This window comes from Stegodyphus dumicola, chromosome 8 (assembly GCF_044657685.1).
Source record: "Stegodyphus dumicola isolate Sdum_Otavi_A_Nest chromosome 8, ASM4465768v1".
NCBI lineage: Eukaryota > Metazoa > Arthropoda > Arachnida > Araneae > Eresidae > Stegodyphus > Stegodyphus dumicola.
Window position 1 is genome coordinate 88,117,416 of NC_140775.1, and position 121,896 is coordinate 88,239,311.

Consider the following 121,896-nt stretch of genomic DNA (forward strand, 5'->3'; position numbering starts at 1 on the left):
GAGTCGAAAATTCTTTATTTTTAATTAGTATTGGTGACATATTAATTATATTGTTTTGGTGAATTAAAGTGAAGAAGTGGTATTAACTTGTTAGTGGTAAGGATGAAACTAATCTAAGATGTCATATTCGGTTCTTGTAATTACTTTGGTCACTTCTTTTTGATATATTGGGCAGTTTGGTGCATAAGCAGGGTGATATGTGTTAAGATGCGTATTGTTAGCATCGTTATGTAATTTGCAGTTTATACATAAGGGACTTTCTGCTTGGCATTCTTTGATATTGTAATTGCCGCCACAGAATGCACAATAGTTTCTATGTTTGCAATTTCTGACTGAGTGTGAAAAGTCTTGACATATGAAACATCGACGTAATCCAAAAAATTCTGCGATTTTGTAACTTCTCCAGCCGTAGTTTATAATATTTTGTTTCATTAGTATTTTGAAAGCTAGAGGAGAGCATTCAATTACCCATTTTATTCCATTATTTCTTTTGTCATCAATTTTAAAAGAGGGTATGAATTCATTTTCATCCAAATTAGTTGCTTGTTTAATTATTTCAGCGACATCTTCTGGACCAGTATTGTTAGGTAGATTGTTTATTGTGCATTTAGGTTTTCTTTTGGAAGGTATTTTGAAAGAAACTAAATTATTGATATTTTTATTGCTTTCCAATATGGAATTAATCTTGAGTATTTCTTCTTTGGTATTGCATGAAACCGCAATACCACCTTTTCGGATAAGTGAAATCTTTTGAATTTTTACACCCATTTTGGAAACTGGATTGTATTTTTCTAAAGTATCTTGCAATTCACGATTCGTCATTTGTGCCTTTGGGATAATAAGAAGTGTTGGAGTCTGTCTTTTAGTTGGATTTTTATTAATTTTGGTTACTTCTGCATAAGATCTGGATCTTTCCTTTTGTATTTGGTCATGAGGTATAGGATATATAAATGCGTTATTGATATTTTGATGATAAATAAAACTTTCTTCATTTGGTGGTAAAATCTGCATGCCATTGTAACCTATGGATGGATTATTGTTTGCATCCTGGATATAATTTTGTTGCAGAGAAGGACTTTGATTTGACGTTGAAATCCTTTGCTTGTGTGAAGATATATTTTGTAAATTGGTTTCGTATTCATAGTTAGAACTGATTGGTGAGAGAGCTGCGTCATTATAGAATTTTCTTGTATGACAGCTAATAGGTGAAGTTGCTGAATCCATATATCTCTTAGAATTGATATGATGACTAATATCATTAGAACTTTTTATTTCATTATCTTCACATGAGAGTGAAGATGAATGCATGTTTTTTGAAGCAAGTTTTGGAACAGCTTTAGTATAGCCCACCTTCAAAGTTTGGCGAATTTGGTTTGGCGCCAAAGCACATGAAATACGTTGTTTTGAAAAATGGTTGCCATCCAGATTTTTGACGAAACTTCGTGTTTAAAAAAATGGTGGCCATCTTGATTTCACCAGAAATCGTGGATAATAGAAATAAGTTTATGACTATTATACACGGTTTTAAGAGAAAGAAATATTAAGAAATGATTAATAAAAATGATTAAGGTTAAAAGGATGTAATTTTAAAAACAATACCGGAAACCTTTAGCTATTTCACCTTTAATAAATAATTTGGTGTGACGTCACAATGTATTCTCCATGCTACGCGTAATTTGTATTTTCTCTTTAAAAAAAATAATGAATTGTTTATTATTGTAAATTAACATCAAATTCTTTAAATTTACATTTCTGAGCTTAGGCGTAACTGAAAATAAGTATAATAAATTGTTTATATTTAAAATTATCATGATACAATAAGCGAATTCTACCAGTTATTACAACGATAAAGAACGTCGCAGTCTCTCATACTTGTATTTCATACAGCTTCCATATTTTCAAAGATTTTTAAGCTTTAGCATTTATACAAATAAAAAAAGTTTTTTTTTAATTAATACTCTGGAACATATCAATTTTATCATATTTACAAATTAACGTTTTGCTACGTAACAACATAATCCCTTATATACCAGTAAGTAGACAATTTTTATTATTTTCTAAAAATTTTAAACTTCACATTAATGAAAAACAGGTTTTTAAATTTCTGAATCACATTATATTCTTTGTAGGCAGGCATACTAGAATTCTACACATAAATAAATTAAAAATTTAATTTCTCGCAATGAAAGAAAATATTATAAGAAAATAAATACTACAAATTAGGAACACTAAGCAGTGCTTCACATACACACACACATACAGTGTCTCACAAAAGTGATGGGACACTTGTGCTTTACAAAAGCCAATGCAGTGCGCAATGCCGAGGTCAATTTAATAAAAATACAATTGTTTAGAAATATCAATTTAATAAAAATACAATTGTTTAGAACAGAGCAAAAAATGGCTCACATAAGTGATGGGACACTTACTTTTCCATCAAATATTTACCCAAAAATTTTACTTTATAAAAGGTTTTAATATTTTGTTGGATTTCCTTTTACTTTTAAAACATGATTTAATCTTCTTGGGATGGATTCGACTAATTTTTTTGCGATTTCTGGAGTGATTTTACCCCATTCTTCTTGAAGCACCGATTTTAATTGTTGTTTTGAAGAAATGGTGTGTTTGCGAAATTCTTTCCTGGGTTTTCTCCACACCAAGATTTTACCGTCAGAATCAAATATATTAAATTTACTCTCATCAGCAAATATAACTTCATTCCAGTAATCAGAATTCTTATTCATGTTGGATTTTGCGAAAGCCAGTCTGAGGTTTCTATTCTTTTCACTCACGAAGAATGTTTTCCTGGCTGCTCTACCGTGATATCCAGCAAATCGAATTACTCTTCCAATAGTCTCAGGATTAACAATTACTCCATATAATGCTTGTAAATCAGCAGCAACTTTGGGAGCACTCATTCTTGGATTTTTTTTAATATTTCGAACGATAATTCGCTTTAGTCCATTGGATAGCTTTGATGGTCGGCCAGGTCTTGTTTATCCTGAATCATTTGATTCTTTTTATATCGTTTAATGATATTGAAAACTGTTGAATGACTCAGGTTAACGGTTTTAGCAGTTTCTCTAATAGAATTTCCACGTTCAATATGAAACTTAATAACTAATTTTCGAATTTCAGGCAAAAATTCTTTTCGTTTAGCATTCATGGCTGCACAGAGATAAAAAACACAAAAATTCCAAAACAAACTGGAGAGAAATACTGCAGACAATTGCGATAAATTATTGCCAATTGCTTTGAGTAAAAATAAAAACCCCCAAAAATATTTTTATTGCTTACTTCAGACGATTTTTGTTGCATAGTACGTAGTAGTATCTAATGGTGTCTTATGTGAACCATTTTTTGCTCCGTTCTAAACAATTGTATTTTTATTAAATTAATATTTTGAGAAAATGTATGTGATGTAATAATTGTTACTAAATTTAAGTATGAAACACACCCACAAAAAATTTTTACATGTTTTTTAAATTTATTTTTTTAGTTTCCTTTTGTAAAGCACAAGTGTCCCACCACTTTTGTGAGACACTGTATTATCAAAGAACTCATATTATCAAGTACGATTACGTTTGCAAACACTACGTATTATAATAATGAGGTAAAAGTTACTTATAGGGTCAAAGTTTACAGTTTTGCTACTGTAGAGTAGATCGTCGGGCTATCGATATATATCGTAAGTCGGAAAGCATTATAAACATATCAAAACCAAAACATTAAAATACAATTTAAATGAAAAATGATGTCTTAAATATAATTCACAATTAGAACAACAATACAAATTTAAAATACACAAACGATATGTTAAACATTGCATATAAAATACATTACATTACAGCTCGTCATCACACATTATCTCGTTTTCCTTTGTACACAACGAAATTCGCCCGAAAAACATCAAAGCTCGGTGTCCATGTACACATCCATCTATTTCCACCTTAAAAATATCAAAGAATTGCACAACCTCGGCATTGCGCACTACATTGGCTTTCCCCATTTACACATCGATCTATTTTCACTTAAAAAAACATCCTAGAATTGCACAAACTAGGCACCGCGCACAACCTCGGCATTGCGCACTACATTTGCTCTGCCCATGTACACATCGATCTATTTTCACTTAAAAAACATCCTAGAACTGCACAAACTAGGCACTGCGCACAACCTCGGCATTGCGCACTACATTGGCTCTGCCCATGTACACATCGATCTATTTCCACTTAAAACAACATCCTAGAATTGCACAAACTAGGTACCGCGCACAACCTCGGCATTGCGCACTGCATTGGCTTTGCCCATGTATATAGCGATCTCTTTTTACTTAAAAATCAGAAATTGAATAGACTCTGCATTGCTCATATACTAAGAAATCTGCTTTCACTTAAAAGAAATCGGAGAATTGCAGAAATTCGCGCATAAGCAACTCCATTGATTCGCGTTGGAAAAAAAAAAGTTTCTAGAAAAATTGAGCTTACTACAGGCGAATCAAGATCCTAGCCTAATTGATTTCTCAGCCGTACATATCTTGCAAATACTACCATTCGATGACTTTTTCTGACTAACTAACCAGCATGGTATCTTACATTTTTCACAGAAAACGTTATCCTTCAATAATCGATAATCCATCAAAAATCCTCTAAAACGTTCATACCCTATTGTTAATTCATACATAAAATATCTGTTTCCAAAATTTTACGCTTGTTTGAAAACTCCCACCTTAAATTTTCCTTTATAATCTTCTGATATTTAATTACAGCATCACTAACAGCAGTTTTAGAGCAAGCAATAACTAAACGCAAAAATATCACCTCAAGTAACCAAAAATATATATACAAAATAGTATTCACGGTATCTGAGCGTTAAACAATCGCCAATAACAGTGTTACGAATTGTGTATTTAGATATTAATTTTAGTAGAATTCTAATTTAAAATGTTATATTTCCTCCTGCAACGCAGCGTGAGACAAATTTTAAGAGAAATCTATACCGGAAAAGAATACAAGGCACGTGCATTAAACTTTGAGTAAACGGATATGTCGGTAATTTGTATTGAAATTGAATAAATGTAACTGACTACTAAATTAGCTGTAACCGTAATTCCATCCTCTTGTTTACATTGCGTTTGGCGAATAGTAGGCGACTGGCGCTGCGATCACGAAAGCTGGAGGCAGTGTCTAAACATAGCTCCGAAATTTTTTAAATAACTGTTTCAGTAAATATTTTCAACTCTCTAAAAAAGTTTAATGCACCTTTCCTATGCAATGTCTCATTCATCAAATTGAAAAAGGAAACTTCGCTTCATCGAAACTTCAGGTGTTTTGTTAGCTGTTTACTATCAACACGAGAAATCCAAAAGAGGCCCTGACACGGAATATTCAGATAAGTAACATTCTGTTCTCTATACAATATATGTTTCTCTATCACTAGAGTGCAATTAAATTTTTTTATTTATTATTTTTCATAAGATTCTAGCATTATACAATAGTTAGTAATAGTAGCAAGTCATGTGGTTCTTTTCTTTGTAACTATTCCGTAGAGACGCCACATTCCTTATCAGTAGTCCGTTCTTATCAGCAATTCACACCCTTCGGAGGCCCCCCCTCTTCGTGCTTAGGAATTTCTTGAGAGGGAAAAAATGGGGATCTCTTGACCAACGATGAGTATAGATTGTGATTTTTGTAACTAAGATCCCCGACTTTTTTTTTTTTTTTTTTTTTTCAGGTCTCAAACTTAGAATTATGAGCAAATAAAAATACAGTGTGACGGAATTTGTTAAAGTTGTACTATAATAAATTACAATGGTTAAATTAATAAATTAATTTTATATTTAACTAATATTTAAGAAAAATAAACTGTGTAATTTATTTTTGCTGAAATGCTCTCACACTGTGTATGGATTTATGATTTTGTCAATTATTGTTTTTATGAAATATACATGAATTTTTTGGGAACGGTAATATTTAATGTTACTTTAGTTAAAATATTATGTACATCTCTGTGATGATATATGTCTTTTCTTGTTAGGTCTCAAGATAACGGCATACACATTACCATGTAGGAATTCATTCATTCATTCATTTTTTTTTTTTTTAACTTAGCTAAAGTTTGCTTCTTAAAGACACGAATTTTTGCAGATGAACTCCTTAACTACGCTCATGGACACAATCGTATTTTAGGGTATTTTCTACTTCTTTTCCTTTTCTTTCTATAGGCCCCTTTTTTCCCCTCTATTATTTTTGGGCCATTTAATTTAAATTTTATTTTGTCCCATCTTTTCTTTCTGGCCTTCTGAACTCGTACAAAATGTACGAAGTTCCTTTTTACTCTCCTCAAATACGAAATTGCCCCTCTTTCTATATACCTTTCCTTCGCACCTATGCTTGATTTTTCGCCCATCGGTGCAGAAAGACTTAGCGGGTGCAAAACAAGACATCTGTCTACTTTGTTTGTCTGTCTGTCTGGCGAATAGTAGTTTTTGGCTGTGTGATCACCGAGGCAAGCGGCAGCACGATCGCTGCGCTCCGTAAAAAAGTGAAAATTTTTCCTTTCCTCTTGGTGATTATCAATTAAATTTCTTTGAAAAATGTTTATTTTTCCCCTACAAAACCTATATCATTCCAATGAATTTCGGCTCCGATGTTGACGAGAATAAAACAGCGGACAATGTAAGGATATACTCCAAAAGCCTGGAATTTTAAGATAAGTACTTTTCTTTCATCTAAACTAAATCAAATTTCTATAAATAAGTGCCTTTAAATCAATAAATCTTAATTTTTCATCAGTTTAAAGCATTAAAAATTACTTGAAATTGCCATTGCTTGTGGCTTCCTTTGTGTATCAACTCGAAACAGACGCCAGCGTTATCAGTTCACGTCTGTCAACACTTACAAAGCCCTTAAGGAATCTCGAGAGAGGGATAATTTAGGCATCGCGCTATTTCCCTCTCGGATCTTCTGGATTCTCTTTTCTTTCTAGATCGCTTGAATATAGTTTCGCCTTCAAATAATATTATACCTCACCGATTTTTTCTCATACTGTTCTTTGCTATCTGTTAAATGTCCATATGTAAGGGATGGTTTATTCTTCACCGCCTTAAATGAATTTTTAGAACTATGAGCTTATATAAATAACAGTGTGCCTCATTGTGTTATATTAACATTATTTAACTAGTAATAAATTATGATAGTAAAATAATTAATCTTGTAATAAATTATGATAGTTAAATTAATAAATACTGTTTAATTTGTGTTTTTAATACATATACTCAGTAATTTACACACATAAATATATATATATTATTTTATTTATTTATTTATTTATTTGGGTGTATGCGGTTGTGGTCTTGTATTGTATATGGTTCTATGTTGTTAGTCTGCTGCTGCTTTTTGAAAAATGTATGAAAATGTTGAGAATGAAAGTAGCATAAGTTACTATGGTTAAATTAATATATACTTTTGTTTGATGACCTTTGTTGATATCTCAGAACGCAAGCGTACATATTACTTTATATTCCATGCTAAATACCTTGATACGAAGCATTTTAACACCGTCAATATTTGTTTTTTCCCCAGTAACACATCTATTCACCATTACCAAACACACTCACTACACAAACACACCTGTGAGACACTATTTATTGTAAATGAATACAGTTTCTTCTCCTTTTAACTACACTCATGGACACAATCGTATTTTAGGATATTTTCTACTTCTTTTCCTTTTCTTTCTATAGCCCTCCCTTTTTTTTTTTCTTTTTCCCTCTATTATTTTTGGGCCATTTATTTTAAATTTTATTTTGTCCCATCTTTTCTTCCTGGCCTTTTGAACTCGTACAAGATGTACGAAGTTCCTTTTTACTCTCCTCAAATACGAAATTGCCCCTCTTTCTATATACCTTTCCTTCGCACCTATGCTTGATTTTTCGCCCATCGGTGCAGAAAGACTTAGCGGGTGCAAAACAAGACATCTGTCTACTTTGTCTGTCTGTCTTGGCGAATAGTATGGGTTACCAGATCATATCATTTATCGCCGCTCTTGGTGATATTCTTTTTGTTTAAAATTCCAGGTGGGCTATACTAAAGCTGTGCCCAAGTGTTGAATCTTTTATAAAATCAATCAAAGATTTGACTTTCAGATATAAATTCTTAGAGAGACCTCTTTTGCCAGATATTCGAGTTTGTAGCAATGAAATGCATTCCTTATAAGAGCTTTGAATTTTTTTGATCCATATTATCAATATCATTAATTGTGCTTTGTGAATTAGCATTAGTATTGCAAATCCTTGAAAGTTTAAAACGCTGAAGAACAGCTGTTGGATCAGTGGAATGATAGGTATCAAGTGATGTTAAACTTGAAGATCTAGAGTTATGCATTATAGGGTTGCAAGCAGTAAATCAGTGTAAATCTTATTTATTTTATTTTAAATACTTCATGAGTTCAGTTGTAAAACAAAATATATATAAGGATTAAAGATGTTAAATTAATATTTATTTTTAATGTTTATGTTACATTAAATTACATGAGAAAAGTTGAGTTGTCTATATCCTTGTTATGTTAAATTATTATAAGAAAGATAACGTGAAACATTTTAATAAACAGTTTTTCAATATATGTAATACAAATCTTATAAAGGAATTATTGAATGACCTACATTAAAACTGATATGTCAACAATGGTTTTCTATAAATTTTAAAAATAAATATTAGTGAAAATTCAATATTTTAGTCAATATATTTAGAAAAAATATCACATAAATTTATATAAAAATTATATATTCTGAAAGAGAAAATTTTGCTCTATCTGGTACTGTAATTCTTGATACAATATGTTGAGTTTCACAGAGATAAAGGCTATTTAAAAGATCTGGCTCCAGTCGTTGTAATATTAGTTTAACATTGAGTATTGTTAAATTTTAATAACTTACGAACTTGATAACTTTGAATGACAATATCTTTTCAGTCCTTGGCGATACATTCCTGAAGATTACATCCTCTTATGTATCTTTTTTAGGGCTTTAAAATGATATAAAAATTTTTCACCTCGGACAATTATTTACGCAATTCAATTTTCTCGCTTTAGAAGCTCCTAAAAATACGTTCAACACAGTTTAAATGTAAACATTGATTCATGTTAAATGTGAACATTGACGTCAGGAACAGAATGCAATCCACCCGTGCTTGAGCAGTACCTCCTATAATAAGCCAGTACCTCCTATAATAGGAGGTACTGGCTTGAGCCACGTGGTTGATGACGTAGCAACCCTCCCGTGCTACTCCGTAAATTCCCTCCCCCTCTGCGCCTCAGGAGGCACGCCCTCTGGGATCCCTCGGATCCCTGATCCCTGTGGCCCCAAACCGGCCTATTCTATCTACTAATAGAATAAAAACACCGCTATAAAAACATTGCGCCAACATTTAATTGGATTAAAATATTACTTAAATTGAATATCGAATTAAAAAATCATACCAACGTTTAAAAGAATTAAAATATTACTTAAGTACTTTAAAAAAAGTTTTATAGGATTTAATTATTTAACATTAAAACATATGCGGCAATAAATATCTCAGGAATTTTTTAAAGCATTGTATTAATTTTTTAATAAAAATTCAAGTATACAATTATGAAGTAAAAGAAAATTATGTACAGTCAAAAGGCGTTAATCCGGACTCGTCGGGACTTCGGCGATTCCGGATTATCGATTTTTCCGGATTATAGATCATAAGTTTAAATCTGGTAAAATGGCATGCAGAAATTATAAAAGTAAAAATATGAAACCGTAATTTACGAAATAAAGAACAATTATGATCTAAAGGGTATCAAAATTTACAAAAAAAAGCTTAATATTTATTTGTTTACTTTATTAAACATTTCTTTCAATGTAAGTTGTTTCAGTTGCTTCGTTTTTTATGTGATAATACATTCTCTTTAATTCTATAAACAGACATAATTTCTTGTTCAGTTACAAAGTTTCGCTGTTTAAGTCCTATAATTGCTGTGTCGAGAGAATACCGACTAATTTGTCAATCGAAATTTTTTCGTTTTCAATAACCTATGTCACTTACTTCGCTATCGGAAGCGAATTACAATGACGAGGCATTTGATTTAAATCATATCAAAGACGGAGTACATCGAGATGAAATACTACATTGAGTAAGCAATTATAAGCCAAATAAAATAAAAACATCTGCCCTTAAGATAAGGATAGTGCTGACAAATCAACTTCCAATTACTTGCACGCCGCTGCGGCGTTAAAGATAAACAAAGTTTAGATAAACAAACGTTAAAGTTTAGATAAACAAAGAATATGCCTTTATCCATTTTTTGCAGCAATTCCATTTTTTGTTTAATGGACTCTGAAAGATACTTTCGCTTTGTATATCCTTTACATATTAGCAAATATATATCGGAAATTCTATTTGACATAATCGAAAGTTCAAGCTTACTTTTATAAAATTCCTCTAACAGTCTGCAAAAAATAATAATCCGGATCCAATTCGAAGATTAAGCAACAGTGCAATCTGCAACATTAACTGAAATAGATAATTAGATAATTTTAGCTTAGCTTATCCCGTGCGTTATACATTAAACGCGCATTCGTAAACGTATTTTGCGCACGCACACACGTAAATTCGCAGCGGTAAAGGTCATACGCGCTTGCGTCAACGCGACGCATGCGCAGAAAGTTTGTAGCTTTGAGGTCCGGATTATAGATCATTCCGGATTATGGGTGTCCAAATTAACGACTTTTGACTGTACTTACATTTTTTAACCTGTGGTATATTGATAAGTAGGATAAGGTTCGAAGAACAGCCTTGGTTGGGCCAACTTGGCTCCTTTAAGGATATGGGCGACATTTTGTTATGCCAAAGGAAGTAAATATCATGTGGGGAATAGGTGCTAAGGAGAAAAGCAAAATACATGGGGAAAAACGGGATTAAGATGTGTTTATATTTGTTTGGCCTCTGATTCCTAATTTTGTTATGTTGCTAAATTAGCATCAAAAGTCAAGTAATGTGCATCTATTGCGAAAACGCAGGGCAATTACTTTTTGATCCGATTTTATACATGTATTAATATATCACATTCCTGCTCATATGATCTACTCTGAGGTGACAAAAGTCATGGGATAGCAATATGCAGATATAACACATGGCAGTAGTATCGCATACAAAATTTATTGACAATGCATTGGCAGGGCTTTCATTTGTATTCAAGTTATTCATGTAAAAAAGGTTTGTGACGTGATTACGGCCGCACGACGAGAATTAACATACTTTGAATGCGTAATAGTAGTTAGAGATAGACGCATTACATTTCGGAAATCGTTAGGGAAATCAACATTCCGAGATCCACAGTGTCAAGAGTGTGTCAAGAATACCGAATTTCACGCATAACCTTCCATCATGGACAAAGCACTGGCCAACCGCCTGTACTAAATGGCCGAGAACGACGATGTGTGTGTAGAATTACCAGTGTTAACAGAGAAGCCACACTGCGTGAAATAACCGCATAAAACAGCATGGGACGTACGACGGACGTGTCTCATAAGGGCGATCACCGAGGCAAGCGGCTGCACGTTCGCAGCGCTCCGTAAAAAAGTGAAAAAAGTTCCTTTCCCCTTGGTGATTATCAATTAAATTACTTTGAAATAGTGTTTTTTCTACAAAACCTATATCTTTCCAAAGAATTTCCGCTCCGATGTTGACGAGAATAAAACAGCGGACAATGTGAGGACTACGAAAGCCTGGAATTTTAAGATAAGTACTTTTCTTTCATCTAAACTAAATCAAATTTCTATAAATAAGTGCCTTTAAATCAATAAATTTTAATTTTTCATCAGTTTTTAGCATTAAAAAATACTTGAAATTGCTCATTGCTTGTGACTTCCTATGTGAATCAATTCCAAAGAGACGCCAACGTCCAGCGCGCTGAAATTATTTACTCTTCTCGAAGCTCATTATCTCTTTTATTCTGTGTATCCGTAATACTTCGCAAGTCAGAATCTCGTACTTCGCATTTTTTGGACTTAGAAATATTTTGAACTTAGAATCTCGCACTTCGAAATCTCGTACTTTGATATTTCTGGACTCGTGAGAGGGAAAATTTGGGGACTCGGGGCATCGGATATTCTGGTTTCTTTCTCTCTCTCTCTCTCTTTTTTTTTTTTTTTTTTTTTTAAAGATTGCTTAAATATACTTTCGCCTTTAAAAAATATTACACCTCACCGATTTTTTTCTCGCACTGTTCCTTGCTATCTGTTAAATGTCCATTTGTAAGGGATGGATTATTCTTCACTGCCTTAAATAAATTCTTAGAACTATGAGCTTATATAAATTACAATGTGCCTCATTGTGTTATACTAGCATTAATTAACTAGTAATAAATTATGATAGTAAAATAATTAATCTTGTAATAAATTATGTTTAATTTGTGTTTTATAATACATATACTCTGTAATTTACACACACACACATATATATATTATTATTATTTTTATTTATTTATTTATTTATTTATTTATTTATTTGTGTGTGTGTGTGTGTGCGGTTGTGGTCTTGTTCTATGTTGCTTGTCTGCTGCTGTTTTTTGAAAAATGTATGAAAATGTTGGGAACGAAAATAGCACAAGTTACTTTAGTTAAATTAATATATACTTTTGTTTGATGACTTTTGATGATATCTCAGGATGCAAGCATACATATTACTTTATATTCCATGCTAAATACCTTGATACGAAGCATTTTAACACCGTCAATATTTTTTTTCCCAGTAACACATCTATTCACCATTACCAAACACACTCACACCTGTGAGACACTATTTATTGTAAATGAAGACAGATTCTTCTCCCTTTAACTACACTCATGACACAATCGTATTTTAGGATATTTTCTACTTTTCTTTTTACAGGCCTTTTTTTCCCCCTCTTTAATTTTTGAGCCATTTATTTTAAATTTTATTTTGTCCGATCTTTTCTTCCTGGCCTTTTGAACTCGTACAAAATGTACGAAGTTTCTTTTTACTCTCCTCAAATACGAAACTGGCTCCCTTTCTATATACCTTTCCTTCGCACCTATACTTGATTTTTCGCCTATCGGTGCAGAAAGACTTAGCGGGTGCAAAACAAGACATCTGTCTACTTTGATGTCTGTCTGTCTATGTGTTTGATAAGACAGTGCGGCGAAATTTGTCTATAATGTCCCCGTTTTCTCATCTGAGATTTTCTCCCACGTCCGGATTTTTTTATATCAAGTGCCCTTGGGCTTTAATTCTGGAACCGGTAACGTTGCTCGGTAATTACGTATTAACGCAACCAGGCCAAAATTCGCATAAATAGCCAAATTTGGCGACCCTACTTACGGCAACCCTACGTGTTATACGTAGTTTTTCGTAAAGAAATTATTTTTCTTACTGGTTAGATTGAATGCCCTGAAATACTTTAATTACTTTTTTGCAGAATTACTTTTTTGGTTACTGTACCTAACAGAAGGGCCGTTACCCTCATAGAAAAAATTTTCGAAAATAATCAAGGAAGGAAGCATCATTTATTCGGATTGCTGAAAAGGATACAATACAAGTGAGTTCGAAAATGGTGGATTTCTGCATGGAACTGTTAATCACAAATATAACTTTGTGGATCCCAACACGGGCGTTCACACACAACATGTAGGGCGCATGTGGGGCTCAGCCAAATGGCGCAACAAAAAACAGAGAGGAACAGCCTTGACTCATACCTTATCGAATTTATATGGCGCCAAGCTCAAGCTGTTAATGGCGAAGACGGTTTTCAATCAGTGCTAAAAGCAATAGTCAAAAGATTTCCGCCGAAAAAATAATTCTGCAACTTATTCAAATTCGAAACCGGAAGGGTTTAATTGGTATTTTATATTTTAAAACAAAATAATATAAAAAACTGTATTAAAAATTATCTGTAATTAATAAATGTACATTTTCTTTCTATTCATACTTTTTTACTCAAACTTACAAATCGCGCCAACCTGGTTGCGATAATACGTAAGTACCCGTTGCTCTTAGCAATAGCTCGGTCAATTATAGAGTCTATGTCTTTAATGGGCTAAACCGTCGCTTGGTTAGATGAGTTAAAGAATATGTACATTACGTCTATGGAGCCTTTCCTTCTTTAAATAGACTTTCTTTGGATGAGTCACAGTTTCAGTTGCTAAGCGCGTAAGGTTCGAGTGTGGTGCCAACTTTTTAAAGCCATGAATCCAAGTTGTCAGCAAAACACCGTGAAAGCTGGTGGTGGACCCATTATGGTGGGGGCTGTTTTTTTCATGGCATGGCCTGGGTCCTCTGGTCCAAGATAAACGATCATTTACTGGAAACGATTATGTTCAGCTACTTGGAAACCACTTGCAGCCATTCATGGACTTCATGTACCCAAGCAACGACAGCATTTTTAGGGATGACAACGACGGCATTCGATTGGTTTGAAGAACATTCTAGACAATTCCAGCGAATGATTTTCCCACCTAGATGGCTCCACATGAATCCCATCGAACATTTATGGGGCATAATTGAGAGGTCAGTTCGTGCACAAAATCCTACACAGGCCAACATTTTCGCAATTGTGAACGTCTATATAGGCAATACGGCTCAATAGTTCTGCAGGAGACATCCACCGACGTGTTGAGTCCATGCTACGCCGAGTTGCTGCACTTCGCCGGGTAAAAGGTAGTCCGACACTATATTAGGAGATATCCCATCACTTTTGTCGCCTCAGTGTACATATGTATTAGATAACTAGCTACTTTTGACACTTATTTCTGGATGTGTATTATTTTATAACTTTTTCTGCTTTGAAAACCCAAGTATTGAAACATTATGTGTATGCTTGTGAAAATATTATTTCAGATATTCTCGTATAACTAACTATACTATGATCTCATATTATTCAGTTGTCATATAACTACAATAGAAATATGCTTCTATTATTTACTTTAAAAATGCAGTATTTGATAGCCTTCCACATAGTAGCCATTCTAGAATTAGTTCTGTAATGTTATATAATGTTAATTGTCTTATGCATTATTTTGTCTAAATATTCATTTTCATAAAGAATATATAATCAATGTAGAGAATGTGAGTTCAGTAAATTTTAAAGACAGAGATAATAAACAAAAAATAAAAGGGAGACTACATATGCAACCAGATAAAAGTGACCATATTCTAAAGGAAGTTGATAAACTCAAAATGATGTAAAAGTATAGCCCATGCCACAAAATTCGCTTAAGTATTATTTCTGAGTGGTAAAGCAGAACATATACATTTGGGTGCATTTTTTATATCTAAAATGAAATCTGTTATTAGTTGCTGATGAAAAAGTAAGAAAACAATTTTTATGGATAGAAATTTATGTAGCTGAGTATTAAAAGCCTGATACTTCATCGACACTGAAATAGCAATTTATATATTGTATGAAAGTGTAGAAAAAAGTGTTGTTTTTTGAAGACTTCAAAAATCTGAATAATGTTCAGAACAAATTAAAACAAATTTATTTCTTAGAAGTTATTTTTTTAAAATTATATGCAATATACTTTATGTACAGATCAAGCATGGCCAAACTGAGACTCGGAATTCATAATTTACTCACGTAATAAGCAACTCACGTTGTTTTGCTTTTGAAACAGAATGTGTCTTTTTAATAATTATTAATTTAATTTTTTGAAATCACATTGTGTGTATAATAATTTCAAACTATGCCATATTTGCTAATCTCTGATAAGTAAAAAAAGTCGGTACAGCTTGAGTATAGGACCCCATTGGCGATTTTTGCTTGGCGCACTTTTTGGATGGTTGTTTTTCTGGTAACCCAGTAAATTCTAGAGTACTCCACTTCAGCAACCCTGTCGCATTCCCGTGTGTTTTAAACTGGAAAATGTCATTTTCTTCGAAGGAGCAAAATATTGATGTATTCAACAAATTTCTAGAAATTGTAAGGGACATAAATTGGGCAGAGTATAGAATTTGTTTGTAAATTTACCATGATTTTGTAAACTTTACTACATTTCCAGCATTTCTTTTAATTTTAATTTAAACATGTATTCTAAACTCCAGTTTTCAGTTTTATAACTTAAAACTTGCATTTTCAATACTGCTTCTTAAAACATGCCTCCATGTACTTGTGTATTTTCAAACTTTTCTTTACTTTTAATTTAAACATGCATTCTTAACTCCTATTTTCATATTTTTAATTTAAACATTTATTCTGAGCTCGTATTTTTAATTTTACAGCTTGTAATTTGTATTTTCAGTATGACTGCTAAAAATATGCCTCCATTTATTTATTTATTTTCAGTTTCACTGTTTAAATATATATTCTAAATTTGTATTTAAAATTTTTCGGTACTTTTCCGTTTCGCCGGCGCAAATCTCGCCAAGCAGACTTTATTGGCGACAACATACAGTATACACATAAAAAATTTTAGTTCTAAGAATTTTTTTTTTTTTTTTTTTGAAGGCATAAACATTTTAATATCGCTTAAAACTTTATAAAAAGCCAATAAATAAAGACAATAAATTTGTAAAAAGACATTAATTTGAGAATTTACTATGCTTTCATCGTTCATCATCCTAATTCGCCGGTTCATATCACGTGACTCCAAGCGATCTCATCTCACGTAAACTACTCTACAAAAATCTAATGCTCTCCGTAATTATCTACATTAATTTCAAGTTAAATCTTAATTTGGAACACAAGTTTAAATGCAAGAAATATTTCAATGCGTACGAATAGCTTACTCAGAAATTATGTAAAACTGCAGTGCTTTACTTCACTAATGCATTCTCATTAGAATTGATGAATTTAACCCTTGACTTTTCTTTTCTATATTTTCGGCTTCGGGTAAGCGCTGTGATTGCATCCTAATTGACCTAATTACCGAAAATGGCTTTAGACATAAAACTGAACTATCTGATAAAAATTCTATGTAATTATATGCCAGTATTGAAAGAAACAATCAATCTGATAAGAAAAAGCTGCGACTTGTTTTGAAAATGAGGCGTAAAAGGTTACCAGCGAGAATATTCCGTTTGGCATCGGTTGTACCATTATTGGCGACTTTATCGCTTGCGCCGGCAAAACGGAAAAGTACCAATTTTTCTTGTTAAAATGTGCATTCTAACATCTATTTTCAATTTTAACTGCTTTTACAATATGCAATAAAATATAATAAATTTACAATTTAACTTGCCAATATATTTTAAAATATGCCCCTACTTACTTATGTACTTTCAAATTTACTGTTTAAACATATATTCTAAAATTTTTTCTGGTTAAAACGTGCTTTCTAACTTGTGTTTTCAATTTTAACGGCTTTTCCATGGCTTGGCGACATTTCTGGTCGCCAAGCCAAAAATTCGCCAATGGGGGTACTATACTCAAGCTGTTCCCAAAAGTCAAACAGTGCCATATCTGTAACTACCATGTTGATATTACTCTTGAAATGTGTAGTGGTCATCAGCGTAGCAGAAAAGATAAATGTTTTTTTTATCCTGGTAGCACCTGCATTCATAATGTACCTCAAATCCTACTGAATGCCCTATAAATATCTGTACTGTGATTTGCATTAGGAAATACAAAACATATCTAATGATCCAAATTTCCAACGAATTACTTGTTATGTGATGCAGTAGTGAGGTTTATGATCCTGAAGTGGGTTGAAGGCCCACGCAATAGCAAAAAAACTAACTATACTTTTCTATAACCCCAATAGTTTGACAGCTTACAGTCTCATTCCCCTGTTTTTTTTCCATGCTTTTTACCATTACCATGAGAAGATTGTATAGATTAAGAGTCAAGTAAAAATCCATAGTTCTGTATTTTCAAATTACTGCTTTATTTTTACATTATTGTAAACAGCAGTACGTCGTTTCTTTTATTTTCAGTTTACTCTTATTAAAATCTGTTTTTTAATATAACCGAAAAATAAAAATTGAAAATCTGAAGGAAAAGCTTTATTTATTAGCTATAAAAAGTAAAGTATAGAAAAGTTTACAATTCGTACATCCAAGGAATAATGCTTCCTCGGATACTGAGCAAAAGCAGTAACAGTTATTTTGGTACTGTTCTATTATGAAGGGACTGGATTCAGAAATGTATGAACTTGTGTTGGTATGTATAAACAATGCAAATATTCTTAAATCTTTGTGAAACTTGTCCAGTCTTTATGAATCAACATGTGCAAAAGATCATTAAACACCAACAAGTGGTTTCTGGAGTTGGTTGCATAATATGATTTTTACTGTTTTCAACTCTTCTTAATTTTTAGTATCTACTCACCATATTGTGAACTTATGTGTTTATGAATGAAGATTAAAAGGATATTACTTTGATTCAACAATTATAAAAGTATCTGAAATTCATGGCTTTAATTATAATAAATACTATAGATCTATTAAAAATAATAAAACAACCTATTCTGCCCCATGCATCTCTTTCGCCATTGCTAGAAAATCCTTCCCCCCACTCCAACTCTTGAAAAATGCATATACATTTATTTAGATTCAGACTACAGGGTTCGTAGCGGTCCTTACAACTGCTTATAAGTCCTTATATTTGAAAATAAAATATCAAGGCCCTTAAAGGTGCTTACTTTTTCTTTAAAGCCTTTATTTTTTTGTTTTTAGTGCTTGTTTTTTGCTTTTAGTGCTTTTTTAAATCCCCCTTTTTTTTTAATGAACGCGCATTTTTCCCCATACCAAAGCCAAAACTAAATAAACAACTTTTCTTCCTTATATACAACGTCAGATGGTGAATCATACTCCAGGAAAATGCTTTTCCCCCCCTTTCTCTGCATTAACGTAACCTATGGTACGCGTGAGAGTACAGACAGGTGCACGTCGTTCTATTGGTCAAAGAATAGCGAAAACGGTAGAAAATTGCGGTACATTCAGTATTCTTTTTCTCCCACCCAAATACTACACACGTTTGAATTTCTATCAAGATTTTAATAATTTGCATTCTCGTTCCGCGTGGTCAATTCATATTTGTGTTTATTATGATCGTTATGCTTATATTATGAGCATATACATGAATATTTATAATAATATAGTTGCAGTAACTGCTGAAGTATAGATAAACTTCAAAAATGGGTGTGTTTTTACACAGATTAGCTTTCTAAAATATAATATTCGGAATGGCTTAAATAAAAGCAAAGTAATCCAATAGTCAAAATAATTTTTTGGCCAATACATTATACAGTACGGAGGTTGGGAGTTTCTCCCCTTTCTTCGCAAAATCTCTAATATTGAAGCAGCAGACTTTTTTTTTTGTCACTGTGCAATCTGGATTGATAGGACTAAAAGTTTTTGCGGTCTACCGAACCCAAGCAAAGATTGATTCTATTCCGGAAATTTAACGCAGTCTGTTGAAAATTAGAATCAGAAACACCCCAGATTAGTAAGTCTCTTTCTTTTCCTTTATTTAGTTCTTTATTCTCCGAAAACCGGCAGCTGTTGATTCCGATTGCGTAATATCACATGTGGAAGAATTACGCCGCACGTTTTGCGCAATAAACGTTTGCGGTATTTTGCAGAGATAATTAATTTTGATGTTCAGTCTGAGATTTGTTTATGAACACTTAAAAGAGTTTTACTGTGCTTTCTAAGCAGAATATTTCTCAGTTACGTTGGTCTATTTTTATATGATGCACATATCGAAATGCCAAAATAATTTATTTAGCCGAGAAATCTAAAGAACGGCTACAATCTCCCCCACTCCTCTTTTTCCAGTTACTATCCGGAATATTCGGCAATTTCCGAGTATGCGGGTTAGTTAAGATTTGACTGTTAAAGGATGACTGCATGAAGCAATTTCCCATCTTCTGATTTCAGAAATGTGCCTCTTTTTTACATAAATTACTTTGCTTGAAATATATGTTAAGGAAAAACTGTTATGGAATAAAAATTTAGAAAATGTTCAGAATTTTGATTTAAGTTAAATTATTTAAATATTAATAAGAGTGGAAAAATAAATTGTATTTATTATTAGGTGCCAAACGAATATAATTAATATGGCTTATTATTATTTATTTTCTATATTTTGAATTGAAATTTCATCATTAAATCTTGTAGTTTAATAGTTTAGTTCTGCATAGTTTGTTTTCTCTCACTGTAAACTAATTCTGTAAATTGAACTGTCATTTAAAATTTAAAAAAAAAAAAGTTAATTGTTTTCCATGGTTGAGGTAATGCTCATTCTCTTAATAAATATTGCATTGATTATATTTTAAATTACAAGTCTAATTTTCTTTTAAAGTTATGCAGTTGTGTATAATGTAATTAGACAGGTGCTTATTTTTTCCTTAAAATGTGCTTGAAAAGTGCTTATAGGTGCTTATTTTTTTAACTAAAATCTGGCTACGAATATTGGACTATGTTTCAACTTGTTTTATAAATTAAACAACAAAAGTGTACAAAATGTTGATAAGGGCCAAAACTTGAACAAAAGTAGATTTTGATATTCATGAACTAAAACTAAATACTTAACATATAAATAAAAGGCTGACCCTGTTCTTCCCACTGAAGTCCCCTTGGTTGAAAATCCCTGTTGTAGAAGATATATCAAGATAGGAGAGGAAAGAAATTTTTTTTAAAAGTAACATATTTTTCAAATCAAGTTGAATGTTTACCTCACAAAAGCATTCAAAGGATGGCTGCTATGAAATATATACCTGGCTAAAGGTTTTTTCCTAAAGATTATTAATATGATGTATGTTAATTTTTTCGCCACTGGGAAGTGAATGTTTTATCAAGTGAAGTATATTTTGAAAAATATTTTAGCTAATGGAGATCAATTTCATAAAATATTTAGAAAGTTTCAATTAGGCATTAGCAGTTGTTACCTGTTATATACAGTGATGAAATTATATTACTGGATATTCAATAATGATTATTAACTTGTTTAATTATGAGTACACATTCAGTGTATGTGACACCATACCATAAATACTGGATCAAAGTATTACTAATAACAATCATGGTAATACAGTAAATTTTAACTTTTCTTGAAATCAGTAATCTATATTTGTGACATGTAATACATTGTAGCATTTAATGGTGTTAAAATTAACCACCTGTATTTTCTAAGTATAATGATGTTGGTACCGTTATAAAGGATTCGATTTAAAATATTGGAGGCCATCTGATGTTTTGAATGTGGCAGATGTCACTAGTGATGGGCAACTTCGGTACTTTCTTGTACCCGGTACGAGAGTAACGGGTAGAGAAAAGTACCCGGTACAAAATACCCGTTACTCAAGTAACCGTTACTTTGAAAAGTACCGAAAACCGATTTCAAGTACCGAGTACCCAAGTAACGATTTGGAGTACCGAAGTAACGAAATACCGGAGTAACGGTTTGCTGTACCGGAGTACCCTAGTAACGGTTTGCTGTACCGGAGTACCCTAGTAACGATTTGGAATACCGAAGTACCCTAGTAACGATTTGGAGTACTGAAGTACCCTAGTAACGATTTGGAGTACCGAAGTGCTCTAGTAACGATTTAGAGCACTGAAATACGCAGCTAACGATTTTGTGCACTGAAGGAACTAAGTGCAATATCGCCTAATGATTCTATTAATCAGGCATGAAAGAGCAAAAAATGCAAAGGGAAAAAAGGGAGGGACATGTATGTTTACATAAACATGTCCGGATAATTTCTTCTGGTGTTCCATTCGATAGTTCCCCCCCCCTCAAATAAGCTCCAGAGGGAGTAAAAAAAACTGCTAAGTCAAAGTTCACCTCTCTTCCTATCGGAGGAGCGTGGTCACGTCCTGGGGGGTAAAGCAGGCGTTGACAATCCTGCGTTAGGCACGTGACCTGAGTTTAGTTTTTGGCGAGATGAAAATCTGTTTTTAGAAGGGGGAAGAATTATCATAAGTGGGTCAGTTATCTTTGCTCTTTCATTAGAAAAGTTTAAAATTGCGTCTGTATTTTATGTTGATTGGCTTAGTAATCCACTAGATGCTGTGACATTTTCTGAAGTAGGTACAGCGGAATAAAAAAGGATCATATTTATTTAAGAAGGATCATATGATTTACGTTGCCCTATTAAGCAAGCAAACGAAAAATATTTTTCATGATTTATGCTAAAAATAGGTTGAGGGAAAGGAAGTAATCTAGTTTGTAGTTGATTCCATTCACCAATCCAACAACAGTAACTTACCAAATCAATCATTTCAGATCCACGCAGTTTTTCTCCTACAAACGATGAAAAATCAAAACATGCACAATTCGGATTACAAATCATCTAGCGCTCCCCTCCCTTTCCCTCCTGACTATACCGACTCCAATCACAAGCGAGCAATGCCGGCGACAGTGACTCCAACTGCTACTATTCCCCCCCCCAACACACACACACAAAACGAACGGCCTTTCGAAAAATTTCCACTATTTCACATTCGTCCTCTCGTGCACACAAAGACAATTAATTATACTACCTCAAACTCTAGTCTCCGTGACGAACGGAACGGAAGTTCCCCCTTTTCACGTTTGCCATTCTATGCCCTATTTCAAGGTCATTCATGGACACAAGGAGCGCATACCACCATTTCGCAAATACAACCAGATACTACTGTCCTCGTACCACAACCGAAGTGAGCTGAACCGTCATCGATCCTCCAGTAACGAATACCGAAATACCGAGAAGAGATGCATATTTTCGTTACAAAGTAGGGAATACCGAAAAGTACCCGTTTCGTTGAAAACAAGGAGTTCCATTGGTTGTTAAGAATGTAGTACCATCAATCAACTTGCTATTTTTAGAATCTATGAAAATGTTAAAATTTGCAAGAAAATCCATGCCTATTATCGGTTTGTTTACCTCCGCAATTACAAAAGGCCATGTGAATGATCGTCTGAGTCCAAGATCAAGCTTGAGTAATTTTTGGCCCTATGTTTTAATTTTCGTACCATTTGCAGCAAAGAGTTCTAATTTTGAGATGTTCTTTTTATCTGCAGGCAAGGGAGGAATGACAGAAATTTCTGCCCCAGTATCTATTAAAAATTGGGTAGCCGATTCTTTGTCGCTGATGAAAAGACGACTCAGCTGCACCCCTTGTCACGCCGCCGTCAATGAGAGAACGGGAGCTGGTTTTCCGGACTATTTGTCTGTGATGTTGATGAGTAGTTGCAGGGTTGTTTACACTTAAATGACTTATCACCGAATTTTTTATGATAGTAACAAATATCACTAGATCTGTTACCACTGTAACTCCTATCTCTTGATTTGGATCGGTTACGGCAATAGGGACAACTGTGGCGTTGCTTGTTTAAAGCAGAAACTTGTAAGCTAAGTTCACTAACCTGTTTCTGTAAACTTTCAATCACTTCCGTTTTTACCGTTATGGATGATGCAGCAGCTATTTGGGGAGTAACAGGGTTTAATTCCCAAATCTTATCGGCCATTGTAGCCACTTTTGACAAATCTTCACTACTAACAGATATAATGCTACGCATATTAACGGGTAAACGTTGTAACCACAACCCACATAGCACAAAAACATCCTTGGGATATCCCAAGGATGTTGCTCGCGGGATATGCGCACATCCTCAGGACATCCCGCGAACCTCCTTAGGACATCCTTTCTAAGTCCCACCGACAGCGTATGGGATGTTATCAGGATTTGAAACACTAGTTACAATATCCCTTTAACCTCTTATATAAATACTCTCAACTGCTTAGTGTCACATCCCAGTATATATACAGAGGAAAATTCCAGTGAAAGTATGTGAAGGTGTGATGATCTAAAACCTACTTTTTTTACACAGATAGTCTCAAATCGTTCTCCTATGGTTACTATGGAAAAATAAGAAATGTTGAAAATATTTATACAACTTATTTTGTTTTTAAATCTGAATTTGTGAATATATTAAAACTGAGCAAGGAAATTAAAATGAATTATTAATACAAAATATTAAAACTGAAAATTTTGCTTTTATTTTTAAGATATTAAAAATCTTTTGATCATTTTTAAACATCCAATAGCCCCCAAATTGAATTATTCATAATTAAATTATTTTACAAAATCAGTTTCTAATTTCAGTTAATTTGTATTAAAAATTGAATAATAAAATTACCCATTTAATAATCTTTACATAAATGAATCATCTTTCTTTAAAACATGTAAGGAATTTATAGTGATGACACTGTTGGGAAATTGTTACAAGGAATAAATTTTATTTTTAAAACTAAATCAATTCCTAGCCTCAGAATAAATAAATATGTTTTCGTAACATGAGAATGCTGCAGGCTTTTTTATATATTTAATATTTAGTTGTAAAAATTTGACATTATGTTAACAATTCTTTATATCATTCAAAAGGTAATTCAAGAAGCTCTTCTAAAATTCTATCTTTCTGCTCACACAATTAAAAAAAAAATCTGAAAGGCCTCAGATTTTAGCAGTCACTCAAAGAGGCTAAAAGTTTATGAATGCATAGATTATCAATACAGATGGGGCAGTGGAAATAGCAAAACATTTTATAAGATACTGACACCAGAAAGTTATATATCTTCTATATATTTGAAAAATGAAGAAATATATCATGTAATTATGTAGAACTATTAAAACGTTTTCAATTAGATATATCATGAATTAAATGCATTTTAAATCAATCAGATTAAAAATTAAAAAAAGCATTGTTAAGAACTGTGTGTAATGCTTTTAAATAGCTTGGCTTGTTAGTCAATAATTATATTAGATTTTAAAGGTAAATATGTTAAATTTTGCCAAATGGCAAGACTTGAATGAAAAGCGAAACAAGTTTACGACTGACGATATGAAGTCCCATTTCAAAACTAATAGCCCTTTTAGATTAAAAAAAAAAGTTCTGAAAATAATTTGCAATGGTTCATTGGTATTATTTTACGCAAAATTCAGTAAAATGAAATTTACCCGTTGAAATCAGCACCAAATTAAACTTTGTAAATTCTAGCGCATGTTAAAGGTTGTCTCATTCAGAATTTTATTACTAACCATTCATTTCAGAGCAAAATAAAACAGTAATTGCCATTTATATGACGATCAATATCAAAAATTTAAATCTGCATTTTACGCAACATAGAAAAACTTCAAAAGATCTACTGTCTACCATGCAATTAAGGTATTTTATTCTGCTATCAACTCTACCAATTATTAATTCCATTAAGTATATTCAGTTTACTCTTTCTGCTCAATATATGCAATGTAAAATTTTCCATAAATTTATTAATTCATTTTATTTTGAGGTGAGCTTTTATTCAACTCTCAATGTTAACGAGAATGTTTAGTTCATTTTTTATTCGGTCTCAAAAGAGAAATCAAAATATGTGGATTTATGTACGTGTATTTATGAATCAAAATACATGAGAAATCACAGTGAGAAAAGCACTTCTACCTTAAACTGTGATTATATATAACAAATGCAGTGAATTATAGTTAAAAAATAGTGAAAATATTTATATTTCTGAACTATTTCATATATAACATTTTCAGTTTCGCATATGTGGCAATTTAAGAACTTTTTTACAAATACCAATTTTTTGAAATATATGCAAATTTTTGTATCTTCAAGGAAAGCTTATTCTTTCACCTTTAGTATATAAGTAATGGTAATTTACCAGATTAAATTACTTAATGGGGAATACAGAAAAATATCTAACCACTTACCTTTGTGACTTCATCTGCAAAGAGACTAAAAAAGTAGTTCAGCTAAATCTGCTATAATAAATATTTATAATAATGCTAAATTATGCAGTATCTATTAATATGACAGATTTCTGTAAAGCTATTTATTTGGATGAAAAATAAACACATTCAGAAATTTATGGCACTATATTATGATTAACAGAGGAAAAACACTTTTCAAAATTCAAAATAGTTTTTATTAATCCAATTTATCACATTTTATTTGAATTCATGAAAAACAATCTTATATCCATGTATTCTTATGTATATAAGAACTCTTGATAAATTGGATATCTGTCATTGCCTTTCACAGCACCTAAAATAAAAAAAACACTCACAATTACTATATGTGAATATAATTCATAATTAAATTTAAACAAATGACTATTAGAATGCAAATTAAAGGAAGCATTTAAAATATTTTAACATTTAGTACCTATAAACAGAGTAGCAATTATTTGATTTTTCGATTATAGTAAAATAAACATGGGGGATGCCTTTTAAAATTTTTTATGTCAGAAAATAAACTCAAACCAGCAGCTGAACATATGAGCAGTTTTATCAATCAGCCACTGGTAAGTAACCTGGATACTGAATCAACATATAAAGTTGCCAAGATAAAGAGAGAAACAAAATTATGATAATCACATCTTACCTATTCATAAAACTATTTTATAAATTTAATGTGTAGACAAGTCCAAAAAGAGTGAGAATGAATTTATTTTGCAACACAAAGTAAAGTCTTGCAGAAGCAAAAAAAAAAAAAACTTGTCTCATGAGATTGGCAAGTAAAAAATAATTAACTGCATCTGGTAACATTTATCTGACAACACGTAAGTAATTGTTAGCTACGTGCAGAAAATAAAATCTGATCAGGGGCGTAGCTAGAGGGGGGCATCTGTCCCCGGGTGCAGAATCCAAGAGGAGGAAAACTGATGTTAGAACATTTTAGAATTAAATGTTTTCCATCTTGGCAAGCAGTAAGGGGCGCGAAATCTTCAGTTGTCCCTGAGCGCTGAAAACCCTAGCTATGACTCTGAATCTGATCATGTTAGTGCAATTTTAAACTTTATGAATTTAACCGCAGAAATTTACCAAAGTACTTGTAACAGTAGTAAATGAAGATGTGGCTAATCTTTACTGTATGGTACACCTTGGTTTCTGTCTGAAAAAAAATCGCAAAGTGGTATTGGTTGTTTGTGAAATGTGGTAGCCCATTGCGTCAAATAAGTTTCTCGGTAACCCTAATGTTGATAATGTTGGCAAAAGTAGCCTTTGGGAAAAAAAAAAAACTTTTTTTTTATCAATAAAAAGGAGTTATTTCTGCAAATATTGCCAACGTGCTGTGATAAATTTAGTTTTGGGCTACTTTTTTTAATAGCAATTACTTTTGTACGGTACCAGGTTTTTGGTTCTTACCATTCTTTTCAATTGCTGTGTTTGGTTGCACAGAAGTGGTATGGTCTTGTATTTTGAACATGCTATTTATTATTTTGGTGTGGGTACCATCGTTTGAGTATGTCTGAGGTGACTAAGAGACGAAAAATTTAATTGAATTGCTTACCTGGAGGATGGTGGTGGGAAGGCTAAACATATGCATGTGAAAAAAAAGGTATGTTAAAAAAAATGACGTTTCATTTATTTTTTTGTCTCTGTGTGATAATTTTTGTTAGAAGATTTGTTGTTTAATGTTCTTATGTTAGGAATTATGTATTTTTGGTAACTTATTCCTCTCTGTTTGTGTATTTTTGGTTGTCTGTGTGTTAAGACAGTGGCGAATTTTTTCTGGTAACTATGATATTTTTAACTTTTTGATTTTCTTAAAGTGAAAATAGATCAATGTGTACATGGACAAAGTTAAGGCAGTGCACAATGCCCAGTTTGTGCAGTTCTCTGTTTTAAAAGGTCGATGTGTACATGGACACAGAGTTTGTGTATGTCTTTGACTTCTTATTTTGGTTTTGTGTAGCGGCCACCTTGAAATTGGTGCCGATCCTCTCAGGTGACGATCTTGATATAAAAAAAAGAAACGGTTCACCAAGGGTTACAGTAGAGTATATTTTTACCAAAGATGTTCTACCATAATCACCATTTCAGTGGTTTAAACACTAGTGGAGCAGTATGCAGAGATGAAGATTTGAGTTTTGTTTACACAGCATGATGGTTTAGGCACTCCAGCCATTACAGTGAACAAAATTATAATAAACATAGCCACAATAATTGTCTATAAATATTGATGTATAACACTGCATTAACTAATATATTTCTTACGCTAGTATATACAGAATCCTTAATCGAAGGGTGACGATCTTGATATAAAAAAAAGAAACAATTCGCCAAGGGTTACAGTAGAGTAAATTTTTACCAAAGATGTTCTACCATAATCACCATTTCAGTGGTTTAAACACTAGTGGAGCAGTATGCAGAGATGAAGATTTGAGTTTTGTTTACACAGCATGATGGTTTAGGCACTCCAGCCATTTCAGTGAACAAAATTATAATAAACATAGCCACAATAATAGTCTATAAATATTGATGTATAACACTGCATTAACTAATATATTTCTTACGCTAGTATATACAGAATCCTTAATCGAAGGGAAAATCAGAAGACTGTGCATGCACTTTCCTTTAACTGAAACATGGATTTGACCATACAAATCTCAGTCTTACGGGACATGCCACACTATGCAGATAGACAGTAAAAAGTGCTTGTGTTGTTTTTATTTGTTAGAGGTATGAAATAAATATACTTCTAGATTTTAATTTTTTTTTTCTTGTTTTACATTTGGATTACCTATCAAAAAGTAAGGAATTTTGATATTATTACAATATCGGAGTTAAAATAACAATTACTGGACATGTTAAAGTAATGAAAATTTTAAATTAGGTTAAAAAGTAACCCTTAATGTGGCATATTTTTGAATTAAACTCTATCGACATTAAAAACAACAAAACGTCCCTCTTTATTAAGGACTTTAATTAACTAATTTTAAATACGGAGCTATGAATGAATTTTTTCCCTTGCATGTTATAATAACTGAAACAAAATTACTCTGATACAGTCAAAATTCCTAAATGCAAGTACATAAAATTTACTTTAGCAGTTTAAAGAGATGAGACACACTGAACACATGAATAAATTTCTATCAAAGAATAATTTATTAAATTTGGCCCGTTCCATAGTAAACTTTAACCATTAGATTACATTATTACACCATGTTATCAGTTTGAAAAGCAAGTCATATGCCAGATCTTGGATGTAAAAGAAATGCACAAAATAATATACAGATTATTGAAAAATGATGTATACCAATGTTTATAGATATGATTAAATGTAACAGAAAATTTACTGTCACAACCACATTTTTAAGTGAAATGTATTATTTTAACATTTTACAATATTTAAGGTATGGCATTAAATGCAACATTATGTGCCTGGATATAAGTTAGTAAATTAAAAAAATAATAATAATAATCAAAGAATGAATGTCATGAAAAATTTCAAAAACAAGCAGAATTTAATTTAGAAGACCTTTAGACACTTATGATAAATAAATTTGAGAATTCTTCACCCAAAATTAAATTATAATTAACTAAAACCAGTTTGACTGACCTTCTACAAAATCCTTCAGCTGCAATTTTTTCTAGCTTGAAAACCAAATTCTTCTCCACATGGTAATAACATCATAACCAGTTGAAATTCCTGCAGAAAGTTTGATAACACAGTAATAGAATTAATAGAATAGAAAAATTAACACAAAAGTATAGAACATCATTTAAACTTAACATTATTACAAATTTTGGTGCTTTCTGACTATCTGCAATGCTATGAAAATTGGCAAAATGGTTAGTTTATGGTTCATATCTACTGCTTTGTTCACAAATAGTAATTCAAATAAGCACTTTATAAGAAACAAGACATTTTAGGATGCACACACACAAAAATATATACATTGGGTCAATATTCACATATTTTTCATCCAATGGAATACTATTCAGAAATAAAGATTAAATATAAAGCATGTAAATACATGTGTGTGGTATGCATATTCATAGTTTGCTATTATCGTGTGCATACTCTTGCTGTTTTAGCATAAGTTGAAGCTGTGAGGGCAGATGATAAGAAAGTATCAGAATTTTTCATGTATAAGAAAAGATTGCCCTGACAATAGTATCTCAATTGTTTAGCACTGACATTTACATAGCGCATTAGAAATATATAGTAATATATGTATAATAAAAAGATAATTGCATATTATTAATTCATTTTTTAAATGCCAAACTTTAACAATTCTTTCACATATAATTAAACAGAATTCTTTCACATGAACATCTAAAATCCATTCTTAACTAAAGAATAAATAATAAAACCATGTAAATTTCTTATCAAGCCCATCATTTCCGAAATGTCTACTTCTGAAAGTTCCCAGCATTTCTCAATATATTATTAAATTACTAAACTAAGCATCAATGATCGTCATGTTCGCTAATGTGGCAATATCTTTCACACTTCTTTGTTACCACAAGTAACAAGTAGGCTTCAATAAATCTTTAACTGTTACATGCTACTTTTGTCTAAAATTTGTACAAATAATAAAATTAAATAAAATTAAATTTCAGCTTGTGTCAAAGTAAAATCTATAACACAAAGATAAGCAAATTTCCTTATGAACAATGCATTTTAACGTTATTCAATCACTGGCAATCACACAGTACTGATTGCTTCAATAAACATTAAGGGGCTATCACACGTCGGTTTGTTTCGGAAGAACAACTGTTTATAAAGAGCTCATTTAATTTTATTATTTGTACAAATTTTAGACAAAAGTAGCATGTAACAGTTAAAGATTTATTGAAGCCTACTTGTTACTTGAGGTAACAAAGAAGTGTGAAAGATATTGCCACATTAGCGAACATGACGATCATTGATGCTTAGTTTAGTAATTTAATAACATATTGAGAAATGATGGGAACTTTCAGAAGTAGACATTTCGGAAATGATGGGCTTGATAAGAAATTTACATGGTTTTATTATTTATTCTTTAGTTAAGAATGGATTTTAGATGTTCATGTGAAAGAATTCTGTTTAATTATATGTGAAAGAATTGTTAAAGTTTGGCATTTAAAAAAATGAATTAATAATATGCAATTATCTTTTTATTATACATATATTACTATATATTTCTAATGCACTATGTAAATATCAGTGCTAAACAATTGAGATACTATTGTCAGGGCAATCTTTTCTTATACATGAAAAATTCTGATACTTTCTTATCATCTGCCCTCACAGCTTCAACTTATGCTAAAACAGCAAGAGTATGCACACGATAATAGCAAACTATGAATATGCATACCACACACATGTATTTACATGCTTTATATTTAATCTTTATTTCTGAATAGTATTCCATTGGATGAAAAATATGTGAATATTGACCCAATGTATATATTTTTGTGTGTGTGCATCCTAAAATGTCTTGTTTCTTATAAAGTGCTTATTTGAATTACTATTTGTGAACAAAGCAGTAGATATGAACCATAAACTAACCATTTTGCCAATTTTCATAGCATTGCAGATAGTCAGAAAGCACCAAAATTTGTAATAATGTTAAGTTTAAATGATGTTCTATACTTTTGTGTTAATTTTTCTATTCTATTAATTCTATTACTGTGTTATCAAACTTTCTGCAGGAATTTCAACTGGTTATGATGTTATTACCATGTGGAGAAGAATTTGGTTTTCAAGCTAGAAAAAATTGCAGCTGAAGGATTTTGTAGAAGGTCAGTCAAACTGGTTTTAGTTAATTATAATTTAATTTTGGGTGAAGAATTCTCAAATTTATTTATCATAAGTGTCTAAAGGTCTTCTAAATTAAATTCTGCTTGTTTTTGAAATTTTTCATGACATTCATTCTTTGATTATTATTATTATTTTTTTAATTTACTAACATATATCCAGGCACATAATGTTGCATTTAATGCCATACCTTAAATATTGTAAAATGTTAAAATAATACATTTCACTTAAAAATGTGGTTGTGACAGTAAATTTTCTGTTACATTTAATCATATCTATAAACATTGGTATACATCATTTTTCAATAATCTGTATATTATTTTGTGCATTTCTTTTACATCCAAGATCTGGCATATGACTTGCTTTTCAAACTGATAACATGGTGTAATAATGTAATCTAATGGTTAAAGTTTACTATGGAACGGGCCAAATTTAATAAATTATTCTTTGATAGAAATTTATTCATGTGTTCAGTGTGTCTCATCTCTTTAAACTGCTAAAGTAAATTTTATGTACTTGCATTTAGGAATTTTGACTGTATCAGAGTAATTTTGTTTCAGTTATTATAACATGCAAGGGAAAAAATTCATTCATAGCTCCGTATTTAAAATTAGTTAATTAAAGTCCTTAATAAAGAGGGACGTTTTGTTGTTTTTAATGTCGATAGAGTTTAATTCAAAAATATGCCACATTAAGGGTTACTTTTTAACCTAATTTAAAATTTTCATTACTTTAACATGTCCAGTAATTGTTATTTTAACTCCGATATTGTAATAATATCAAAATTCCTTACTTTTTGATAGGTAATCCAAATGTAAAACAAGAAAAGAAAAAATTAAAATCTAGAAGTATATTTATTTCATACCTCTAACAAATAAAAACAACACAAGCACTTTTTACTGTCTATCTGCATAGAGTTGCATGTCCCGTAGGACTGAGATTTGTATGGTCAAATCCATGTTTCAGTTAAAAGAAAGTGCATGCACAGTCTTCTGATTTTCCCTTCGATTAAGGATTCTGTATATACTAGCGTAAGAAATATATTAGTTAATGCAGTGTTATACATCAATATTTATAGACAATTATTGTGGCTATGTTTATTATAATTTTGTTCACTGTAATGGCTGGAGTGCCTAAACCATCATGCTGTGTAAACAAAACTCAAATCTTCATCTCTGCATACTGCTCCACTAGTGTTTAAACCACTGAAATGGTGATTATGGTAGAACATCTTTGGTAAAAATTTACTTTACTGTAACCCTTGGCAAATCGTTTCTTTTTTTTATATCAAGATCGTCACCTGAGAGGATCGGCACCAATTTCAAGGTGGCCGCTACACAAAACCAAAATAAGAAGTCAAAGACATACACAAACTCTGTGTCCATGTACACATCGACCTATTAAAACAGAGAACTGCACAAACTGGGCATTGTGCACTGCCTTAACTTTGTCCATGTACACATTGATCTATTTTCACTTTAAGAAAATCAAAAAGTTAAAAATATCATAGTTACCAGAAAAAATTCGCCACTGTCTTAACACACAGACAACCAAAAATACACAAACAGAGAGGAATAAGTTACCAAAAATACATATTTCCTAACATAAAAACATTAAACAACAAATCTTCTAACAAAAATTATCACACAGAGACAAAAAAATAAATGAAACGTCATTTTTTTTAACATACCTTTTTTTTCACATGCATATGTTTAGCCTTCCCACCACCATCCTCCAGGTAAGCAATTCAATTAAATTTTTCGTCTCTTAGTCACCTCAGACATACTCAAACGATGGTACCCACACCAAAATAATAAATAGCATGTTCAAAATACAAGACCATACCACTTCTGTGCAACCAAACACAGCAATTGAAAAGAATGGTTAGAACCAAAAACCTGGGACCGTACAAAAGTAATTACTATTAAAAAAAGTAGCCCAAAACTAAATTTATCACAGCACGTTGGCAATATTTGCAGAAATAACTCCTTTTTATTGATAAAAAAAAAGTTTTTTTTTTTTTTTTTTTTTTTTAGTCCAAAGGGATTTGAATCCGGAAGGACTATTAGTTTCGTTTTGGCATTTTGCGTCGGACTCATAAATGTCGGTTCACTTTTCAAACTGTTGCCACAAAATGTTAGAGTCCTGCATTATATTTGAAGAAATTAAATAATGAAAAATCTGCATAAATGTATGTATATTTCTCGTATTGTGATAAAACAACGGTACATAGAGTCATCGAATTTTGAATAACGTAATCCTCCAACGAATATGAGCATGTGGAAGACCAAATTTGAAATTTGAAATTTGTTTTATGATCGATTTCCTATTTTTTAAAACTTTGACGAATTTTTGATTAACAAACTCAAGGATTTCAAAGCGAGCAATGGCAACGTTGTGCAGAAAAAACATTTTTATCTCCAGCGCGTGAGTCTCTGTATCGGAAATTCTAAAGATATGCTCGTTTTAAAACTATTTTGCGATATTGCTGTTGCACTGGATCTTATGGTTTAAGTGCGAGGAACATGATATTTAATAAAGAAAGGTAACACACAAAATGTTAAAAAACGCCCCTTTGGACGTAATTTAAAATCTGAAACATTTCAGATTTTTTTTTTTTTTTTTTTCCCAAAGGCTACTTTCGCCAACATTATCAACATTAGGGTTACCGAGAAACTTATTTGACGCAATGGGCTTCCACATTTCACAAACAACCAATACCAGTTTGCGATTTTTTTTCAGACAGAAACCAAGGTGTACCATACAGTAAAGATTAGCCACATCTTCATTTACTACTGTTACAAGTACTTTGGTAAATTTCTGCGGTTAAATTCATAAAGTTTAAAATTGCATTAACATGATCAGATTCAGAGTCATAGCTAGGGTTTTTAGCGCTCAGGGACAGCTGAAGATTTCGCGCCCCCAACTGCTTGCCAAGGGTGGAAAACATTTAATTCTAAAATTTTCTAACATCAGTTTGGCGCCCCTTGGATTCTGCACCCGGGGACAGATGCCCCCCCCTTGCCTTTTAACTTCTAAGTAAGGACTTTCTAAGGGAAATGGCTGGTATACACATTACACATGGGGAAAACCACGAAAACACCCATGCAGCCAGCCCGTCCGCGGGAATCGAACTTCAGACCGAACTACCAGTGTTCAATGACGTTACCGCTCGACCGCTGGTGGGCTAAAGAAATTGGGAGACGGCATTAGAGATTAGATTTCGTTATTTGTCCGTTATTCATTATTTCGTTTGCTGCTTCTCCCCATTCCTTTCATCAGAACCGCTAATGACGAAAGGGTGAATTTCTAGTAAAGCATGTATATTAATGTTCATTATACATTTGTCACATTTTTGCTTTCTTTCAAAACAGCGATAATGTGGTTCTAAACAGCGATAATATTGTTTTATAAATTAATAAAATGGGCTCTATGTTATAAAAACCTAATTACATTCAGATACACACCTTTTGTACATGTTTGAAATCCATTATTCTAATCAGAATGTCTACAGAAAATATTGAATCAATATTAGAAATCAAAAGCTAAGTGAGAATGAAGTAGCAAGAGTCATATCGTCTAACCTGTTTTTAATTGAAGAAAACAGGTGCTTGCTTTATCGTAAAGTGAACACCTATTTTGACAACAGCGAAGAGCCCACTAGCGCTCGAGCGGTAAAGTCGCTGAAGACTAATAGTTCGTTTCGGGGTTCAATTCCCGGCTAACGGCTGGCTGCACGGGCGTTTTCGTGGCTTTCCTCATGTGTAACTTGCATATGAGCCAGTTTCCTTTAAAAAGTCCTCCACGAAGGCATCCCTTCCCTTAGGCAATAGCCCTAGTGTGCATTGCCGTAACCAAATAATCCGAAACCGAAAAAAAAAGGGAATTGGTGGGGGGAAGGTAGCGACGAAACGTAGTTTTAGAAGAATAGGCTACATAACCAAATTTCTATCTATACTCTGGTAAAATAATAAAAGCCAAGTAACTTACTTAGTGATAAATAAATAAAATAAAAACCAAGGCTTTTATTTTTGCCTTACTTTTGGCTTTTATTTTATATTTATAAATATATGTGTGTACTTTACATTTAATTATAAGGATATATATATATATATGTACTTTACATTTAATTATAATTTATTTAAAATATACATATTTACGTTTTGTAGTATTACCGATTGCAATAAAAAGGGAGGTCCACATCTAGATGCTATAACGGGCCCATATACAAAATTTCAACGTTCTAGAACTAATCGTTTTTGAGTTATGCGAAATGCATATATACGTACTTACACATCACGAAAAAATCGCTTTCAAGTATCAACTTAGAGTCATAATCATTAGTCATAAGTATCAGCTTAGAGTAAATGGGATTACATTTAACAATCCGTTTCTGGAAAGAAAAAAAAAAAAAAATTGTGTTTGTATGTACAGACGTTATCCAAAAAAATAATTCACATGGATTCTGTAATCTTCAAAAATGGATATTTCCGTTGAAATATGATATCCAAAAATTTTTCTCGATTACAATACTTACTTCCTTTTTTATTTCGTACAAGGAAGTAAAGAACTTATATTAACCTACATATTCTTATTTAAACAATACCTAAGTGCAGTATATAAATATTTCAAATCAATAAAATCTCCGTATGGCACGCTCAAGAAAAAAATCAATAATCATCTAAATTTTCAAATTACAAACATAATATGCACTATATATCTAAATGTGAAAAGCAAATACAAAATAACGCTTCACGCTATCAAAATTGATCATTTTCTTAAATATCAACAACTAAACAATATTTCAACTAAAACACATAACGTAAACAAGAGTTTGCCCGATGAGTTAACCAAAAAAATTCGAAATTATCAATGAAAAATGTGGCACACGGGTATTGTTAGCAAATGTATCATTCGTATTCGAACAGCAACCGCATCATTCGTATTCGCATAGAAACCGCATCATTCGTATTCGCATAGCAACCGCATCATACGTATTCGAATAGCAACCGCATCGTTCGTACTCGAATAAACCGCATCATACGACAGATGCGAGTAACGAACAGATGCGAGTAACGAAATGAATTTGTGAGTACCGAATCGGTACTTCACTCACGTGGCTGTCAGTGTGCTCATATCTAGCCCGTTTGAATGGAAGAGCTGAATATTCCCGGTTAAGAACCGCTCTGGGTCTTTCCCGGGAAGAAGCAACAGCAGGATCGTATACGGGTAGCATATGAAGCACAGGATTTGCAACACGTTGAATATTTTTGAAAAAATTTTCCGAAAGTCGCTGTATATAGCGATTAATGGGCAGAATTTTGAGGTCGTTATGAATCTCTTCGTTCCGTACGAACTACGGAGCTTTTAAAATTTGCCGAAGCATTTTAGATTGAAAAATTTGGACATGTTTTCTGTTAGTCAGTGCAGATGGGCCCCAGACGAGACACGCATATGTAAGAACAGGCCTAATCATTGATTTGTAGAGCAAGATTTTGTTATCAGTTGACAGGTCGCTATTACTAGCTAAAAGAGGGCGTAGGGCGGTTTTGACAGCTGTCGCACCCGCTATGATTTTGCGGATGTGAGGCTGCCAAGTTAATTTTGAGTCTAGTAAAACACCTAGATATTTGTAAGAAGAGACCCAGGGAATGGGTTCACCGAAGAGCATTAAATTAGGTAAACTTAAGATATTTCTTCGGATGAACATAGTGGCAGCACATTTTGCGACATTAATTTTGATTTTATACAGACCGAGCCAGAGTTCTAAGGTCGAAAGGTAACTCTGCAATTGGGAGATTACCTGGAGGGTGTTGGAGTGTTGTGAAATGATGGCTGTATCGTCTGCGTATAACGCAAGATCGATATTTGGGGCCTTAGGAATATCATTTACATAAAGGTTAAAGATTGAAGGGCCAAGGAGGCTACCTTGAGCTACCCCAGCATAGATTGGGCGGGGAGAGGAGAATTCGTGGTTAACTCGCACGCGGAAACTGCGTCCAGTCAAGTACGAGTTAATAATTTTAATGAGATGAACCGAAAAACCAAGCCGCATGAACTTGTAAATAATCCCGTCATGCCAAGTCCTGTCAAAGGCTTTGGCAACGTTCAAATAGACAATACCAGTTTTCTCTCGCTTACGAAAGCCTTCGTGAATGAATTCCACTACACGGAGTAGCTGGTGTACCGTGGAGTGTTTAGGTCGGAAGCCGAATTGTTTCGGGATTAGTAAATTTTGATCCCGACAGAATTCATTCAGGCGATTAAGTAAGACAAATTCATAGATCTTAGAGAGAGAAGATAACAGACTTATGGGTCTGTAATTGACGGGTAAGTTTAAATTTTGTCCCGGTTTTGGAATGGGGACGACTGCTGCAATTTTCCAACAGTCGAGGAAATAGCTTCTCCTGAGCATTAAATTTATGAGTACCGTGATCCATACGGTAAACATAGGGGGGAAGTTTTTGATCATGCGATTCGAAATAGAATCTATGCCAGGTGCCTTGTTAGGTTTCAATTTATCTATGAAAACCATAACTTCAGTAGGGTCCGTTGGTCTGAGTTCAGTTGTGATAGGTTGTGTTAAAAAATCTTTAACCCGTGCTTATATGCGCCCCTGTGTAACCGGGCGGTTACAGTAGGAGTGATTTGGTCTGAACTGAGTTGCAAGGCTGTCAGCTATGACATCAGCCTTTTCTGAGTCAGTGTAGGCCATCTGTGCGCCATCGGCCGTTTGAAAGGGCGGAATGAGTGCTTTATGTTTGCGTAATCGGGCGGCTGCGCGCCAAATCGATTTGTCTTCAGTCGTTAGGGACTCAATGTATGTTTTCCACTCCGCTTGTTTTGATAAGCGGGTTTCGGTCCTTATCTCGTTCTGTATCTTGCGAAACTGGGCACGGATATTGGGATCTCGTGTCCTTTGCCAAATTCTTCGCAAGTAGTTCCGCTGCTTAATTTTGAATTTAGTCTCAGGTGGGAGGCTAGCACCTGGGTGTTTGCGTGGTTTTGAAGCCGCAGCTCTCACTTCTTTCAGTAAAGACTCCAAACTTTTAATATGCCTGTCAAAGTCCGAATTGCTGGAAATTTTGATGGGAGGGAGTGAAGTTTTTTCCAAAATAAATCTAAAGTCGTCCCAATTTGTTGAGACTTGCTCCTCTAATTTTGAGTATCGATTTTGAATATCTAGGGTTATCAAAACGGGGTAGTGATCAGAGTCCAATTCCTGAATCACTTTTATCTCATGCCGAAAAAATATATTATAAAAGGCAGCCAGATCAAGAACTGCAGGGGACCCTCTAGCAGGGTAAAAAGTCGGGAGGGTAGGAGCTATGATCTGTACATGGTCACTCTGGCACCATGAATTTAGACTAATACCATACCTGTTCCTATTAGAACAAAACCATGCGGTATGGCGTGAATTTAGATCACCAGCAATAATTAGGTGATTTGAAATACTCAAAAGTTTATCAAAATCACTGACAGGAAAAGCTGGCCTTCCACGTGCTGTAGACAGTGAAGGTAGATAAGCTGAGACTATTGTTAGCGGGGAGGAATTTTGAAGGAAAATTTTGATAATTGTCGCTTCCAAAAAATTTTAATCAGGGGACGGTATCATGTGGTGCTTTAACGAACGCTTCACATAGATACAAGTGCCACCACTGGGATATCTGCCCTGTGACACCCTGCCAGTACAGTAAATGTCATAATTCCCAATTCTGGGAGAATTCCCTGGGGTAATCCCTGGGGTAAGGTGAGTCTCTTGGACTAAAAACACGTCAATACCGTGCTCTACTACAAAATCACGAACTTCGTGGATTTTAGGTGCCAATCCATTAGCATTCCGCGTGCAAATGGTCAGTTCTCTGGTGGTATTTGAACTGTCATTCATAAAATTGAATTTTAGGCCGTTATTAGAGGTTCATCACTGAAAAACAGAAGACATGGGTCTAAAAATGCCGAATTAGGTTGAAAGCTCAACATAGCTTTCATAATATAAAATGCCCTCATTAAAGCATCTGCTTGCCTGAGTTTAGGCATTGCTTTTTTGAAGGCAAGGAGCAGAATATGCTTGTCTACCGCTGGGTCGCGGGAGATTTCAATTAAGCATTTTAGTGTAGATGAAAAGACATCGTCGGAATCATTGCTACACTCTGCTGTGGCTGACACTGCTGGGGCTGCAGGGGCTTCTACAACCGGCAGTCTTGGAGTCGTGGGTTTGAATCCGTGCTCGGTGGTGTTCTTCACCATCTGTGCATTAGATGGTGAACTGACGTAGCTTGGGGGAGCAGGCATGAGATGTCTTGTCTCAGCAGTTGCTGGGGGCTTAGGGGAACCCTGCGGGGGGCTGTCTGTGCAGCTGCCCTAGTCTTAGGCGCGGAATTTTTACCACGAGCCCGTTTGTTACCTGGGTAGCGGGGACAAGATTTATAAGAAGCAGGATGATCTCCACCGCAGTTGCAGCAAGTGGCAGGTACATCTAAGCCTTTGGTACACTCACGTGCATAATCCAGAGCATCTAACACAACGGATTGGAAGGTTGCAGAGTTCCGAAGAATGGAAAAGCCCTGGCACCGAAAGCACTGAGTAGGGCCCTTGCGGCCGCGGTAACGCTCAATGCTGATCTCTGTGCCCCACATGTCAGTGACGGCAAACAGATGATCGAGGAAGGGGTGTGGGATGACTTGTAAATAAACAAGTGGCATTGGATGTCTGGAGCCAGGCTGAGTAAGCCGAACGATGCGATGCACTTTAAATCCCATCGCCTCAACTTCTTCTTTGATGTTCCCGACGTCTGTTTCAACAGGGAGGCCTCTGATAACAATTTTGACTGGCCGGTCCTGCTTGAGATCGAAAGTTTTGAACTGGATGCCGGCTTGCTTCATCCAGCGGGTGACCTCCCTGAACTCCAGCTCTGTTTGAACAAAAATTTTGAGATAGGGTCCAGTCAGGATGCTCCGTAAATTTGGGGCAATTTCTCTCATGAAAGACACTTGTGTCTTCCAGTTCTTGCTGTTTTTGAGGTGAATTGCCGGAATCTCAGGCTGCGGTGGGGGGATACGTTCCGTGCCTGCTCGGAATTAACTCCCTCAGTATTACTCTCAGTAGCCATTTCTGTGTCATTGGTTTCATCATTAATTATGGAGTTTTTGATTCTTTCATATTTGTTAACAATCCTCTCCTTTTTAGGAGTAGCATTTTTTGAACTATTTACCAATTTAGAATTTTGAATAGTGGTATTTGCTTCTTTAGCGTTTTGAGCCAAATCACCTATTGTGAGATCCACAATAGGCGCCTTCCCTTGCTTTCGAGCCGCAGGGGTGATAAACCCGTCGGAGTCGATTGTCTGCGTCTTTCGCTTCCGCGATGACGTCGACTGGACCGGTTTCCCCCGCACCTCGTGCGCGGGAATAGATGCCTCTTGCTTACGAGGATCTTCTGCTGTTTGAGCGGCAGCCATCTTGGCTAAGCGCTCGCTCTCAAGAATATTAAGAAATTCCTCTCTGGTCGAGGGAAGGTGGAAAATCGGGACATCTAAGATGTTAGCGATGTCGTTAATTTTATGGAAAAGAGTCTTACCCGCTTGGTCGAGTTGCTCGTATCCACTTGAATCCAGGGGACGAAGGCGTCCTTTTCACGAAGTTCTTTTGGCGCTGAATGGTCTCGAACTGCTGCTTGAGGTCATAGAATTGAATAATCAGCTGCATTCGCTCATCATCTGGTGACGCAGATTGCACAGGGGGAGCCTGATCCCTAGTTTCACACATATTAGCATCAATAACATCATTATTGATATTAAAATTTCCTGAATTAAGCTGAGTTGGCGGGAGCTCGTCACACGAGCGACCGTCACTCTTGCCGTCCATCCTCGGAATCCAATCCCATTTACTTCAGTGTTAAATATAGATTTGCTCCAATAGCTTTAGTTTTTCAACAGAGCATGGCGACTTTTGGAGATTGTTTGCCACATTTGGCGGCGACAAAATTTAGTTGCCGAAACCGCCGCCACCTTGGCGATATCTCGTCAATTTACAGAGATGGCCATTTACTTCAGTGTTAAATATAGACTTGCTCCAATAGCTTTAGTTTTTCAACAGAGCTTCTACTCTTCCAAAGATTTCATGTTGCATTATACAAAATGTACTACAATTGCACCGAAGTTATTTATATATATATATAAATTCATAATATGTAGAGAAAAAAACAATGTATTAAATTATTACCCCCCCCTCCCGTAATCGAATGCAAGATGTAACTAGGAATTATCAGAAGAGTTGATTAATTGCTAAGCCATCTAATGGTGGTCTATATAAATGAATCAAATAATAAATGCGTATTAATTTCACTCTTCTGTACATTTAATTTTATTCAGCCTTACCACTGTTAAGCACCGATTTTCATATGGCTAAAAAAAGGAATATCCAGGACTTAAAAAAAAAAAAAAAAAAACAGAAAACACAAATTTTTAATAAATGAGGATTTTTTAAAATTTCATTTCTGATGAATTTTTGGTATTAATTTTAACCACATTACTCAACTATAATATTACTTTAATTATAAAATTAATTAAAGAACATGAAAAAAAGAGAAGAAACCAATAGAAATTAAAAGGAGGAGAAAACTTTTAGCATGTAATAATCTTCTACAAAAGTTGGTTCTTTACAGAAATTTGCTTATGAAGTTTCCAATATGAATGTATATTTTTAAGGTTATGGTTTAAGGCTTCCATATAAAGGAAGTTTTAAAAATTTAAATACATATTATAAGAAGGCTTTACAATTATTTTTTGCAAATTTCTGAATAATTCATAATTTCAGTACATCATGGTACATTATATCGTAATATCGTTTTTTAATATTCACCAACTGTCTGACTGCTTACACACAGTATTCAGTAACAAAACAGTTTTATATACACTGAAAGCCGAGAACAAAGAAGCAGTTGTGCTAGATAAACGAAATTTGGAAAGTGTGTTATGAAGAATTTCCTATCAGCCATTAAGGTCTCAAAGTATGATCCAGTGTTGTACGAACTGCTTTAGTGCCCACATGTTGTTATAAAATACTGTACGAGTTGAAGTCCAAAATTCCAATATGAGTTTATCAGCTTTTCACATCTAAAGTTAAAGATGACTTCGATTTCAAGACCCATATGTAACTGAAAGAATTAGGCTGCCCATGGTATATTTGACAGATAAAGATGGGGAACAAGTAATGGCAAATGTGAACCGAATTAAACCTTACTACGATAAAATTTCAAAGATATTTTACAGGAAGCTCAACTGAATAATGGGAATGCCACAAGGAGCAGCGACAGCGGGCAAACACCTATGGAAGTGCAAATGCCATAGAGAAAAAAAAAGGGGGGCAACTGCAAATATACAGGAACGTGTAAAGAAATTTAGGAAAGCAAACAGAAGGAAGAAAGGCCAAGATCCAATGAATCCAAGGAGACGATATTACCTGCCAAAGGAGAGCGATGTTACGCAGTGGACTTAAAGTACAGTAAGGATCTGATGCCAAGATAGCTAAGCAACAAGCTTTGGAGACTAAGAAAATTCAAATATTCTTGAGTGACTGAAGTGCAGAAAGGAGAATCACCATGGAATTCTACACAAGTGAAGTAGACCACCTGACCCATTTGAAAGCCCTCAGCTATGCGGAAAAATGCCGAGGTTCTGAGAAAGCACTAAGAGAAAGGCTGCTGAAAGAATCAACACCCCCAAAAGGTTCGAGTTGGACAAATTAAAGGCTTATCCAACCTGGAGTGACTTCATCAGGAGAATGGAAGGGTACGAAAGATTAAAAAAATAAGTACAATTTTTTTATTTTTACTTGAAACTGAACTAAACTGAACTTTACAAAAATTCAGTTTTATTTTATACTCAGAAGGACTAGTTGCTAAATTCTTTAAAGTTTTACCTCAAGCAAGGTTATTTTAGTTCATTTAAAGAGAGAAGAAACACTCGGAAGTTAAAATTGTAATTATCTATGTTTATTTTAATGCTAATAGAGAAACAACAATTTGGTTTTAGTCTGACAAACTTACCAGGAAATGCAAATTCTAAGAATTTTAAAGCAATTTGTGTATCTCAATGTAAAGTGAAAGCTTAATTCTATTGTAAATATGTTATTCAATATATCATATCTTATGTTTGTTTTGTGAAAAGTATTCGCAACAATATATGCTTAGCTAAAGCAAGACTTGCACTGTTATAAGAATTCAATTGTATTGTATAAATGAGATGTTTAAGTGCAAACTAGCAAAATTGAGAAAAATTACGTTAAAATAAAAGCTAGTTGGCTATATAAGTTAGGCTCTCCAGCCAACACTCAAGTTTAAATCACGCTCTTGTTTGCGCATTAGGTACAGTTTTGAAAACAATGTCTTTGAGGCTTAGTAAGTAAAGTACTGCTAACACATAGGTTGCTGGTTTAGCTGGTAGTGTTTTGAAATACTCTTACAAAAGACAGTGTTTCAATATTACACTCCAGTTCTTGGAGATTCAGTCTTCATCACAAGGATGTACCTTGTGATGAAGGATTATTTGCAATACAAACTTTTATTTATACAGTACAAAGTCTTTAATCCGGACTCGTCGGGACTTCGGCGATTCCAGATTAGGGATTTTTCCGGATTATAGATCATCAATTTAAATCTGGTAAGATGGCATGCAGAAATTATAAAATTAAAAATATGAAACCGTAATTTATGAAATAAAGAGCAATTATGATCTAAAAGTTATCAAAATTTACAAAAAGAAAAAGCTTAATATTTATTTGTTTACTTTATTAAACATTTCTTTCAATGTAAGTTGTTTAAGTTGCTTCGTTTCATGTGATAATACTTTCTCTTTAATTCTATAAACAGATATAATTTCTTGTTCAGTTAAAAAGTTCCGTTGTTCAAGTCCTGTAATTGGTGTGCCGAGTATACCGACTAACCTGTCAATCGAAATTTTTTCGTTTTCACTAACCTCTCTGTCACTTTCTTCAAGCCTTTATCCATTTTTTGCAGCAATTCTACTTTTTGTTTGATGGACATCGAAACATGCTTTCGCTTTGTAGATCCTTTGGCAGCTCCAGAATCGGAAACTCTTTTTGACATAATCGAAAGTTCAAGCTTACTTTTTATAAAATTGCTCTAACAGTCTACAAAAAATAATAAGCCGGATCCAATCAGAAGATTAACGAACAACACAATCTTTAACATTAACTAAAATAGATAATTAGATAATTTAGCCTAGCTTATACCGTTCGTTATACATTAAAAGCGCATGCGCAGTTTACGCATTCGCAGAAAGTTTGTAGCTTTGAAGTCCGGATTAAAGATTTTGTACTGTACTTAAAATCTTATGTTAATGTAAGCGGTCGGCTCTAAGAACTTTAGGTAGGTAGGCAGTTAGAATTTAAATTCTTTAACAAGTATAATTAAAGACCTCTTTTTCGTGTACTTAAATTCTGGCAGGGAAAATGTGGAGATTCATTTAATTTGACAAATACAAATAGTTAATTTCGAGTTAAAGCTAATTTCCTTTCAGTATTATTTTCATGCACTCTTTCCTGCCAGAATACTAATTAGAGCGTTCATGTATTAAAATTAAGTTAGAAAGAAATGCAACTTTTCGAAGGTGATTTTAGAGCATGTTATGTATGCCTGCTTGAAGGCCACGCTGTTACTTTGAATTACTTGCGATTTGATTCTGTGACAGTGAAGTGCTTCTAGCCATTAGGCTTGCTTCTGCCCACTTCTGCAAGTCAGAGCCTTCCTGCACCTTAAATTATACTGTGAGGCATTAGGCTAATTTATTACATTTTAAGTTCAACATTAACTGTTCGAATTAAGCCAGAAATGTTGGCTTTATGGAAGTCCAAGTAGAGCCATCTGTACAATTATATTGATTGAATAAACGGCTCTTTTACAACTCTCTTCTGACTTTTCTGTTGTACTAAGAGCTGGGGATAATTCCTCATAGTTTTCTAGAGCTTGTTAGTTTATGTTACCTAAGAGAAAGAGACTCTATGAAACATTCAAATTAAACTATATTTGTTAGATAAGTAATCTTATTATTGACATGCATACTTGCCAACCTACAATACTTAAAAAAAAAAGTAAGAAATCGGGACATTTGTTAGATAAGTAATCTCAACATCTTTCTCAAAAATATAGAGAAAGAAAATACTTTTTTTAAATAAGGAATTACCTTGTAAATAGTAACTCATTAATACCTGAAAAAATAGTTTAAAAATTTTTTGATAAAAATATTAATTAATATCTGAAAAATCTGTTGCTAATTGTTAAATACATATAGTGCAAAAATACTTAAATATATATATATATATAATATTAATATTTCTACCTTTTAACATAAAAATAATATTCTAATCAGTTTTCATAAAAATGTTTAGAACAGTGGCTGATTTTGCTTTTACAGTCAAAAGTCGTTAATAAGGACTCGTCGGGACTTCGCCGATTCCAGATTATCGATTTTTTCCGGATTATAGATCATCAGTTTAAATCTGGTAAGATGGCATACAGCAGTTACAAAATTAAAAATATGAAACCGTAATTTATGAAATAAAGAACAATTATGATCTAAAAGGTATCAAAATTTACAAAAAGAAAAAGCTTAATATTTATTTGTTTACTTTATTAAACATTTCTTTCAATGTAAGTTGTTTAAGTTGCTTCGTTTCATGTGATAATACTTTCTCTTTAATTCTATTAAACTGGCATAATTTCTTGTTTAGTTACAAAGTTCCGTTGTTCAAGTCCTATAATTGCTGTGTCGAGAATACTGACTAATTTGTAAATCGAAATTTTTTCGTTTTCAATAACCTCTGCGTCTCTTTCTTTACTATCGGAAGCAAATTATAATGACGAGGAACTTGTTTTAAATCATATCAAAGACGGAGTACATCAAGATGAAATACTACATTTAGTAAGGAATTATAAGCCGAATAAAATAAAAACATCTGCCCTGAAGATAAGGATAGTGCTGACAGATAGATCAACTTCCAATTCATTGCGCGCCGCGGCGTTCCCCCCCTCGCCAAGCAGCATGAAATTGATAAACAGATTTCGGATTTCGAAACATACTTTCGCTTTAGATCCTTTACATATTAGCAAATATGTATCGGAAATTCTATTTGATATAATCGAAAGTTCCAGCTTACTTTTATAAAATTGCTCTAACAGTCTGCAAAAAATAATAAGCCGGATCCAATTCGAAGATTAAGGAACAACGTAATCTGCAACATTAACTGAATTAGATAATTTTAGCTTAGCTTATACTGTCCGTTCTACATTAAACGCACATGCATAAACGTTTTATGCGCATGCGCACACGCACATTCGCAGCCGGAAAGGTCTTATGCGCACACGTCAACGCGACGCATGCGCAGAAGTTTGTAGCTTTGAAGTCCGGATTATAGATCATTCCGGATTATGGGTGTCCGAATTAACGACTTTTGACTGTATTTAAAAAAATTGTAATTTTACTTTTAACAACTGCTATGTAGGCCTGCTTTTACTAATAAAAGTTATCTCTAACCCGTCATTGCTAATATTGGATCTAAATTTAAAGCTTATTATATTAACATCACTGAAAATTCTCACACTCTGCAATACTATTAGGAATTGTCAGAATAACCAAAACTATTCTACACAGTTCACAGTACTGTAAACTTCCTTTCCAATTAAACTCCATTAAGCATCAATCCTAAATAGTTTTAACTTTATCAAAGTTTTCTAATTGTAAACTGCGACAAGTTTATCTTTCACATCAATATCATGAGCCTTTGAAAACTAAATAAAGTAAAACTGGAAATACATTAAAAAAATATGTTATGAGAAAATATTTGGAGAGTAGAAATATTTGCTACTTTGGCATGTAAAATCACTTCATCGTTGACTGGAATTTTATGTAGTATGTAATCACAGACTTGACAAAAGTACTAAAGTGGGAATAAAATTTTATCTTTGTCTTCCTCTGAAAATTCTTCCACTACTTTCTTAGTTGCAGCCTAAATCACAAAATCTTCATCTTTCTTTTGATTTTCTATTTTATCATACAATCACATGAGATACAAAATTAGAAGACAAAAAACAAAAGCTGGTTTTACAAACTTTGATAAAATGTCTGTAAAGACATAACTAATCACTGACCGCAAAACATGAAATAATGGAATACTGCACCGTAGAATTGTATTAATATTGAATGATGGAAAAATGGAGCGTACAAAAAAGCTTTGTTAAGATTTGAAGACAAAAACAAATATTCTTTCTTCACAAGAAAAACTTAATAATTGGAAAATATTTCTTTTGTCGAGCAATTTTTTTAGAACTTTGTTTCAGCTTTACACTTATATTTTGTACATTGCTCATATTTTGTAATATCATTGCTGAGAACTACCAATTAAATTGCTCACAGATGCAGAATTTTTCTCAAAGCTATTTTTAACTGTGTATGTCGTAACTACATCTCCATTTACTTTAGGTATTTTATAATTTTTGAAAGCGCCTATTATTTTAACTATAGAAGCATTTAATTCTTTTTTAAATAACATAAGATGTGGGTTCCATTGGTCGAGGATTCTAGATAAACATTTTTCTAAAGACAACCAGGATGTACATAGATATTTCAAAAATTTTCTTATTTCAATATTATACAACTACTGTAATTGCTTTCATTTTAGAACTCTTTTCAAGACTTTTGTCTTCTTCTGAAAGTTCTTCCACTACTTCGTTAGTTGCAACCCCTATTACCAAAGCTTCGCCTTTCCTCTGATTTTCTATTTCATCATAAGTCGTATACGTAGAATTAGAAGACAAAACAAAAATTGGTTTTACAAACTTTGATAAAATATCTTTAAACACATCATAAATCATTGATTGCAAAACATGAATTACTGCAATTCTGCTCTGAAGAACTGAGTTAAGAACATCAAATGATGGCAAAATTAATTGTACAAAAAAGCAAAAATCTTTGCTTAAGGTCTGAAGACAAAAACAAACATTCATCCCTCAAAAGAAAAACTTCCAGTAAATCAGAAAATGTTTCTTTTGTTGAGCTAATTTTTTCATTTTGATAGATATTTGTATCAGCTTTACGCTTTTTTCGTACTATTATTTTGAGAACTGTCAATTAAATTGCTCACTTGTGGAGAAATTATTTTTCTCAAACTTATTTTTAACAGTAGAAAGTAGTATATCCATCTCCATTTACTTTTAAGTATTTTTACAACTTTTAACAGATTCTAACTCTAGAAGTATTTACATTTACTTCTTTCAAAAAAGCATGAAATGAGATCCATCAGTTAAGGATCCTAGATAAACATTTGTTTAAAGATAGCGAGTGTGTACATATATGTTTCAAAAATTTTTTTATTTCAGTACTGTGTAGCTGTTGGAATTGTTTCAATTTCCCCTTCCTTTTAGAACTCCTTTCAGATAATAATAAGACATCAACAATATGTTCATTCACATATACTGGTAAAGAAGCTGCACATGTTCCAACGAGGGCTGCCATGATGGTTTGGCCCACTGGAGCTCATAGTGCACCACTTGGCCACCAGATACAGAGCACGATCTTGTGTGGGTAGAGAGAAGGTCTCGCAGTGTGAGGCAGATTCTCGTGGTGACAAAAATGTCTAGAACATCTGGGTGTGTTATTCTTGACTCACTTTTCATCACTTGAGAGTACTCGATCAAATATGGATGCATTGCGGTGCTGAGTAAGCAATGACAAATGGGCAGTGACACCCTGTTGCTTATTTGCATCGTACAGTGAAGGGAGTACCCACTTGCTCAATTTGTATGCCTTTCCTATGCAGTGCAAATGAAATCTGATCCTTTCATCAGATACCTGGACAGGGTTCGTAGCAGTCCTTACAAGTGCTTATAAGTCTATATTTGAAGATAAAAAATAAAAGCCCTTATAGGTGCTTACTTTTTCTCTGAAGCACTTATTTTTTGTTTTTAGTGCTTTTTTTTTTTTTTTTTTTTTTTTAACGAACACACATTTTTCCCCTGTACCAAAGCTGAAACTAAATAAACAACTTTTCTTCCTTATATGGATCGTCAGATGGTGAATCATACTCCCAGAAATCGCTTTTCGCCCCTTTCTCTGCATAACAAAACCTTTGTGCACAAGTACAGACAGGTGCACGTTGTTCTATTGGTTAAAAAATTGGGAAAGCAGTAGAAATTCCGGTAAATTCTGTATTCTTTTGCTCCCACCCAATACTACACATGTTTGAATTTCTATCAAGATTTTAATAATTTACATTCTCGTTCCACGTGGTCAGATAATATTTGCATTTATTATGATCGGTATGTATATGTATGAATATTTATAATATATTTACAGTAATGCTGAAGTATAGATAAACTTCAAAAATGGGTGTGTTTTAACACAGATTAGTTTTCTAAGGATTAATATTCAGAATGGCATAAATAAAGTAAAAGTAATCAAATAGTCAAAATAGTTTTTTTTTTTTTTTTTTTTCCCAATGCATTAAACAGTACGCAAGTTGGGTGTTCTCCCATTTCTCCACAAAATCTTGAATATTGAAACCGTTACAGTTCGCAGCAAAGCAAGCAACAGACTTTTTTTTTTTTTTTTTGGTCACTTTCCAACCTGGATTTAATAGGACTAAAATTTCTGCGGTCTACCAGTCCAAGCAAAGAATGATTCTATTCCGAAAATTTAATGCAGCCTGTTCAAAATTAGAATGAAAAACACCTCATATTAGTAAATCTCTTTATTAATCAATATGAGTGTAGTATGGATATTGCGCGGAACGGCGACGTGTCATGCTCAATGATAAATATGCCACATGGGCGCATGACGGTCCGAATAACGGCAGCTGTTGATTCTGATTGTGTAATAACATGTGCGGAAGAATTAAGGCTCACGCATTGCGCAATAATGTTTGCCATATTTCGCAGATATAAAACAGTTTTACTGTGCTTGCTAAGCGGATTATTTTTCAGTTCCATTGGACTACTTTTTATACAATTCACATAGCGAAATGTCAAAAGCATTATTTAGCTGAAAAATCTAAAAAACGGCTTTAATCTACTCCCCTTTCCTCTTTTACCAGTTTCGCTCGACTATTCAGAATTTTCAGATATTCGGCAATTTCCGAGTATGCCGGTTAGTTAAGCTTTCTTTTAAAGAATGACTGCATGAAGCAATTTTACGCCTACTGATTTCAGAAAAGTTTCTTTTTTTTACTTAAATTATTTTGCATGCAATATCTGTTAAGGGAAAACTGTTATACAATGAAAATTTAGAAAATGTTCAAAATTTTGATTTAAATTATTTAAATATTAATAGGATTGCAAAAATAAATTGTATTTATTTTTAGGTGCCAAGCTAATATAATAAATAAGGCTTATTATTATTCATTTTCTCTATTTTGAACTTAAATTCCATCATTAAATCTTGTAATATAATTTAGTTCTGGATAGTTTTTTCCCCCTCTCATTGTAAACTAGTTCTGTAAATTGAACTGTTATTCAAAATTTAAAATAATAATAATGTAATCATTTTCCATAGTTGAGTAATTCTCATTTTCTCATAATAAATATTGAATTTCTCATATTTTAAATTACAAGTCTAATTTTTCTTTCAAGGTTATGCAGTTGTGTATATGCAATTAGACAGGTGCTTATTTTTTTTTTTCTTAAAATGTGCTTGAAAAGTGCTTATTTTTTTAACTAAAATGTGGCTACGAACCCTGCTGGAAGTGTCCAGCTAGCTCACCACGTTTGGCTACTGTCACTCTCTGTGGCTCCTCTCAGGCCTCATTGTCCGTGGCCGACCCGTGTGGTGCATCACTAAGAGACATATGCCCTGACCTGAACTTCTGGAATCGTCGCTTAGCAGCTTGTTCTTTGACAACATCATTCCAAAGGCCTGACAAATTCAGCGACTTGATTCTGCTGTTGACAGGCCCAATTTAAAATCATACAGCAAACTCCGAACGAATGACTTTGTCACATCCATTTTAATCAGTCGCTGTGTGAGTTATGTTTGAAGTACCGATGCAATGCGCTTTTATACTCTTGGTCAATGTCCGGACTCCCATCCTAATCACTTATCGACAGGTTTTGCGTTTATGTTGGAGTTCGTTCTTCCAATGTCATATCAGAAAAACCAAGAATTTTTTTGGGTTAAATTGTATATTCATGCAAATACACACACTGGCTAATGAATTAGAAACTTCTGAGATTTGCATTGGAATGCGTGCTAGGTATGAAATATGCAAATTTTTTTTATGATGTGAGTTACACATAATTAGAATGCTAGTATAAGTAAGCTGTAAAAGTGTTTTTCATGATTAATAAAGTAAAATGAGAAAACACAGGATCTTTCAACATTTGAAAAAGAGATTGCTGTTGGTGACTGTTTAGCAGGGACCCCGATTTCGAAGACAGGAAATCTCGCTGCGTAAGCAAAAGCAGCCATATCGAAGGTTTTCAAAAGTTAGAATGAGAACTCTCAGTTCTTCTCTCGAAGACGTAACTGTGATTCAAGCATAGTTCTTCCAAGAGAGCGACACGGCATCTCTAAAAAATTCTACAGCAGAACAAGGATTCTACCGTGCTTTAACTGACACAGATTGTCAGTCAAGTCTCTTTCCAACGGATTTCAGCTCAAACCATACACAGAGAATTGCAGAGGATAAGAATGCATACCACATAGTCAGGTGTTTGTGAGAAAAACCACTCATTTCTGCCTCAAATGCAAGAATTTGTTAGCAGTGGTGTCAGAAAAAAAGACATTGGACATCTGAGGATTGGAAACAGTAATGTGGTCGGATGAATTACACTATACCTTATTTTGGACTGATGGAAGATGACGAATTTAGCGAGAGCCCCATGAAGCCATGAATCCATCTGGCCTCACTCGCTCTGTGCAAGGGTCTGGTAGAAGTATTATGATATGGGGCATGTTCGCTCGCATGGAAATTTTGCCCTTGTGTTCCTCAAAGGTAAACAGTAGCCATGCGAGTAAACACATGAGTAGCCATGTGATACCTAGATCTACTGGTAGATCAAGTGCACCCTGCAATGTTACATTTTTACATGATGGCAATGGATACATCATGGATCATAATGCAGCTATGCATTGCGCCAGAAGTGTTAAAAATTGGTTCACAGAACATCAGCCTGACTTCCAACATCTTCCCTGGCCACCACATAGCCCAGATCTTAACCCCATAGAAAATGTGTGGGGTATGGTGATGCATCCGACAGTACTCTACTCTTCCATCAAATTTACAAGATCTAAAAAGCTGCGTAGGTAATGCATGATATTCTCTGGATGTTCCAGAAGCATGTAGATTCAATGCCCAAATGAATAAGAGCAGTTATCCTCGCAAAAAGTGGTCAAATAAAATATTGATCTCGGGTTTCTGATTCATTGGCATGGTGGTTGGTTTCCGATTCATTGGTGTGTATAATATGTATAAAAATTTCAATTACCATATCAGGCATTTTATATAATGTATCTGTGCAAGAAATTAAACAGTCTATATTTTTAACAGGAACTAAGCTCAAGTAAGACAGAAAAGCACAGAGAAAATCTCAAATTCAGAGAATAACTGAACTATTTTATTGGTACCAAGAGCTTACAAAGTTCAACATTAAGTAAACTCAGAATAATAAAATATGTAGATTTTGACAGCAAAAGATAAATAAAAACATTTACAGATCAACAAAATATAAGTGATAAGTTCTGGTCAAATTGCTTTTTCAATGAGTATAAAATGCTATGAACAGTGAAATTAAAAGCAACAAATTACTCTTATCGCAGAGAGAAAATAAATTTAATTTTTAAAGAACAGTAATCTTAAAGTTTTAAATAGATCAAAATAATAATCTGTAGTTTCAAATTAAATTTTCAACTGTGTGTAATAAATAATTTGATTTTTTTAAAACAAATCAAATAAACCACAAAATATAGATTAGATCTACATACATAGAGAATGCTACATTTTTGCAACTATTACTTTTTTTAAACAATACGGGAATAAACTAGATTTTTTATATACACTTTAAGAATTTCTTGGGGGAATGGGAGACTGTTTAAGCTGCAAAATAATTGAACGCATCCGTGACGTATCTTTGGTGCTACGGGATGATTTGGGGTTAAAGTCACATAGACGTGCAATACGCTCCCATTCTTGGCCAGGAGATTCAGCATCTCTGTCAGCTACCCATTCCTTTTCAGCATTTCTACAAAATGAAAACAAAAATTATGACACTTTTAAAAATACAAGAAAGTTTATTATTCATAATGTTACTGGTCTCCATTGTTACTGAAAATATTTATTTATGGTGTTAATTTGATATTTTTTCATATATAGAGAGCACATGAGTAGATGGGTTTCATCAAACACAAAACAGTTTTTTTTATAACATCCCTATACAGTAATAAGTCCTGTAAATGAAATGTCTGGTTTTGTAAATTGTAAATAAAAAGTAATGTAGCTTTATTTGCAAAAATTGCAGATACACAAAATAATTTGTGTTTTGGATAACATTATAATATATATGTTTATAAAGAAGCAGCTCATTTTGGTGATCAGCATTTGTTCATTTTTACAGCTGGCCGTGATACACTATTAACTACAAACATCCCCAAAAATTTTGCACATAACTGTATGAAATTTTATGAAAACAAATCTAACACTTTATTTAGTGGATTTTTCATTCTACAAGGACAATTAAAAAAAAACTGAAAGAGTTTAGATTTTAATCATCACCCAAAAAGAAATTGTTAAGATTTTTTATGCCCTCACTGAGTTTGCAGTCCTACTAGTCCACTATGGCACTCACTCCTGCTAGCTTTACTATTAGGCCATATTCTATTCAACAGCAAAATTAAAAAAATTTTAAAAGCAGCATAGAAGCACGTATTTAGCATTCCCAATGTAGTGTTAAGTGTTGGTATATGTTTTTCTACCGTTTTCAGTCTTTTCTTTTTTTCATCATATCAATGTTCAGTTTTTTTAGTAACAGCACTTACAAAACATTTTTTGTTAGTTATCACATTCTTCAAACTTGCGTCACATGAACTTCAATTCAACAGCAAAATATTTAAAAACAGCCTATCTTTCGAATTTTCGACAGACAGTCACGCATGATGGAGATAAAAATATTTTAATCTATACAATGTTGCCACTGGTCGCTTTCGAATCGCTCATTTTGTTAATAAAAAGTCCACTAAATTTTACAAATTATAAAATAAAATTTGAAATTTAAAACTCAGGCTTCCAGATAGATGCCCATGTTTGAGTTTACAACATTATTCAAATTTTAATAGCTCTAGGTATCGAGGAACAATCATACACACATGCAAATTCTTTATTATTTAATTTCTTTAAAGATAATATAGGGTGATAGTATATGGTGGCAACAATGCGAAAAGTGATTCAGTGAATTATAGTGGATGTCAAATGAGCCTAACAGACATTTGAGCCTAACAGCTCATTCGGACTGATGCCCTTTCAGGCTAAAAATTCATTATTTATACAGCCCTCCTATCCCAGATCTGAAACTGCTTTCTTTTTCTGCCATTGTTTGAGGAACTTATAATATTACAGGATATAAGTCCTTTAGTTATATATATATATATATATATATTAAAAAAATTACAAACACAGTGGTTCTAAAAACATTTTCCCTGAGTGAAACAAATGACAACAAAATGTACCTAAGTTCCTCTCAAGTATTGCAATTTACAGTAGTCCAGGACCCTCTCCTCCCAAAAAAATTCCCTTCATGTTTTCCTCATTCGCTTTTACTTCTATCATGGAAACATTTCAGTTCTAGCTGCCACTCTGTAATCAATGTCATAATGAATTTTTACAGTTCATTACTGTTATTAATAACTATACTACTAGTGGTGACAGATTATTAAGAAATTTAAAATTACTCAATATTATTTTCTCTACAACATGCATGACTAATGTTATCCAAAAATCACACAAAATTGGAAAAATGACACCATGAGAAACACAACTGCATAATTTTATGACAAAATATTTTTTAAACTCCAAAATATAATTTCAACATCTTATGACAAAACAGCATTCTTGCAGAACACTTTGCTGTATGAAGAATTACTGACAGTAGTATTGCATGATATTTACAGAATGCCATTTAAAAATATATAATGTATAATACAGAAACAAATGTTGATGCTTTCTGTGCTCTAGCTTTCTGTGAAATGTTTAATCTGCATCAAATACCTTAAGTAACAACTTAATTACCAACTGTCGGTAATTTTTTTTTTAGAAAATTAAAATATTAAGCCCACATTTTAAAACTATACAAACATCTTATCAATTTTTGATTTTATCAATAAAAAAGAAATCTGCATAGCATATATTGGAACTTTCTAACATTTGAATGCATTATAACAATTTTGCAAAATAAATTTTTGCGGTAAACTGAAATACCTCAAACTGTATATTCAAATTTTTATTTCAAGTAACCCAAAGACTAAGTACAGAAATAAAATATAAGGTTGGTTCAAATTTTACTACCACTTAAATTCTGTATAGATGACATTGGTCTAGAAAATACTCTTATTACCATTTCCTTCAATGTTACATCAAAAGTGTCATGAAAAATTAAGTTAGAAAAAACTCTCTTAAAGTTACATGACTTCAAATCAGAACAGGAAATGCTGTATGTACCATTTAAACACTAATGTGATGATTACCTGGCTTAATTCTCAAATGAATCAAAGTACTCCAACCTGTTCTCTGATACAAAAACCTAGACTATTTTTTTTATAAAATTATTTGGGGGGAGACATACATTATGCAAAAATTTTACTTTAAGCATTTTAAAAAATGAAATTTTCCTACTGTTGCATATTCATAGAACTATTTCTTATTTTTTCATTTTGGATAACACATTCATTCTTAATCTGCATGGAATTTAATTATACATAGCTTTAAATTTTGTCCACAAAGAAGTGAAACTTCTTATTTTTAACTTGTCACAGTACAAGGATAAAGTAAATACAATGTACTCTGATGGAAGTACAAGTCTAGAATTCAATATTTAATAATATAAAGTCTGCAGTTTCTTTTTTATGACATGCATATTAATTTCCCCCATAAAAAAATCAAGATGTTCACTTTCAGTTTTTTATTTCTATTAAATGCAATTATTTTCAGAATCCCCCCAATCAACATAACATACAAACCCTCCCTGTATACATTTCTACTTTTTAATTATAAGAATCAAAATATAAAAATCTTATCTTACAAAGCTACAAAATATAAAATACTTTAAAATATATAATACCTCAATTATAACTCTCAGTATATAGTTTAATATCTTATTTGCTAACACAAAACGGGAAAAAACTCAAGTTTACTTACTTATGTTACACACATATACACTGCTCGACATTGAAAATGCAACACCAAGGAGTGATCAGAAAGTGATGAAATTTGGAAAAAAGACAGACCACCGCGGACAGCGATGCACGAAGAAACACGACTAGGCATAGAGTCAATAAGAGTGCAGATGGTGTCTTGAGGGATCGCTCTCCATTCCCTTTCAACCATTTGCCACAGTTTGTCTTCTGAACGAGGCAGGGGCAGAGTCTGCAAACGGCATCCAATCGCATCATACACATGTTCGATTGATGACAGGTCAGGAGAGTACGGTGGCCAGGGAAGCATCTGTATACCTTGCAGAGCATGTTGGCAGATGCGAGCACTGTGTGGTCGGGCGTTATTGTGCTGAAAAATTGCATTAGGCAGCACCTGAAGGTAGAGGATTGCCACCGGCCGCAGTACATTCTCCAAGCATCTCTGGGGCGTCATAGTGCCCTGAATATGAACTAGAGGTAACCTGGAATCATAGGCAATAACGTGCTGACGTCACTGGCTGCACCTGCACCCCTCCTTCTTCCCACATTTCCTTGTTCCAAACATGTTCGCCATAGCCGATGCACCGTGCTCGCATCCATGTGGGTATCAGCTGCGATTTGACGTAAGGACCAACCCGACCTTCTCAGTCCGATCACCATACCCCTGGTAAAATTGTCTATCTGCTGGAAGTGCCTTCGTTGACAGCAGCCTGGCATTCTCTCCTATTACACGCACCCTCCGGGACAAAAACCAACTTTCTTCAATAATTCCTCTGGCAGAAATTAACGACACGATTATTGCCCATTCTGCACGTTCCTTCCCCTTATATCTATATTGCCCATTGTGCACGTTCCTTCCCCTTATATCTTACTTCACGTGCGTCTGACCACTCCTTCTTGGTGTTGCATTTTCAATGTCGAGCAGTGTATATAGAAAAAGGTCTGTATATAAGACTAATCTAGCAAATGAGTAATTACTTCTAAAACACTGATTACAAGCACAGGCAAAAAAATTAGCTTATGAATTTGAATTGACATAAATTATGCATTAAATGCTTTCTGAAAATCATGACAACCTTACAAGCAAAAAAATGACAAAGTGCAGCAAGTTTTGCATGAGAAAATATCACTTACTTGGATTCCTCCCTGAAAGTTAGCATAGTGAGAAAAGCGTAAGGAATGCAAGTTTTAAACAAAAGCTATAACAGCAATAGTAGAACAGCAACAAGTTTACAAACACTAAGAACACAAAAAATTACAAAATAAGGAACATCAGCCCAAAATACCCACTATAAAAATGAAATTATATTGCCCAATTTAGTTTAAATATTAAAAAAGCATAATAAAACAGGCAGTAACAAAAAATAAAAACAAATGTATAAAGCACGAAAACAAGGGGGGGAAGCAATAAAATTTACATCAAAGTATATAATTTTCATTTAATATGGCATAGGTAAGTGCAATAAAAAGTTTAGAAAAATACCATTTGAATTTAATTTATAATTATTATACACATATATCACACAACAAATTTCCCCCATCTTACTTTCTCTGCACGCATATAAATGATTTGAATTTTACATTTACATTACACAGAACAAAGATATCATGCTATAAAAGATATATGTGTAACTATATTTCGTATGTCAAATTTCTTCTCCCCACCCCAATAATTATATTGATTTATAAAAAATGTGGAAGGTAAATACTTGCAAATTTAAAGATGCATAGAAATATAAACACACGTTGCTGTAAAACATTTCAGAAGAAAGAGATCACATTTGTGCCCAATATTAGAACTTCAAATAAATTTATACATGAAGTTCACAAAAATCAGATGAAAATTATCTGCTAATTGTACATATAAAATAATTAGCAAGTTTTTGACAGCTCTGAATCAGCTTTATTTGAGAAGATATTACTTAAAAATGAGCAATTTATCTGCTAAAATAGATAAATTCTGTATCTTTTTAGTAAATGGAAGTTATTACTTATGGAATTTTCCTTTGCAAGGGACTGCTCTTCAATAAAAATGAAACTTAAGAACTAAGAAAGAAGGTAACTCAAGAGCAAATTTTAAAAAATCAGTCAACAGAACAATGAACAGAAAAGAAATAAAAAAATTCAAACATCTAGTGATTTCTAACACAAAACCATCAGTTAGATAAAATGCTGATACATTAATCATCTCTGGGAAATTTTAAGAATTCTAAATGAAATAAGATACATGCAATAACAGATGATGAAAATGAGAAAAAGATTACTCTTAAGACATTCTAAGAATCTATTCCTGACTTTAAAATAATTTTGAAAGTTTGTCACTATGGGTCTTAACCTGATAATCATTAATTCAATTGCATAACAAGAATCAACTATGTAAGTGCAAATTTTACTGCAAGCTTACTATAAAATTCTAATACAAATTTATACACATAATTTTAAACTGGCCAATTAAGCTTTTATACAATTTTCAGAGCAATATAAAAATACATTTAAACAATTAATTCAATAATAGTGCAGAGCAATAAGAAAAATAAGTCATTAATTTGATATTTTAATGGTCATGCTTCCTAACTTAGTTATTTAATATAAAAAATAAACCCTTTTTTGAACAAATGTTGCAACATATATAGAATTTTTGAAATAATTCAATACTTATAACTGATTATATTTACCTTCAAGATATTCATGCATAAAACAGAACACATTAGTTGATAAATATGTACTTATTTCTCAATACAATCTATTATACCAACCTATAAATTATTACATGTATGGAATTTAATGGTGCACTGTTTAATTCTTGAATATTTCTACCTGAAATTGATTTTAAAAGAATACTTTCCCTATATTGCTCACAAAATTAATCAAAACTAAAGTAAAAGATCTTTCAACTTCTTTATATTACTAAAAATTAATCACGACTATAACAAAGTGCAAAAAAACTAATTGTAGCTTTAGTATCCTAAAAGAATTTATTGCATAAAACTTACTATTGTATTTATTGCACATTACAATTGTATTTATTATCTACACAACTTGTTTTTTTTTAAATGATAATCAAAGTACAATTAAAAAATAACATGTAATTTTATTCTTTTGAATGAGAAATAAATTCTGGAATACTTAAAAATAAAACAAAGAATAAGTTCAATACATGGGAAAATATATTTTTAACATACTAAATGCATCCAGTACAGATAAATAAAAATATTAAACAATAAAATGACAAATTTAAAATGAACTGATAACTTCTTCTTGTGTTAAGAATTGTTTTTACCTATTATTCAATTTAGCTTTCTCAATTTGTTCTCTGTAACGTGCATACCAATCATCCAATTCCTTTTTTGCTGTTTGTTGCAATTCTAGCTTTTTCTTTTCTTCTTCTGCATCTACAACACATTATAAAATTTAAGATATGGCATTATATAGTTGTTTTTATTAAGGTAAGATATTTGTATAGTTTTAAAAGTCATTTCTTTTTCTAATATGAAAATAAAATATTCTAAATAGTGGAATATTTCCTCTGCTTTTAAAATTTAAATACCAACACACACCTTTAAATGAAACATTAATCCAATTGTAAGAGGATGTTTAAGTTTACTTGCAATGAAAGATTCCAATTCAAACCTGAAAATTAAAGTAAACTTGTATGCATGTAGTGTAAGCATGTAAGCCAAACAAAAAAAAAACTGACTTACCAAATTAACATTTGCTAGGTTTTCTCAGGGTGTAAAGAAGAGACAAAGCTAAGGTAAATTTTAAAACCCAGTTACATTACAGTAGTGCCATCTTAATATGACAGCAGTCAATATTATCTTTCTGATATACTGATCAAACTGCCAAAGTCCTCTCTTTTTGCATATGAAAACATAGAAAATAATCAATTGTTGTGATCAACATGTCAGTTAATATGATCAAAATATTAAAAAATAATTTTTTTAAACTGAAGTAAAATCTTCATATAGGGTCAAAATAAAACATAGAAATTGTCAAGTGACCAAGAAATGTTGCCAAGCAGCTTAGTTTTGATTTAATTGAAATCTATATAAAAGAATCCATTTTCGAAGTTTTATGAAGATTGACTGGACTAACCAGTTTTAGAAAACTGGAATTCTAGATCACCTTGTTTTTGTGTGCTACAAAAGTGTCTTTGCTGAATTCGAGCTTTACATTTCATGAAATTTTTGTTAGTGCTAAATTTTTATTATTGTCCAGCAACTCTGTTATTTTCATCAATGGTAATCTTTTCTGAAGATTTTAAAATTCTGCAAACTAGTCACAGGGGTAATGATCTAAGTTTAAAGCTTACAAGTATTCATTAAGACCACCATAACCAATTCTAAAAAATGAATAAGTGGAACTGCTCAGAAAAAAATTCTCAACCTCTTTTCATGGAAGATTTTAAAGAATCGTGCAGATATTGTTTACAGATCAAAGCCAATGTAAGATGTATCACTATGTTGAAAATGCACTTACAAATAATCATATAGCTGTGAAACTTGCAAATATCGTGAAACAGATGGCAGTAAATGGTCCATTGATGCTGAATAACAGTGAAGAATTAGCTGTAAAAAATGGGGAAAAGATTACTTTGTAATATGAGATGGCTGATTTAGATGAAGGGAAACTTTTCCTTAAAAACACATTAGTGGTGAAGAAAAAGATGTTGATTTACCTGCTGCAAGAATGTGCTCATCAAATGAATGGCTTAAAACTATCCAAAAAAACATTTGTAATGTAGATAAGATATATCTATACTACTGTGCATTGACCCAATATTTGTTTAATCTTCCAGCACGCGCGTTTGCGCTAAATTTAAGACAAATTCAGTTTTTAATGCACATTTTTTGCATATCGAAGCTGAGATGTCCGAATGTCTTTTCTATTCCTCCTTCCTACCCTTTCCCACATGATGGAATATGCCAAAAGGAAGTCATTTGACTCTTTTTTTAACTCGGCTTTTATACTACGTGGCAGCTTTTTCATAAAATTTACGACACGCGCATGGTCGTGTTTTAAAATTCAGAAAATATTTTATTCCTCAAATATTTTGTAATTTTGTGTTATTAACTGCCATGTATTATTTTAATTTGAATACATTTGGCTCTGTAAATTTTATATCGGTTTTCATGGCAAAAAAAAATATGTGCAACTAGCTGATTTTCCTCGGATTCTTCAAGAATTATTTGATGAAGATAAGGAAGACAAGGAAACCTTTGGATGAGAGAACAATAGTGATTTCCATTCCTTATTTTCTTTTATTTCTATTTTTTAGAAATAAATAAAAACATTAAAGTTAGTTTAAAGTGTGCTTTTGTAACGAGTAAGAAGTAAATTTCCTTCCAGAAATAAGTAACGCTAAACTTACTTTTTTCCTACCAAGGTGTTTTCCTTTTTTATTGTCTATACTTGTCTTTGATGAATATTAAAATTAGCTTCAATTTTAAAATATAATTATTAAGTGACAAATTTAATATTTTCTATAATGAAATACATCACTGCATTTCCATCTCACCAACATAAGAACTTAAAAATAATTTACTTATATTTGAATGTGATATCATTTGTATTTTGCAATAATAAGATTAGTATTTTATTGCTTAACAAATTTATTATCAATATTCACTCATTTCTGTTGTTTTTCATGCCAAAAATGGTAAAATGTCGCAAAAAATACGATGCGCGCTGATGTAAAATTTCCAAGCGCATGTGCTGGAAGGTTAAAACTGAAAGCTCTCAAAAGGTTTAACCCTTTGACTACTAATGGGACACATATGTCCCACTAAAAGTTTAAAAATTACTGCTGGGTTAAAAGTACTTCAAAATTCACTGTAACACATCCCAGTCATAGAATCAAACCATTTGCACATGTTTCATCTTTTGTTACCAGTTGGCATCAAATATGTTCCCGTCAAATGCCATTAACACTTTTTTAAAAATTTGTAGTCAAAGGGTTAAAATATCAAAACTGTTTTAAGCTGTGTCAATATGTGTGATTAAAAAAATTATGAACTAATTGGAAAAAGAAAAACATCCAATGCTTTAAAGGAGTAAAATAAAAATAGTACCAGTTGACTATAAGTAAATTTAAAAAACATGGGGATGTCAGGGATTTTTAATAAATGGTTTTTGAAATGAGATAAAAAACTGAATGATATCCTTCTTACTGACAACTGCACAGTGCATAATGTAAATATCTTAAGCATACTGCATTTTTACATTTACCAGCAAATACCACAGCCCTAACAAGGGATTATTAGATCGATAAGAAAGCATATTAACTTATATTTGAATGTGATATCATTTGTATTTTGCAATAATAAGATTAGTATTTTATTGCTTAACAAATTTATTATCAATATTCACTCATTTCTGTTGTTTTTCATGCCAAAAATGGTAAAATGTCGCAAAAAATACGATGCGCGCTGATGTAAAATTTCCAAGCGCATGTGCTGGAAGGTTAAAACTGAAAGCTCTCAAAAGGTTTAACCCTTTGACTACTAATGGGACACATATGTCCCACTAAAAGTTTAAAAATTACTGCTGGGTTAAAAGTACTTCAAAATTCACTGTAACACATCCCAGTCATAGAATCAAACCATTTGCACATGTTTCATCTTTTGTTACCAGTTGGCATCAAATATGTTCCCGTCAAATGCCATTAACACTTTTTTAAAAATTTGTAGTCAAAGGGTTAAAATATCAAAACTGTTTTAAGCTGTGTCAATATGTGTGATTAAAAAAATTATGAACTAATTGGAAAAAGAAAAACATCCAATGCTTTAAAGGAGTAAAATAAAAATAGTACCAGTTGACTATAAGTAAATTTAAAAAACATGGGGATGTCAGGGATTTTTAATAAATGGTTTTTGAAATGAGATAAAAAACTGAATGATATCCTTCTTACTGACAACTGCACAGTGCATAATGTAAATATCTTAAGCATACTGCATTTTTACATTTACCAGCAAATACCACAGCCCTAACAAGGGATTATTAGATCGATAAGAAAGCATATTACTGATGTCAGACCTTTGTAACATGAATGATATGGATATAAGGGAAAATAAATTAAAAAGGAAAATAACCCTTCTATATTTGGTGAATTTGCTAAATACATCTTAGAAACCATGGACTCAGGAAAAACAATAGAAAGCTCTTTTAAGCATGTCAACATTTTAATAAATGATAAAATAGACAAACTAAAACAACACCTCCAACTAACATAAACTGAGGAACTTAACGCTCTGGTGGATATTAATGAAAAAATTCCAAGTTGTAACATTGAAGGCAGAAGGTATTTTGCCGGTCGCTTTCTGAAACAAATCTAAGCACATCATGGACAAACTTTTTGAGGATGATGAAATCAGTAAATTAGCTACAAATGCTAATACAAAGAATGACTTTTAAACATTAATATTAGAGTTTATAGCATCAGTCTAATAGTTTCAAGAAACAATATGAATATAAATAGTTCATAAATAAACTTTTCCACAACAACTGCAAACAATCCACTATTGATAACTTTTTCTAATTAAAATGTTGTGAAAGGTATGCATTTATATGCATCTAGTTACTTTTATATAGTAAACTGATTAAATTATATTATTTTAAAGACTATTTTTTCATTGTTTAATGTAATTAAAATAACCATAAATAAATATGATCATATTAAGCGGTGCCTACTGTACTAGTTTCCAAGATAATACCAGACCTAACAATAAATTCTGAACAGAAGCTGTTGCTTACTTGAAATAGATTCTCCAGCAGTCTTATCCAATACATAAAATCAATATTGCACAATCTATCCATATGGAAAAATATAAAATATCCATCTCCCTTCCTACAATAATATAGTAGCTTTTCCATCATTCAGTAGAAAAATAATATTCTGAAAATATTATACTTTTATTTCCCTTACTGCCTATAAACATGTTTTATATACAGCTGTAAAGTAGTTTATATTGCAGTTTTGCCAAGTTAACATATGTTTTAAAACTTATTATTTGTTTTCAGTAGTTATTAGCAATTGTCTGTTTAGTTGTTTTTTAGCAACTATTAAATAAATATAACACTTTTTAACATCAAATTTTAAAATGTTTTAGTTCATTGTATTTAACTCTAATTTATTTTGGGTAAAAAATAATAACATTCCTGTGTTTTTAAATACTAATATCTAATTGTGTAATGCCTAGACAACTTTTGTACAATGGTATTAAATGTATTGTGTGAAACTAAACAAATGAACAATTAAAACTTTTTTTAATGATTTTGCTGTAAAAGTTTATTTTTCAGAAACAAGATGATCGGAATGTTATCCTTTTTCCAATCCCCCATTGATATATTCAGTGTAAAGTCCAAGATTATCTAATATCCAGACTAGAACCTATTCCTTTTTTTTTTTTTTTTTTTCTTTTCTCTTTCAAAAGTTCTGGCAAAAAAGAAGAAAAATTAGATTTCAAAACTAACGTCTATGTTTAATGCTTCATTCACAAATAGCACTTTTTTTTTTCCATAGTATAGCATGCAAAAGGTCCTGATACTTCATTTCAGTTTTACATTGAATAAAACACTTCTATATTGAAAAAAAGCAAGCATTAATTAGCTTAAATCTACGCACCTACTAAATAACATATCCCTGAAGCCAACCTGGCAATCTATTATTATTATTTTTGGCTTTCATCACCATGTGACTATCAGGCATGAAAAATGACTCATAGAAATATCTAAAATATTTATGCTTTTTAATATTAGTAACTGAATACCAAACACCATGGTACCTTTTATGTTGACATAAAGCTTGGTGATGATTACAAACTTCAGCCAACTGTACTGCAAAGCACTCAGTGTGCTAAGAAAAATTTAATTGAAAATTTTTTCTATATACAAAAATAAGATTTTGTAAAAATTATATTTACAGCAGTTAGAATTAAGAATAACTGATTTGTTATATAGATAAGACAAATCTGTCATTTAGGTGAGCCTTAAGTATATGCAGGAATTTATTAAAGACTTGGATATGGCTTGTGTTTTTAATAGCTAATCTTGTAACACATAAATAGTGCACAGCGGATGTTATTTAAGTATTAAAATCGACTAAACACTTTTTGCCATCACTAATATGGTTCTAAGTGGAGAAAATATCCCTACTTAATGACGAAGAAAGTGACAATTCTCAACTTGCCAATTAAACTTGAAAAATTGAACTTTGTAACTGATAAAGAAACTAAGTGAACTAACCTGAACATCTTACATTGAAAAAAATGTTTAGCAGAACAAAAAATACTGAATTTTTTAATACAATTTTGATTTCCTTGTGATCATAAATGCTTCATAGTTTTAACCAACAATTCCACATTGTAATTTTATAATTTTTACATGCTACCTTATTAGATTTCAACTAATGATTTTAACTCCATAAAATTCCAAAAATCTAGAATCACCAAAGTTCCGATATGTTTGGATCTCGGACTTTGCACTGTACATGTAATAATCTCGAATAGTTGGATGTAATTATTTAGAAATGTTTTAATGGCATACGGAAGAAGCAGCATATGGGGCCAGCTTTTAATATTACTTTTTATCCTAGCTGACACACATTTCATTGAGTATACTCCAACTGCGCGAATGAAAATCCCCCCCCTCGTCTTGATATAGTGCAACTGCACTAATCAAAATTTCTCCCCCCCCCCGGTTGCCTACAGGGTTGCAATTTTACTTTTCGAAGCCAAGAGGAAAATAAAAATAAAGAAAGAGAATGACATATCACAATAACACTAAAGAATATTTAACAAGCAGGCTAATTACTTGAGCAATGGTAATAAATGCGAGAGCTAACAAAGAAAATAAAAGGTATTGCTAAACATAACATATTAGCATTACAAACATCTTTCATTAATTACAATAAAATCATGAATCAAATAATTGTAAAGCATACCAATTATATTTTTTATAAATTACATCAATAATAGTCAAGATGTCTGAACTAAAATGGAAAATTTAATATAGTTCACTGGCGTGCAAAAGATTATTCTGTATCAAAGTGTCTTAAAGTGTGCTAGAAATATTTTTTATTAATTAAAGTAATCATGTAAGTATTTACAGAAATTAATAGTTAAATTAAAAAAAAAAAGCTTAGCATGAAATCTATTATAACAACATTACTATGCATTTGGAACCCTGACGTATAAATTGTAAATAAATTTAAATTATTATGCTAAGAAGTTTTTTCTAAAATTTATCTAGAAGAAAAGAATTAGATAAACAGTTCTGCAAATTTATATAATCAATCAGGTCTCTCAATAAAAACTTTTTTTTAAAACCAAAATTGGGATGCAAAAGTTATACTTGGAAATATCTGAACATATAATTAATCAAAAAACAAATTAATAACAAGCTAATTAACAGCAACATTAAGTTTAATTTCATTCAATCTAAAACAAGCAATCGATCAGGAGCTCCGCATAACTGAAGTTAAATTGCTATTTTACATAGATTTCCGTATAAAATAAATATCTGCACTTGTGAAACAAGTGAATAATATACTGATAGTGCACAGGAATTAAAATACAGTGGTTAAAAATATAACTACTTGTCAGAAGGTATGCAAAGTTACCATAGCTACAGAAATTGAATGATTACAGAAAACTCATTAAGTTAAGCACTGTGAAAAGAAACTTCTGGAATAAACATGTTAAAAAAATAGATGCAGAAATAATCCTTAATTTATTGATATATTTATAACTCTATGCTTTTGGAAAAGGTTACATATAATTTGGACCAAGATATCAATCATCGAATCGGAGTTAATTTCTTTCCTTATTTTTTCTTATTGGAGGGATTTGTAAAAAGATATGCTAAGGCAAAGGTGAAAATTTTTGCAATATTTTTAAAGAATAAATTAAAATATTTTTGCTTCATGAACTGAAAGTTTTACAATATATTTTTAAACAGTAAATAGTACAAAAAAAGAAAGAGCTGAGGGATCTCTGGGATTAGAAACTTGGGTCAAACTGCCAATGTTTAGTGACTTTTCCAATTGATCATAAGACCTTTTGAAATTAGGCTGAACACTATATTAAAGATAATAGAAGATACAGCACACATAAGAACAAAAGTGGGCTGAATTAGAGATTTACATGTTTGGTGAATGAGTTCAACTTATCTGTATGCCATTATGAAATATTAGGAACGTAGCATAAAAGCATCAGTGAAGAAGGTAATGGCAATCTAAATCCTTGTAATCTAAGGCTGCGTTCAGACGGCGGCGTAAAGGACATACAGGTGTAGTCATAAGGGCATAAAATACGGGAATTCTATTAACACTTGCGAGAATGGGGTGTAAGCCGTAGCCAATGAGAGAAGCTAAATTTGCACATAAGGGGATGTGTCTACAACTTTCCCGCACTGTTCTCCTGCTCGATCGATTTCCCGCGTTTGGTCTGCTTGTTTTGTAAGAGCGAAATCTTCTGTAAAAAGCCGCTTCATTTTAGCTTTGCTCCGATTGGCCGACGCTTATCCCAAACTCTGCGTAAAGTTGAAAACTTTGAACCCTATACCACAAGCTCTAAATCAGATTTTGTGACGTAGCACAGACTGGTTGCCTTGGCAATGGAGCTCGGCTTTAACCACTTATGCCCTTTACACCCCCGTCTGAACAAAGCTTTAATGTATAAAATTATCAATATCTGCTATTAATTTCAATATTGCTGAAAATATTAGAAATGAATTCTATTATAAATCACATGAATGTGTTGCATTATAAATTACAACAATTAGAAATATTATTAGCATGATTTAGTGACCATCTTTGTAAACAAATAATTTCAAATAATTAATTTTACAAAAATTAGTCTGATATTAAGTTGGAAAATAAGCTGCATACTGAAGATTAAGCTTTACCAAGGTGTTGGAAATATCTTCTGTTAACTAGAGTTATGATGCAATAATTTGTAAAATTATCATTTAAATATAGATTGGCATAAATACAATACAAATTATATACATTCTAGATACATGAATACTTGAATACAGTGCAACAATATGTGAAAAAGGAATGGATAAAAAGGGAACTGAAAATCCCCAGACATGAATATAAGCGAGTTCGATTTTTTTTGTTAATTAAGAAAATTTTGCAGACTCTCATAATTATCAATTTATTAATTAAATGTGTATTAGAAGTTAAATGTATGCCAAAGTACATCAGGTACAGTAACTGGAAAACAGAATAAATATTTACGTTTCTAGTATTAAAATATGGACTTTAAGAAAATAACCTTAAAATAACTTCAATGACTAAAAATGGCAAAAGCTTAATACGGCAATATATTGCAATAATATTAGTGTCAATTTAGAACCACTTAAGAAATCGAATTTTTAGATTTAATAAAGAGAATTGTTTAAATTAAATTAGAACTGTTTACCTAAAATGGTGAATTTGAAAGTTAAAACCATTCTGCTATCTAAGAAGATTTGTTAATATTTATCTAGATGAGAAATTTGTTCGAGGTGCGCTACAAATCTGATATTTGATAGCTTGATTATGTATCAGTTTTGTGTAGGTCATCAACGTATCAATTTAAATATTCAAAACTGGTGTATATACCAGCAACTAAAATCTACAACTTGGAAAGTTTTTAATTCTTACAGAGAATAAAAAGGATCTGGCTTATCATTCCTTTTAAGCATCACAGAACTTTAAAATGAGTGTAAAAGAAACTCTTTTTTACTTTAGCAGACACCAGACTTTAAACGAATATTCGTTTTGTATGCACAATTTTTTACAATATTGATAAAAGAAAATAGAGGCTTGCAGTATCACTAACTGAACCATTAATGGCAATAAATGACTTTTTGTAGCACCCAATCTTCTTGGGAATTCAAGTTCTTAGAAAGAGGGAACAGGAAAAAGTCATGCAGTTCATCTATTAGATAAGGGGGGGGATCTTTGATCAAATTTCACACAGTTTGTACACTACCATTTCATTAAGCCAACACAAATAACTCTGTGAAATAAGCAAGACAATTCTAGAAATTTTACATTTTTGATACTGCTGTGGATGGAAAAGAGAAGTGGCAGCAGCCTAGCTCTAGGCTTATTTAGTGGTTGTTTTAATAATGAAGTATTCAAAAAAAAATTTTATTACCTTTTATTTCTAGCATTTTTTGTTGCTCTTCTCGCCACATTTTAATTTTCTGTGGTTCTTCACGATTTGCAGAACGTGATGGCGTAGTAGCAGGAAAAGGTTCACTAGGTCCATTCATATGCTAAAAATTTTAATATATAATAAAAAGGAAACAAAATCTGAGATAAATTTTGAATGACTAGAAAAATTACAGATGACTGAATTCATGCTTAGTTTATTTTCTAATTAAAAATCCAAAAAATTAACAGTTGGTAAATATTACTTCAATAACAGGAAAATATACAAAGCAACTCAAATTATATAAATACTCCTTAGCCTCCTAAATGTGAAGACAACACTGGTCCTCCTAAACTATGCACATAATGACATTTATGGTCTGAGATAAAAATAACCGGTCAGAATTATTCGAAATTTTATGCAAATACCTGCAATTGCATAGGTATTGTGCTTGGAGATAGAGAGTTAGAAAAGTGTATTAAAAGGCAGATATCACAAAAGATATAGAGCACAAATGTTTACGAGTGGCAAAAGAAATGTTCAGTGTGCTGTCTGTCCTTCACATTTTAATACAGGATGAACTCTTAAAATACATCCTCAGCAACAATGCAAAATGTTATTACAGTCAAAAGTCGTTAATTCGAACACCCATAATCCGGACCTCAAAGCTACAAACTTTCTGCGCATGCGTCGAAGAAAGTTTGTAGCTTAGGTGTTTACGCATGCGTGTAAGACCTTTACAGCTGCGAATATGCGTGTGCACATAATACGTTTACGCATGCACGTTTAATGTATAACGGACAATATAAGCCAAGCTAAAATTATCTAATTCAGTTAATGTTGCAGATTGCGTTGTTCCTTAATCTTCGAACTGGATCCGGCTTATTATTTTTTGCAGACTTTTAGAGCAAGTTTATAAAAGTAAGCTGGAACTTTCGATTATGTCAAATAGAATTTCCGATATATATTTACTAATATGTAAAGGATCTACAAAGTGAAAGTATGTTTTGAAGTACATTAAACAGAAAGTGGAATTGCTACAAAAAATGGATAAAGGCATATCCTTTGTTTATCTAAACTTTCACGTTTGTTTATCTAAACTTTGTTTATCTTTAACGCAGAGCAATGAATTGGAAGTTGATCTGTCAACACTATCCTTATCTTCAGGGCAGATGTTTTTATTTTATTTGGCTTATACTTCCTTACCAAGTGTAGTATTTCATCTCGATGTAATCTGTCTTTGATATGATTTAAATCAAGTTCCTCGTCATTATAATTTGCTTCTGATAGTGAAGAAAGTGACAGAGGTTATTGAAAACGAAAAAATTTCAATTGACAAATTAGTCTGTATTCTCGACACAGCAATTATAGGACTTGAACAGCGGAACTTTGTAACTAAACAAGAAATTATGTCTGTTTAATAGAATTAAAGAGAAAGTATTATCACATGAAAGGAAGCCCGACGAGTCCGGATTAACGACTTTTGACTGTATAGTGATATTCAGGATACAATGCACAATGCTAATTTTAATTCAGGTTATTTAAAAATTATCAATTAAAAAACATTCTTTGCACGTCTTGAATGGCAAAAATCACATAGGGTCAGATACAGTTAAAATACTGTTGTCACAGGAAAATGGAAAATGATAGCTGATTATTTTATTATTTCTAAAATTACTTGAAAGTAACCGCTTCACTGACACTGGAATGTGGGATATAGTCTAACACTGGATGAATATAGAAGGATGATGATACTGTTAAATTTTTTTAGATTTTTATCGATGGCCACCGACAGAACAGAAGAGAAAAGCTTTCAAAATGCCCAATTTTTTTTTTTTAAAAAAGAGAAAAATATGTACGGTTAAAATTAATATTACATTATGACCTGCACTTGTTTCCCTCAGTACATATACCAAAATTACACAACCTTTATGGAATAAAGAGGCATCTGCCATAGTGCCCATGAAGTTTCAATCACCAAGATCAGTATTCATGTTAATATGCAATTTTATACAGGATACATAGGAAAACCAATTTAACCTGAAAATTCTTGCGAATGGAGAAAGCTACAGCTAACAGGGTTCGTACACATTTCTGCATACAGAAATTAAGAACCTTTTAAGGACCATTAATGAAAAAAATTAAAGACCTATGAGCAAATGGGAACCGAATAAATTTAATTAAAAATATTATTCTATGCCTGAATTTCACTTTTGTAATATCATCTTAAAAATAAAATAGATCCCCAAGTAGTATGCATTATTTCTAAACATGAATTAATGAACATAATTATGGTCAAAAGTCGTTAATTTGGACACCCATAATCCGGAATGATCTATAATCCGGACCTCAAAGCTACAAACTTTCTGCGCATGCGTTCCCATGATGCATGCGCATAGGCGTTTACAAGTGCGCGTAAGACCTTTACGGCTGCGAATATGGAAATGCGCACAATACGTTTACGCATGCGCATTTAATGTATAACGCACAGTATAAGCTAAGCTAAATTTATCTAATTCAGTTAATGTTGCAGATTGCGTTGTTCCTTAATCTTCGAACTGGATCCGGCTTATTATTTTTTGCAGACTGTTGGAGCAATTTTATAAAGGTACGCTGGAACTTTCGATTATATCAAATAGAATTCCCGATATATATTTACTAATATATAAAGGATCTACAAAGCGAAAGTATGTTTCGAAGTCCATTAAACAGAAAATGGAACTGCTGCAAAAAATGGATATAGGCATATCCTTTGATTATCTAATCATTCCGAAATATGTTTATCAATTTCACGCTGCTCTGCGGGGGGAGAGAAACGACGCGGCACGCAATGAATTGGAAGTTGATCTGTCAGCACTATCCTTATCTTCAGGGCAGATGTTTTTATTTTATTTGGCTTATAATTCCTCACTAAATGTAGTATTTCATCTCAATGTACTCTGTCTTTGATATGATTTAAATCAAGTTCGTCATTATAATTTGCTTCTGATAGTGAAGAAAGTGACAGAGAGGTTATTGAAAATGAAAAAATTTCAATTGACAAATTAGTCTGTATTCTCGACACAGCAATTATAGGACTTGAACAGCGGAACTTTGTAACTAAACAAGAAATTATGTCTGTTTAATAGAATTAAAGAGAAAGTATTATCACATGAAAGGAAGCAATTTAAACAACTTACATTGAAAGAAATATTTAATAAAGTAAACAAATAATTTTAATTTTATAATTTCTGCATGCCATCTTACCAGATTTAAACTGATGATCTATAATCCGGAAAAATCGATAATCCGGAATCGCCGAAGTCCCGACAAGTCCGGATTAACTTTTGACTGTATTAACAAGTTTGAAAATAAAATAAACTCCATGCAGTTTACCAAATAGAATTAAATATTTTACATTTATAATGGGTTGGACATATTTGAAAGAAGATACGTGACATTTAGGTTTTACTAATAGTTAGCTTTATGTTGATTTTTTTATGTCTCATTTTGTCACATACTTGGTCAGTCTAGAGGAAAGGTTCTCAACCGGTGGTACGCAAGAATAAAATAGGTGGTACACAAACAAGCAAAGTATTTTGAGCTATTTATTTCAAAAATTAAAATTCCAACATCCTGATTGAGTTTTTCCTCTAACACTCTTAAATTTATGCGACCTGAGCTTTGTTCAAGATTGGTGGTGGTAGCAGTACTTTGTAGTAGTGGTACTAAAGGTTTTCAATTTTTTTTTTTATATGGTACATGTTAGTCAAAAGGTTCAGAACAGCTGGTCTAGAGGTTTAGTAAATAGCAGGTAGATTTTATGTCAAATGGCATAGGTTAAAATGAAAAGCAAGATCATAATCAGCATTATTCATAACAAAAGATTGAATTTTATCACTGCTGTTGCTTGTCTAGAGAGAGACCTGCTGATTAGATCAAACCTGAAAGGACTGATGTAGGCACAGTTAGCATGTGTTGAAAGTTAGTCAGGCTCTGTTTGATGCAGTTAGTGTCATAGCTTTGCGTAGAGTTCCAGGGGTTGTAACCCAGTTCATATACTTTCAGGTTTCAATAAGCCATTAAAGCAACAGGGGTGATAAGTTGTTTTGTATTATTTTAAGTCTTACTAGATGCAAAGAATAAGTTATACTTAAATTTCTACATTTTTGCGTTTTATCTTGTGATCACAGTGAGTATTAATGAAAAGCAATAACTCGCTTTAATATGTAGAGATGTAAGCAGTTAGTTATAAATAATTAAATTAGGTAAATAGTTAACCTTAGTCATTATGTATTTACATGGCCACTATTAATTTTTTTAACAGCATTTGTTAAAAAAGACCTATTAAAATCAAAATCTAATAAAAATTCAGTTTAAAATGAATGTAATTTACAACACTGATTCTTAAAGGATATTAGTATAATTACACATTGAAAGCTACAAAACATTTATGTTTTGTAACAACAACACTCAACAAAATATTATCCGTCGTTTTAATTTGAAGCCTTCCCAAACATTTTGGCTAGTTTATACAGATTCCCTTCTCTTTAAGCATCTTTTCTAACAATAATTAGAGATTTGTCTCAATATGCAAACCAATGCTCTTGCTAGTTTCTACATGCTTTATCTCCTAACTTGTCAACATCTCCACAATGTACCTATGAGGGTTTACTTGATCTGGTAAAAGTTAAATAGTCCAACCCCCCCCAATAGACGTGAAGCAAATTATCACTATGTTGAAAGTACCTACAATATCAGACAAAGGTTTAAAAAAGCCTCTTATTTAAAAAGAACTTGGAACAAACATAAAGGCATGTTCTGATGCTTCAATTACATCTCATGATGAAATAATTAAACAAGAATAGTCAAATTCAAACTAAAAATGTAGACTAGTGGTCAAAGATTACACAACTTAATTTTAATTTAATCTGGCTCAGTAATTCTATCGTATGAGGAAACAGAAATGGAAAATTATAGTAAAGGTTGAAATCATAAACAATTGGGTTATTTCTATAATAATAACTGCACATATCTTTGAAGAATCCTTTTCTTTATGTATTCAGTTTCTTTCTTCAATATGTTTAATTTCCATTTTAGAATTTTTGGACTTAAGGATTTCTGTTATTCTAAAAAACACTAAATGCATTTAGAATGTATAGAAAAAGTGATTAATTTAATTTCTTTAGTAATATGGATTTCAGAAGAAATATGGAATATATATTATAAAGACCAGTTATAGAGCTGGTGTGGCAGAATTTTTAGAATTTAGTGACACATCAAACAACAAAATCTAGAAATGGCAAAACATTTAGAATTTACACAGGCATTGGAAGCAGAATTTAGAAAGGCACTATGCAGTCGAATTTAGGATCCACAGAGATTGCATCAGATGGGAAAATGCTTAGTGCCAGCTCTGTATATGATGCATTAAAGACATATTAGATGGATCTTTTAAATTGTAAGTTTTCAATTTCTTTATTAATAAAAAAATCCCTTTCTATAATGCCTGCCCAAGTGATAAGATTAGAAGCATTTTTGATATTTTCCATCCTTGTGTCTAGTGAAAAGTAGAGAAAATAAAGGGAAGATAAACATGTTAAGAAAAAGATTCTAGTATCTTGAGTAAAACATTCAAATATTATGTCTTCATTGTTCTTCCAGATGTTCTCCAAAAAGTAAGAAATTCATTGCAAACTTTCTGTAAAATACATCCATTACGTGTTGATACCATGGAGACATTTTTCATTTTGTCACATATTTATCGAATCTTCTAGAATCGTGGGTATATAAATCTTTCTAAATTTTCCAAGCTGCAATGTCAAAAATACTGCAGAAAAATTATCCCAACCAATTCTGTAACAGCAAAAAGCCAAAAATATTTTGAGGGGAAAAAAAAAAAAAAAAAAGGAAAAAGTGCAAAATTAATTTTATAGGGAAAACTGATGCATATTCTGAGAATTTTGAATATTCTGAGACAATTACATGGGAAATACGCTTACTATGAAAAAATTAAAAGCAAGATATTTTTAATTAATTACATAGTTAGTTTTGTTTTTGCTAAGAGATGTTTCGTAAATTATGCTTTATAGCTTTATACATTGCCAGAATAAAACTTTATAATATGACAGCGAAAAATAAAAATGTTTTATTTTACTGCTATTTTTTAAATATAATTCCAATATGTTACCATAAAATTTATTCCAATATGTTCCCATAAAAGTTATGATGTTTTAAAAAAAATCGTCGAAAAATTCTCAGATTTCGGAATTAAAAATTTTCTATAGAAACTGATCTTAAAATCACCAAAATGTTGATAAGTCACCAAATTTAGAACCGTTTAATAAAAGAATTCACATCCCCAAAAGCAAAAATTGTTTAAGAGCTCTTTATTACAATGAATTTCGAATGCTTATGTTTCACTTCTTGCTTAGAAACTCGAGTATCCCATCATTTATATTAGAAATAGAAACAAATTAATACCCATGATCCTACTCAAAAGATAACCATATACGACAGTGAATCGCCATAAATATTCCTTTAAAATGCTAATTTACATTCAAAATGGCAGTCGTCAAAACAGACAGAAATTTCAGATGATTAAATTTAAGAACCTTCTACTGATTTTGGGCAAAATTATGGACTTTAAAGGATCAAAAATCGATTAAAAAAAATTAAGGACTTTTAAGGACTCTTAAGGACCGTACAAACCCTGAGCTAAGTAAGTGAGGTAACAGTAAAGTGTCTACGCCCGACCTAATGCAAACAACAGCAGCACCCCTAGTGGCGAAATTTAAAAGACAGGCAAAACAATTTGAAAATGAAAGAGATAGAGGAAAATTTCCAGTTAGAAAGTTTTAGAGCATCAATTAATAATTATGAAATGACATTTGGTTCATACGGATAAAGGCCCATTTCCACTGCTGCGTATGAGCTGCGGTGTCTATGTGTTTCTCCAATCAGCAAGCGAATTCACTTTGATTGATATCTGCAATTCGGTCGATGTGCGGTGATGGATGACGTACGGAGGAGTTCAACAATGTTCAACTTCTATCCGTATGCCTGCGGATGCGTTGGGGGTCACGTGGTAAAAAGGGAGCAATCAGGTGTTGTCACCAAAAATTATCCACTTGCGCTACGTCTAAACTTCACGGTTGCAGTGCCATGCGCTACAATACAGTCAAAAGTCATTCATTCGGACACCCAAAATCCGGAATGATCTATAATCCAGACCTCAAAGCTACAAATTTTCTGCGCATGCGTTGCGTTTACGAGTGTGCGTAAGACCTTTACGGCTGCAAATATGTTTGTGCGCATGCGCATGTAATATGTAACGGAGGTAAGCTAAAATTATCTAATTCAGTTAATGTTACAGATTGCATTGTTCCTTAATCTTCGAACTGGATCCGGCTTATTATTTTAAAGCAATTTCATAAAAGTAAGCTTGAACTTTTGATTATGTCAAATAGAATTTCCGATATATATTTACTAATATGTAATTTGTATCTACAAAGCGAAAGTAGGTTTTGAAATCCAAAATCTGTTTATCAATTTCACGCCGCAGATTGGAAGTTGATCTGTCAGCACTATCCTTATCTTCAGGGCAGATGTTTTTATTTTATTTGGCTTATACTTCCTTACCAAGTGTAGTATTTCATCTCGATGTACTCCGTCTTTGATATGATTTAAAGCAAGTTCCTCGCCATTATAATTCGCTTCCGATAGTGAAGAAAGTGACCCAGAGATTATTGAAAACAAAAACATTTTGATTGATAAATTAGTCGGTATTCTCAACACAGCAATTATAGGACTTGAACAGCGGAACTTTGTAACTTAACAAGAAATTACGTCTGTTTAATAGAATTAAAGAGAAAGTATTATCACATGAAACGAAGCAACTAACATTGAAAGAAATGTTTAATAAAGTAAACAAATATTAAGCTTTTTCTTTTTGTAAGTTTTGATACGCTTTAGATCATAATTGTTCTTTATTTCATAAATTACCGTTTCATATTTTTAATTTTGTAATTTCTGTATGCCATCTTACCAGATTTAAACTGATGATCTATAATCCGGAAAAATCGATAATCCTGAATCACCGAAGTCCCAACGAGTCCAGATTAACCCTTTAAGCATGCTTGACGAACTCACCTCGTCATCGGAGTGTTGCGCCGTACCCGTGTTTGACGAGTCCTACTCGTCATCCAATTTTAAAGTCCGCATTTCAACGTGTTTGACGAAAATATCTCGTCATATCCTTATGTTTTCAAAAATTGTCACTAGATGGCAATAGTAGTTCCGTAAAGTGAAATATAATTTCTTGGGGAGACTTTGGTGTGTTTGATTTTTGCATTCTGGTGAAAATGGCGAGCTGTAGCGGTGTTTCTAGCCGCTTTTCTGTGAAAAGACCGTTGCTAGCGAATGATTCTGATTCAGAAGATAACATTTTAGATTATTCTGATTTCGAAAGTGGATCGGATTCCGATGCAAGTATTGACAGTTATGAATCAGATGAGGATATGGATAAGAATTTGGATTCGGTGCGCCAATGGTGTAAAGTTTCAAGTGCAACTCCAGCTCCACCACGTTTTCAATTTGATGGAATGTCTTTACTTAGTTATTACTTTCTTTTTTTAGATTTTATTTATTGTAACATGCGAGAGAATATATCTCCAATGCAGCGCGCCCGCTTACTCCTTCCTACTATCGCGAGAAACACTCCCCACTGCAGTGCACGCGCAGGAGCAAACGCTACACGCTTAAAGGGTTAACGACTTTTGACTGTATAGAAAGCGGTAAAGAGTCTCATTTACGCCGCTTTGCATCTGCGAGTGCAATCCAGAGCTGTAACTCGAGAAATAAACAATCTCGTTGTTAGGCGACATGTGCACCACGTTATTTTTATTTTTGATCTCGTTGTTAGGCAACCTGTGCACCAGGTTTTTTTCATTTTTTATCTCATTGTTAGGCGATGTGTGCACCACGTTATTTTCATTTTTGCGATAAATGCCTATCGACATGGTGTTCACGTTGCTCACGGTTTGAGACAAAAGCATCTCGACGTGCGCGGCACGTCTTTTTAGGGCAAGTGGTTAATGGCAGCAGAAAGTAGCGATGAACGCTGGCTTACGGAAAGAACGTTTTGCTAAAAAATACTTATTTCTGAATTAACATTATAACGAGAAATCTGAGTACTGAAAAAGACAGCAACCAGCTGAATTTAGTTGAAAAAAAGATAAGAAAAATAAGGTAACTACAACTACAGTACTAATTCGCATAGAAAATCAGGCAGTCAAGGAATTTAGTTCTAGAAAATCAGGCGTAAAAAACATAATTTCAGGTCCATGAAATAGCACATTTTTGTGCTGACAATTATTTCCTAGTTCTGCATATCTTTAATGAAACTGAACGTCTGACTATATCAAACTGCTGTAGCAAATCAGATATGGCATTAAAAGAGTTATTTTTTCTTTTGAAACAGGTAAAAACTAAAAACGTTAATTATAAATTATATTCGATAGCCTTTTAAATATTCCACTGCATTAAAGAGTATGTTAAATTTGTATTTCTCTATTTATAAATATTTCTTTTTGTCTAACATATATTTGTAAGCACATGGAATATCTTTTTAGCACCCCGTTTAACTTCAATCGGAATGCCACTTTAAAAGATAATATGTTTTGTAAGAAATGTTCTAGAAGCTGAAGAACAAACTCTGGTGAATTTCTTAGACAATAGACTGAAATAGGACCAAAAAATTTAGTTTTAAGAATTCATTTACTTGATGATGTATATAAGCCAAAATTGCATACCACATTCGTGTGATGATAGCTTAGTGGTAAAGCAGACGGTAACGTGGTTTAACTTTTGGGGTCGCAAGTTCGAATCCCATATGCTTTTTCCATCCTGTCTGCAACTTTCTTAGCTTCTTGTTCCGATCTACATTTGTGTTTTATAATTTATTTCTATTATTATATGCATTAAATTTAATGTTTTATTTATGCTCTTGTTTATTTAAATTTTCCCCACAAAAAAATTTGAAAATTATATAATACGAATTTAAAGCATGCTCCCTGTACATAGATATTGTTACAGATTTGGTATTTAAATAGCTAATGTTAGTAGACTCATAAATTAAATTGCTTATTCCCCGTGCAGCGCAGCGCGTGACAAATATTAAAGGAAAACTAAGCCGGAAAATTAAGAATACAAGGGCATGTGCATTTAACATTTAATAAATAAAGATCTCTTTTTGATTTCGAGAAAGTTCCAGAAAATTCTCACGCGCGATTTAAAATCTTATAAAAGGACGAAAATCTCTCAGTTCATGGTGATTTTAGTTTGTTGTTGTTATAAGAGTTTGTTTAGAAAACTGCTCTTGTTGACTGTAGCGAATTCGAGGATTAGCTTTCTTTAGCGGTTTTGAATCAAGTTCTCTTGAACGTTTGAGTAGTTAAAAGACAACTACTGTGCGATATTGTAATACTGCGCGAATATCTGAGGAGATTTCAGCATTTTTGTCATGATAATAATAAATTTTGTTCATTTTTCTTTGGACCTTTTGCATTCATTTCGTAATGAACCCGTACGCATGCAACAATATGTATTTTTTCGTTTCACTTTTATGTGAATCTACACACATTTGCTCAAACTTTGTTTCCAGCTGTAAACTTCCCGGTGTATGTCATAACCCTCACCAGTGTATGTCGACAATCACAGATATGCTCTGGTGTAGGTCGAAAAGAGAAGAGTATATGTACACGCTGCTATTCCAAAAGGAAGTGTTCCACAAATAAATGCAGTTGTAAAAGCAAGGGCCTCTTTGCAATTCAAAGTGTCATAATAGTTTAAGTTGTTGCAGTAAATAAGATTTGAATCACATAATTTGGTAAGTTTATAACTTCTATTATTTTCCTTTCTCATTTTGAATGTACTATGTGTTTTAAGTTCTTATTCTGAGTCTTAAGTGCATTTTTTCGCGAATGAATTACGAAGAAGGAAATATTTTTATATGTTCAACATTCAGCATTAGTACATGGTGAATGTCGACATTCACCGGTGTAAGTCAGAAATTAGAGCATTTGGAAAATATTTCAGACGTACACCAAGCGACTATGTGAATGTTGACATTCTCCAGATTTCGGTGTTTCACAGTAACATATATACAGATAACCATAGGTTTATATATATCTAAGTCTGGCATTTAAATTTCTAAATCTCGTTAAGTATGCATTAATTGAAAAACGTTCCTAGAAACTGTGTTGACAATTTAGAATGGCTTATGAAAAACCAGATATTGAAAGAATCTTTTTACATTAAAAAATTAGGAATTAAATCTAATACTGTATTTGATGGCACATAAGACGCACTTTTTTTCCTAAATTTGGTCTCAAAAAAGTTACCTGCATCTTATACGTGTTGGCTGTGGTGATAAAGGCAAAGCATATTTTGCTTCCCCTCAATAAAGCTAAGACTAATCTAAACAAAATTCATGCTTTATTCTGTAAATTAAAATAAGTTAACAATGTAGCCTTTACATTTAAAACCATTTGACAGAAAGAAAACTAGTATAATGCTAACTCATAATAACACAACATTCGGCGATACTGGTGTACATATATACTCGGCCAACCCGCCGATCTTGACGTCATCGACCAATCAGCGGCAACCACGTTAGCTTACGGCCGATTGACCTCCGATCAAAATTTGCACGAGGGAAAACTAAAGCACGCAGTGATGTGACTAAAGACACCAGTGAAGGGTACAGGTTAACTTTCAATACTCGTCCATGATAAATCATGCACCATACTGATTATACTTTCAATACTGAATGCTATTTTTAACCCGGATAAAGGTCTAGACACAAATAACTTTTTCTACATCTGCTATAATTATTTTGCGCATGCGTGAAATATCTGTCGCCAAAAAGCGCCAAAGCTTGAAGCTGATGTCAAAGTTCGAACAGGTCGCATTACGTCTATGGAGCCTTTCCTTCTTTATATAGACTTTCTTTGACTCAGCAACACACGTGTCGGTATCGGTGCTACTCTGTATAAACATGTCGGTATCGGTGCTTAAAACTATTTGTTAAAAAAAAAAAAAAAAAATACCCTGAAAAATATGACTACACGAAACAAGTGATTAAGCTATACAATTCAATATAAACTAGGAGTGTTAAACTACGCCAATGTTTCATGGAAACAGAGCAGCAACAAGGCATTTCGGTCCACCACCTACCGAAAAAATTATACATACTTGGCCACTGCAGGAAGATCAACTGAAGACTGCTAATAAACAAAAACATAACCTTCGATGCCCAGCTCCATCTTGACCTTAACTTGAAAATGCCATAAAAATGTGGGTGATAGATAAGAGGAAATCTGGGATAAGTGTTTCAACTAAAATGATAATCAATGAGGCCAAAGGATTTGCAGAAAAACATGAGAATCAGAATTTTCAGGGTCTGGGGCTGGTACTACAGATTCATGAAAAGGCAAGGCTTATCAATGCGCACAAAAACAACTATTGCACAGAAAATGCCAGCAGATTATGAAGAAAAATTACTAGCGTTTCATAGGTTTGTTTGTTATAAATGCACGCAAGAAAACTTCTTTTGAGCTCAATCAAATAGGAAATATGGATCAAATTCCACTCACATTTGATGTACCATCCAACAAGACTGTGAGTATTAAAGGGTCCAAATCAATAACCATAAAAACCACAGGTCATGAAAAAACTCGATATACAGTAGTTCTTACATGTTGTGCTGATGGCACAAAACTACCGCCGTTTTTCATATTCAAAAGAAAAACTCATCCGAAAGAAAAACTTCCAACAGGTGTAATTGTTCATGTTCATCCAAAAGGCTGGATGGACGAAGATGGAATGAAACTGTGATTACAGAACGTATGGGCGAGGCGACCTGGTGGACTCTTAAGAAAACCCTCTCTTTTGGTTTTGGATCAGTTTAGTGCCCATAGAACTGAAACCATACAGAATAAAGCGAGAGAATTAAAAACCCAGATAGCTGTCATTCCTGGTTGACTAACTAGCCAATTGCAGCCTTTAGATGTATCAGTGAATAAGCTATTTAAGGAAAAAGTATAAGAACAATGGAACAAGTGGATAGGAAAGCCACATCCCGCCCTCACACCCTCAGGTAGAATGAAGTGGCCCTCTATTTCACAAGTGTGCGAGTGGGTAAAAAGATCTTGGAAAGGACGTAAAGGCTGAAGTAATTGTTAAGTCCTTTAAGAAGTGAGGAATTGGTAATGCTCTTGACGGAACAGAAGACGACGCATTATTCGAAGAAGGTGATACTAGCGATGACGATATTCTCGTTTTCGATGATGATGATAGTGAAAAAGATTTTTAAGGTTTTGAAAGTGGTCTTGTGAAAGTCTAATTTCATGATAGGCAACGTTTTCCTTGAATCTGTGTTTTTTGTTGTTTCTGCTTTATTTTGTATTATGTTTGATTGCTTGCCGTTCATTCAATTATTCATTATTGAAATTTACATATCATGTTCAAAATAGCTTGCTGTTTGTTAATTTTCTTTAATAAAAATATGTTTGGTAATTGCATTCAATGATTCTTTATTTGGCTTTTACGAAACGCGAGAACTAAAAGAAACATTTGAAGTTATCGTGGTCCCGCGCGAGAGCGCGGACTATTCAAACTTTTTTCCCTTGTGTGCGGCCTTCTAAATAAGGGTGTGTCTTATATGCCGTCAAATACAGTAATTCTTAAATTACATAATTAGGAAATTAAAGTACAACTTTAGACATACTTTCTACTGCTCAACTTTTATTTGAACAATTAATTCTAATTATATAGCTTACACATGAAATGTTTAAATACACGTACACGTATTAATGCATTTAGAGACAAGTTCTTTCAAATGTTTAGAAAGTAGAACTCCCATTACCCAAGCTAAAGTGGACCAGTGTGGTTAAGCAAAAAATCAAATAATAAGGATTGATACAAAGAAAATTTTAAAACAGGTAGCTCTCCCAACAACACAGTTTCACTGTAATACAATTGATAAATTGTGAGAATCCTCCTATAACAAACAACAACCCTCTTACAACAATGCATCCTATAACAGTTTCGCTCTTAGCATGATAAGAAAATTGCCCAAGAGCTTTAATGAACTCGGCACAAAATAATGCCATATTGAGCAAAGCATCCACTTAGTCAGTTAACATATAAGGATTCTTACTAATATGCCCAGTCAGCTGTCTTCCAAGATCCCGTTTCCATAAGAACAAATGCCCTCAGGAAGAGGAGCCTCATGGTGTAGTGTAACTGTTGAATTCTACAGTGGTAACAAAGGAAATCGTTTCCCTCCATGACCTTCAAAGTATAGTACAATAGAAACATTATACAATCTCAAGAGAGAACAATCACCAGATAACAATGAAGAAACCTCACTATTGTAGAAGGTGAACAACATGAGGTCACAATAGTAGCTCCAAAATGCACAACCTACACCTTCGGCTTCCAACATTCAAATCCTCATCTCCTTAGCCTCAAAACGAAAGTGTCTCACACTGCTGGTTGGCAGCCTTCGACGTCCAGGAAACATGTAGCTTTCCCCTGGGCACCAATAGTTAAGAAGATGAAAAAGGAACTCAGTGATTAGACTGATGACAGCTATCAAAAAAGAATTCCATTGAATAGTAATATCATTAAACTAAAAGCACTCAAAATTTACAAACACCTTAACAAACATGGAGAATCCTATTAACCCAGATTTTGTGGCAAGAAAGGTTGGTTTAAAAATTTCAAAAAATTCATAGCTTATTCAAAGAGAATCTGCATCAGCAAATCATGAAGCTACTAGGACGTATCCAAAAAAAATTTTAAACATTATAGAAGAACAGAGATGCACAGAAGATGAAGTTTTCAATGCAGGGGGAAAATGCCCAGTAGAAACTTATATTGAAAAAAGAAAAAACTGCACCTGGACTGGTGTCTAAAGATCATCTAATGCTGCTTTTGCGCAGTAATGGATAGGAGGACTTTATGACAAAAACCCTTGCTAGTTTACAGATCTTTAAATCATCGTGCACTAAAAAGCATAAACAAAAACACCTTACCAGTATATTGGAAAGCAGATTCAAGAGCTTGGGTTACTGGAAATTTTTTTAAAGACTGGTTTTTAAATTGTTTTATGCCAAATGTTCAACATTATTTAAGGCAGAAAAAATTGAGATTAAAGGCATTTGAATCTCAATTTTTTCTGCCTTAAATAATGTTCAACATTTGGCGTAAAACAATTTAAAAAACAATTTCTAAATAACTTATTATTAGATAATGCTTCACGTCATGCACAAAATTTGAATCATCCCAATGTCAAACTATTGTTTCTAACACCTAACACTACTTCATTACTCCAACCATTGGATAATATATTATTTATTCCCTTAAAACATACTACATAAGAACACTACAGTGGATTTTAGAGGTAACCAATTCAAAATCAATTAATGTAATGGGAGCTTGGAAGAAATTTTCAATCAAGCACTGTATCGATACCATACCTTTATCGTGGAAGAAGAAATGGCTCTCTTCAATTGAAATAGAAAATGTGCATGAATCATCAGAAAATGAAAATGGTGGAAAAGCATTATCTAATGGTAAAAAGGCAGAGAACAGGTATTTGGCATTAATAACTTTTTTGTCCTTTGTTTCCACAATAAAATTTTATTTATTTATTTATTTATTTTTAATAGAACTCATGTTGTCCTTGTGTTTTTGTGTATGCAAATGTTTGACAACAACAGCCGTTTCGAAAAATTGCAATGACAAACAATACACTTCGCAAATGTATCAAATTTCCTTGAGGAAATAATAAAAAGAAAGTCGGCTAATCTTTGGAATATGGTAACAGCTAGTTTGGCGACATTTTGGTAAGGCGATAAAGGTTACTAGCTAGGACTTTAGCAGTGTACATGGATAAAGTCAAGAGTGTGCGCAATGCCATTTTTGTGCAATTCTGAGATGTTTTATTAAGTGAAAATAGGTCGACGTGTACATGCAATTCTTAAAAACGTGGCAAGCAGTGGGCGATTCTGCACTTTCTCCCAATTTCGCACCTAATCTTCATCACGATTAAGCACTTTTGTTCCATAAAAGTTCCAGCATAAGCGTAATTTGGCTAGCAGATTGTTGGAAAAAAATGTTAAGTAAAAAAAAAACTTTACTTTGTAAAAACAAAATGGCGTGCAAAAAAAAAACAAAAACAAAAACAAAAAACTAGCAGGTTGCTGTAGCAGGGTTGGTCGCCAAAAAATTGCCAAGTTACCATAATCCAAAGATTAACCGGAAAGTCATCTGTGTATGATTTTTGAAAAAGAAATGAGTATTTTACCTTTTTCACAGACATAACTAATGTGGTGTAACGGCCGAAACCGCTATGCAAACCCTGGGTTGTGACATCAGGTTGAAAACAAAACACAGCATAATAAAATTTATTGAATGCTAAAAAAAAAAAAATGGCTACATACAATTCTGCAGAGAAAAACCTATCTCTATCAAAAATCAAATTCTATACATTTTACACGCGAGAGCAATTCGTGGCTCTCGAGCTTGCGTTTTTAACATTGCCAACGATTTAATTATTTTAATAAAGACTATTTTAACAACTACTGAAAACGCGTTTGTAAGTTAAAAAAAAAATAATTTTCAGCTTATTCTCACGAGACATCCTTGTCCATATTAATCTTCAGTCTCTTCTACTTTTATGTGACCTTATCACAACTCCTCTCCTCATAAAGAAATTTTTCTTGACTATGGAAGGAAAAATTCTAAATACATTTTGCTGCTTTCAAAACACAAGTGGTAACCATTTAAGTGATAATAGAGAAGCCAGTTACATTACCCTGCACTTATTTTTAGATAACATAACCGCACAAATACAACAAAAATAATTTAATTTAAACTACTCCTAAAGTGTGCCTTATACAAAGCATATTCCTCAAATTTTACACAATGCTAATACTTAAAATAAAACATCTAATTCTAACAATTTTTTTGAAAATGAAACACACAATGCAAACAATTTTGAATCTACACAAATATAATTCCAAAACTCTACAAAAATCATTTTCACCCATTTTCATTACTTTTTACCTTACTTTGTATCCACTAGTGATATTCAGTCACTGGACTAGGCCACGACTCAAGCCATCTGCATTACCGTGTAATTTGCCTGGCCTATGAACAATTTCAAAGTTGTACAATGCCCAGCGAGTCAAACGAGAATTTGATCCCATCATTTTGTTTAAAAAAGTCAATGGATTATGATCCGTCTGGATCTTGAATTTCTGTCCATCTAAGTAATGACTTAATTTCTTCAGTCCATAAATAATGGCCGCTAGTTCTCTTTCAATGGTGCTATAATTTCACTCCGCTTTAGTAAGCTTTTTGCCAAGATACAGTATAAGGTGTTCCTCCCCATCCTGAATTTGAGACAACACAATACCCACACCATATAAGCTGGCATCTGTCTGCACAATAAATTCTTTAGAATAATCTGGTACAAATAAAACCGGACTTTTTACTAGTTTGGTCTTCAGTTTATTGAAAGCCTCGTTGCACTCTTTTGTCCAAATCACTTTTTCTTTTTTGTTTTTCCCCTTCAAAGCGTCTGTCAAAGGTGCCGCAATACTGCCGTAGTCTTTTCTGTACCTTGCATAGTAGCCCACAGTACCAAGGTAGCTACGTATCTGTGTTTTAGTAGTGGGGATCGGAAAATCTCTGATTGCTTGAATCTTGGCCTCACTAGGCGACCTTTTCCCAGACCCTACTTCATGACCCAAAAATTTCACATGATCTTGTGCAAATTTGCATTTCGAGGGCTTAACAGTCAATTTAGCCTCTTGAAAGCGACCTAAAACCACATCCAAATCCTTCATATGCCTGTCCCAAGTCGGCGAAAAGACTGCGATGTCGTCAATATACGGTAGAACAAAATTGTCCAGCCCTCCTAAAACTTGAGCGATCAATTTACAAAAATAGAAAGGCGCATTTAAAAGCCCAAACATCATTTTCTTCAGGATGAAAGATCCAAAAGGTGTCACAAATGCGGCATACCTCCGTGCACGCTCTGTGAGTGGTATCTGGAAGTATCCTTTGGTTAGATCCATGATTGTGATAAATGGAGCTGCGCTGACTTTTTCTACCACTTCTTCAATATTGGGAAGAGGGAAAAATCCGGTCATAGTTTTTGAATTTAATTTTCTGTAGTCTATACAAGGACGAGGATCTTTACCTGGGACCTCTACTGAGATCATAGGCAAAGCATAATCAGATTGCCCGACTTCTATGACTCCTAACTCAAGCAACCGCCCAATTTCCTCTTTTAGGATGTCGGTTTGTCTCGCCAACATTCGGCAAGGCCCGACTCTAACCGAAGTCTCATCCAACAATTTAATATCCATTTCAACCAAAAATGTACAGCCGGGGTCGGACGAAAACACAGCTCCATACTTCCTTATAACTTTTTGGAATTTTCCTATTTCCTCTGTCGAAGCTCTTTCTTCTAGCTTACTATCTCCAACTATTTTCCAAAAATCTACCTGAGTTGGATCAGCCAAGGGATAAGGAATATCCACTTCTCCCTCAATATCTTCCATGACCTCCTCCATCACAAGATTCACAAACTCGAAGTGCTGATAATAAGGTTTCATCAAATTTACGTGATAAATGGTGTCACTGCTACGCTTACCTGGGATCTCTACCGTATAATTGGTTTCGTAAATCACACTAGTTACTTTACCTGGCTCTATCCAGTTCAGAGCCATTTTGTGTGGTTTAGACGTGGCTAAAACAATCACGAGATCTCCGACCTTAAACCTCCTCGTAACAGCATTGCAATCATACCAGTTTCCTTTTACTCTGACACTCTTTCATCCTCTTTACAGCCAGCTCCTGACACTTCTTTAATCTGTTTATTAAGTCTAGAACATACTTGACCACAGTGGGGTCTGAACTTTCTTCCTCTAGCCAGTTTTCATACACAATCGTTTGAGGCATTCTCAAATTTTTTCCATGTACTAACTCGCAGGGACTAAAACCTGTGCTCTCATGGCTAACAGTTCTGAGGGCGAACAAAGGACATGGCAAACATTCTTCCCAGTCCTTCCCACTTTCCAAGCACAAAGCCTTCAATACCCTTTTCAAGGTGGAATGCAACCTTTCAACAGAATTGCTTTGAGGGTGACACATAGAAGAATGATACACCTTAATTCCGAACTTGCTAAAAAACTCAGATGCAAGTTCACTGGTAAACGATCTACACTGAGAATGAATTAGGGGTTGCATCAAATGAAAGAGCATATGTTATGCATGTGCTGTTACATAACACCAATAACTGGCACTAAAACGCGCTGTTTGGCAACGTCACTTTATGGATAATACACAAGTACCAAAGAATATTACCAATGATAATGCTAAGATTTGAGACAACAGCAATTTTTTTCCCTTCGGTATAATGTCGTTCAAAATCAGTTTTATTCAAAATCTGCATCAAATCAAAGCTTTTTTTTATCGAACTTTAAATAATGGCAATAATTATTTTTAACACAGAAGCTTCATAAATCTTAAAAACCGGAACACTTTATAAAGGAGAAATGTTATAAAAAGCCAAACTCTGCACATAATCAAATATAAGCAGAGAGGTGTAGGATAGAAAAATACCGATTTGAAGTATTAATAGATGACATTAAATTTCATACATAAAATTTCAGAAATAACAGTAAAATAAGATATACAAGCAAATTTTTTCTCTTTAAAAACACGGCATTCAATTTGGGGATAAAATTATAAATTTGACCTTATAAGTGAATTTCATACTGCTGAAAAACCTAAAAAATTGATTTGAAATTAGTAAATATAATGAATTGAGAGAGTTTAACTTGGTCACTTGATTTTTGCTGCCACGTAAAAAATACCCATGCAGTCTTTTAACTCATTTCAAAGCAAAAGAATGATGGGAACAGCTTTAGTATTGGTCCTTTTGGCGATTTTTTTATTTGGCGACAAACTTCGGTCGCCAAGGTAGACCCGGTTTTGAAGATCGGAAAAAAATGGCGGATTGTCAACAAAACCCGATCTAGACTAAATAACAATCCTAAAAAATAAGCTCTTAATCAAAATAAACAGTCTTTCTCTAATTTTCAATATTTCTAGTACTGCAATGATAAATTCTTGAAACACTACTGTAAATGAATTTATGACAATTATTATGTTATGAGTAATGAAATTTACAAAATGTTAATATTTCTAATTACAAAATATAATGTATTAAACATTAATATTTTAAGTAGTTAGTTCATATTTATATTTTATTATATTAGTACTTAGCTAATATTTTAAATTTACAAAAGGTTAATTTTTATGTTTATGAATAATGAAATTTACAAAAGGTTCATAAATGCATTTCAAACTACAGTCAAAAGTCGTTAATTCGGACACCCATAATTCGGAATGATCTATAATCCGGACCTCAAAACTAAAAACTTTCTGCGCATGCGCCGCGTTGACACATGCGCAGAGGCGTTCACGCGTGCGCGTAAGACCTTTTACGACTGCGCATATGCGTGTGCGCAAGTGCAGAATACGTTTTCGCGCGCGCATTTTATGTATAATGGACGTATAAGCTAAATAATTATCTATTTCAGTTAATGTTGATGATTGCGTTGTTCCTTAATTTTCGAATTGCATCCGGCTTATTATTTTTTGCAGACTGTAAGAGCAATTTTATGAAAGTAAGCTTAAACTTTCGATTATATCAAATAGAATTTCCGATATATATTTGTTAATATGTAAAAAATCTAAAGCGAAAGTATGTTTTGAAATCCGAAATCTGTTTATCAATTTCACGCTGCTCGGCGGCGGGCGCGTAATGAATTGGAAGTTGATTTGTCAGCACTATCCTTATCTTCAGCACAGATGTTTTTATTTTATTTGGCTTATAATTCCTTACCAAATGTAGTATTTCATCTCGATATGCTTCGTCTTTGATATGATTTAAAACAAGTTCCTCGTCATTATAATTCGCTTCCAATAGCGAAGAAAAGTGACAGAGGTTAATTATTGAAAACAAAAAAATTTCGATCGACAAATTAGTCGGTGTTCTTGACACAGCAATTATAGGACTTGAACGGCGGAACTTTGTAACTGAACAAGAAATTATGTCTGTTTAATAGAATTAAAGAGAAAGTATCATCACATGAAACGAAGCAAAACTTAAACAACTTACATTGAAAGAAATGTTTAATAAAGTAAACAAATAAATATTAAGCTTTTTCTTTTTGCAAATTTTGATACCCTTTAGATCATAATTGTTCTTTATTTCATAAATTACGGTTTCATATTTTTAATTTTAGAATTTCTGCATGCCATCTTACGAGATTTAAACTGATGATCTATAATCCGGAAAGATCTATAATCCGGAATCGCCGAAGTCCCGACGAGTCCGGATTAACGACTTTTGACTGTAGTATATGTTACTTTAGTTTCTTAGATTCTGTTATTAAAAAAAAAATAAAATAAAAAAATATTTCAAAGTGAAGGAAATCAAATTCAATTATAATGGGCAAGTTTTGTACCAGTGTTAGAAATATTTTTTTATGATTAAATATTGTAAATGGTAAAAATATTAAGAAGTGTGTATTTTTTAATCCCTCAATTTATTACAAGTAATTTATGATTATAATTTAAAAGCTAAAATTAAATTATCATAATGAGTAAATTTTGTACCAATGGTAATAATACAACAATCATCGTAAATGATGATTTCTGTGAAAATTCGAACAGTCATTGGAATCCACTAGTGGTGCAGTGACAGCCACTGAACAGTGGTAGTTCAGGCTGGCTATATGGGAGTTTTAGTAGTTTTCCGTAGATGTAATGTGAATCTGAGCCATTTTCTCTTAAAAAGTACTTTATGAAGGCATCCTTCTTCTGCTAGCCAGCATATGTATTTATTTTCTATTCATAATTCTCTCTTATTTTCTTATTTCTTAATTTTAAATCTTACTTCTGAAGAGAAGAAGTGTTGCATCTATAGGTCGAAAAATATGGTCAATATGTTTGCAAAATTCTGTCAGTTTTGGAAAGCATTTAAATAAACTAAATAATTTGTATGTGATGCAAACAAAAATGCATTACACTATTTCATGTACTGAATAATTAATCAGGGAACAAAGTATATCGTAACGTTCCTTTATTTTGTAACCAGTTATTTTATGCTTGGGATCTTTACTGTCAATTTCCTCCATCCGTTTTCTCATTAGAATCCAAATGAAGATTTTATTTTGTAAAACAAACCGCGTTTTGCCTTTTGAGGCCACATTAATAGGTTGCTAGATAAGAAAAGATTTGTAGTCTTCAGCCTTGCATTATAATTGCTGATAGTTGAATTCCATGCCAGTTAAGTTTTTAACCAACTTTGCATTAAACTGATTTGTGCAGCCTTTGGGCTACAAATTTATTTGAATTTAAATTTTACATTTGAACTTAATTGTTATCATAAGTTATCTTGCCACAAGTGGTTAACTGAGTCGTAAGCACAAAGTGTGCCTTCTGTTCTGTACATCTAAACTTTACTAAGTGCTTGCCATGTAGTCAAATTTTTATATATAAATTGTACTCTTACTTTTATTATAGAGTTTTTATTACAAAAAATTCAGATTTCTATTAGATAAAATGTTTAAATAATGTAGAAAATTTGCATAAAATTTAAAATAAAAAGTCGACTGTTGTGTCAACATACTATTAATAAAAGTAATAATGCTCAGTGAAGGTTATTCATATACAGCTGTTAGGTTGTAAGATTTACAAAATTTGAGAATTCTAAATTATAAGCAATACATTCCATAATCTAAGCAACATTATATTTTTTATAATCAGGCAAATTATGAAAATGTTATAAAAGCAATAATGAAACCTGATTTTGGTCCTGATTTGAACCTATGAATTCATGCAATTACACATCCCTATACAGTCAAAAGTCGTTAATCCGGACTCGTCGGGACTTCGGCGATTCCGGATTATCGATTTTTCCGGATTATAGATCATCAGTTTAAATCTCGTAAGATGGCATGCAGAAATTCTAAAATTAAAAATATGAAACCGTAATTTATGAAATAAAGAACAATTATGATCTAAAGGGTATCAAAATTTGCAAAAAGAAAAAGCTTAATATTTATTTGTTTACTTTATTAAACATTTCTTTCAATGTAAGTTGTTTAAGTTTTGCTTCGTTTCATGTGATAATACTTTCTCTTTAATTCTATTAAACAGACATAATTTCTTGTTCAGTTACAAAGTTCCGCTGTTCAAGTCCTATAATTGCTGTGTCTAGAACACCGATTAATTTGTCAGCCCGCCGCGGCGATCCCCCCGCCGAGCAGCGTGAAATTGATAAACAGATTTCGGATTTCAAAACATACTTTCGCTTTAGATCCTTTACATATTAACAAATATGTATCGGAAATTCTATTTGATATAATCGAAAGTTTAAGCTTACTTTCATAAAATTGCTCTTACAGTCTGCAAAAAATAATAAGCCGGATGCAATTCGAAAATTAAGGAACCACGCAATCATCAACATTAACTGAAATAGATAATTAGATAATTTTACCTTATACGTCCATTATACATAAAACGCGCACGCGAAAACGTATTCTGCACTTGCGCACACTCATATGCGCAGTCGTAAAAGGTCTTACGCGCTCGCGTAAACGCCTATGCGCATGTGTCAACGCGGCGCATGCGCAGAAAGTTTTTAGTTTTGAGGTCCGGATTAGAGATCATTCCGAATTATGGGTGTCCGAATTAACGACTTTTGACTGTAGTTCTAATATGAGGTAAATAAGTATTTTTAGACCATGGTAATTTTGATCTCCTTAGCAAAGGAAACACCAAGAGTTTACCTCATGCTACTGAAAATGTGTTTTTTTTTCCCTTGGGGGGGGGGGAAGTTTATAATAATATGCAGAGTTGACATATGAAAAAATGTCAAGACTCATGTGATGTAATATTAAAAGCACCAGTTTTAACTATCAAAAATTCTGCTTTTTAAAAAATATTTTAAATGTTGTGCTTTCCTAACACAAAAGTAACTTTAAGAAAAACACACAATTTATCCCTCCTGCCATCAAAGCTCTGATACCTATCAAATTCGTTAAAATTACATGGACAGAAATGGCGGCATGTTTGAAGCTCAGTATTTAGGGTTACCAAGGTTATCATAATTTTTCATTTATCGCTCCAATATGTCGCCAAACAAATTTCTCGCCAAAAAGGACTAATACTAAAGCTGTGCCCAATGATGTTGAGAAATATTTGTGGAAGCACTTCCGCAGAGAACCAGGTAAATGTAAACATTGCCAACTTTGGCGATAATAGTTCAAACCTGGTAACCCAGCAAATTCATACTATTCGCTTGTTCGAAGGTTGCAACCATTCCTCTTGCATTCATTTTGTTGAATTATCATTGTCGTTGTTCATATCTGCAGATTTACATTATTCTTCTCTTATTTATTATTGTTTTATCCGATTTTCCATGTTATTTTTTCTGAATTTTTTAAAAAATGAATAGATAGTTTTAATAGATAGATACAAATAGATTTCAAGCTACTATTCAGTTTCGAGGGCCTTAAAAAATCGCCAAACTATTGTTGATGCCAATGCTGCCAAAAATACTTGTGGCAAGAAAGTAAGTATAATAGTAAATAACTATCCAAGATTGATGTTTTAATTTAGATGAAAGGTTAATTTCATATAATACTTTTTTATTATTATAATTTATATGAAAAAAGCTAAACATGACTGAATGGAAGCATAAGAGTAAATAACTTTCAAATCATTATAATAATTTATATAAAAATTGCTAAACATAACGGAATGGATGTCTGCATCGCTAAAGCATAATTTCATCTCGTTGGTTGTTCAAACATAATTTTCTATAATGAATGATGCCTTTTCATTGAAAAAATTCTCAATAAAGTGCAGAATCACTCACTTATTTGTTTGCCGCTTTTTACAAGAGTAAAAACAATTGGATTTTTGTCAATTTTCTTTTACTTTTTAAGTGAAAATAGGTCGATGTTACATAGATAAAGTCAAGGGTGTGCGCAGCGCTATTGTGCAATTCTGGGCATTTTTTTTTTTTTTTTCAAGTGAAAATTGGTCGATGTGCACATGGATACCGAGTATGTGCAATTCTTAAAAATGCGTCAAGCAGTGGGTGATTCTGCACTTTACCCAAAATTCTATTGCCGACTTTTCGTCATGGGCAATTCCTAAATTGTTAAATACATAGGATATCAAAATTAAACTAGTATTTCAATGGAGTCGTAAGAAATATAGAATTATATAAACTCACGCAGTCTGAAATCAGCACGTACGTTAGATTTGGCACACTGTTAAATGGGCGTGTTTGCTAGATTTGGCACTTTTGCACATATATTTTTGCTGCAATTTTTTTATGGCCCTCAAAACAGAATAGTACAGATTTCGAATAGATAGAAATATTTTCGTAAAGAAGTTTTTGTAGATAGATCTCGGTTCGGGATTAAAGGAAGAAAATATGGCAGGAAGGGTGAATGCTAATTTGAAACATGGCTGTTCACATTATGTTCTTAATCATTAACAGCTGTAAGCACACAGAACCATGAGGTTTCCAACCCCTAAAATAATTTATTTTCGTAGGCCACAAAAATGTGCCAGTGCATTTTAAATAATTAAGTAATGCTTTTATTTTTATTATTGGTTATTGTCATCTAAAACTATGAGACTAAATAAATTTTTATGGTGTAAAATTCTAACATAACCTTTCAGAGGATGGCAGGTATGACATAAATAGATGATTAAATTGCAATAAGAATCTTATTCATTATCTAAGATGACAGAATAGTTTGATGATTCCCTATGGCCATCAAAATTAGCAAACACTGCTGGTGTAATGAATATGTTGTTTTCTGTGATAACTGGAATTTAAGACAAATTTATTTTTGTATATCAAGTTTAACCGGTTAGTTTTACATCTACATGCTTATTATCTGTGAATTTTTACTACCATATGCATTTTTTTGTCTGCTAACTTGAATTTACATGCACTAAAAATCACGTTTACAGCTCAGCTCGAGCTTGGCGAGTAAAAATGCAATGGCGCCAACGGGTTCTTTCCCGAAGCGCCAACAGGTTCTCTGCGGATGAAAACCCATATTTGTTGATTGATAAACAGTCCCACTGTAACTTGTACACAATTAAAACTTTCAGCAGCAAAACGTATTACAAGACATTACAAGTCCAAGACGTGCCCCATTTAAAGATAATGTAGTACGCAAGCTACCTTTCCTTAATAAATATCTCGAATTTTTACTAAATTACAAACTAAACTACAGGATGTCTGATCTTAATTACAACTAACCCTCATTAATCCTTATAGGCTGCTATCACACGTCAGTTTGTTTCAGAAGAACAACTGTTTGGAACAATTTTTCTGCTTTGTCACAACAGCCAATTACCACAGATCGCTTTGGGGTTAACGCAAGGAAAACTGGTTCCCCATTACAAACAAGCTGATAGCTGATTGGTTGAAAACGAACAACTTGCAATTTTTTTGGAAAGGAAGGAAAAAGTCGCACGTCTTTCTTTCAATAGTAAAGCAGGCAGAAAAATTGTCCGAAGTAGTTGTTCGTGTGAAACAAACGCCGTGTGATATGGGCCATAGGGAGATGACGTCAATATGTGAAAAACAATCTCAAATGGCCAAAGTTTCTCTCTTTGTACCTACTTTAATATACTGAACAAAATATACACTGCATCAAGACGTTAAATAGTGTAACTACAAAATAAAAAAATGTATATATACATATTTAAAAGCTGATTAAATGAAATGTCTGAAGCATTCAGTTTACATATTACATACTAGAGAGCCCGGCGGTCATATGAAATAACTGCTGTTTTAGATATTATAAATTGTAATTAAAATTATTTGTACAAAGATGTCTGCTAATTCAAACTGAATCGCCAAGGGCAGGCAGCGAGGAAGCCCCTTTTGCTTATTGCCCCACAGTTTTCCCCTTTTACTTGCTTAATTGCTTAAAGTAAAGTGCAATGAAGAAAACCACTGGCGGCACATTTCTTAAGAGCAACTGCTAGCTCAATAAATAAACGTGATTTAAATAATAAAATGTTAATTCACATGTCAAAGATCTCTTTGTACACAAAATTTCTTGTGTAGATCTTTTCGTCATTTTTAAGCTCGCCTTGCAGAGGAACATCACTTATTTTTAATTTTACATTCATTCTTTCACGAACTCTTGAACAGGCAACATAAAGTTGACCGTGTCCAAATGCAGACTCAGGTAAAAAAAATGCCAACATGCTTAAGCATTTGGCCCCAAGACTTATTGATGTTAATAGCAAAGGCAAGTTTTACAGGAAATTGTCTACGTCTCAACTGAAACAACAACCTTGGGCCATTGTAACTTCACCCCATTGGCTAGTACAGCTACGCAAGCAACCAATAAACTATTGGCTACAAACAGACACTTAAGCTGCATATATATATATGGTGTGAAGTAACATCATCTCCTCCAAAACGTCTGGCTCCTGAACTTAGCTAAACACACCGTTAGATTCCGCAGGTTCATGGCACACAATTATGACCATTTGCGTCTTCGTGGGACTTTAATTAGCCGAGATATTAATTAAAAACTAATTTTCGCCTTTCTTGAGTTTTCCATATTACAGATCTGGCTCCGTGCCAAATTCTTTTTTTCGAATATTTACAGAACGGCGTCGAGTTGAAATTCGAGACGCGTATCCTTGGGTTTCAAAAAATTCTCCGAATCCATCGATACCATTCTCATCTTTGTACGACTTTAATCGGCTGATATATTAATTCAAAACTGTGAAAACATCAACTACCGCGCTCTTTATTCCGAGTGGCAACAATAAACTATCGGCGACAAACACTTAAGCCGCTTATATATATACAGAAATACAGTATGAATATTTTTCTTTATATAAATTATTACATACCTCAGAATTCACAGCATTGTGAGTCTCAAATGCATCTGAAACATTAAAAAAGAATAAATAAGTAGAACTACTACAACATATTTAAAGTACATCATGTTTTGAAAAAGGATATACAGCTTTACTACAGAATAAAATTATTTAAAAGTGTAACATTGCACAATAAAATAAGTTCCAAGTTTTCTGGCATTAGCGATTCCCAGATTTCCACAATAGTTTTTATTAAACTTCACGCCACTGGAAAATAAAGACTTCAGGTAATATAAATATGTAGTGTCTAATAAAATAGCCACTTGTTGCAAGAAACTAATGAAAACTTGAAAAACGACAGTTAAGTTTGAGAACACTTTATTTTTATAAATTATTTATAAATTTACACCAAACAGAAAAAATTACATATGCACATAGTTTCACACATTTCAAATTTTAGATATTTAAAAATTACACCATATAACCAAAAGTCAGCAGCACACTTTGGATTTTGGGTACTTTTTTATTTATTTATTTTTGAGTTCAAGAAAAATGCATGATAAAGTATTCTGTAACTGTAGCCATGAAAATAGCGACTTTATGATGAACAGTAAAAACAGGACATATACGATGAGCAGTAAACGGGTCATTCAAAGAATATATATAATTATATATAGTATATATTATGTATATACACACATAGTATATAGTGTATAGTTTATATACGTTTTTTGGATCATTTTTGGTGTTGGCGATAATTTTCAAAATCGCGCCAAGGCTGCACCGTATACTAGGATTTTACCAATCCAATCAAATGATAATTGACTTTCACAAGATGTTTGACATGTGCAGTGTTTAGTCTTCAGAATGTAGTTCCAAATTTTGTTACACTTTTGTGAATTTTCTACAGATTTGTCGATTTTCATTTAAAATTTGCAAAGTATGATCGAAAATTAACAATACTTTTAGAAAACAATGTACTGCTTATACACCAGGAAGTGCAGACCATCTCCACTGTTCACTGTTGCATTTGTAACCCCACAAAGCAACAGCAGAAAAGGTAAAGGCATAAATTATATGCTACTTCAAGGCTTGCTCATGAATCAAAAATATGAATCTTAACAAAGGTTTTCATTGTTTAAGCAGCGTTTTGTTTTAACGCAATTTTTCTGCAAACAGCAGATATGCAATCTCACAGTATCTTTACTATAGACATTTATTATAATTACAACTGCTTTTTTAAATAACATACCAAACGACCACAACTGTGAAGGCAATTCATCAATTTGCTATTATGTAACACCTACGGAATATAAAGATTTTATGGTCGAGAAGATATAAAAAAAGATTAAGATATATTTCCAAAAACAATATTACACTGAATCTTACTACAGACAAGACACTCGATGAACTACTTGTAATAGTTGTTTCTTGTTCTTAAACATTATTATGCGAGCGAATATTTTTTATTACGCAAAATTCTTACTTTCATTAAAATCAGAAACTGCCGCATTCGTGCCAGAACTTAAGCCTAGGGTATCATCTTCTAGACCAGCTAATTCATCTTGTTCTCGCGCAAGAAAATCTGCAGCAGGATCCTCTTCTGCAGAAACATGATTTATATCTCCGTCAAATATTTCAAAATCTGACATGATTTAAAACTCAGTCTGTTCACGTCAGTACACTGTCAAGGAGGCGTACTCAGAAATATAAATCGAGAGGTGCTTACTTCATTTCACTTCGAATGATCTGCATTGCGTTTGAATATGTCCCGTTCGACACGTTGAGTTTTATGTAATTTTGCACACTTCATGATTGCGCACTTCACCTACTTATAAGTATCTAGGAGTGATACTTGATTCAAAATTAACTTGGAAACCTCACATTCGAAAAGCAGTTTCCTATGTGAAGGTTATCAAATCCCAATTACTGCCTTTTTTCGCTAGAAAAAGTGACCTGTCCATGAAAAAAAAGATCTTGCTCTATAAATCAATGATAAGGCCTATTCTGACTTACGCAAGTCCTGTATGGGAAGCAGCAACAATTACTAACAGGAAACATATCCAAATTTTACAAAATATTATGCTTCGGCAAATCTAGAAAGCGCCTTGGTTTTATGAACGAGGTCATTCACAATGCAGCCAAAATTCTTCCCTTAACCCTTAAAATGTCGCGAAAATAACCGTAAACCTCTAAAAATTGTAAGGCAGTTCTTTTGTTATTTCCCATCCCTCCCAGAATTTTACTTCAATGATTCCGCTAAGTGAGATTGATTACTAGATATTGTCCCGTAGGTGTCAGCTGTCAAGAAAATTGCAAAAGACTAGAATCTCCGTGATGACCGTCTCAATGCCGCAGGGTACAGCTGCGAAACTTAAAATTTTACTTCCCTAAAACAATCTTATTTTCAAATAAATTGGTTTTAAAATTTACCCGGTTAAATTTTTAATTATTACGCATTTTTAACCTAAGCAACCTAAAGCTGTATGTCACTGTTATCACCTGAATTTCAATGCAGACTGATTAAACTACTATCACTAAATTCTATTCTGACAAATAAATCTTTCATTCCTTTTGAGATATTGCTGAAATATTTCGTATTATTTCCAATTTTATGCTGTATTAATGTCGTTAATTAAAAATACTTAAAACTTTCAACATTTTCCTATTTTGTTCAACTGCATGCAAATAATAATTATTTTAAATAATTTCTTTTTGCCCTAATTATTACGTAGTTTTAAGAGTAATAAACGCTGGGTGTTATTTAAGGCTGATAATATTAATATTAGATGTACTATTTGCAAAACCTTTGAAAACCTACACAACCGGAGAAGCGATTTTCGATATGATTAAAGGTTATTTTGAAAAGAATGGAATAAGCTGGTCTTATTGTGTGGGTGTGTGTAAAGATGGTGCAAAGTCAATGACAGGAAAATTTTCTGGTTTTGTGGCACGGGTGAAAAAGATCAACGAGAAAATTCAATGGACTTATTGTTGTATTCATAGACAAGCTTTACAGCATCACTTACTTTAAGTGATGCAGTGAAAACTGTGAACTTTATAAAATCGCGTGCTACAAATTGCCGTCTATTCCGTTCGCTTTGTGAGCATTTTTGAAGTTTCCACTTTTCTTTACTACTTCACACAGAAGTTAGATGGCTTTCCCGTGGTAAAGTTTTGACGCGTTTGTTTGAATTGAAGTCTGAAGTTCAAGCATTTTTTATTGATCATCCGTTCATTTGTCTTTTTGTATGTCCTATGTTCTTTGGCTGCAAAATCTTGCGTATTTATCTGACAGTTTTTGTAAGCTGAATGAATTAAATATGTCTTTACAAGGCGAGGGTGTCACCATTTTCAGTGTACATGATAGAATTGAGGCTATGTTGAAAAAGATCAATTTTTGGATTCAATGCCTGCAGATGAATGAGTATGGATGTTTCGATTCTGTCAGCACTTTTTTTATCAGAAAACTCAATTAAACTTTACGAAAACATTAAAAGAAGTATATGTGAACATCTGAACTATCTTCGATTAACTTTCGGTGACTATTTTCCCAACAGATGCAATATATCCATCTCAAACAACTGGATACGTAATCCATTTAAAGGAAATGTAAGTTCAGAGACCTCTCTGAATATACTGGAAAAAGAAAAACTCATAGAGTTATCTTGTGACAGTTCTCTAGAAGCAATTTTTAAAGATCAATCTTTAATTGATTTCTGTCTCAGTATACAAAATGAATATCCTGTTCTGTCAAAAAAAGCCATTGAAGTTCTATTACCATTTTGCACAACATATCTATGCGAGAAAGGATTTTCAACATATACTTATCTGAAAGATAAATACAGAAACAGGTTAAATGCAGAACCTGATCTAAGACTGAAATTGTCAGATATTGAGCCTAACTTTGAATTACTTTGCTCTATCAAACAGCCACAAATATCCCAGAGTTTTTCCAAATGTAAAACATAAGAACCAGTTTGTTAAATTTATCTTGTTTTCAACTTTTATAGCCATCATTTTAGTCTTATTAATGTTTTATTTAAATGTTTCACGATTAATATAATCAATTATTCTGCAATATGAAAAATATATATTCTATCAAATTTTATTGCTTTTTTTACCTGTCATTAACAACTACATAGGCGGTTCGTCAAATTTTTCCGGACCTTTCTTTTGGTTCGCGAGAAAAAAAAAAGGTTGGGAAACACTGCCTTAGACAAATAGGTCCTGTGTACTTTATCATAATCCAAAATCTTAAGCGTAAAAACCTTTTATCATAGCCGATGATGACGATAAAATATTTTCTATCTGATTTGTTAAGTTAGCATAATTGTATATTTCTAAAGAAAACTGTTTGGCTCATGTTACCCTATAATGAAAAAAAGAATCAAATTGGTTTTTAGCTTAAAAAGTATTTTCATTATTAATTATATCATGAATTTTATCAATATTATTCTTAGTATTAATTGCAGGCATGTATTCATAAATATAATATACACAAAGCAAAATCAAAAAATTTACCACGAAGAAATATAAAAATGTAATGCAACACAGAAGAGTACAGTACTATTTCAAGTTGTTTTGTGGATATACGGAAGACAGAAACATATTTTCAGCTGTATTCGTTCATCAGAGAAAAACTTTTCATATGAAGCTAATTTTTTCATATCTTTCACTATACAAGTAATACAAAAGCAGTATAAGAATTTCTTTTCTTAATATTCAACCGAAGAGTTGAAGGGACGTACAATGATTAACATACAATGGGTGCCTGGAATTATTTTGCTTTACATGCAGTTTCCTTATATATGTAAAACAAAATAAACTTTCACCCATTCCAGGACTTCAAGAACACAGAGAGAGAGAAATATCTATAACAAATTTTATTGCTGTCTGACTGATTGCTTCGGGAACAATAAGTCTTCCAACTCAAGCTTCTAGCTATTCAAATACGAACGCTTCTCAGCAAAGCCATTTGGACCGCATCTGCTTTGTTAAAGAAAACCTTTTGGGGGTAAAATCATCCACTTCATCGGGTTTTTCAAACAAAGCAGTCAGTGATCCTGTTACTACCTGCTGACCTAGAGAAATTTCCCAGAAACATTTTTTTCGAAAAAAACGAGTTTTATATTTTTAAGAATTTTCAGTCTGACAGCAAGATTTTGGTATTTTTCCTATGTAGATGAAAAAGAAACTAATTTGATTTTAATAAAGAAGAAAAATTAATAAGTTTATTTAAATTGTTTTACATAGCACCAAGTAAGGAGACGAAATTTGATTTTCTTTATTTTTCTCAGACAGTACTTTACGTGTAGTGTTTTTCAAATTACGAGAATAGCGCGTTAGTGCAAGCATTTTGAAATCAGATTAATTTAATTAATATATATGGATATGCTGAACATGCACACTTTCGCACATATAAACTGTACATTAGTACATACATAGAAATGAAATAAAATTTGAAAACAATTTAAAAACTACTGTATTAAAAATGATCAAAAATTTTGTTTTTAACTCATTTTTTTTCCTTATATACATTTACTTCAGTTTTGTTATATGCATTTACTTAATTTTATTGTGTTCTATGCATCTGTTACTCTTTTTGAAAAATTTTTAGATTATTTGAGTATGGCGTAGGAAATGAGATCTATCAGCTGAAAGGAAATGGATGTCTCCATGGACGACTTTCTAAGTAAAACGTACTCATGTTCATGTTACACATAGGGAAAATCACAAAACCCAACCATGCAACCAGTTCGTTTGTTTGGGTTCAAATATGAATCGAACTAGCGGTAATCAGAAATCTTAGCCAGGAGGCCATTGATTGGGTTTGACAGATTTAGAAACCTAATAAATAGTATTTAATAAATATAATATTATTAAAAGAATCGAATTTAGATAAACAAAAGAAAATTCTTATATCGAACACAACTAAATCTCGATATAACTTACACTGATAAACTGATGTGTAATAACACTGATAAATCCAAATACTAAACGGAATATACATTAATTTTTGCAATATATTTCGCTAGGAATGTCTGGCCGCAAAATCCTGATTATATATAACCTTATTTTAAGGTTATCACATATCTGATGGTTTGACTTTTACCTCAAAACACAAAGAATCCACAAACTTCAATAAAATTAATAACTTTATTTCCCTGTTGAAAATTCTCTGGATCTTTTCAATTATAAAAGCACACGAGCCAAGCAGTTTTCTTCAAATAAATATATGCAGCAACGAGAAGATGCGCTTTTGACAGCAGCTCGGTTCGACAATCGAAAATTTTTCTAAAGAAATTTGTCGCTTAAATTAATCTTTCATTAAACAAAAAACAAAATAGAATTGCATATTATTAAAAATATTTTACTGATAATTCAGATTCTGAAAACAAGAACATTGTTATAAAAAAACAAAGAAAAAAATAAACAACATATTTCATTCAACGAGGGCCAACTTTGGCGCATGCACTTTTCGTTGGAAGACTGCCTAACGGAAATTGGCTTGAATACAGGTAATACATATGGAAAACTAAGAAAACATCCTCGCAGCCAGCCCGTTTGCCGGGATTCGAACCCCGAACAGATCCATCAGTTACTCCGTTAGACTCCGCTCAGCCGCTGGTGGGCTATCCGATAATGGAAAAGCTTAAAATTTCATATTAGAGGAAAAGTGGTAGCATAGTATAATTCGAAGTTATTGCCATTTCAGTAATGTGAAGAGATTTCAAGAATGTTTAATTATTTTATTTAGCTTATGACAAACTAAATAAAATAATTCAACATTCTTGAAATCGCTTCTCTTAACGTACTGGTAGTTTGACCTGCATTCAAACCCCCCGTGAACAAGCTGATTGCATGGGCCTTTTTATGGTTTTAACTTTTTGTAGTGCGAGATTGTTTCCCTTAGAAAATCTGTCACGAAAGCATACCTCCCCTTAGACAGATCGCCTTCACGTGCTTAATAATCTAACAAGCCAAACCAAACACAACCCGAGCGAGGACTCGTAATCAAGGCACGTCATCATGAAAAGCTAACTAAAATTGGCTCATATTCACATTAAACATGGGCAGGAAAAATTCGCTAAAACTGCTATGCAGGCAATCCATTCGTCAGGATTTGAACCCGCTTCAAACTATTTAGTATTCAACGATTTTACCGCTACTTCGTTGGCAGCCTTTTGTAGTATCTATATGAAAAGTAATCGCAAAGATATAATCATTGCGTACCGACGGATGAATTAAGTTCGGAACTTAAAGAATAACTTTCATTCGTGCTACTGCTGTTATTGACATTTGGAGAGATACTAATACAGAAGTCAAACAACAAAAATCAGCGTTAATTTACAAAATTTTCACAGGACTAGTTTCGATGGTTTTACCGAACCATCATCTTCAGCTGCAAAACCGCAAATGAACAAGATAGGAAATAATGTTTAGATAAGATAAGAAAGCGTGGACAAGAATAAGCAAGTGGCGCCATCTGTTGGCGAAACCAGAACTAAAACATAATTCCTCTAAAAGCCGAAGGCAAATTTGGATTGGAATTAGGATCGTTAACTAGAACAGAAAGATTTTTATGAATGTGAAATGCCTCTAGAAAATCCAGTTCTCCAATGGAAGATGTTTTTTGAATAATTTTGGCAGCAGAAAAATTGAAAGTGTGATTTTCGGACCAACAATGTTGAGCAACAGAAGACTTCTGTGTTTTCTTTTTTCTAACATATGCCTCATGTTCTTTGACGTGAAATTTTAAGGCTCTCTTAGTTTGGCCAATGTAAATTAAACCGCACTGGCAAGGAATCCTATAAATACCCCAGGAATTCATATCCGGAATGGGGTCCTTGAGTATAGAAGTTGGAATTTTATTGATGGGAGAGTAAACAACCCGAAAGTTAAATTTCTGCAAAATATGTGCAACTTTATAGCTAATTCATGGAAAGAAGGGAATGACAACAGAATTTTTATAATCTCCTAAAATAAGAGTGTGGATTTTAGTGTGTTGAGATGAGAATTTTTTAACTGCTTGATTAATAATGTTGGGTGAAAAGCCCCTGTCAATAGCTATTGCTTTTAAATAATTTAGTTCTTCATCAAGGGCTAGTTTGGAGGAGCAAACTTGAAGAGCACGGAAAACATAGGAATAAAATGAAGCTAACTTTTGTTTAGTCGGATGACATGATTTAAAGTGTGGTGGAAGGCAAACCGATGAAGGTTTACGGTAAACTGTAGTACTGAAGTTGGATATGTTACGTGTGACCAGAATGTCGAGAAACGGAAGAGAATTGCAAGTCTCAAGTTCAAAAGTGAACTGAATAGCTGATCAATAGAATTCATTGTTGAAAGAACTCTATTTAAATCATCTTTATTACCTTCAAACAGGGTAAAAGTATCTAAAACAAAATGTGTTTGTTTCAAACAGAGTTGAGTGAGAGAAATTAGCTCATCAATTTCGCGAATTTCATTTCTCTTGCATCGAAATTGATGAGCTAATTTCTCTCACTCAACTCTGTTTGAAACAAACACATTTTGTTTTCCAAAATAAATATTACAAGCAAACTGAGGGATTAGCCATGGGAAGCCCCCTCAGTCCCATCCTGGCTGATATCTACATGCATTATTATGAATCAAAATTGTTTGAAACTTTAAACTTCCCGGCATGGTTCCGCTACGTAGACGATACTTTTTCCCTGTTTGAAGGTAATAAAGATGATTTAAATAGAGTTCTTTCAACAATGAATTCTATTGATCAGCTATTCAGTTCACTTTTGAACTTGAGACTTGCAATTCTCTTCCGTTTCTCGACATTCTGGTCACACGTAACATATCCAACTTCAGTACTACAGTTTACCGTAAACCTTCATCGGTTTGCCTTCCACCACACTTTAAATCATGTCATCCGACTAAACAAAAGTTAGCTTCATTTTATTCCTATGTTTTCCGTGCTCTTCAAGTTTGCTCCTCGAAACTAGCCCTTGATGAAGAACTAAATTATTTAAAAGCAATAGCTATTGACAGGGGCTTTTCACCCAACATTATTAATCAAGCAGTTAAAAAATTCTCATCTCAACACACTAAAACCCACACTCTTATTTTAGGAGATTATAAAAATTCTGTTGTCATTCCCTTCTTTCCATGAATTAGCTATAAAGTTGCACATATTTTGCAGAAATTTAACTTTCGGGTTGTTTACTCTCCCATCAATAAAATTCCAACTTCTATACTCAAGGACCCCATTCCGGATATGAATTCCTGGGGTATTTATAGGATTCCTTGCCAGTGCGGTTTAATTTACATTGGCCAAACTAAGAGAGCCTTAAAATTTCACGTCAAAGAACATGAGGCATATGTTAGAAAAAAGAAAACACAGAAGTCTTCTGTTGCTCAACATTGTTGGTCCGAAAATCACACTTTCAATTTTTCTGCTGCCAAAATTATTCAAAAAACATCTTCCATTGGAGAACTGGATTTTCTAGAGGCATTTCACATTCATAAAAATCTTTCTGTTCTAGTTAACGATCCTAATTCCAATCCAAATTTGCCTTCGGCTTTTAGAGAAATTATGTTTTAGTTCTGGTTTCGCCAACAGATAGCGCCACTTGCTTATTCTTGTCCAGGCTTTCTTATCTTATCTAAACATTATTTCCTATCTTGTTCATTTGCGGTTTTGCAGCTGAAGATGATGGTTCGGTAAAACCATCGAAACTAGTCCTGTGAAAATTTTGTAAATTAACGCTGATTTTTGTTGTTTGACTTCTGAATTAGTATTTATTCGGCGTGTTATTGTGTCTTAATTATTTGGAGAGATGTTAATTTATTTTAAATTCTTTCAATGTAATTAATTTAATTCTTTAAGTAATTGTTCTTCTGACTGTAATTTTTTTGTGCGGAATATATTTAACTGTTTTACTTAATTTACATTCCATTAATTTTAAGCGATTTTATACCGATAGATTTCTTTATAAAAAAGTTTCAAGGAAAACGTATTTCTTCCCTTGGATTTTAAAACATTGTGGATTTAAAATCTTAATAATAAAATTTTTATAACAAATATTTCTAGAAATTCCTTCGGCGTATTGATTTATTCCATTTAATTGAAGTTTTCGAGTAGAATATCTTCCTTTCAACATTCATAAAATTTTTATATGTCAGTTCGCCATTTCTACGAAACACTGAGCCACACATACGAGTACAAAACTCAGGCATGCTGAAAGCATAGTTTTAACATTTCAGAATGTAAAAAGAAGAATATACCATTATAATAACGCGCATTTGAAATACGAGTGCAAACAAGAAAGCTGGTTGCTACATTATATATTTTTTCTTGACGTGTCAGAAGTTGTAATCAACTTTTAATACAAAAATAAAATATTTGATTGTATAACATATGATTTATTAAAAAGGGCGTCTTCCGTTACAATTCTTATTTTTTCCTGTTTCTACTAAAATTCGACAATGTACTATAACAACATCTGATCCTGTTTGACTTTCATTTGTATAAAGTACCACAAGGCAAACAGTTGTAAAACGATTTATCTTTATTCGCAAACTTTTAGTCGCCACACAGATAATACATACCTGTTGTCTGACAATGATACTTCACTCTCAGGACTCTTTCGTAAAGTGCTCTTTTCAAAGAGACTTCACACCCCATTAAGGGCTTTGTGTCACCTGACAACCGCCTGCAGAAAGGTAGGGGAAAGAACACCGGAGCACATCGTCTAAACACGTCTTAAGCAATTTTGGCAAAATTTGGGCTTCGTGTATACACGTCTTAAACATTTTTCGAGCGATTTTAAATTTGTGTAAAGACGTCTAAAGCATTTTTAAAGGAAACTCTGAAAACGTTTTACCACGTCTTAAGCAGTTAAAGGGTTAAATCGCTTTATACAGCGGCTTTCGGCTAACTTTTTCAAAAATATTCCTTCGATTGGTAACTCCGTTCTCCATTCATTGCCTATTTAACCATCCAGGAATTGCGTCATCTAGAAAAAGACCAAGAGCCACTCTGGAAAGCGCATATAATGCATTACCATTTCGTAAGAGGCTCTGCTATGAAGACAAGGCGCTTTGAAATAATCGCCCGACACGTTCACTGCCCCCCCTTGCTGAATGAATTTGCCCCATTGGGAATTTGAAACTAAATCTTTTTAAGGGAATTCCTTTAATTTATTACTATTATATCATAACACTTAAAGCTACTAATTTATTTATCTCCTGTTTCTCCTCAGAGGCAGTTCTGACCGTCTCTTTAAACCTAACTCGCCTAACGAGTTCCTTTCCCCCTTCCCTCCCCAGACCAGAATCACTCGCAACGTGAATGACTTTCCGCGAGTGGTTCCTTTCTCGTATTGTTAACACCACATCTTTGATCAAGGAAATATCGAATCTTTTCAAAATTCATGATGCAAATCTTCAAAATTGATTCCGGCCCTTTACTTGATCTCAAAATTACTTTTTTTCTACTGTGGAAGGCAGGTTGGCTTTTGTTATTTTAACAATTCGACACTAAATTTTACTTCTTTGCCGAACCCTCTTTTTGATGATAATTATTTAATCTTTGATGATGTGGTGACAAAGGCACTGAGCCTATGAGCCTCGTAATTGAACCCTTCCTTGTGACAGAAATCACTTAAATGGCAGATATATTTTGAAATATAGTAGAAAGAAATAAGCAAACCACAAATGTACGTTACATGTTTATTTACTTGACTAACTAACTGTTGCCATTCAGCAAAAAACAAAAAGAGCTACACATGAATATTAAGGAACACAGAGTGTATATTTATAGCATTATTTATAGCATTAAGGGCTTTGTGTCACCTGACAACCGCCTGGCAGATACAACATCATAAAAATAAAATAAAGATTATTTCTAACACTCCTCCTTGCCAAAGTATGCCTAAAGAAACTTTCACTTAAATTGATTAAATACAACCTTCAAAAAATGAGGAATTTAAAAAAAGAACTTGCAGTAACTCTTTATAACTGAACAATAAAAAATTGGTAAAAGAAATTTACAAGTATTATGAGCATACATAGGCACTTTTTATATCACACATGGGAGGGCTATTTGTGAAAACCTAAATATTTTCTCAAGTTGGTTAACACTGCCTTTGAAATCTTTTTAGTCAGAAGTTCAGCTATGTTTTCCTTGGAATTTACATATTTCAATTCCATCACGCTTTGTTCAGTACAGTCACGAATGAAGTGATGCTTGATGTCCATGTGCTTACTGCGTTCAGATGTAGTTTGGTTTTGTGCGATGAACATAGCTGCCTGGTTGTCTACTTTTACAACTGAGTGCGATGGGATAAACTTCAACATCCTCAGTTCCTTCAACAGTCCCCTTATCCATAAAACTTCCTTTGTAGCAAGGCCAGCAGCCACATATTCGGCTTCAGCCGACGATAGGGCAACACTAGAGTGCTTCTTACTGCACCAAGATATTGCAGCACCCCTAAGATCAGAACATATCCACTGAAGGACTTTCTGTCAACCTTGTCAGCACCCCAGTCGGCATCAGAGAATGTTTCAAGGGCTCTTCCTGTCTTTCTGAATGTAAGGGATAGATTTTTGGTCTCTTTAAGACAGCGGAAAAGATGTTTAACACTTCTCCAGTGAAATTCAGATTGCCTCTCATTAAACTGGCTCACATAGGTTGCACTAAATGCAATATCAGGACGTGTTCCGCAAGCAAGGTATAATAGGCTACCTATGGCTTGCCTGTATGGAATTTGGTTACTTTCTGCTTTTATATATCTCCACTCTTAATCAAATAGCTTTTGGTGTTTTACAGTGGGATCCATGGGTGTTGATGCTTCCCTAATTCTAATTGAAACTCTTCCAGAATTTCTTCTATATAAGCTGTTTGATCTAATGATAAGGTGCCATCAGCATACGTCTGGATCCTCACAGATAGAATTTCATTTGCTTAACCCAGGTCTTTTGCTTTGAATTTTTGCACAACTGTATGCTTAAATGTGGTTATTTCCTCTAGGGTCCCAATAATTAACATGTCATCTACATAGATACCAAGATATTGTTACGATTTTTTCTTTTCTGACACCAGTCGTTGCGTTATTATCTTTCTTCACGTTCTTGCGGGGTTCGTGTGGATTTGGAGTGAATAACGACGACACTTGATGAAGTATCGAAACTCAATTTATTTAGCCAGTACTAATCAGGACAGCTTTAAAACACGTTTACAGTCGTCGATGAACTACTATAAACACGCTGACACGATCAGCGACACAGCCTCCAGGTTATCAGGCTATCACGGTGGAGACAGCTTTACGGCAAAGCACTAGAGTACAGCTCCCGACTCGGCTTAGTCGTTCTTGGAACTTCACGTACTCTCGAGACTCTCCACGCTACAACTCACGATGCACTCGACGACACTCAGAGCACAGCTCCCGACTCTTCGGTTCAATCTTTCCCGGAGCTCAACACGCTCTCTCGACGATACACTACGAGACTCTTTCGATGCACTCGACGACCCACTCGGCACTCGCTGGGCGGCTATCAACTCTATTGACTCGCTAGATGAGACACCAACTCCATACTAACTTGCACTCTATGCGAGGCACTCTCACTCGCCCTCTTGATGATGCACGCACTAACTGACTGCGGACCAGCAGGGTTTGTATAGCTTTCGGCTTGTGTTCGAGAACATTCTGCGCTAAACCGGTAAGAATACGTTCCAGAAGGTTCTCCATCCATCCATGGCATATCACCAATTTTGTCCACAAATGTCGCCAAATGGGCGATTTCTCGCCAAATGTGGCAACTTTGCCTTCCTTTGCCATTTTATGGCAACCTAAAAACTGCTTTGCGGGGAAGCCATCTTACCGCTCCTGTACATTTCGTAACACTATAATGCTTTGTTTGGATGGTAATAAATGCAGTTATCACATTTTGAGCGTGACAGTCCACAATCCTTCAAGAAAGTATCAAAGCACTCATTCCATTGTCTTTCTGATTGCTTTAAGATATACAAGCTTTTCTTTAAATGGCACACTAGATGCTCTTTACCTTGCTCTTGAGATCCTTCAGGTTCTGCCATATATAGGTCTTCCCAGGGATTAATTTCTAAGATTAGAAGTGCCCAAGCCCTATAGAAAACAGTCAGCAAACAGCAAAGAGGAACAAGAGTAAATAAATAAATAAAATGACTATTAAACTCATTTAATAATTTTAAAATTAAATAGTTAATTATTATCAAATTAATTATTAGCTATTTAATTAATGTTTATAAATTTTTATTAAACCAATAATTATTATATAATTAATTATAATTATTAAATAATTAATTATTATTTTTGAAATAATTAAAGATTGAAGTAAATAAAGATTGAAGTAACTAAATAATTAAAATTTAATAAAATGCAAAGAGATAAATCGAAATTTAATAAGCGATTTTTAATATAATTTTATAGTTAAAATAAAATTTTCGAGATAAAATTTCTACTGAAATTGTTATTCAGTTACATAAAAGAAGTGCCGCAGCCTTCTTATTCAGGGCTCCGGTGCGTTCTAGCTAGAATTATGTAAAGATCGTGACTTGTAAAGATCATGACTTGTGAAGATCGTGACTTAAAGAGAACGTGAAATATAAATAATAGGACAATAACTTGCATTTTATGGTGTGGCAACAAGAAGAGGATTCGAAAGATTTTTATATATATTTTTGTTTTAGAGTTTAGGATGTTTAATATTTTAATAGTTGTAAGAGTTTTAACTGCAGTAGTTAAGAGTTTAAAATTTTGATAGTTTAGAGCTGCAGTATTTATTTTTTTTTTTTGGTTCTGTTTTAAAATTTAAATAAAAGTATTTTGTTTATTCTGAAAAATTAGCTTTATTCTTCCTACAAGATTCAATATTCATTATATTGAAATAAGGAAAGGATTTTTACTGGCGCAGTCGACAGGATCGGACAGTCGCAGTCAACAGGATCGAGCAACATCCTTGGGATACCCCAAGGATGTTGCTCGCGGGATAGGCGCACATCCTCAGGACATCCCGCGAACCTCCTAAACAGCTCCACCCGAGTGCTTAATGTCACATCCCGGGATATCCTCAGGACATCCTAACCAAGTCCCATCGACAGCGTGCGGGATGTTATTAGGATATGAACTCCTACGTACTACATCCTCAGGACATCCCACAAACCTCCTAAGCACATCCCATTATATCCTAAAAACATCCTATCTATGTCCCATCTACAGCATATGGGATGTTATTAGGATTTAAAGTCCTACTTACTACATCCTCAGGACATCCCGTAATATCGCAATTTCTTCCTAAACTCATCCTCCTGAGCGCTTAATGTCACATCCCAGTATATCCTTAGGACATCCTATCTACGTCCCACCGACAGCGTATGGGATGTTATCAGGATTTGAAACACTAGTTACAATATCCCTTTAAGCTCTTAAATACATACTCTCAACTGCTTAGTGTCACATCCCAGTATATATACAAAGGAAAATTCCAGTGAAAGTATGTGAAGGTGTGATGATCTAAAACCTACTTTTTTTTACACAGATAGTCTCAAATCGTTCTCCTATCGTTACTATGGAAAAATCAGAAATGTTGAAAATATTTATACAACTTATTTTGTTTTTAAATCTGAATTTGTGAATATATTAAAACTGAGCAAGGAAATTAAAATGAATTATTAATACAAAATATTAAAACTGAAAATTTTGCTTTTATTTTTAAGATATTAAAAATCTTTTGATCATTTTTAAACATCCAATAGCCCCCAAATTGAATTATTCATAATTAAATTATTTTACAAAATCAGTTTCTAATTTCAGTTATTTGTATTAAAATTGAATAATAAAATTACACATTTAATAATCTTTACATAAATGAATCATCTTTCTTTAAAACATGTAAGGAATTTATAGTGATGACACTGTTGGGAAATTGTTACAAGGAATAAATTTTATTTTTAAAACTAAATCAATTCCTAGCCTCAGAATAAATAAATATGTTTTCGTAACATGAGAATGCTGCAGGCTTTTTTATATATTTAATATTTAGTTGTAAAAATTTGACATTATGTTAACAATTCTTTATATCATTCAAAAGGTAACTCAAGAAGCTCTTCTAAAATTCTATCTTTCTGCTCACACAATTAAAAAAAAAATCTGAAAGGCCTCAGATTTTAGCAGTCACTCAAAGAGGCTAAAAGTTTATGAATGCATAGATCATCAATTACAGATGGGGCAGTGGAAATAGCAAAACATTTTATAAGATACTGACACCAGAAAGTTATATATCTTCTATATATTTGAAAAATGAAGAAATATATCATGTAATTATGTAGAAATATTAAAATGTTTTCAATTGGATATATCATGAATTAAATGCATTCTAAATCAATCAGATTAAAAATTAAAAAAAGCATTGTTAAGAACTGTGTGTAATGCTTTTAAATAGCTTGGCTTGTTAGTCAGTAATATATTAGATTTTAAAGGTAAATATGTTAAATTTTGCAAAATGGTAAGACTTGAATGAAAAGCGAAACAAGTTTACGACTGACGATATGAAGTCCCATTTCAAAACTAATAGCCCTTTTAGATTAAAAAAAAAAGTTCTGAAAATAATTTGCAATGGTTCATTGGTATTATTTTACGCAAAATTCAGTAAAATGAAATTTACCCGTTGAAATCAACATCAAATTAAACTTTGTAAATTCTAGCGCATGTTAAAGGTTGTCTCATCCAGAATTTTATTACTAACCATTCATTTCAGAGCAAAATAAAACAGTAATTGCCATTTATATGACAATCAATATCAAAAATTTAAATCTGCATTTTACGCAACATAGAAAAACTTCAAAAGATCTACTGTTTACCATGCAATTAAGGCGTTTTATTCTGCTATCAACTCTACCAATTATTAATTCCATTAAGTATATTCAGTTTACTCTTTCTGCTCAATATAAGCAATGTAAAATTTTCCATAAATTTATTAATTCATTTTATTTTGAGGTGAGCTTTTATTCAACTCTCAATGTCAACGAGAATGTTAGTTCATTTTTTATTCGGTCTCAAAAGAGAAATCAAAATATGTGGATTTATGTACGTGTATTTATGAATCAAAATATATGAGAAATCACAGTGAGAAAAGCACTTCTACCTTAAACTGTGATTATATATAACAAATGCAGTGAATTATAGTTAAAAAATAGTGAAAATATTTATATTTCTGAACTATTTCATATATAACATTTTCAGTTTCGCATATGTGGCAATTTAAGAACTTTTTTACGTATACCAAGTTTTTGAAATATCTGCAAATTTTTGTATCTTCAAGGAAGCTTATTCTTTCACCTTTAGTATATAAGTAATGGTAATTTACCAGATTAAATTACTTAATGGGGAATACAGAAAAATATCTAACCACTTACCTTTGTGACTTCATCTGCAAAGAGACTAAAAACGTAGTTCAGCTAAATCTGCTATAATAAATATTTATAATAATGCTAAATTATGCAATATCTATTAATATGACAAATTTTTGTAAAGCTATTTATTTGGATGAAAAATAAACACATTCAGAAGTTTATGGCACTATATTATGATTAACAGAGGAAAAACACTTTTCAAAATTCAAAATAGTTTTTATTAATCCAATTTATCACATTTTATTTGAATTCATGAAAAACAATCTTATATCCATGTATTCTTATGTATATAAGAACTCTTGATAAATTGGATCTCTGTCATTGCCTTTCACAGCACCTAAAATAAAAAAAACACTCACAATTACTATATGTGAATATAATTCATAATTAAATTTAAACAAATGACTATTAGAATGCAAATTAAAGGAAGCATTTAAAATATTTTAACATTTAGTACCTATAAACAGAGTAGCAATTATTTGATTTTTCGATTATAGTAAAATAAACATGGGGGATGCCTTTTAAAATTTTTTATGTCAGAAAATAAACTCAAACCAGCAGCTGAACATATGAGCAGTTTTATCAATCAGCCACTGGTAGGTAACCTGGATACTGAATCAACATATAAAGTTGCCAAGATAAAGAGAGAAACAAAATTATGATAATCACATCTTACCTATTCATAAAACTATTTTATAAATTTAATGTGTAGACAAGTCCAAAAAGAGTGAGAATGAATTTATTTTGCAACACAAAGTAAAGTCTTGCAGAAGCAAAAAAAAAAAAAACTTGTCTCATGAGATTGGCAAGTAAAAAATAATTAACTGCATCTGGTAACATTTATCTGACAACACGTAAGTAATTGTTAGCTACGTGCAGAAAATAAAATCTGATCAGGGGCGTAGCTAGAGGGGGGCATCTGTCCCCGGGTGCAGAATCCAAGGGGAGGCAAACTGATGTTAGAACATTTTAGAATTAAATGTTTTCCATCTTGGCAAGCAGTAAGGGGCGCGAAATCTTCAGTTGTCCCTGAGCGCTGAAAACCCTAGCTATGACTCTGAATCTGATCATGTTAGTGCAATTTTAAACTTTTGAATTTAACCGCAAAAATTTACCAAAGAAGTACTTGTAACAGTAGTAAATGAAGATATGGCTAATCTTTACTGTATGGTACACCTTGGTTTCTGTCTGAAAAAAAATCGCAAAGTGGTATTGGTTGTTTGTGAAATGTGGAAGCCCATTGCGTCAAATAAGTTTTTCGATAACCCTAATGTTGATAATGTTGGCGAAAGTAGCCTTCGGGAAAAAAAAAAAAAAAAACTTTTTTTTGTCAATATAAAGGAGTTATTTCTGCAAATATTGCCAACGTGCTGTGATAAATTTAGTTTTGGGCTACTTTTTTTAATAGTAAACCTTTTGTACGGTCCCAGGTTTTTGGTTCTTACCAGTCTTTTCAATTGCTGTGTTTGGTTGCACAGAAGTGGTATGGTCTTGTATTTTGAACATGCTATTTATTATTTTGGGGTGGGTACCATCGTTTGAGTATGTCTGAGGTGACTAAGAGATGAAAAATTTAATTGAATTGCTTACCTGGAGGATGGTGGTGGGAAGGCTAAACATATGCATGTGAAAAAAAAGGTATGTTAAAAAAATGACGTTTCATTTATTTTTTTGTCTCTGTGTGTTAATTTTTGTTAGAAGATTTGTTGTTTAATGTTTTTATGTTAGGAAATATGTATTTTTGGTAACTTATTCCTCTCTGTTTTTGTATTTTTGGTTGTCTGTGTGTTAAGACAGAGGCGAATTTTTTCTGGTAACTATGATATTTTTAACTTTCTGATTTTCTTAAAGTGAAAATAGATCAATGTGTACATGGACAAAGTTAAGGCAGTGCCCAGTTTGTGCAGTTCTCTGTTTTAATAGGTCAATGTGTACATGGACACAGAGTTTGTGTACGTCTTTGACTTCTTATTTTGGTTTTGCGTAGCGGCCACCTTGAAATTGGTGCCGATCCTCTCAGGTGACGATCTTGATATAAAAAAAAGAAACGATTTGCCAAGGGTTACAGTACAGTAAATTTTTACCAAAGATGTTCTACCATAATCACCATTTCAGTGGTTTAAACACTAGTGGAGCAGTATGCAGAGATGAAGATTTGAGTTTTGTTTACACAACATGATGGTTTAGGCACTCCAGCCATTACAGTGAACAAAATTATAATAAACATAGCCACAATAAATGTCTATAAATATTGATGTATAACACTGCATTAACTAATATATTTCTTACGCTAGTATATACAGAATCCTTAATCGAAGGGAAAATCAGAAGACTGTGCATGCACTTTCCTTTAACAGAAATATGGATTTGACCATACAAATCTCAGTCTTACGGGACATGCCACTCTATGCAGATAGACAGTAAAAAGTGCTTGTGTTGTTTTTATTTGTTAGAGGTATGAAATAAATATACTTCTAGATTTTAAGTTTTTCTTTTCTTGTTTTACATTTGGATTACCTATCAAAAAGTAAGGAATTTTGATATTATTACAATATCGGAGTTAAAATAACAATTATTGGACATGTTAAAGTAATGAAAATTTTAAATAAGGTTAAAAAGTAACCCTTAATGTGGCATATTTTTGAATTAAACTCTATCGACATTAAAAACAACAAAACGTCCCTCTTTATTAAGGACTTTATTAAGGACATACCAATGTTTATAAATATGATTAAATGTAACAGAAAATTTACTGTCAGAACCACATTTTTAAGTGAAATGTATTATTTTAACATTTTACAGTATTTAAGGTATGGCATTAAATGCAACATTATGTGCCTGGATATAAGTTAGTAAATTAAAAAAAAATAATAATAATAAAAGAATGAATGTCATGAAAAATTTCAAAAACAAGCAGAATTTAATTTAGAAGACCTTTAGACACTTATGATAAATAAATTTGAGAATTCTTCACCCAAAATTAAATTATAATTAACTAGAACCAGTTTGACTGACCTTCTACAAAATCCTTCAGCTGCAATTTTTTCTAGCTTGAAAACCAAATTCTTCTCCACATGGTAATAACATCTTAACCAGTTGAAATTCCTGCAGAAAGTTTGATAACACACTAATAGAATTAATAGAATAGAAAAATTAACACAAAAGTATAGAACATCATTTAAACTTAACATTATTACAAATTTTGGTGCTTTCTGACTATCTGCAAAGCTGTGAAAATAGGCAAAATGGTTAGTTTATGGTTCATATCTACTGCTCTGTTCACAAGTAGTAATTCAAATAAGCACTTTATAAGAAACAAGAAATTTTAGGATGCACACACACAAAAATATATACATTGGGTCAATATTCACATATTTTTCATTCAATGGAATACTATTTAGAAATAAAGATTAAATATAAAGCATGTAAATACATGTGTGTGGTATGCATATTCATAGTTTGCTATTATCGTGTGCATACTCTTGCTGTTTTAGCATAAGTTGAAGCTGTGAGGGCAGATGAAAAGAAAGTATCAGAATTTTTCATGTATAAGAAAAGACTGCCCTGACAATATTATCTCAATTGTTTAGCATTGACATTCACATAGCGCATTAGAAATGTATAGTAATATATGTATAATAAAAAGATAATTGCATATTATTAATTCATTTTTTTAAATGCCAAACTTTAACAATTCTTTCACTTATAATTAAACAGAATTCTTTCATTATGAACATCTAAAATCCATTCTTAACTAAAGAATAAATAATAAAATCATGTAAATTTCTTATCAAGCCCATCATTTCCGAAATGTCTACTTCTGAAAGTTCCCAGCATTTCTCAATATATTATTAAATTACTAAACTAAGCATCAATGATCGTAATGTTCGCTAATGTGACAATATCTTTCACACTTCTTTGTTACCACAAGTAACAAGTAGGCTTCAATAAATCTTTAACTGTTACATGCTACTTTTGTCTAAAATTTGTACAAATAATAAAATTAAATGAGCTCTTTATAATATGCTCAAAGAAATAATTTTGTATGAAAATTTGTATGTTATATATTGGCCTGATTAATGATTCAGGAAATAATTTGGGTTTTCAAAGTGCTTCCAATAATTCAAATTTCAACTTATGTCAAAATAAAATCTGTAACACAAAGATAAGCAAATTTCCTTATGAACAATGCATTTTAACATTATTCAATCACTGGCAATCACACAGTACTGATTGCTTCAATAAACATTACTGTAACTGTGTTATTTAAAAGACTGCAATGTTTTAATTATTTCCTTAATTAAAAAATTACAGTCTTTTCCTCCTTCTAACACCAAAAGAAAACCCAGATAAGAAATATAAAAATATCAGTAAAAATAAATTATATTATTGAACATTAATTACACTTATGCATATATTATTTTATTATAAATTATTTCAAAATCAAAGAAGAGAAGGGGGAGAAACTTTAATATTGACATTTCTAAAATGATATAAACATTAATCATTTAGTACAGTTTGTTATTTCAGGCAAAAAGAATTCACTTTTCTGGATAGCATTTATATTTCCATCTCACTTTCAATGAAACATTAAGAGAAATGCATATAATTTAAACACCAGTTTATTTTATTTATCAGACAGATTATGTCAACTCGAAAAAAACCTATCAGTAAAATTCGGTAGTAATAATTCTGAATGTTAGGCAACTTGCAAGATTCAACAAAAATTATCAATACTTTTATTATAATGACAATACTACAGTAACATGAACATAAAATTAAACTGCATATAACTATAAAATAAGCCAGCATATAATAATGGTGCATTGGTTTCTAAAACAATGAGCTCGATGAAAAAATACATGTATTATGGTAGCTATTCATATTCTTCAGCTTTCCTAATATTCTCATGTTCACTTTACATAACTAAAGTACCTAAAATACAATAAAAATGCAAACAATATTTATGAGAAAATGTTAAAAGCAATCATAAGCATTTGATTGAATGACCATATTTTGTCTTCCTGCAAGTCGAATCTTAAAATGATATGCAGTTTGAAAAATGCTTAATCCTTTTATAAAATATTCAAAAAAGATTAAAAAAAGGTACTGTTCTGTTATCAGGACCGGGTTCAGAATTGTATTTATGTATGCTTGCATATTTGTATGTTTGTGTGTCTACATATACACATCTATGCACATACTTACGAACACAGGTTCATACATTTCCGATTCTGGTACCAATAACAGAACAGTACCCCCAAAAAAAGTTGAATTACAAACTAGATTAAGATAATGTTTCAACCATACATATTTTGGACAAAACAATGCAAACTCTTATTTTTATACAATTGTTCAAACTATTTAACATAAATTTATTGCTGCAATAAAATAATAAGCAATATGATCACACATATTATTTTGAAACTGAATGCGTAAACTAGACTAAAAAAAATTCAGTCATAAACATTTGGATAGCAGGGCAAATTAGATATTTGAAAAGACAGCCAGCCATTGAGATACACGTAATTCACGACAGAATGGTAACAATTCATAAAGCTGTGAAACATTTAACTGTCAAAATGACTTAAATAACATAAATTCGAAAAGCAAAAAAAGTAAACATACAAGTATTGCAACTGAACTTACCTTTCATGCAACAAAAAATATCCATACAAGTTAACCTTATAGCGCAGACATTTTGGATTTCGTTTCAAATCAGACAGATGTTTACGGATTTGCGGAAGAATACGATGAACTAGTAGTTTGCCGGATACAGTGTGCAATGACGCGAAAGAATATAGTTCTGTAGAACTTCCTACATTATTCCGTAATAAACAGTACTATTTCCTAATTTTTTCTTTATCTAATTAATTAATTAATAGGGAAATAGTTAAATAATGCCGAATTCATTTTTAATGAAATGTAAAATTTTGCATGTATGGGACGACCACCTTCCATCCAATATTTCTGAGAATATAAACAAATTTTGGAATCTGAGAGTATCAGTAAATAAATATATAGAATATCGCCTCTCAAACGACCACTTCTGAAAGTGACCAATAGTTCTGAGATTATAAATAAATATTGATATTAAGCATTATTTCTATAAGACGACCATCTCTATATAAGACCAAAGTTTCTAGAATCTTGGATAGTCATCAGAGATGTATCTTTACTGCGAAATTATCGCACGACTGTAATTCAATATCAATAACAGATCGCGCGATTGAAAAACATTTTCTGTCCTGTAATTAGAGGGAAAAAATTTTCCTTATGAGGTATTTCTCCCGCTTTCCTAGCGTGCCTTCGTGGTGTAACAGTTCTGCACGCTGGGCCGGTATTTCAGAGGTCCGTGGTTCTATTCACGGCGAAGGCGGTTGCTAATTTTTCATCTCTATGGCTTC

At 32.7% G+C, this 121,896-nt stretch overlaps 1 protein-coding gene and 1 long non-coding RNA gene across 2 annotated transcripts; both read right to left on the reverse strand.

The window, feature by feature from the left end:
• Nucleotides 1–53,102: 53,102 nt before the first annotated feature.
• Clc (clathrin light chain) lies at nucleotides 53,103–99,806 on the reverse strand. The gene is made up of 5 exons (XM_035363780.2): nucleotides 99,551–99,806; nucleotides 98,098–98,132; nucleotides 70,057–70,177; nucleotides 60,189–60,300; nucleotides 53,103–53,748 (listed from the first exon to the last, which is right to left on the reverse strand). The coding sequence occupies exons 1-5, from the start codon at nucleotides 99,714–99,716 to the stop codon at nucleotides 53,568–53,570; spliced, it is 615 nt and encodes a 204-aa protein (XP_035219671.1). The 5' UTR covers nucleotides 99,717–99,806; the 3' UTR covers nucleotides 53,103–53,567.
• Nucleotides 99,807–115,690: 15,884 nt separating this feature from the next.
• LOC146995899 (uncharacterized) lies at nucleotides 115,691–121,224 on the reverse strand. The gene is made up of 3 exons (XR_015042865.1): nucleotides 121,139–121,224; nucleotides 118,505–118,594; nucleotides 115,691–115,826 (listed from the first exon to the last, which is right to left on the reverse strand). It is a non-coding gene; the product is annotated as an uncharacterized LOC146995899 (long non-coding RNA).
• Between the last annotated feature and the right edge of the window lie 672 nt (nucleotides 121,225–121,896).

Bases quoted from the DNA above. Each gene is read 5' to 3' on its own strand.
- Clc (XM_035363780.2), bottom strand. From the start codon at position 99,716: ATGTCAGATTTTGAAATATTTGACGGAGATATAAATCATGTTTCTGCA. The intron at 98,133-99,550 runs GTAAGAATTTTG...TTAATGTTTCAG, and splicing joins AGTTTCTGATTTTAATGAAA to ATGCATTTGAGACTCACAAT. The intron at 70,178-98,097 runs GTATGTAATAAT...TAAAATTTTTAG, and splicing joins ACAATGCTGTGAATTCTGAG to CATATGAATGGACCTAGTGA.